The sequence below is a fragment of the Epinephelus moara genome, chromosome 24, assembly GCF_006386435.1.
Source record: "Epinephelus moara isolate mb chromosome 24, YSFRI_EMoa_1.0, whole genome shotgun sequence".
NCBI classification, from domain to species: domain Eukaryota; kingdom Metazoa; phylum Chordata; class Actinopteri; order Perciformes; family Serranidae; genus Epinephelus; species Epinephelus moara.
Window position 1 is genome coordinate 48,448,345 of NC_065529.1, and position 144,179 is coordinate 48,592,523.

At 40.9% G+C, this 144,179-nt stretch overlaps 8 protein-coding genes across 16 annotated transcripts in view; 2 read left to right on the forward strand and 6 right to left on the reverse strand.

The window, feature by feature from the left end:
• The window catches only part of ripor3 (RIPOR family member 3), an 80,213-nt gene extending 76,534 nt beyond the window's left edge, over window positions 1-3,679 (forward strand). For all 5 annotated transcript variants that reach the window (XM_050037658.1, XM_050037657.1, XM_050037656.1 and 2 more), the window contains one exon: window positions 1-3,679. This exon is cut by the window's left edge and continues 723 nt beyond it. The gene's annotated coding sequence lies outside the window, so the exon portion shown is untranslated.
• A 6,505-nt stretch (window positions 3,680-10,184) lies between these two features.
• blcap (bladder cancer associated protein) lies at window positions 10,185-15,241 on the reverse strand. 2 transcript variants are annotated; one of them, XM_050037737.1, is made up of 2 exons: window positions 15,112-15,241; window positions 10,185-12,367 (listed from the first exon to the last, which is right to left on the reverse strand). In XM_050037737.1, the coding sequence occupies exon 2, from the start codon at window positions 12,137-12,139 to the stop codon at window positions 11,876-11,878; it is 264 nt and encodes an 87-aa protein (XP_049893694.1). In that variant the 5' UTR covers window positions 12,140-12,367; window positions 15,112-15,241; the 3' UTR covers window positions 10,185-11,875. The 2 variants fall into 2 exon arrangements, with proteins under 2 accessions (XP_049893694.1, XP_049893695.1); XM_050037738.1 differs by lacking the exon at window positions 15,112-15,241 and adding an exon at window positions 14,315-14,443.
• Window positions 15,242-17,875: 2,634 nt separating this feature from the next.
• Window positions 17,876-49,417, reverse strand: podxl2 (podocalyxin-like 2). 2 transcript variants are annotated; one of them, XM_050037673.1, is made up of 13 exons: window positions 49,174-49,417; window positions 33,341-33,684; window positions 32,569-32,884; window positions 31,600-31,706; window positions 27,992-28,208; window positions 27,335-27,505; window positions 26,806-27,068; window positions 26,644-26,718; window positions 25,923-26,079; window positions 24,329-24,390; window positions 23,660-23,839; window positions 23,346-23,507; window positions 17,876-23,239 (listed from the first exon to the last, which is right to left on the reverse strand). In XM_050037673.1, exons 1-13 carry the CDS (start codon window positions 49,202-49,204, stop codon window positions 23,180-23,182), a joined length of 2,145 nt encoding a protein of 714 aa, XP_049893630.1. In that variant the 5' UTR covers window positions 49,205-49,417; the 3' UTR covers window positions 17,876-23,179. The 2 variants fall into 2 exon arrangements, with proteins under 2 accessions (XP_049893630.1, XP_049893629.1); XM_050037672.1 differs by having other exon boundaries at window positions 27,323-27,505.
• A 1,716-nt stretch (window positions 49,418-51,133) lies between these two features.
• mcm2 (minichromosome maintenance complex component 2) lies at window positions 51,134-62,150 on the reverse strand. Its single transcript, XM_050037663.1, has 20 exons — window positions 61,999-62,150; window positions 59,921-60,120; window positions 59,637-59,809; window positions 59,334-59,464; window positions 59,071-59,209; window positions 58,880-58,977; window positions 58,391-58,512; window positions 57,446-57,653; window positions 57,029-57,163; window positions 56,681-56,872; window positions 56,412-56,505; window positions 56,244-56,322; window positions 55,404-55,575; window positions 55,184-55,310; window positions 54,680-54,792; window positions 53,798-53,962; window positions 53,635-53,709; window positions 53,236-53,418; window positions 52,981-53,136; window positions 51,134-52,131 (listed from the first exon to the last, which is right to left on the reverse strand). Exons 1-20 carry the CDS (start codon window positions 62,002-62,004, stop codon window positions 52,021-52,023), a joined length of 2,679 nt encoding a protein of 892 aa, XP_049893620.1. The 5' UTR covers window positions 62,005-62,150; the 3' UTR covers window positions 51,134-52,020.
• A 1,281-nt stretch (window positions 62,151-63,431) lies between these two features.
• On the reverse strand, window positions 63,432-74,651 carry pigu (phosphatidylinositol glycan anchor biosynthesis, class U). 2 transcript variants are annotated; one of them, XM_050037708.1, is made up of 12 exons: window positions 74,500-74,651; window positions 72,599-72,663; window positions 72,297-72,356; window positions 71,922-71,984; window positions 71,449-71,558; window positions 70,770-70,870; window positions 70,423-70,520; window positions 69,251-69,405; window positions 68,912-69,055; window positions 68,682-68,806; window positions 67,094-67,236; window positions 63,432-66,942 (listed from the first exon to the last, which is right to left on the reverse strand). In XM_050037708.1, the coding sequence occupies exons 1-12, from the start codon at window positions 74,627-74,629 to the stop codon at window positions 66,829-66,831; spliced, it is 1,308 nt and encodes a 435-aa protein (XP_049893665.1). In that variant the 5' UTR covers window positions 74,630-74,651; the 3' UTR covers window positions 63,432-66,828. The 2 variants fall into 2 exon arrangements, with proteins under 2 accessions (XP_049893665.1, XP_049893664.1); XM_050037707.1 differs by having other exon boundaries at window positions 68,682-68,802; window positions 68,908-69,055.
• Window positions 74,652-76,017: 1,366 nt separating this feature from the next.
• psmf1 (proteasome inhibitor subunit 1) lies at window positions 76,018-87,993 on the forward strand. Its single transcript, XM_050037724.1, has 7 exons — window positions 76,018-76,246; window positions 78,785-78,937; window positions 79,196-79,278; window positions 79,896-80,081; window positions 84,938-84,994; window positions 85,731-85,892; window positions 87,436-87,993. Exons 1-7 carry the CDS (start codon window positions 76,118-76,120, stop codon window positions 87,485-87,487), a joined length of 822 nt encoding a protein of 273 aa, XP_049893681.1. The 5' UTR covers window positions 76,018-76,117; the 3' UTR covers window positions 87,488-87,993.
• A 17,858-nt stretch (window positions 87,994-105,851) lies between these two features.
• tmem74b (transmembrane protein 74B) lies at window positions 105,852-116,911 on the reverse strand. 2 transcript variants are annotated; one of them, XM_050037722.1, is made up of 4 exons: window positions 116,827-116,873; window positions 115,713-115,775; window positions 111,549-111,833; window positions 105,852-108,390 (listed from the first exon to the last, which is right to left on the reverse strand). In XM_050037722.1, exons 3-4 carry the CDS (start codon window positions 111,774-111,776, stop codon window positions 107,746-107,748), a joined length of 873 nt encoding a protein of 290 aa, XP_049893679.1. In that variant the 5' UTR covers window positions 111,777-111,833; window positions 115,713-115,775; window positions 116,827-116,873; the 3' UTR covers window positions 105,852-107,745. The 2 variants fall into 2 exon arrangements, with proteins under 2 accessions (XP_049893679.1, XP_049893678.1); XM_050037721.1 differs by lacking the exon at window positions 115,713-115,775 and having other exon boundaries at window positions 116,827-116,911.
• A 9,534-nt stretch (window positions 116,912-126,445) lies between these two features.
• rbl1 (retinoblastoma-like 1 (p107)) lies at window positions 126,446-143,746 on the reverse strand. Its single transcript, XM_050037653.1, has 22 exons — window positions 143,463-143,746; window positions 142,106-142,239; window positions 141,566-141,769; window positions 141,187-141,251; window positions 140,666-140,794; window positions 140,112-140,275; window positions 139,816-139,880; window positions 139,491-139,665; window positions 138,613-138,779; window positions 138,132-138,244; window positions 137,865-137,968; window positions 137,321-137,458; window positions 136,995-137,159; window positions 136,710-136,866; window positions 136,393-136,617; window positions 135,032-135,219; window positions 134,503-134,679; window positions 133,798-133,869; window positions 133,559-133,646; window positions 132,003-132,151; window positions 131,673-131,837; window positions 126,446-130,223 (listed from the first exon to the last, which is right to left on the reverse strand). Exons 1-22 carry the CDS (start codon window positions 143,622-143,624, stop codon window positions 130,029-130,031), a joined length of 3,201 nt encoding a protein of 1,066 aa, XP_049893610.1. The 5' UTR covers window positions 143,625-143,746; the 3' UTR covers window positions 126,446-130,028.
• Window positions 143,747-144,179: the final 433 nt, after the last annotated feature.

The following is a 144,179-nucleotide window of genomic DNA, read 5'->3' on the forward strand; positions in this document are numbered from 1 at the left end:
CCCTGGTAACAAATAGCTACAAATGTACCTGTGGCAGGTCACTTTTTTATAGAGGCAGAACTTACTTTACTTGTTTTCATCAACTGAATAGAAGGAACACAAATGGCTGCAGAAACAGGACTTGTGTGACATCCAGGGACTAGAGGATTACGATACAAACAAGTCTGAGAGGCAGCCAAACGGCATTTAAGAGGTTTTACTCTGCTCTCTTAAATCCATTCTTGAGGGGCGAAATTTACTAAACTTGTGAGTTTCCTGCATTGCAGATGATAGCGGAGTGCAGCCAGCTGCTGGATGTTATGGGCTGATGAAAGTGTGTTGTCATTTGAGATTCATATGTGCAATGATTTGCAATGATTTAGCCTGAAGAAGGTGACAACAATGCTGAGGCAATGCACGCAGGCAATACGGCCAAAACATACTCCCTGTCTCATCAGTGCTTGAAAAAGAATAGCAACACTTCATAATAAGGGTATGAAACACATGCTTAACTGATGCAGGACTCATAATGATTTAATACATTAAAGATGTGTCATGAGTTCCTTTTATTCACCATTAAGTGGTTTATTTGTTCAGTAATTAATGTTACTTCATAGATTCATTAATACGCCACAAAATTAGCTGGAATCCAGTCAGTAATTCTGAAAATGAAACTACCTCTAATTTTAATTATATATCAGTCTGCTTTTATTATTATTATAATCATTTTATTATTTGCTTTGTCTATGAAATGTCTTCAATGTCTTGTTTATTTCGATCAGCAGTCAAAAACCCAATATTTTAATTGTACTTTTTCTCTGTTTTACATCAATGAAATAGAGAAAACAGCAAATCCTCACATCTGAAGGAGCTGGAAGCTGTAAATTCTTAGCATTTCCATTAATCAGCATAGCTGCCGATTAATTTTCTGTGGATCGATTATTTGGCAAATCATTTCACCTCTACCAGTTACACAAAAAAGGACATGTCAGACCCATGGATTGATCAGCCTGTGAAAACGGAACAGAACCTGAAGCAGTTTAAATCGAACTGGTAGTCCAATACAAATTTTTACATGTTTATGTCAGACTGACAAGCCTTATGAGTTTATTTTTGTTATACATTTTTTGTTGTTGAAAGACGAAGAGTATAGTATAAAAGACAAATGTGTAAACCTAATAACCATTTAGCAGGTGCCAAATCAGGTGACATGTCTAAACTAACAGAAGGACTTACTGACCTTAACTTAGACACATTAAGTGTTCATCAAATAGAAATAAAATGAATAAAAATGACACTGAACTGTTTGCCATGGCTGTTTGACTAATGGAGCTGAAAACGGCAACCAGTGCTAGTTGTTACCGTGACAACGCAGGTCAGTGGGACCCTAAAGTGTGTCACACTCACTAGTTTGAGAGCTCCATTTTAGCCTGATGCTGCCTTTTAAGTGATCAGAGGTATTGACATCTTTGCAAAGTGACTGGATGTGTTTATAATTAGCAGTGCCGGCGGTAATGTGCTACAACACAAGTACTGGAGGGTACTCTTAACGGGTTTCGGCAATTCCCTCACAACAGACACATCCCCATGCTTCGTACGAAAACTCCACTGCTCTTTTGTTTGTTACTGCACAATCTCATTTTGGTGACTTTGCAATTTGCTGCAAGTTGCTTGGTTGATACAGAAGTTAAACAACTGTTGTAATGACGATAATACACATAAAAATGTCTGCCACTCTTTCCATCCTGCTACAATGATAGAACAGAATAGACTTTATTGTCTGTCCCAACAGTGACAGAAATTCTCCTTTGACAAGGCTCAACAATACACGACCCAAATTCAAAACACATTTAAAACAAATTTAACTGATAAAAGCGTGTTAAAGTGCAGTGTCCATTTTTTGTATTTTAGAGGCTTTCTTATAGGTGTTTTTCTGGGCCAGTGGGACTATGTGGCGCCTGTCTGATGACAGTAACTGGAAGCAGTGGTGGAGAAGTGATGTGAATGTGAATGTCTGTTCTACTCTGATTTTTTTTTCTAAGGTTCATTACTGCTTTATCAGTGCACTTCTCACAAGAGAAGATCATCATTACTCATGTGTTACCTGGTTAACATGCTATTCTGCTTTAAGAAAATCGGATCAAATGCATTTCTGCGTAGCTGTTATCTGGCTAATAAGGTGGAAAATTAATTAATATATGAAGTGACTGTGAGTTAACACTGATAATCCATGAGGCGTTGACATATCACATAAACTTTTAGTGACTTTATAATTTCTTAAGTAACCAAAGCATGTGTTTTGTACCCTTATTCAGTGTTACCAAATTTCCTTAAATCCTCCTCGTCTTTGACAATTAATTCTTAGTTTCTAACGTTGCTGGAGGCCCCACTGTCAGACTGAATGACCCCATCATTGCTGAAACAGAGGCAGGTGCTGCTCTCTGCTGGCTGTTTAAGTGAACTGTCGTTTGGGAAGGGCCTTGACCTGAGGATGCTTTCATTGCCCACAGACTAGATTTGGCTGTGGTTAAACTGACCTGGGACCTCTCTGACTGGGAAATTTAAGCAATGTTTGTGAGGTCAAAAAGTGTCATGGGAAAAAGACATGAGTCAGCTTTTTTGTGTGCTTGGCAGAGAAGGTTTTGGGGTCATGTGAGGTTTTTCTTTAGCCACCGTAGCTCAATACAGGTCACCTCTGCATCATGTTTAGGAAGTTTTTTGGTTTATGAAACGTGTTAGAAAACCCAGAATGCTCAAATCTAATCATTTAGTCTTCATAATATTCAAAGACATAAATCAGGGGATCAAAATCCCCGGCATACCAAAGCTCTCATGTTGGAAAACGTGTCTTTCCCAATCCTATACTCACAGGGGATGCTGTAATATACAACAGCAAGGGAAGACACTTTTTTTTTTATAAGATAATCAGATGCAGATAAGCTTCTAAAACAAAACCTTGAAAACGTTCAGAACATAAACAAGAACCAGAGTTCGGCCTTGCGTTTGAAAATGCTCTGCCTGGTTTGTTTTAGCCCCGTCCTGCAGTACCAGATGGTTCTGGATTTGTAAAGACAAATAACTATAAAGAATAGACAATCAAAAGAAAAACATGTCAAAGTCATGTTTGTGTACTTTTTTTTTTTTTTACCATATTAGCTTCCTAATCTTTTTGGGATTGATATGTCTTGGTAAAACTTCCCAGAATTTAAGTCAAAGCAAATTCTTTGCTTTTGTTGAGTAATACTGGCAAACTCACCAGCTGAGACTACAGTAGTTCTGTTTACTAGTTTTCTAGCTGCTGCTGCTGCTGCAAAAGCAGGGTGTTTCTGTTTTCAAAGTTGCATGGAAGGAAAAAGACAAGAAAAAGAGGTAACAGAGGAAAGTAGAGCTGAGGGAGATTTGGAGGAAAAGAACAAAGTAGAGACAACAGGAGGGTACAGGAAGTCAGGATGTAAGATATTTCACTTAAAACCACAAATGTGAACCTTGTGGTGGTGCTAGATGAAAGTCAAGGGATCACAAAAGTCATTAGGATTTATGAGGAGCATGAATGTCTGCACCTAATTTTAAAGCAATCCCTTTCTTTTGTTTCATGCAAAGCTTTAATATGTTTAGTCTATCATCTGCGATGAATTCTCCTTACCTAGAAACACCTGTTATCTGTTGTTTTGGGATAAACACACCAAAGTGGTTACTTGCATATGTTGTTGTTGATTTGTTATGTGTTCTTTCAGTCTGACATTCCTCACGCCACCTGTGTTTTCAATTAATAACACTTACAATAACATCATAAAACAAGTAGGGTGATCACTAACAATTTTAAAGACCTGCCTTAAGGTTTTCTCCTTAAGTATGACACTGAAGACTGAGCAGAGGGACTTACTTAAGAGTGTTGGACAGAATGCCCGAGAAGGTTTCCTTAGTTAAGTAAAATGATAAGGCATTTACTGCATTGAAAGTTTTTACAGTGGCAAAGAACTACAGTTTTTATGATAACCATTTGTTTGCTTGCACTCAGGCTTATGATACCTTTTGTGCAATGGTTTAACTAACTTTAAGGAATTCCTGTAGTATAAGAGAGCCCCAGGTCGGTTGCACAAAACACAATAATACACAAAACACGATATTACACACAATAATAATAGTGATAATACAACAATAGAAAAGAAAACATTTGGGGAAACTGTAAAAAAAAAAATGAAAAGGCCTTAGTAAGACAAAAAACAATAAACAAACAAAGAAACTTGAATGTTTCTTTAACAATATTTCTACCAGATCATCAGCACAGGCTGGACATCATAGGCAGAGATGTGGCCTACACATGAAAACCAACCAGACCTTAACAACAATATCACAAACAGAGACCTATGAATTTACTCTAAATGCAAAGCCAACTCATGGTGACAAACAACATAGCTATAACGTATGCTCTATCAAAACTGAGCACATCATATTTATTATGTATGTATTGTCATTCAACAGCCACGGCGGGCATAAACGTAGTTTTATTATCTTACCATGAGGTGGCTTGTTGGGGAAACGCTGCCGGTTTAGCTTGGAGTTGAAGATGAAGAAGAAGATGATTCACTCCAGTGAATCTGGCAGTGAAGTCCAGTTCTTCAATGGTGACCCAGAGACGTGTTTTAATCCAGTTTGCTTTACAAATATCTCTCCATGCACACTGCAAGATGTCACTAGAAGTTTGGGACTGAAATATGATGGAAGAACAGGTGACATCTTACTTGTGTCTCAGCCGAACTTGTGTTTGGGCGATTTAACGGCTGTCAAAATGGCGGTTCCTTTCCCTGCTAGCTTAATAAAGTTACGGTTTTGCCTTCTTCTTCATCCTCCGACCGGGGTTTTAATTAAATATCTTACTATAGATATATGCCTTGATATGTTAATTATAAACGCAGTTTCTACCTTCTTTGTATTTCATGGTAGAATCTGAATATTTCCGAAACCGGACTCCGAAGTCCCGGCGGCTAGCTAGCTAGCATACAACTTGTTTTCAACTGCCAAAGGCAAAGGTTAACCCCGCCCACAAGGATATTCTAGGCTTTTCATTGGTCGAGACGTATGAGTGACCTCTCCAGAGAACGAATCATATTCACAATCATGAAATACGGGTCACACAGGGGTCAAGTCAAAATCAAATCTTGACACTTCCAAAGTAAAAACAAAAAAAAAGTAGGCTATACTGACTTACACTTAATTTAATAAATATACTAAGTACACTTCCCTATGCACTTATTTAATGCAATAAAAGCTTTATGTTTATGTCACAGTGTACTTAATATACTAATGATATATTATTAGTGTTATTGAGGGCATACTGACATAAGTGTACAAGGCTTTACCATTTTGAGAATCCATTAAGATTTACTTCAGTATACCTAACCTAAATACAAGTTTTCTAATGACGCTGTACATTATTTTTAAATAAGTACTTTGATCCAACTTTGTTTATACTGTAAGTATTTTTAATTATATTTTAGGGGTGCTGGAAAGTCATTACAAAGTCAAGTAAATTGTGCTATTAAAGATATAATAAAATACAATTAAGTATACTTGGCTGTGCTATTTTGAGACAGCAGTCAGATGTACTTAAAAATACTTAAATACACCTTTTATTTTTAATGCTACTTGAAGTATATTTCAGTAGGCTACAGTTTTCAGATAATATTAATGCACTTATATTAAATTATATGCACTTATATTAAACTAAAATGTGTTGAAAACAGATTGTTGGATTAAAGTATATTTTATAAGATGCAGCATTATTATAAAAAGTAATAGATAAGTCTTTAAGTCTATTTTTAATAGCACTAGGTATAATTTACTTGACTTTGTAATGACTTTACAGTGCACTTAAAATATAATTAAAAATACTTCCAATATAAACAACGTTGGATTAACGTACTTTTTTAAATAAAGTACAGTGTGGTACTTAAGTGCATTTACATACATCTTCATGATGTCTTAAAATGGTAAAGCCAAGTAGCCTACATTTAATTGTATTTAGTTATATTTTTAATAGCACTAATGATATACCATTGGCATAATGTATATTGTTGTACATAAAAAACAGTATACTTTTCGTACATAGCTAAAGAGTAGGCTATGTTAATTATACTTAAATTAAAATAAAGTCTAGTTCAGTGTATTTTTTTCCTCGGGTTATTTCTGACATGCTCAGCTTGTTCTGACACCTGTGGTTTTAACAGTTAAATATTATTGTAACTGGATGTATATTGCTCATATGTGCTGAGTATCATTTCTTCCTTCAGTGGAGACAGAACAACTCCAGTAAATACAACAATATTTTTGCAACATGAAGTGAAGATACATCTCAAAAATGGAAGTAATCTTTTCTCATTTAGGCCAGGAGACACTAAGCTTATATCTCTACATATCTGTAAAGCTTTATCAACTTTACAATTGAATATTTTTCAAGAAATATTTTATTTTATGTCATTAGAAGAATAAATGAGTCACAATTTAAAGGCACTTCTGGCATATAGATAGCCACATTGAGAAATAAAGCAGCCCTGGATACATTTAAAATACGGTTAATAAATTACTAAATGATTGTAGCATGGTATTTAAGACTTAATCAATGAACTGCAGAGGAAATAATGATTTCTATTGCAACATAAGCAGCAATATATGTGATAGAAAAAATTATCTAAAGCACATATCTCCAAAGCACAGTTATAATTCATCATGACTTACTGTATTAAGTCTCTGAAATAAAACAAAGCACAAACGCAGGATCACAGATGCACAATGTTTATCTTGGCTCTGAGTTCCTCACAAGAAGCGATGGTAAAATCCAGCGCTGTATCTGCAATAAATCATTCTCTTGTTTTATAAACATGGGAGACTTTCTCAGCTGGTCCACAGGAGGGTGGAAATATCAATTAGGAGGAGGTGAATGATGATGTTAAACTCTGTGGGGAAATGGGAGCAGGTTGTGAGCTCTGCTTGCACTTCAGTTGCATCATCATCTGACACCCACATGCAGCTCTAGTCTACAGTTTTACACTTGTTTGATCCGCCATCATTTTTTAATCTGCTTTACACCTGCGCTCAGCTGCTACTGCTGACACCATGCTATCCACATTTATACTATACTTATAGCTTTATGTTAGGCAGGTTTTCTGTGGAGTACACCAAGGTAAGATGTTTGAAGTCATTTTTAATACCACATGTAATGCAATTTAATACCTGTCTCACAGTCATAACACCAGTAGGGATGATATGGCCTGGAATTCTTTACCTTTATAATTTTTTTGGTACATCCCAGCTGTAAAACATCATTTTTTCTTTTATAGGTATTTAATGTATAGCTAAAGGCAGGCAAGAGGAAAAAATCAATTAGTTAAGACTGTTTAATACCTACTAAGGCTCTTTCAGAGGTTTCAAGACATGCAGATACCCTGAAATGCACAATTACTTATTTGTGACTCACTATCCAGAAAACATAGCTGTTAAAACAGTAATGACTTAAAGGGGAATTCCACCTAAATGAAGAATCCCAATGTTATTTCCATGGCCTAGGAAAGTTCAATTAATATTTGTGAACATGAGTGACTCTGTCAATGCGAGAAAGCAGAGAAGTCAGTCTCAAACTTGTGATGTCATAGAGTATAAACTCTGGAGCTGCTCCATAGACAATGAGTGAGAACCTGATTTTGTGGACCCACATTCAAATAAACACAAGAGGTTTGTGCTCTAGAGAAAGGATCAGCACTCAGTGAATAACCTCCTAAGCCCTATGATAAGCTATTATGGCAAGGCTTAACTATACAGACCAGTGAGCAGTGATAACTAACATGTCTTTGGGGTCATCGGGTGGGAACCTCCTTTCACCAGTGTTTCGTCTAGTTGGTCCCACGACACCTCCAGGAGGCTAGACAGTGATCTCTGGCGTCCCAGAGACACTCCCCTAATGCCAGGTCTCACTGCTCCCCGCACCAACCCAACAACCTCCTTTACCTTACTTACACATGGCTTTCTCAGCCCAAACAGCACTGCCACCTTCAACAAACCCAGGCTCCGTTTATACGAGCTCCAGGTAGTGACCGTGCCGATATTACCTTTCCTAGCACATTCACCATACTCTATTTCACATGCTACATATCATAACTCTAATATAAGCTAAAGTTAAAGGAAACAGAGACGATAAACTCACAGGATCAGCAAACACACTCACCTTGCACCATGGTCTCAAACAAAAGGGATTCAATTAGGCCACACCCACACTTAAATAACCTTCCTCTTCCTGGATTTTCTCCTGAGAGGACAGATTGGTGGATCCCACCACCTGATCTCAAGGAGTTATGTACCCTGCTTAGTAGTTCCCCCTGCTGGCCCCCAACTGACATTATTTCTTCTCTTATAGATAAACTGGCTGGCTCTGACTGCTTCATCTGACATTTCCTTCACCGTCTTCCTCAAACTCTGTTCCCGCACCCCGAGTTCCCCCAGGAGCGAGACAGCTGATCTTGCTATGAATCCCCTGCACCCCACTTCCACTGGACAAATCCATCCTCGCTGCTCAGCTTCTGCTCCAAAGTCGGCATACCTAAGCTTTATTCTTTCATAGGTTTCTTCCACTGAGTCTTCCCAAGGAACTGTCAGCTCAATGAAATAAACTATCCGTTGACTCACTGACCACAACACTATGTCAGGCCTCTGCTTGGTACAAACTATTTTCTGGGGAACAACAAGCTTTCCCCCTAAATCTACTTGCATTTCCCAATCACAAGCACCTTCTAGGCAGGCACATAATGTTGGTTTTCTTTTATGCCCAAATGAGTTCTATTTAAGTGTGTACCCATATACTCAGAACATTCCCTTGGGTGCTGTCAGCGTCATCCATAACATTTTTCCCAATTTATTGTCTATGTAGCAGCTCCAGACTTTATACCCTGTGACATCACAAATTTGAGTTTTAGAATTTGAAGAGTTGATCATGTTTACTCATATTTTTGGACTGTCATAGACCACAGAAATAAGGACCTGTGTCCACAAACCCCTTTTCTTCAGCAGAAAAGCAGGGATGCATGATGTTGTATTTTTTTTGCCAATATCCGATATGCGGATACATAACTTATTTGGCCAATAACTGACGTCGCTATCGATATATCCACTTTTTTCCCTACCTAATTTTAGTGATCGTCAAGTCTCTTCTGTAGTGGAATTAATATTATGCATGTATACGTTTATTGAGATGGAGACATGAAATACAATACTTTTCAGTGTCTGTAATATAATTTGATTGTGCAAAATAAGATAAAGCACGTTGGCTGATTCTAATAGTTCACTTTAAAGCCAACGTAAGCCCCTACGATGATGTACCGATATTATCAGCATGTCGGCCGATTCCGAGATTTCATTTTAAAGCCAGTATCGGCCCACACAGATAATACGCCAACATTATCGTGCATCCCTACAGAAAAGCAGTGGTAGGGTGCTGGGGAGCGCTTAATTAAAAAAGCACTACCGGCATGTGGGTTTTGTTTCTATGAAAATACCTTGACATTAGCATTCGCTCGGTAGCTAACGTCACACCACATTAACAGGGTTGAATACACGGTTAACAACAAGCTTACTCTCACAAGCAACATCCAGCATCTGATGGCTGATCTGCTCCCACAAACAGGCTTTTCTGTCTTTGTTGTGACAGAAGCCGAGCTTAAGGAACAGTAGTGACATCACCAGCACCTTTCTGAAAAATTAAGAAATATTTTAAACTAGAATGGCTGGGAGCAGCTGCACAAAAGAGGCAGAGCGTTCTGAAAAATTATGCTGGGTGCTCTGCTTTTCCTCTTGGCAGATGCATATGCTCTTTCCCTAATGAGAACTGAAAAAGGACGCCAGTGTTAAGAAAGAGTGCTGTGTGTACAGAGACGGAAATATGTATGAATTTTGAGATGCTTACTGCACCCTCACTAACTGGAAGCTTGGTCGATCGACCACAGGAGGTGCTTCTTCTGGATTGTTATCATCATCTACTGAAAAATATTAAGAAGCCAAATGATTAAGCACAACAAAAAGTCAGGATGTACTCTAACAACTATCTATTAAAACCCAGAGATTAACTTAAAATTTCAAGACAAAACCTGAACTTTAAATCCCCAAATGTGTTTCCATAACACAGTCCTTTTAGGCTTGATATGAAACTGAGTTCGACACAGTTTAACACGTTGAGAGGAAAAACTTTATTTAAATTAAAAACCAAAGCAATAATGTAGCAGTGAGCATGTTGAGCACTGCGACAGGAGGCCATACACGCCCACACACACGCCCACACACACACATACACACACACACACACAAATAGGTACACAGTATAAACACCTTAGCCTGTGTCTGACAGCTAAACATAACACTTACAGCAGTGATACACAAGGAAACTTTATGACAGCATTGCCCTTTTGATTACCAATAAACTCCACGCCAGTAAAGATCTGATACGGTTTCCTCAACCAGCACTCTGTATTGCTTATTGATACTGAAAATACTGACCACCTACTGTTAGGTCACCTTATGTATCGCCACGATTTTTACGCTTATCAGCATGTCAAGGTCACAAAAACAAAATACACACCTATCGCACGTAACACAAATTATCTTTCGTACGCCTGACACACACTCCTCACACATCCAGATTATTCTACCCTTTGGAAACTTTCAGCATTTTGTTTTATTTAATTAAAACATGTTTGTGAACTTAATGTTTGGAGAAGAAAATAACGGCAACCCATGCACGGGAAAAACATCAAACAAACAAAAAACAGCAAAAAAACAAAAAGAAGTTCAGATCATGAGTCTGGCTGTAGGGCACATTCACTCAGGGGCAAGAGGAGGAAGAGGAGACGAGGAAGACGATGAGAGGGGCAGCTGCAGAGCACAGTGGGTAATAACAACGGGTCAGTTTCTCAGCATTATTACACCTCTGAGGTGTGTTCGTGTGGCGATGCGGCAAAGAGGAATTATTCACAGCATAGTTATTGATTGTCCAGTGTCTGTGTGCTCTCCTTGTTGAGGATAGCGTTACGTGTGCAGAGCCAAAGTGGCGACAGAGTTTGGTCAGGTTGGACTGTGAAAGGCATGTTGCCCTTTCCTCTAGAGCTTGGGGGCGAACATGTCAAGATACCACCAATTCTTGAACACTACCCGGCTTTAATGTTTGTCAATGACTGCAACGGTAGAAGCAAGCATGGCGGCCAGTGAATCATCCAACACTGTCTGGAGCTTTCAGCAAGTTTGCGTGAATTTTGGCAGTCTGAGGTGGAGATTATTTTCATTCTAAAAAGACGACCCGACAGGTTTTTGGAGAAAGAGACATCTTTCTTGAGCAACATTGGAAGTAAACAAGCCAGAGGGCTCGAAGGGAACCAGAATACTGAATCATTGTGGTCATTTTAGGTTGACGTCACACGTGGTGGATTTATCGTTTAATTTTCATTCAAACGTTGGAATGAAAAGCTGTAAAAAGTGAAATTCTTCTTTCCTCAAGTTCATGACCCCCCCCCCCTTCCTTTTACATTAAAGTATACACAGTGTCTCCTCTGACATTGGTTCCCCCTCCTCTCCTCCTACCACCTCAAATTCAAGTCTGTCTTTCTTTACAGCATGGCAAAACAGCCCCCCCCCCCCCATAATCCTCCGAAACTGGCTCTTCTCCTCCTCAACACCACCTTTGGCTGAGCACGCTTTTTACTTGCGGTATTCCCCTCCAGCAGTCCTTCAACACCGCTCTCCCACCCCCAAAGTCGAGCCTATCCCCTCTTACAGCGTGGCAGTATCATTCTCCGGCAATGCCTCGTCACCCTTCGCACCCCCCCGTTCCCCCTTTCTGATATCTCCTCCCCCTTTCTCGCTCCTAGGTCCCAACAATCGCTGGGTCGTGGGCAGCATCCGGCAGTGCTGCGTCCTGGCAGTGGTAGAGGAAGCAGTTGCCCCAGCAGCTATAGCAGATGAGGAAGAGGGCAGCCAGGAAGACCAAGGCACAGATGGTGCAGGGCTTCCTCTCCAGCAAGAAGCTGAGCAGGTAGAAGCCCATGAACATGGAGTGGTTAAACCACAGCGCTGGGTTCAGCGGCTTAGGGATGAGCAGCACGGGGAGTAGCCACTGTAAGCAATACATTGTCTCTTTTTATGAAGCACGTTGGCACAGGGTCTCTGTTCAACTGGTACAGTTCAATCCTGGGTTGATTGAGGTCGCTGAAGGATGAGGATGGAGGAGACTTGGAGTGGGGCGGGGGGCAACACACCTTAGCAGATGGGAAGATGTGGGAGAGTCGTTCTATCCGACAGAGCTGGGGTGATGGAGGAACAGGTCACAGAAGCCAGATGTTTCGTCGTCAGGTCATCCCTGGAGAGCAGAGGACAGAGAAGAGAAAAGTCTGAGGATTTTAAATCCTAAGCATCTGAAAAGTTTGGCCAACTAGGGCTGCAACTGATACTTATTTTAATCAACGAATCTGCCTTTTATTTTGTTGATAACTATTGATTGTTGTATTTGATTGTTCGAGTTCTATTTGCTAATAAAAGGGAAACTTCCAAGAGCCCAGAGGGATGTCATTATATTCAATTTACTGTCACATGACAAAGAAAAGCAGCAAATCCTCATGACTGAGGAACTGGAACAAGGCAATTGTTTGACAATTTTTGGCTTGAAAATTGACTGGGGAAAAAAAATTGATTCTCAAAATAGCGGCTGATATTTTTTATGACAATCGAGTACTGTTTTAGCTCCGGCTAGGGCTGCTAAATTAATTTATCCTAATCACAGGAGCTGCATTTTTTTGTTAAAGGTAAAATATGTCACAGCATATCAATAAAAATAAAGTATCATTGTGCTACAGAGATGCCCTGGCCTACAAATCATATCACAGACATAAGGAAAAATGCTTGTTTGGTACAGACTGCAGTAATTATCATCTCAACATCATTTTATATTCTTTTTAGCGAAAATTAATTAATGAATCAATATCAACAACATCCATCAAAATAATTGCTATATAACTTTTTTTTTTTACATATCGTGCAGCTGTAGCTCCAGCCTAAACACCCTGTGAGTGTACTAGTACTGCTAAAAGAAAATGATTATTAGATAATATATACACACACAATAACCAACAATGACTATTTGTATGGACAAAGCCATTTATAGCAAATCCATATACAGCAAATCCTGTATACGTGCAACAGAGCAAAGCTTGATAGAAACTCACTTTCACTGTAAAGCTGAAACAATTTGTTGATTGTTGACTGTTCTTAGACTTCTATGATATCAATAAGATTAGAGTTTTGAACAAGTTTATTGGACAAACAAAGCAATATGGGTTTTGCAAAATTGTGATGCGCCTTTTTCATTTAAAAAAAATAATAATAAATTTCTGACATTTATGGACTAACAATAAAGAGAATCACAGAAATAATCCCCCCATAAATAAAAAATGACATTTCATTTACACTTTTTACACATGCTGACCATGCCACTTTGGCAAGAGAAGACTCACAGTGCCTCACAACATTAGAGTGTGAACCCAAAACTCCATCTTTATGAATCACCTGCCTTTCATGCACACTTCTCTAGGAGCCACTCCTTTAACAGCTACACAAGACTGCACATTTGGCACAGGCATCACATTTGTGTTTATAAATAAACTCTTAAATACATATGGGCTTTAGAGGAAACAGGTGAAATTTCAGACCTATTTATAGACTAGCTATCACACTAAAAGGATAGAGTTCACCTGACATGAAATTTAGGCAGGATAATGTTTCATATTACAATCGGGTTTGGCAGCTAAAGCTCCCACAATAACCAAGACGTGACTAATCAGTGTCCCAGCCCATGATTTAGAATAAAGTAAACATTTAGCCAAGTATTGCCAAGGCTTACTTCCTTGTAAGGGCCTGAAACTCGTAGCATAGCCGCTCGGCTAACGTTAATTAGCTACGCACTAAGCAGCCCCATGCTATTATACGAATACCAAATGACTAATATAAAGTGTCTAACGACATTAATGGGTTTGACTTATTATAATGAAGCAAAACAATTCACTTTAATGTGAGTCGGAGTCACAAACTGCGGTGACACTGGCGTTAAAGCAGCTGGTCTCAACAGGAAAACTGGCTGCGGCTGGATGAAGGACAAAAGCAGAGTTGCTGTCAGTTACAGCTGCTAGCATGACTACTACTGACTACCTCCTGTTCACATAACTTTAAACACAATCATGTTGCTATAACTAACTAGCATTAATATTAGCTAGCTATCAAGGTTGATTCGCAAACATTCAACTAAACAACTTACGTTCACTTGCAGTTGTGACCCGAGTAAGTTCGCTAACGTTAGTTGAGTCTAGCTAACGTTGTTAACAATCGTCTAGGTTAGTCAAATAAGGACACACTGTCTGGTTATTTATTTTGTTACTTGACGTCACATTGACTGCCCAATCTTGAAACTAGTTGACAAGAAACGATCAGATTAGCCCACTCCCAGATGTACGGATAACGGGACAGAACCAAACCCCGTTCAACAAACAACTAATTTAAATGTTGTCAGGCTTGTAGTTGAAATCAAACGCACTATGAAACATCATACAAATTAATTTTAGAGCCCGACCAATCGCTCGTTATTTCGGCATACAGCATGTAAACTAAAGAGCACTTTAATTAACTCATTTTAACATTTAAAACTGTCTCAGCTACACTCGCCTTACACAAATAATGTTAGCCTTCGCAGTGGGCGGTAACGTTAGCTAGCAGCGTGAGCCACTTCTAAAAGTAACGTTAGCACGTTTTAAGGATTCAATCAATCTGCTCGGTGGTTGAACTGTCCGATTGTGACATAACTGTCAACAGTTGAGTCGTTTTCTAAGTTACAAGCAAGGCCAGTACAAACCGCCAACGTGGAAGGGTAGTTTGGCATTAGCATTCTCTCCGTAGACGAAACAGCACTACGTAGCTAGGTTAGCTTAAAAATAAAAATATCAAGCGCCTGTATTGTAGCGTGAACAATGCAGCTAGCCATCAAAGTGACACAGACTGACGTATCTGTAAGATCTGTGGTCTGTGTTTTAATGTATTTGTAACAGAAATTGGACAAACCTGACGTGTTTAGGGCTCATTCTCAGCAGAGGGTAACCATCAACACCAGTCCTGTCTGCACTGCTGACTGCGAACATAGCAGCCGTTTAGCGACAAATTAGCTTTAGCTTCAAGGACCCCTGGTGCAAAGCTGAGGCCAAGCAGGCAGTTTTAGAGGACTGAGCTCTGCCTGACTACATATCACTGCACTGTGGCAGGTTATATTCACCAGTCAGCAGCAGTGGAGGAAGTATTCAGATATTTAACTTAAATAAAAGTAGGCCTACTATATAGCACATTGAAAATACTATGTTTGAGTCATGTATTTAAGTAAACGTATGAATCTGAATCAGCTTTATTGGCTAAGTGTGCACACATAGAGGAGATTAGTAGATGGAGCACACTTATATTCACATTGACAGTGATGATATTTACATGTTAAAAATCTGTATTAACTGTAAAAGTATGTACAATACACCGATCAGCCAAAACATTAAAGCCACTGACAGATGAAGTGAATAACTTTGATTATTTTGTTCCAGTGCATTGTTCTGCTGGGAAACCTTTGCTTCTGGCATTCATGTGGATACCACCTGACATGTTCCACCCACTCAAACACTGTTGCAGACCAAGTACCCCCCCTCATGGCAACAGTACTCCCCAATGGCAGTGGCCCCCCAGCAGGATAATGCACCATGCCACACTTCAAACATGGCTCAGGAATGACCCAAGGAATGTGACAAAGACCTCAAAGTGTCAACCTGGCCTCCAAATTCTCCAGATCCCAGTCTGAATGAGCATCTGTGGCACATGCCATTAACCCACCTCACAACCCACTGGACTAAATGGATCTGCCGCCAACGCACTGGTGCCAGACACCGCAGGACACTCCCAGAGATCCTGTGTCCATGCCTCCACAGGTCAGAGCCAAGTCCGATCCAAGGAGGCCCCACCTTGGATTAGGGGTACATCTGGGGTACCGGCACATCACAAGAATCCTTGAGCAGATTGGGACCTGGGCTGTTGAATACATCTTTGTTGATGCTACATACTTAAGTCATGTCTGCATGACTGTCGCTTTTGGCCAGGAGAAGATGTCTTCAGGTGGTGTCCAACTTTCACTGGGCGTTTAAAAAACCACAACGCCCTCCAGTTGGCGGGCCCGGCAGTGATGGCCAGTCACTGGCCCCCAGCTCAACTCCTCCCTCCTATTCCAGAGCCAACAAGATGCTCTTTCCGCTGCCTCCCCCAACCTGCGGACAGCTGTCTTCCTCTCCCTTCCTGCTACTCCCAGAGCTGTGAGTGTCTTCCACACAGACTGTGCCGGGAATCCCCTGCACCCGACCTCAACTGGGAATAGCCAGGCCTGCCATCCCTCATCCCTGCACTGCTCGACAAGGTCCTGGTACTTGGAAGCCTTCCTCTCGTACGCCTCCTCACATCTGTCTTCCCACGGGACCATCAGTTCGATCAGGATGATCGTTTTTGCCTCCTCTGACCACAAGACCAAGTCAGGCCTCAGCGATGTTTGCACAAACTGGGGGAAGACTAGTCTCTTTCCCAGGGAAATTTAGAAGCCAGGTTGACACCTTGAGCATTTTGTAACGCTCCACAGGTAATTTCTAAACAGTTTTTGTAGAGTGACATGCTGCTTTTTTTCTGCTGGTGCAGAAAACTGTTTCCTGGGACCATTGCATTTTTGCATGAACAGTTATCAGAACAATATAATTTGCCATCGATGGACTAATAGGTTCAGCTCTACTTGTATGGTTTCATATGTTTCATGTGCAAAAATCTCAATTTGTAAAGTAAGTAAAGCTGCCAAATGAATGTAGTGAAATAAAAAGTAGAGACTTGATGCTTGTATAAAGGACAGTTTAAGATTATGCCAGGCTCATTTTGCAAGTATATTACGGCCCATATTCCTCTGTCCCATTGACATCCATTGTGACCTCAAAACTGTCAAGCATCAGTGGGTCACACAGTAGTACTGCGTGAGAAACTGATTGTTGATTTTGGTATTTTCATGGTATTTGTTAACAATAACAAAACAAGAAAGATATCACCTGCCATATTGTTTAAAACACAATTTTGTCTAAGCATCCACCTCTGGGGCCAAAAACTGAAGCCAACTTGGAAGTGCCAAAAACTGCAGTTCTTTGAATGACCACTTGAGGCTGACTCCAGGAGTTACTCAGTCCCCATAGACCCCCATGTTCAAATGTCAATCTTTACAGCAGAAATTAACATGTTTATAGCCTGGTACAAAAACAGCTTGGGTCTGTATAGCTAGCTTCGTGATAACTGCATGGGGGTGGACTTCTATTTAACTCACCCAGTTACATTTTATTAAGGTTTAAGTCATGCATATTTAAGGGTGGGGCCGCTTGACTGACAGGCTGTCTGCCAGCTGTCACCAAAGTCTATGCATCAGATCCACCCCTCGCTCCTCACCCTCACCCTCCCATCCAAATATGGTCACCTCTGGCTCCAAAAAAGCAAGACTGCAACAGCCGAAATACCAAACTCGAGGCTTCAAAAAAGGAGTCCACAAGCCAGTGGGTGGCGTCACAGTAGCTACGTCTGTTATTTTATAAAGTCTGATTTTGACACAAGAGTCCTCTTTAAGGTAAGGCCAAAAAATAGATTAAAAAAATGCAGGACCCAAAACAACAAATCATTTGTCTATTCTTATATTTTCTAGACTCAATTATTGGGAAAGTTCAGGGTTGCGGGAGCAAGAAATGACAAGAAATTACATTTTCTCCAAACTTTATTTCTCATGTTTAACTTATTACACAGACAAACAAAAGAGTAAGACAGTACATGATAAAAATGCATATAAATAGACATACAAAAAAAGTGTAAAATAAATTAACAGAAATAAAATACCTGGGATGGATGAATAAAAATTTAACAAAACGTTTACCTGGTTAAAAATCTTACCAGGAGTCTCACTTTGTTATTTTTATACAGACAAAGGGTCACTTGTTTTTTGCTACAACTGAATGCCTATCGACTTGCACTAGCACCGCTAACAAATGCAAACACACATGAGGCTGCTATCAGATTCTGAGAAGAAAAAACATCGGTGAGAATTTAAATGATCAGAATCTGTAAAGCGTTCAGTCGAAAAGCAACAAAATTCGTCTCCACCAAACTTTCCCATTCAGGGTTTCAGCAAATAAAAGCAACAGAAGCTGTATGTTTTCTTATATTGGTGCTCGCTGCAGTGCTGAAAGCTACATGCTCGTCTATTCTGTCGTCCAGTGGAGGACAAGAGGACTGTTGTCCTGCCGGCATCGTGTGCTCTTAGAAACAGATAATCTACATCGCGGGGAGTCATTCAGGATGGACGCTCGTGAGCTCCTTTATGTCCTGAATGCTCCATGAATCCTGCTTAGCTGACAAAGTGCATATCAATCAGCGTAGTTTATAGTGAAGCCATATACAGTATTGTTACATCGAGAAAAAGTCAGAGTAAAAGAGCCGAAACACAGGCAACATCTTGATGAAATGCAGATGGGCAATACTACCTGTAACAGGAATGGAGACCGACAACTGCAGGAACAAAATCATCATTAAAAAAATCAATCTGAATAAAAGTACACAAAAAACAATGTTGAATAGCTGCAACTAATTCTCCATCTCCATTCCAGTTAACTGAACAGTGACTCGAGTCGTCTTACGGAGAACCAGACAGAAATATTTCAAATGATGTCTGCCCATCTGATGTGTGATATTACTGTGTGTGCTGTTTGGTAACTAGCCAATGTTTTATTACTGGTGCCCCTGAACTTTTCAAGTCCAGTATGAGTCCCATTGAAGGCCAGACACCCCAGGTAAAAACAGTTTTTAATGCACTGGTCAATTTCGAGATTTGGGGCTATTTTGCTTCCTCTTCTTCTTCTAGTCTTCTTTCAGAATAGTGAAAGGAAAACATCCAAAGAACACATCTTCAGATTTATGCTCTGGAAACGTATGTAAAAAAGTTTTAATTAGATGCATAATTTGCATATTCACGTAAAATTTCAGGAAAAAATTGGAATACAAAAATAATTGTCCCAAATATAAATAATCAACTGAGGAAGCTTTCCGCAGATATTTAGTCGTGAAAATCTTTACCCTAGTTTATTCCTTTGTTGTCTAAAAATGTACGAACTTCTCCAATACATATGTTTAGTTTTTTCTCATACTCTGAGCCAAAAATGTCCACTTCAATAACACAGTTTTATTCCTCTCTATATTAAAGAGGGGTTCATTAATATATAATCATAGCCTCATTTATAGAGCATTTTATTGCTAAAAACATGGCAGAAATATATAATAAATATATATTTTTATGGCTGTCAGCAGTACTTTTTGATTTACAGAGTAATAAAAAGAGATATCCAAAATTCCCTATGTAAATTAGTTTACCTGTAATATGAGGACGAAAAGAAAGTGTTTAGATTATTGTTCGGAAATGTACGCAAATCAGCTCATTTTAATTAGATGATACATTTGCATAATTAAATATACAATTTCAGAAAACTTGTAATTTGAAAAACATTTGTCTTACTGTAAGTAATCAGCTGGGGAAGTTTCATGGTGATATTGATCATTTTAAAATTTTACCGTATTCACCTGGGGTGTGTCCCCTCAAATGTTGGTTATGATCCGACATGATTGTAGTAACTCGTATGATTTCAGTGACTATGAATAACCAGAAAGGCTCAGACATGATCGTAGTGTGCAGTAGTGACTTGGACATGACCCTGCTGACTTCGACTTGACTATGTTCATTCACACATGACCGTAGTCGCTTCCAGATGACCATAGTGACTGGGACATTAATACAACTTTGGACATGACTATAGTGACTTGACTGTGTTGACTTGGACTTGACTATGTTCATTCAGAGATGACCATAGGGACTCAGACATGACCAACGTGCCTGGTGTGTAAACACAACTTTAGACATAACTATAGTGACTTGAACATGACCATGTCGACTTGGACTTGACTATGTTCATTCAGACATGACTGTAGGGACTTTGACATGAACGTAGTGCCTGGGGCGTAAACACAACTTTAGACATGACTCTAGAGACTTGAACATGACCGTGCCGACTTGAACTTGACTATGTTCATTCAGACATGACTGTAGGGACTTGGACATAACCATAGTGACTTTGACATGAACAGTGCCTGGGGCGTAAACACAACTTTAGACATGACTCTAGAGACTTGAACATGACCGTGCCGACTTGGACTTGACTATGTTCATTCAGACATGACTGTAGTGACTTTGACATGACTGTAGTGACTGGGGCGTAAACACAACTTTAGACATAACTGTAGTGACTTGAACATGACCATGCCAACTTGGACTTGACTATGTTCATTTAGACATAAGGTGACTCGGGCATGATCACAGTGACTCAAATGGGACTCGGACATGACGGTTTTGATTCAGACATGGACTGGACAATCAAACATGCTGTCATAATCTGGTGTGTTATGTTATTGTTTTATTTTTTGTGCCTTTTGTGACAACTTAGTTGACTTGGGCGTGACTGGAAAGACTTGGATATGGCAGAGGTGATTCAGAGATGAATATACTGATTTGATCACAGCGACTCGAACATGACCATGGTGATTCGGACATGCCTTTGATGACTCAGACTTCAACGTTTAACATTAAAACAACACAGACTTTGGGCTCGACTTGGACTTGGGGTTTGGTGACTAGACTTCAACACTGTAACTAGATATTTTTTGTTCAGGCTTTTGGCCTCTAGATGTTGCCCATGTGTCATCGCCTCAAGAGTTAGCCCGGAGCGTACAGCAGCCATTCCAACACTATTGAGAAAAAAAGCATATTAGGCTAACAGGACGTAAATATAGCAATCACATGACTGGTTGTAGAGTGAACAGTAAACATCCTCGGCGGTTACAACCATTCCTATGAGCAAAACAGAGATATTTCTGTCACTGTATGTAATACATTTAACATGATGCAGCATTTCAATGATGATAGTCGCTATTTCCAAGAGGAATCGATAAAGTGCCAAAACCTTACTTTCAAAGTTGCTACAGGCTGTACTTCCTGTTCAGTGAGGAGAAGCTAAGAGGAGTCGCTGTTGTCTCAGGAGTCAGACATCAGGGTGAAACCACTGAACATCTCTTAAGTTTTAATGTTTTTAAGGGAAGTTCTTGATTTAACTTAATGAATTTTCTATATTCTTGATTTTACTTCAGCTCTACGCGAAATTCAGAGTTGTCTGCACACAGTTCTCAATATGCAAGTGACTGAGCCAGCAGCTAGCAGCTAACAGTGCTAACTTGGTAAGCAGTGCTAAACAACAGCAACATTCTTAAACTTCATGAATTTTGGATATTCTTGATTTAACTTGATCTCTATGGATAATTCAGAGTTGTCTGTACACGGCACTCAACATGGAGGGGGCTGAGCCAGCAGCTAGCAGCTAATGGTGCTAAACAATGGCAACATTCTTTGACTTCATGAATTTTGGTTATTCTTGATTTAACTTTGACTCTATGTCAAAATTCAGAGTTGCCTGCACATGGTTCTCAGCATTAAGGTGGCTGAGCCAGCAGCTAGCAGCTAACGACGCTAAACAATGGCAACATTCTTTGACTTAATAAATTTTGGATATTCTTGATTTAACTTGCGCTCTCTGTGAAATTCAGAGTTGTCTGCACGTAGTTCTCAATATGGAGGTGGCTGGGCCAACAGCTAGCAGCCAACAGTGCTAAACAAAAACAACATTCTTTAACTTCATGAATTTTGGATATTCTTGATTTAACTTGGGCTCTATGCGAAATTCAGAGTTGTCTGCACACAGTTCTCACAATGGAGGTGGCTCAGCTGGCAGCTAGCAGCTAACAGTGTTAACTCCGTAAGCAGTGCTAAACAACAGCAACATTCTTAAACTTCATGAATTTTGGATATTCTTGAATTTACTTGGGCTCCACGTGAAATTCAGAGTTGTCTGCACACAGTTCTCAACATGGAGGTGGCTCAGCTGGCAGCTAGCAGCTAACAGTGTTAACTCCATAAGCAGTGCTAAACAACAGCAACATTCTTAAACTTCATGAATTTTGGATATTCTTGAATTTACTTGGGCTCCACCTGAAATTCAGAGTTGTCTGCACACAGTTCTCAACATGGAGGGGGCTGTGCCGGCAGTGAGCAGCTAACAGTGGTAACTCAGTAAACAGTGCTAAACAACAGCAACATTGCTAACAGAGCTAACCATGTTAACCAAGGGAAACTGGTGGATGCTACCTCTCCGCAATGACACTGGTAACTGTGAGTGCAGTGCAAATTGGCAGCAATGAGCTAACCAGTGGCATGTTCACATATACTAACACGCACGTGCAGCCGGACCGGTTTATCACAACAAACCGCAGAGAAGCTCTGATTACAAAATACACACAAGGTAGCGTGACTTTGTTCTCTGCTTAGGATGCCATCACTCCAAGTTTCCTGTGAGCATTTTGTCACAGAATTTGGCTTAATGTGAAATAAAATATCAACTGTTCCCAATGTTGCTGCTTAAGACTTTAGAGCTTCTTTACATTCAAACGTTAATGGTGGGAAAAGGTGCTTTTTAGAAGGATTTTTGTCACTAGTTTCATGTTTTGTTTGCCACTTGCAGGCAAAGTGCAAAAAGCTAAAAGCATAAGGCACGCTAAACAAATGATGTTATCTATCATCAAGTAGGGACATGAAGCTTTCCCAATCAGAGGTCCAACTTTGTTTCAAAAGTTGGACATTTTTCGAGATTAAGAGAAGTTTGTCTTTCCATGAATTCAAATTTTAAAGAGGCTGACATAAACCCCAGTGTCTGATATCCATGAAGATATCAGTGACTCCTCCTGCTAACCTCCTCCTAACCTCCTGACTGGAAAACATTTATATTACTCAGGCTTTACTTTTCTCTCCTTCTGTCTTTGTTCTCCTTTTCCTCCTTTTTTTTATCTTCCATTTTCTTTATTGCCTTCTTCTTCTTCTTTTTCTTCTTCTTCTTCTTCTTCCTTTTAAGCTCCACTTATCATCTGTCTATCAATAACCTGTCTCTCAGAGATGTGTGTCCTGCTCTTCTTCCTCCTCCTCGGTCGCTGCTTGATTGACAAACACCTGAAAGGAAAAAAAAGGATGAGAGGTTTCCTGTTGTTTGCCGAGCACAATAAAATTAATTCTCCCAAAGAAAAAAAGAGACCATCCATATGAGTCATCCAATCACCTGCCAGCGACTGCTCTCCTCCCCGCCTCGTTCTCCTCCTCCTGCAAGCCCGTTGGTCGTCGGCTTCTTCTCCTGCAACTCACGCTGATTGTCATTGGTCACGTCTAGCATGGGGTTGTCGTGGCAGCCGTTCTCCACAAAGTGAAGTTCTTCAGCGCGAAACTGTGAGGTAAAAAATAAGTGCTGAAGGATAAGGATAAGGATTCTGTTTGTGCACCTTTATATGAGTGTTAACAGCGAGAACAAAATTGTACTCAAGCAAAGTACTTGAGTAAATGTACTTCATTACATTCCACTACTGGGTGTTTACCTACCGTAGTTTTGGTTGCAGGAAGTCGTCTTTGCCAGCAGATGTAAATGAATCCAGATGTGATGATGACCATGCAGATGGAGCCGATGATGACCAGCACCACAAACAGCTTGCCGTAGTCGCTGCGTGTTTGACTGGGACGAGACTGGCAGCTACTGGCAGCGCTGTAGTTCTGAATGCCCACCTGATGAAGCAAACACACCAGTCACACAGCAGTTCAAATCTGTTTTATTTAGTTTTTTAGTCGAGCTTTTTTGTTTTGTTTTGTTTTATTACAGTTTTTAAATCCATTTAATTGTTAATACTTTTATTCTTGTATCAGATTGAATGAAATAATTGAATGAACAGATGATAAATGGACCAATCAACTCCTCATCACTGTTACTTAAGTGGTAATTCTTTACCTGGGAGCCAAGGCAACAACACAGCCAATCTTTACCTTAAGTCTAAAGTTTAGACTCTTTCTTGAATGCGAAAACCTACTTGGTAAAAAACCTGATTCTGATTACTCTGTGAATTCCACATGAATTAACAGGTAGAAATCACAATGTGTCCAACAGGAGCAGAAACTTTGTCATCTCTGCTTTCATTTATCATGATGGAGGCATTTTGTGACAGCGCTACAACACCAGGAGATACACACCTACTGTAAAGAAGTAATTTGTCAGTGTACCTTATACAAACTCTTCCTGATCTCTCCCAGCATGCCCAGCACTTCCTTTGCCTCTATCACTCCTGGAAGACACAACACATGTGGAACAATGTTAACACAGTCCTAAAAGCCAACAGCAGTGTCTGTGTGTGTGTTTATACGTGTGTGAATGTGTGGATGAGTTAAGAAGCTCTCAAAACACCATTTAGAACTGAGCCAGTTAGCCAGTCTGCATTTACTGAAGCTTCGTCTTATTTGACAGGTTCTCTTGATGTCTGACATTTGTTACTCATGTTTTAGAAGGCTGGAGGTTTTCTGATATTGCACTCCACACTGGCTGCTGAAAATAACTGCATGTGACGTCAAAACATCTATTTTTGTCTATTTATGCAAAGAAATAAGGCTTCAACACCAGGCTGCTTTTTATAACAAGAATCAAATGTTTCAGAGTGCAGTCTTCAGTCAAGGTTAAAGTGAGCATTAAGGTTAGAAATTTAGTTGACAGGTCTGAAGCTGGGGGAGGCATAAATCTGAAAAAGGAAGAAAGGCAGAATTTGAAAATGCACCCTCCTCCTGCGGCTCTCCCTTCTTTGCCTTAAGCCCCTCACACCAGACAACCATGTCTCTTTGTTTATTAGACCACAAATGAGACAAGAATCGCTATTTTGTCACCCTACGGTCCCTCCATCTTGCTCCTCGCCACTGTGACTGCTTCGCCAGGAGGAGAGCAGGCAGCAGCTCCAGAAAAGGACCTTCTGTCGGCAGTTGTAGCAGCTCGAATTCAACCAGCGCAAACCCCCTGAGCACTGGGTGTCACAGCAGCAACAGAAAGTTTGCAATCCAACAGGGAGCCAGGGCTGTCTGGTTACCTTGAGCTAGGGGTCGCCCTGATTTGATTCAGGTTGCTGCAGCTGCTGTGAGCTCTCCTCCTGGCACGGTGGTCTGTAGTGGCGGGGAGTGAGGTGGAGGACAAGCTGTGATTTTGTCACAGCTTAAGTTTCTTAGGTTATGTTTTTATTTACTTCATTCATTCATGTTGTTTTTTGTCTTACGTTGAAACTCACATTTCCCCTCGTTTCAGATCACCTGTGTGTTTTGCCTCCCTTTGGATGACTTCACCTGTGTCTGATCGTCTGCCCCGCCCTGATTAGCCTCACCTGTGTCTCGTTATCCTTTCCCTCGCCAGATTATTAAGTGTGTGTCTTGTTCTCTCAAAAGGCGTTCCAGCCTTTTGTGTCCCTGTGTCCACTTCTTGTTTTTTTAAATTTTGCCTGTTGATTGACTCTGCCTCTGCCTCATCCCTATTGGATTTGATTGCCTCCGCTGATCGACCTTCGGTGTACTGAACCAACTTTTGACTGAGTTATTTTACCCGAACTGTCTCCAGAGTTGTGCTTTTGAGTCCACTCACACCTGGTTCACCAGTTATTACAATTATGCCAAATATTGTCCAAAAAAGATGAAAAAGAGTTACAGAAAAGAAGGTTACAACACAGAGGCTCACACAGCGTCTGTATTTATTCAGAGAATGTGAATAAACTTATGACGATGGACGTATTTGTTTCGTCCTATATATTATAGATATGTTATAGTGTGTGTGAGTGTGTGTGTGTACCGTGCTCAGACGCCACGTTCATCAGCAGCTGGTGTTGCTGGTGTGTCGGCTTACTAAGGTAAAGTACCCATGATCCCTCAGGGCTGTTCATTATTCGAGCAAACACTCGTTCCATGATCTTCAACAGCCGCATGCCCTGATCCACACGAAACTCCTCCTGTCACACACACACACACACACACACACACACACACATTTTTCAAGAAGTGACCACCTGATTTTGCTGCAGATATCAAAAAGTTTTTCCATCTGTTTCTCTCTCACACACAATATTACTCATGAACACAAAAATTAATTCACAGACACGAAAAAATTATGTAAAGTCAAAGGAGCACAGTTCTGGCTCCATCCATGTTTCAGTAGCAACCCTGAGGTCACTGCGGTGGCGGGAAGGGTTTGTGTTGCCGCCATGGCGACAGACACCATGGTGAAGGTCCTTCCTCCCTCACCACCACAGACACACACGAACAGATGGCCTCCAGCAGCTGCGTCTGTAAAACTGAACTGAACTCATTCACTGTTTGTCTGACAGAGTGGGAGAGAAGCCCGGCTCCAACATCTTGGTGCCAATACCGAACTTTATTAAGTTTTTCTGTTGATAATCATGCAGTCAGTGGTGGAGGAAGTATTCAGATCCTTTACCTCTGAAAAAGTACTAATACCACACTGTGAAAATACTTATGCGAAATGCAGCACCTTTAATTTGAACCGTTGTACTTACACAGTTCAAGTTTTGCGTCATGTTGAGGATGACATATCCACGTCCAGCCAGCTCGCTCCAGTCGACACACACCACCTGAAAGATTTGGTCAGGGTTAGAACAATAATATCTGATACATGTGAGACTACAGAGAGCTTTAGATTTAGACTTAGAGAGCTTCACCTGCCGTGCCTCCTCCATCTCATCGATATCACCCTCCGGTAAGAAGACCTCTGTGACCCCGCCTCCCCTGACCTCTGTCCTCTGGGTCTGCAGGGGCGTGGTCTTGTCCAGCCAATCCCAGGACGGGTCGGTGAAGCCGATGGTGGGGGAAGGATCTGTCGTGAGCGGGACGATGTGTCTGATTCTTTTCCCCTCTTCCTCCTCCATCTTTCTCCATCTCTCCTCCTCCTCCTCCTCTTCACTCGTGTCTTGCAGTCGACCCCCTTGAGTGAATATACAAATCAATTTTTATGCAGCGCTGCAAGTCAAAAGCAGTGATTGACATGATTGACAGCTGCGTTAGAGACTCCTCCGCTCTGATTGGTTGTTTTCCTTCAGCTGCAGTTGATTCTAGCAAATGTCATTAGCAGCACGACGAGGACGAGGAGGAAGATGATATATTTCACAGATTATCTGACTCATGTATTACCGTGTGGATGTCGTGATAGTTTCAGCAAATATGACAAAAGGTTCCCACCTTCCAACTCACGTTCTTCCTCTTCCAGCTCCTCCTCCTCCTCCACGCTGGGCTGAAGGGGCTCTCTGCTGGGAGCCATGCCAACCTCTGCCACAGTGGGATTCTGGGTAAATACGCCTTTGTGTGCCAGACCGGTTTCTTCCTCTGCCTCCTGCCTCTCTGTCTCTTCATCCTCTGTCTCATCTGCAGAGGTGAACCACAGGATGCTCTTCATCTTTATTCGCAGCACTTTTCTCATGTGATGTTAACACTTTGGATTTAATTCATGGCCGTGTGGTGATCCTGGCAATCTTAGTTAAACAAGTCTAAAAATCAGCGGCCGTGCTGGTGGCAAAGGTGGAAATCATGAATCACTCTGTTAATTTGAGTCATTTCTATTCTGACTCGTAGTCACTTACTGAAAGCTATTATTATTCATTGTGAGGGGAACATGAATTTAATTTAACGGCAATCCACCAAGTAGTTAATGAGATATTTCATTTAAAACCAAATATATCAACCTCAATGTGGCGCTGGAGTAAAAGTTAAGGGATCACCAGAGTCATTAAGATTCATCCTGAGGGGAACATTAATGTCTGAACCAAATTTCACGGCAATCCATCAACAGTTGTTGAGATATGTCAAACAAAATCAAACAGTCAGTCGATAGTTAATCTTCATTTTAAATACCTTTTGTGTAAGTTCCCAGCAGCCCGAAGTCTGTGCCTGTGTCAGTCTCAGGGGTGGCAGTTCCTGCAGCGTCTCCATCAGCAGCAGCAGTCGGCGTAGCAGCAGCAGTAGATGTAGTGCTAGTTGTAGTGATGGAGGAGTGGAGGACTCCATAGCCACTGGAGTGACCATCTTCCTCCGCCTCTGCCTCCCACAGCTCTCTCTCTAAAGGACCCACCTGTGTGGTAGATATCAAGTTAAAGGAAGAAGTTATATGGAGGCACTCGTTGTGGTGAAAGTCAAAGTAGAGTCCTCTGAGAGTCCGGCTGCCATAAATCAGATGAGAGAAGCACTGAGTTGATTTAAAAAATGATATTAATGGACTAAAACTGCTGCATTCAAATAGTCCTTTTTGCTTGGGAAGGTGAGTGAAATGACTTGGAAGTATCGAAGTTGCATCCATTATAAGAGCTGTGGAAATTGTTTTAAATGCTAAGGAAAGGTGCTTCAATGCTGTCTTACTTATCTTCTTTAGCACTGGGTACACTGGACCATACTTTATAAAAGGAAAGGAGATGATGCTGTCCTACAATTCCTTGCGGCAGCAGTATTTAAAACAATGCACCTTTTGGCCATTCACAAAAACAAATGATATGCCTATTGTAATGGTTTTGGGTCCGTGTAGCTCTTTGGAGTTAGACGACAGGAAGAAACTCACTTCCACACGAGTGTGGGATTTCACAAATGCTCATCGTTTATTTTTACATCAACTTAAAAACACTCCAACCTTACCAAGCCCGGTTGTATGGCTACTACCTTTTCATACATGAACAGAATAGTCGCTACACGTACTTAGAACCATCATTGTTGTGTTGGGAGACAAAAGAAAAAGCAGGAGCACATAGGTGTACGTCCGACCAGCGTTGGGTGCGCTTTCAATAGACTCAAATCATAACAGGCACTGCTTGATGACGTTGCTGTTAAGCAACACAGTATACATCATGTTAAAGGCACATTTCATATATTCAACTGTTACACTATCTTGCATAAATCTAACAATTATTTAAATCAATCATACTAATTGGGTTTCATGTGATAAATAATAAATGTAAGTGGACAGGACAACCCCTTCTCATTCCCAGGGCGTGAAATACTAACCCTTTGTCACGCCCCCTCAGTGTCTCACAGCGATGCACAGGGCGCCCTTTAGCTTCTCTATGTGATGCACAGCTGAAACGCATTGGGTGCGTTCATAAATTCAGTCTGACACTCTACACTAAAATGAGAGCGCTGTTTGATTGAAGAAACAGAGCGTTCTATTTCTATATGGATTAAAAGTTACGTGAATCACACATTTACTGTGCTGCTCTCAGAGTGTGGTGCTCTGAATAACAGAACGGTCCAGTTTGTGCCAGAATGTGCCTGGGCGCTTATAGTATTTCAGAATGCATCCAAAGTAATTTGGTTAATGTTGTGAGATGGTTGCAGTTATGTTAGGGCACCAAAGTACTTGGTTAGACTAGAAAAGCGATCATGTTTTGATATGTTACATAATGTGACATTCGTGTGCAATGTCCACACGTAACGTAGCCTATGTAACGGTACATTAAAACAATACTGACCTTGGTGTCATGCGATGTCCTGAATCAAAGTCCAGTTTTGTTTGACCCATCCACCTCCCCTCCCTCCCACTATATGCAGACTTCCTCTCTCTACATACGAAGTCAGTTTCTCTCAGCGTCCAGTATACTGGCAGATGGGTTTACACTGGAGTGAGTTTTAAGCCCAGTGCGTCTCATAAAGACGCTAAAGGGAATGAAAACAGATTGGACAGGAGGGCGAGGAACCACTCCAGCTGACAATCATTTCATTTTATTTTTTTGACTTGTGTCCTGTATTACTTTTTTAGTTTCAATTCCAACCAAGCTGTCCTCGTTTACATTATGTGCATGAAACAACATGGTGAGAACACACGAGGCAAAGTATTTAAGATGCACTTTGAGTGTCCGTCTTCAGAGCATTGTCATTTCATCATTAACTCAATTAACTTAGTGACAGAGCCTTGTGTAATTGCAGTTGGAGTCTCTTGGCACTGTGGTTGACTTTTCTTTAGTCCTTCTGAATTCTCCTTCTCATCTTTCCTTGACCTCACCTGACATTTTCCATCAAGGTCAAGGAAAAGTGTGATATTCGCCGCAGCTTTGAAGTCTTTGCATGCTTTACTTATTTAGTTTCAATTTGCTTTGCTCAGATTTAGGGTTTCCTTTGGCTGTTTTCTTTTGTGGTTTGTGGTAAGAGATGTAAATATAATCTTATCTCTGAGTCCCAGTCCTACACCAGTTAAAACTAAGTTTAATTTTTCGCATTCAGTGCATGAAAGATTCAGAAATTTAGGCCAAATTTCTTTGCTTTTTTTTGTTGGTTGACTTACAGAAGGCACGAAAATGAAATGTATTACAATGTGTTATTTGCAAAGGTAAAATAAATGTAAGAAGTTAAACAGCATTCACATTATTTTTGTTTTGCTTCTTTTTTGGCTGGTTGCAGATCACCAGATTTTGTGATTACAGTGGTGGAAGTAATAGCAGTGTTCACTTAATATTTGTAGTACTGATATTGCAGGAGAAGCTGTAGTAATATAAGTGAGTAGTAGTAATATTTCCAGTAGTAGCAGAGGTTGCAGCAGTAGTAGTAACCGTGATGTTGATGGTGGTAATGGGGGTTATATTTTATATTATAACAAGCAGTAGCAGCAATATTACTGGTTGGACTAAAGGACCAGTAGTGCACTGGAAGAAGTTGTCATAATAGAAGATACTGGCAGAGTTAACAACATGAGCAAATTATTAATTCACATGAAAATATCCAGAGACTGATGTGTATGCTGCCGTTAATTTGTTGATAGAATGTTTAATAAAAACAGCCTTTATCAACACGTTCTTTGCTGTGTCACTTGTCCCACTTCGGCCCATCCAATCAATGTGGGCCAAAGAGACACCACTAATCCTATTAAAGGAGTTAAAGACTAATTAAATTATTCAACACTAGATTAGTAGGTGAGCCCTGGATTACATCTGATTTACTGCGATCTAATTAAAAGTCCAACTGCAGCAGATGACTCCTCATTTTTATGCTGCTGGAAGCTTCAACCCGGCAGTGTGCCACTGTGTAGGAAAATCATCAGATCTGACTTTCTTACCTCCACAGAGCCGACTGCTGTGTGAACTGGGCGTGTTTTGGCATTTACAGTAATGTATCAGTATTTGTATGAGGCGTCTTTATTCCAGTGGCGCCCTCAGAAACTTTTTCTATGGGTGGTCAGATGGGGCCACTGAAAATCTTGGGGATGGAAACACCAAAACCAAAAGTCATAACTGCATTTTAGAAATTTAATTATTTATTATTATGATTCCCATATAATTATTATGCTGTCAGATATCTTGGGAGTTCAAATAAAACCTTTAAAAATGGCCTTGCCAGTTGTTCCCTCGCAAAAATTCAGCCTAACTTTGGAGCATTATTTGGCCTCCTTCCCAACAACGTATGCCGACATATTTGTTGAGCGTGCCACAGCCCCTTAAAGACAGTATGTCTGTCTCACAGTCAAACAGTAAGACATCTGTTCTCACCTCCAGGACCGGGGATGCATGATGCTCCTGTAGCCCAGAATCAAGCACCTCAGCTGGGGATGTGCTCGGCTGGTCGGAGCTGGAGGGGTGGAATGATGGACTGTAGCCTGTGTGACACAAAGAGACATGTCAGATACACGTGTGTGTGTGTGTGTGTGTGTGTGTGTGTGTGTGTGTGTGTGTGTGTGTGTAAACATCTATATAAACCTCTTGTCAGCTGTTCCTTTTTCTACAGTTGTCATTAGGTTTTGACAGTGTGCTTGAATGCAAAGACTCACAGGAGATATACAGTAGTACAATGTATGTCTTTAGCCCTTTTCACACAGGATTAGTGTAACCTGGGCACCTCAGATAATTTGTAATAATTGCAGAAGTCGTCTGTGATCTTAGTCCTGAGTGTATCTGCCATGTCCGTAATTTGTCAAGTAAAAATTTCACCACAAATTACCAACCATAATTTGCCAAACACAGAGGTTTTGTGATATTAGTCCTGTGCGAATCAGCGTCTTGATGATTTGGGGTTGCAATTAGGTTTTCTGTTTTCTCCGCGCATCTTTCTTTGCTCCTTTCCACTTGAGAATCATTAAGACTGCATTAGCAATTATAAATTAAAGTCTTGACAGCATTATGTGTGCGGAAATAAAGAAATTAATTGTCTATTTCATGACAAAATTAAAGATGGTGCCAGCCTCAGTCTGCTATCTAATGTATGTCCAGCAAAAGCAGAAGAAGAGCACAGTGGAGCAGCACAGTCTGTAGAAATGTTGGATTTGAAGTTCGATTTGGTCAGAGCAAACATTTAATAACTTCAGGCGGACAGAAAACATCTTTGGGATTTCAAAAAGAAGCCTTTGAAGATCAAACCACCTGTTGGATAACATAAACAGGGGTCTATGGCTGCCTGAGGGTTTATTATGTGTCAACAGCATCTATTGATCAGGCTCAGCAGGGAGGATCGTTTCTACTAACCAATCAGAGAATCCAGATCTGGAGTTGTGTGGTTGGCATCCAGAACGTGGACATCTCGATCGTCTGCCCTCTCTTCTTCCTCTCCTCTGCCATCTCCCCCTCTCCTCTCTCTGTCCTCTCCCGTGTCTCTCTCCCACTCGTCCTCTCCCCCTCTCCTCTCCCGGTCCTCTCCTCCCTCCTCTCCTCTGTCTCTGTCCTCCATGTCCGTACCGTAGAAGCCAGAGGCCTCCAGGGAGGCATCACCGGCTCCCAGCCCACCGCGGAGCTCCTTCTCTGGGTCTGTGGAGTCCTGAGGAACCGCCAGATGAACCATACGCTGCAAATAGAAAAATATTTGGTGAGACGGTTTGATTGATAACCAATGAAAGCAGTGTTAAACCAGGCAGGGGAAAGCCAAATTCTCTGAAAATGAGCAGTCGTCACTATTTTGGTCTTAGCCACTCTATTTCATCATAAACAACCCAGAAATGGGACTCAAAATGCAAAATACCAGACTTCTCCTTTAAGTACAGTACTTACATTTCACCACTACCACATGCTGTGTTTTTCTGAGAGTCCCTGTCATACAATGTTAATCCATTGTTTCACGGTTTGCTTTGTCACATCTCTGTTGAATTACACATTTCGGCTGATTCACCAAAACAAAAAGAGATTAAAAAATTTTTGGCTATCAGTTGCTTCCATATAGACTTGTACAGATGCAGGCATTTACTGTACACTGAAGGCTGAACCCTCTGCAGTTTATTACACGTCACCATGAACTCATCCTCACCTCCATCTCGTCTTCCACATCAAGGTTTTCATCCACAGCTGGATGGGTCCTGGCTAAATGCTGACCAGCAGACGATGGCGGGTTTAACTGAGAGGAGTTGGCGGCGTCCATCTTGGCCTGAGAACGGGATGTTTCATGTATCTCTGGCCAGCCCATGTCGTGAACCAAATTAGGTTGAGCTCGCACTAACTCGTGGGCTGAGTGGCGTTTGGTTCTGACTAATTCCTGGATAAAGTGTGGCTGGGCTGGGCCTTCGTCCTGGAATAGACGGGCCACCGGGGGACTGAGGGGTATGACCCTATGGGTCGAACCCAATCTGAAGGCATCGCAGCTGGCCAGAAGAGCTGCGGGACACAGAGAGAAAAACCACTGTGAAGATGACATGGCTGTGTACCACAATGTCTTATTATATTATGTTACATTATATAATGAATGGCCTTGTTGTCTTGTTTAATGTTCATTCTAAGGCAAGGCAGCTTTATTTGTATAGCACATTTCATACACCAGGGCAATTCAAAGTGCTTTACAGAGCAGTAAAACATAAAACATAATAAAGGATATAGACTTCAATGAGAGAATAAAGAGAAAAACATTTTAGAAGGTAAAATTAATTCTAAATTATTCACATTTTTTAAAATCACCATTAAAAAAGCAAAAGTCTAGACAACAGGTGCAAAGATAAAAAGATTATTTATAATGATTTAAATTGAGTTTAATAAAGTTGCAGTGCAGTTAAAGTCAATAAGAGTATTTGAACAAAAATTAAAATGCAGTGCAAGAAATGAAAAAATATTTGATTTAATAAAAGGCAGCGGCAGACAGGTAAGTATTCAACCTTGATTTAAAAGTTAAACAGGAGAGGTCCCAGAGTGGAGCCTTGGGGAACTCCACGTCATTTTTGCACACTCAGACGTGTAATTACCTATAGACACAAAGTCGTCCCATTCTATGTTTTTTTTATTAGCAAGTGGGTTTTATTTCTATCTTATTCTAAACTTGTGGCCCCTACCGGTGAGTTAAAAGAGGAGTGAGGAGCAGCTAATGACGGTCAATAGGTTTTTCAACAACTGTGAATCATCACAACCACAAGAGATCCTTGAGCATACAGTCATAAATGTGCATATAATATATTAGGCTGACTGGTCCAGTAGTTTGCCAGATAAGCTGCGGACAGACAGAAATACACATTCACTCACTCACTCACACACACACATACACACACACACACTTACACAAACAAATGCATGATCCCCTCCAGGTTTTATGCCTGGTGGAGATACAAATAGGCCTGAGTGAAGTGCCTGATCAAATCACCTTAATGTATTCTCCAAACAGATTTGATGTGTTTTTTTGTTTTGTTACCCCTGATGCTTTAAAGAATAGAAATAAGAGCACTCTGTTGTCTGCTTTATACATTAAACTGATTCAGACACCAGAGTGCTTTTATTTCCACTGCTGCCTTTGGAGTAGTCACTGCATAGAGTGGTAACAAGCTCTTTCAGTTTGTGTTTAAATTTCCTTCATCACTCCATCTGCTTTCCATTAATTTTCTCATTTGGTCTCATTCAGTCCTCCATTTGCTTGGCTGATTTGCTCATTTATGCATTCACTGATTCATCTGTGGCTTCAAACATTTTTGTGCTGTCAATCACCTGCTCATCCTTTTAGCTGTTCCGTTGTTAGTTCATCAAATCACCCATTAGTACACATTTCTGCCTTGCCATTTAGTTGTTAATTCATCCATTAATGACTGCAATCATCATTCACTCACTTGCTCATCCATCTATTTGTCCATCCACCCTTCACTAATCCCCCGTCACCACAGTCTCCCTCATGTATCCTATAGTGCTCTGTCTGAGACCACAGATGGCCGTCTGACCTCACGAGCTGACTGAGCAGATTATGATATCATAGCCAACATGTCTCCAACACGTCTGCAACATGTTAAGCTCTCTGGTCCGTCACCACAAAGCTCCCACAAAGCTCCCACAAAACCCCTCAGATCCATCATTTCCTCTCTGCTGGCTAAATGATTCCTTAAAAAAAGTAATTGTGTGTTGAGTAGCTGAATTGACTGAAGCTTTTTCTTTTCAATTCAAACTTTAAACAAGAAGCTCCAAGAAAGTTTAGGGAGTAGTTAATGTGCAAGAGTCTACAGCCATACCTTTCAGCCCTGAACACAAAGTACAGTTGAGTCTGACGGGAATGTCTTTAGTTCTGCAGGTATTGGGTCATCAACCTAAGTATTTGACACATTAACATTCTGACCCGCTGGTGGAGCTAGATGAAAAAGTCTGAGGATCAACAAAGTTACTTCAATTCATCCTGACAGGAGCATGAATGTGAGAACTAAATTTCATAATAATCCATCCATTAGTTGTAGAAGGTGAGCCAAGATGGCGCCATTGATGGCTGTCTCGAGCTCCTCTTTAACTTTGCTCTTTTTATTGTTTTAGTTAATTTAATGTCTTACTTATTTCTTACTTATTGCAACATGCACACTGCCCAAGCAAGCCACAGCAACAACAGCAACAACTCTGCACGTTCGATCATTGGTGGACAGCAAAGCATGGGGAATATCCATTGCTGGGATCATGTGTTGCTGCACCTGAAAACTGAAGGAGACAAGGCAAACAAGAGTCGTGGTGTCCTAGTGAGTGCAGTGAATAAGGACTGGTGTGTCGGTGGGGTGCTGTCCCGATCCAGCTTTGGATCGCCTAGACAAATTTACATCATTCAAAGATGGCTGTCCATGTTCGGGAGAAGTGACCATGCGGCCATCTTGTTGAAGTCAGGATGTTAGGACAGTTAAATCATTCCACAACCAGAAACTGTGGATTACCCAAGCCATCCACAAACATGGAAAATTATAAAGCAGCAGCCAACAATGTAAGAAAACGTACTCGCAGTGGGCAGACCGGAGGTGTGGTGGATGGGTCCAACAAACACAGACTTTTACCCGAGAGAGCGGTGTTGAGATTCTAACGTCAGACCCTGTCCCAGAACGTCAGCAACCAATGCACGCAGGGTACCTTGCACGTTGCATATGGACGTCAAAAGTCCATGACCAAAACCTTGGTTGATTTTGACTGATTGATTAATTGATTGTGAGACTGAGGAAACATGAAAACCGTCCTCCTCTTCTGAGTATCCTTCTGGCAAATGTCCAGTCACTGGATACTTAGCTGCATGAACTCAGGAACAGGATGCCTTTTCAACAGGGCATTGAGAACTGCAATGTTATGGTTTTCAGGGAGACTTGGCTCGACCCTTCGATCCTGGACTTTTTGGCCATTGTCCCAGAGTGGCTCTCCATTCACTGCCAGGATCGGCAATAACATCAAGGAAGAGCAAAAGGAGGGGAAGGTGTTTCCTTCATGATCAAAAGCAAGTGGTGCTCAGATGTGGAGATAATTTCTACGGGCTGTTTTCCAAGTCATGAGCACCATATGATCAGTAGCTGTCCCGATTACCTCCTGAGGGAGTTTACATCAGACTAGTAATATCCTGAGCAGGTGTGTGCAGATCTTGAAAAAGAATTAACCCACACAAGGCAACTGGACCTGATGGCATCTCTGGCTGAGCACTCAAGGTGTGTGCAGATCAAATGGCAGATGTCGTCACAGACATTTTCAACCTGTCACAGCTCCAGTGTGTAGTCCCCATATTTCAAGAAGACTACAGCCCCTGTTTCCAAAAAGACCCAAGCCCTCTGCCTGAGACACTACTGCCCAGTACCCCCCACTTCCTCCATCATGAAGTACTTGGAGCAGTTAGTCCAAGTCTTCATCACCTCTTCCCTCCCTGACTCACTGCAATTTGCTAACAAACCAAACAGATTAACAGACAATGCCTTTGTCCTTCACACTGCCCTCTCTGACCTGGGCCAGAGGAACACATATGTGAGACTATAGTTCAGCACTCAACATGATTGTGCCTTCTAAGCTTGTTAACAAGCTCAGTGACCCGATACTCAACACCACCCACTGTGACTGGATACCAAGCTTCCAGTCATCATGGCAAAATGTGGTCCTGGATACGCCTTTTGTAGCTGGAACAACCACAGAAGCAGTTTGAGCACTTAGCCAGGTGTTTACATGTCTGACTTTCTGTCTGTGGACACATTTCATCAACGCAGTAGTGTCACGATCGGGCAAGATGCAGTCACAAAACTGAACAGATCTGTGGTTGGGATCAAAACGAAGGCTAAGTTTGAAGATAAGTGGGGTCCGTGCACAGGCGCTGGAAGTAAAGGGGTAGGAAGTCAGGAAGGGTCTATTAGGCGCCCCTACTTTACACCTCTGACTCACATGACTTACCCCTAATCCAAGGTGGGGTCTCCTTGGATCGGACTTAGCTCTGACCTGTCGAGGCATGGATGATCAACGATCAACATTTATCTTTCCAACCCTTGTCCCTTTGCTGCATGTCATTCCCCCTCTTTCTCTTCCCTCTTCACACTATTGCTGTCCTATCAAATAAAGGCAATAAAGCCCCAAAAACACCAACACAAATATCAACCTGCCAATCTGTGGTAGATGCTGAGATATTTATCAGGCTATGTTAACTCCATGACCTGTAGGTGGCACTAGAGGAAAAGTCAGACAGATCCGTCCTCTGGGAACCCTGATTGTAAAAAAACAACAACATTTTGACCTGCAGGTGGTGCTAGAGGAAAAGTCAGACAGATCCATCCTCCGGGAACCATGATTGTAAAAAACACTTTGACCTGCAGGTGGTGCTAGAGGAAAAGTCAGACAGATCCATCCTCTGGGAACCATGATTGTAAAAAACACTTTGACCTGCAGGTGGCGCTAGAGGAACAGTTGTGATCACTGAAATTAGTGGAATCCTTCCTCTGGAGGGCATGAACATCATAAACAAAAAGTCATGTCAGAACCGATTCTACTCTCTGCTGCAAACCAGGGCATACACTCACATATAAACCCAATGACACAGCAATATTGGATTCTCTCATTTGAAGCAACCAGATTTTTTCATTTGGAGAGCAAACAAGCAAACAGAAGATCTGAACAAATACTGCAGAAAACTAAAATACTGCCTCTTACACATGATAATTATAGACTGTCTGCAGTGACACTGTGAGCAGTGTATTTCTACAGTTGTAGTTTGGCATGTATAAAATAAAATATTATGCTGCTGTAGAATGAATTGCCATTAAACAGGTCATAGCAGAGGAAACCCTTAAAACAACAGGAGAAATTAAAGCTAACATTGCATTTCAGCATGATAATGTTCAGCGTAAGCTTTTTTGGGAAGGATCTAAGAACATCAAAATTGTTTCCATTTTTCATCTATCTAACAATTTATTTTCTGTGTGTAATGAACCTTACAGCCTCACGGGGATCACTGGACAGGTTATAAACTTGATTTTTGTAATTACTTTGTGCCCCTGCTATATCTGTGCCCTCAGACTCAGTGGGAAGTCCTTATTGCAACTATAGAGCTGATGAAAAGCATGTTAAATCAAGGCAGGCCTGATTACTTCATGTACAAGAGCCCTCCAGAGAAATATGAAGTCACAATTCTTATGGCCTTGTGTTATGAAGTTGCAGCAATATTTTTGGAGAGCAAGGTGTAATCTATGGAGGCCTCTGTGGGCCTAAAACTTTGGGCCAAGACTGAAATATTTTAACAAATGAAGCTCTAGCAAAAGTTCAGTCAGGAAGACTTTAGCATGCTCAGGCCTGTAATCTATTTCTCATACCCTCTACCATTCACTCACAGTTTCATGCTGTCATTGTCTGAGACTGTCAATTGAGAAATCAGCTATTCTATCAGCCTATCACAACTAACCAATAGCACAGTGACACACCTTCATCAGCCCTTGGCTTGGCTACGCATCAGCGTGGACTTAAAATGACACTGGATTCAGGGGAGTACGTGGGTGATAGGTGACACCATGAAAATCAAATCCCCCTTCCCCACAGAAATCAATTAGATTGGGGACAAAAGCCTTTTTTACACGGAGATTGCGCCATAAGTTCGCTACGCAGTCACTTCTTTACACCGCCTTTGCAGTTTTACACAGAACCAGACAATGGCGGCATCATGCCACTCCTGTGTATGATTTTGAACAGCATGCCAACATCACGGAATTGAAAGAGGCATGACGGTCGTGACAACACAAAAGCGTCAGCCTCTAGTGTGATCTACAACAGCAGCACTTTATAAGCTTCTGGAGCTCCCAGACATTTTTGGCTGTCCTCTTCTTCTTTGAGTTAGCCGCCAGCTGCTACAAGCTACTTTTTAAATCTCCCACAGTCCCGACCGTACACCTGTCCCATGGACAGGTGTACGGTCGGGAAATTTGATACCGCAGTGATCACTTCTGCTCAGACTCTGGCTCCAAATTACATCACCAGAGCAAGATGGCAGCACCCGTATCCAGGATATTTTGGCTTCACTTCTGTACAGTGGGGGTAAGTGGAGACGCATCGTCCATCTTTATTTACAGTCTATGATACAAAAACTGTAGCAACATGTCCACAGATGGTGGTTGGACAGAATTGTGTGTGACTGTTTTAATGAGACACAAGTGCTGATAAACAGTGAATTACAACAGCTTTCAATACTGTTGATGCGCGGGTTGGTGAGGTTCCTCCCACTTTCTGAGTAGTAGGTTCGACATCAGGGGACGTTCCTGTTAAATTTTCCAACTAGGAACTCGAAAATTCTGACTTTCTGGTACAAATTGAACATACTATAATTTTTTTCAACGAATGTATGCTATATCAGGTTTTGGCTGCACAAACAATTCTAACTGTTTTCAATCTTTTCATCAGATTTGTTGGCAATAAGACAAATACAGCCATCTTTAAGGTACCACAAAAACATAAAGTCACAAAAAAGCTGGTTATATCTAAATACTGATATCTCCTGATAAATTTAGTTTGCCTTTTAAAAAGAGCTTAGTATAAAAAACAGTGGGCTATAACATGTCCTGTGTGCCCCACTGTTCGCTGTGGATGACAGAGCCGGTCCAAGGAGAAGAGACAGAAGAGACAAGGGGAAGTTAAGGATGAAGGGATAAAGCAAGGAAGTGATTTGGTTGTTTTAATTCCTCTATCCTTCGCAAAACTCCAAAGTCAGCAAGCACTGTGCTGATATGACTGCACGTTAATAAAGTCTGTTTGCATTTCCAACAATCTGAGTGCCAAAGACACGCCTTACACATGACAAAAAATAGAGTCAAGTTAAATCCAGAGACAGAACTTGTGTCTGTGTGTTAGTGAGGGAAATAACACCACAAACAAATGGCTTCTGCTACTGATCTTTCATTGATGTTTGAATATTTGGCTGAAGAGTGGGGATGAAGACAATGTGGGATTTACAGAGTCCATTAGAGCCCAAAGAGAGGGTTTAAAATTGTGCTATGTTTGTGCTGATGTAGCTTTCACCTTCCTGATGCGGCATTATTGTACCATATACCGAAGAGATGTATTTTGGAAGATCATACAGCGCAACTAATGGGGTGGTTGTGAAATAACACCACATAAATCAATATTTCTGTATTTACAATGGGTAAAATGACTATAAAACACACAGAGATTTATGGCTTGACTCTGCTTCTTTGAAGCATTGTAACATCTTTCAGCTCATTAGTTTGGCTTTTCCACTGCCTGCATCTTTACTGTTTTGATTCACACTCACTGCTCTCATCGACAGTGTTTTTTTTGGCCATAATAGGCCACTGTAAAACCCACTGTACACTACCTGCTCAGTAGCAAACAGAAGACAGATGCAGTAAAAGTAAACATAACGGATCATTCACATGCTGGAGAGCCATATATTTCCTTCAGGGGTTGGTGGAGACCAAAACGGAGCTACGTCAACTGAAAGTGCTTTAACAAAACAGATCACGTCATGCAGCATCTCCGTATCAGTTTCATAGAAAGAGGAGTTCTGTATTTTGGACAGATTAGCCAATCAGTGTCACAGGTGGGACTACTGCATTTTTCAGGTGTTGTCAAGTGGCGCACTGGAGCCAATAAGGAGTAATAACAGTAATGGTAAGAGCTATAGACAAGACAGACCCTGTTCCCATTGATATGTCTTCTCAATATCGCCTGACATCGTAGCTTGGTTAACTTTGCTCTGCTTCATTCTTAAAACCTTGGAAAAACGGGTATGTAGGCATGGCTATGCATCAGTGTGGACTAAGAATGACAATAGCTTTAGGCAACTAGATGGGTCTTAGCAACTGGTTTGGGAAAATCGAATTCCCCTTTCCCAATAGAAATCAGTTAGAGTGGAGACAATTGTCCTTTTTATACAGAGATCGTGATATGGAGCAACTAAAAAAAGTCCCTTCTTTATGCCTCCTTTGCATTTTTACACAGAACCAAATGACAGCGGCATTATTCCACTTCAGTGTGTGGTCATACACAGCATCCCGCTATTGCAGAATCAAAAGAGGCAGGACGGGCGTGACATGTAACACAACAGCGTCAGCCTCAAGTGCGACACAAAACATACACATCAGCAGCGCTTTCTAAACCATAACAATGGCAAAACGTGGCAATAACAATACCTTCTCTGTTATATGGCGGCTGATCTCGTCCTCTGCTCGGAGGGTAAGGAGCTCTGGACCTTACTGTTTTTCCAATTTGTGGACATTTATGGACATTGTTCTTCTTTGAGTTAGCCGCTAACTGCGAGCAGCTACTTTTAAATCTCCCATGGTTTGTCACACAGATAACATGTCCTCAAAATGTCAAAAAACTGTCCTGTTTATACAGACATCATTTCAGCACTGTAAATACCTCCAGTGGCAGCTTAAAGGTGAGACAACTCTGTCCCCCCACTCCATGATCATTCCATATACAGCACAGCAAGGCGGCATAACGGTGCAATTCTCCCGCCTTGAAAAGGCAGTGTAAAAGGGGCTAATGTCAGACTGAAGATGGAAACAGACTGTAATGAGTTGACAACTCTGATAACAGCGGAGCCAAACTCCATGTAGTTCACTTGTATTTCGAACCCTGGCTAGTTATCAACACATCACAAAAATTTCAATATGAATTTATAAGATTTGTCTGTATTGCAGCAGTCCGATATAGAGCTTATGCCTCTGATGTTGTCCATAAAACACACATAAAAGCGCGTCTCTCTCATACTGCACACCCACGTTTCACCTACACACAGTCACCTTGAATTTTTTGTCTACAAAGGCAACTTTGCAGCATAATTACTTCCGAAAATTCTTCTAGCGTCCGTCCAGCAGGAGGGACCGAACGGCTGAGTTATCAGCTTCCTACAGATAAACTGCATGCTGAGGTGCCTCGGAGGAGGATAAGAGCAGGTGCTGGAGGGGAGATACCTTCAGAGTTCATCAAAACTGAACCTGAGATTACAGATGAGGAAAGAAAATCCCTTCCTTGATTGTGGTCGGGAACCCAAAGTACACTGCTAAGGGAAGGGAAAACTGCTCGCCAATACCCAGTGAGGTTCATGTTAACGTGTGATGCTTTACACCAACGACTCCTTCGGGACAAGATAGGAAAAACATTATTGAGTGAGCTTCTCCTCTCTCACTTACTTCTGTTTAGAAGACAGATTGAGTTTCATTCAGTATCAATAAATCATTTTATTTGTATGAATAAATGTCCAGGATTTAATTTGTCTAAACAAGTACAACTAAATTCTTTCTTTTTAAAGTGGATGAGGGTGTGAGGTTCTCTATTCTGGCCACACTAGCACCGTGGCTTTTACTGAAGTAAAAGTAGTTACACCACAGTGTAAAAAATACTCTGTTACAAGTAAAAGTTAAGCATAAAAGAGCTTACTTAATTAAAGGTATATACGAATCAGAATAATGAACAATCAACAATATGAAGCACCAAATGAAACAGTACTGGAGTAATGGAGTAAAATGCACAGTATTCATTCCGAGATGTAGTACAAGTATAGTACAAGTAAATAGAAGAAAATGGAAATATTAACGTACCTCAAACACACAAGTTCATGAAAAAGAGACCTTTCAGACTAATGTAAATTCCCAACAGCCTCAACAGTAGCCCTCCTTTAGATATAAAAAAAACGGTGGAAAGTAAATTTCACCTTAAAAGCATTTTCCTGTATCTCTTTCTTTTCTATAAAACATTTAATTATTTTTGATGACTCATCATGGATGCAGCATACACAGAAATGTAACTAGGGTGCATTCGGAAATACTCACTCCAAGTGTTGGCGCGCACTCTGGCACAAACTGCACTGTTTGTAAATGCAGAGCACGGTTGGAATGTACTGTTCGATTATTCAGAGCACCACACTCTCAGAGCAGCAGAGTACCCTGGGCAGTGTCGGGGGAGATGGAGCAGCAGAACGCCAAGCAGAGTGAATGTGTGATTAACATAACCGTTCATTAACTTGTGTGGAAACAAATGCTCTGTTGCTGGCATCAGCAACCTTTACTAGCTAAATAGCCATTTTTGGTCCACAAAAAATGAATTAAATCTGTCTGGAGCCATAAAATATATTTGAGCTCCCTAATAAAGATAACACAGCCTTATTAAGTCTAAATTAGCTTATCAACATTACTAACAGATCTAATCATAAATATGTTTTACCATTTGGTGGCTACTCTGCTGTAAGGTATTTATGAATATTTGGCACCTTGCAACAAAAGTAAACAAATCTGTCGATGCACTATTAAATTCAATATTTTCCTCCAAGACTTTTCCTTTTCGGATTTGGAATCCACAGCTAGCTTTGCTAAGGAGACTCAAGACAAGCCACCACTATTAATGATGGGAAAAATTTAGAAAAAAGACACCAGGCCGTACAAAGCTATGAGTCACATTTTATATATAGTTACACATTTTTACAATTGGGTAATGTAAGAATCACTTAAAGGGATAGTGCACCCAAAAATGAAAATTCAGCCATTATCTACTCACCCATATGCCGATGGAGGCCCTGGTGAAGTTTTAGAGTGCTCACATCCCTTGCGGAGATCGGNAGCCGCTCCACCCGCCAATCTCCGCAAGGGATGTGAGGACTCTAAAACTGCACCAGGGCCTCCATCGGCAAAGGAGTGAGTAGATAATGGCTGAATTTTCATTTTTGGGTGCACTATCCCTTTAAGGCCTACTACAACGCTAAATGAAAATTAGAATGTTCAAAAATAACCGTAATTCAATTCCACGTACCCTCACTTTTGGTCAAAGCCACAGGGAGTCATTGGAGAGGGGCTGAAGACCAGCATAGGGCTCCAGAGCCACAGGTTGCCTATCCCTGGTGTGGAGTGTCAAATTGGATTTATGAACACTCCCTGGGTAAAATGTGATGTGGCGTTGACCACAACAGCACAAACTTCATTAGCTTGCGGATAAAAGTAGGTAATGCTTTCATTTGACCATAAAAAGCTTTTTTTCTGTATCAAAATCCCTCTTTTTAGTAAAACTTTAAATCATTTTTGATGACTCATCCTGCACCCCACGTATACACAAACATATTCAGTGAAATGTGATTTTAGATGATCAAACCGGCATTAGATTTTGTTAGCTTGTTGGTAATTAGCTAACAGAGCAATAAGGTTTTTGTTTATATATCACTTGCTTGAAAACATTAATTACTAACTTAACTGTAAATCATCCTCCAGTCTAATTTCAACTGTTACAAAACAGAAGCTAACTGACACTTCACTGGGATTTTAATGCTAATACACAAATGCTAACAGCAATGTTAACATTAAACAGGAAAACTGTTAGCATGCTACCAAGCTAACTCATATACATTACATACTGTTAGCAAGCAAGCTAAAATCCTGGTATAAGCATGCTACCATGCTAACTGTCACTAGCTAGCCATCATCGGGTTAATATCCAATACTTGTGGTTTAAGCACCTTAACTGCCACAGAAGAAACCAAAGTCATGTTTGTGAGATTTTAGCGATCTGAGATGAATTACAATTATATGTGGTGGGTTAGTAGTTAGTGACTTTAAAATGTCTGTGCAAAACATGAAGTTAAATTCAAATAAAAGGAAGATATTTAGTGGCCAATTCTCCCCAATATTAGATTCATGGCCATAGGCCTTTTCACAGTACACATTTTGATTTGTCATGGTAGGAAAAGCACAGGTGTTACTAATAACACTAACGATGGCTCTGCTCTGTTTAACTGCTCCAGTGAGAGTGACAGTGAGTAAGCAGAATACACGGTCCTGAAATCAAAGCAGCTGAATGGAGTTAAGCCAACATTATGTTTAGTATTTACACTTGTGCTGTTGCTGTAAATGTCAAAATGTCTTCAGTGAAAAAGGCCTATGTGTGGAGAACTCTTTGTAGCAGACAGACCATTATGTTGGGAGATAAAATTTACACAAGATAGAGCAACATTTACACGAATAAACGTCAAGTGAAAAATATTAAATTTACTGAGTTCTGCTGCGATTTCATCTGAACAAGTAAGAATTTTTTGTAAGAATACAAAAGTTGTGTCTTCTTTTGTCACCCAACAATTTTTAGTTCCTGAACGGTTCTGTATGCAACCTTCAGAACATTAATATAGCAGCAAAACAGTATTTGTCATGTAAAGATACAGTAAGTAATGGCATCCTGAACAGAGAATTAAGTTATGCTATCTCTGTGTGTGTCTGAGCTTCTCTGTGGTTTGTTGTTGTAAGCAATTGTATCCCACTGGCAAGCTCATCGCCGTCGCTTTCTCTGCACTTATACGGTGGTTAGTGTTGATATCAGGACAGCGATGGTAAGGAAGTGTAGCACACACCATTCCTTTACCCCCGGTTAACACCATTAGCTCTTTCAGCATTGTTTAGCTTTGTTTATGAAGTTAGTACTGTTAGCTGCTAGCCGCAGGCTCAGCCACCTCCATGTTGAGAACCGTGTACAGACAACTGAGCTGAATTTAGCATAGAGCACCTGTTAGTATTGTTTATCGTGTTTATGAGAAAAGTTTTCACAAGTGTGCTGATGTTTATGAAAATGTTGACACCCATGGAAGCTCCGTTTCACATTTTTCATAACAATCAATAGCTTTTGCTGTATTTGTTCCTTGTTCCTAGCATGACACTGAAATCCAGAAAAAAAGAATTTGTCATACGTTTTTGGGAACTGCAGTGTCTGTATTTTCACGACTTAAACCTGTTGTTTTATTTGTAGGGCTGGACCAGACCCCAGGAAGTGCGGCAGGCGTTGAAACCTGTTTTCGTAGTTGCCAAACATTGGAACTCCTGAGTCCATCACATGATGCCATTTGGCCAAAAAAGACTTTTTCCCATTGACTTACAGTGGGAGAGAGATGTCTGTAAATCACTAGATCATTTTTTAGTGCCATAACCCCCGCAAAATGACTCATTCCACATTCATTCATTCATTCACTAATTTTCCATAACCGATTTTCCTGTTGGGGATCACAGGAGGGCTGGAGTCTATCCCAGCTCATCTTTTTGGCTTCATGTGCCACTGGGCAACTGAACAGGGTCCCAGCTGGTCCAGCCACAGGGTCCAGATTTCTCTTTAGTCATTAGTTTAAGGTCCATACAGTTTAATATATTTAATATGTTTAATATGTTTGCAGTCTCTGTTAAGTAGCTGTCCATTAGTCACTCACTCTACAGCAGGAAACAGCACTCCAAAATAAAAGCTCTGTCCTGGCAATCCACTGTACTTCAAAATAAAATGTGTTTTTGACAAACTAGACACATTTGCGAGTCACTTGTGGTCCATTCAGAATGGACCCATGACCCACTTTTGGACTGTGACCCACCAGTTGGGAACCACTGTCTTAATACATCCATGTGCTGAATGATATGGAGAAAATTATATCACAATATTTTTGGCAGACTACATCAATGTTGGTATTGCAGTGACATGATAGAGCCGACTACTTGTGCTTTCATATTTAGAAATTAAGAATTTGGATAAACAATCTTTATTAGTAATGTGGTTAAAGGCAAATAATAGAGCAGCTAGAACAGTCACGCAGCCTTTAAATCCAGGAAAAGACAACACTTACAACCTGAGACAATATCTAGTCTCATATTAAAATATTGATATGATACAGATATATTACCCAGCCCTGTATGTGATGGTTGAAGGTTGTTTTCTTTGTTTCCTTTAGTGTTTCTATGTGTCCATGTTTGACGTTGCATTGAATCCGTCTTTTTGTATGTCTATTGGTGAACAGTGTTTTATTTTTGTCTCACCATGTCAAAAATATTTCCCCATGATCTCTGTTTGAGAGCAGCATTTGTTTTCTGCTGTGTAATGAGCACAACAAGCCTCGTTTGTGGGTCTGTGGACATAAAGCTAATTAAAAATAGTCTCAAGTTGGTCGTAAATTTCCATTAACTCTGCAGAATATCTTCAGTTTCAGTTCACAGAGCCAGTACAATCTGACGGTGCAGCTACATGCTCCTTCCTGCTGTCATTTGCAGCTTTAATTTTATGTTCAGTATGTTAGGATGAAGGGTGTTGCCCCTAAAGCCCCCTCAGATCGGCTTATAGGAGGCCGGGACCCTCCCCCAAATCCCCCTTCACCCCGACTGAGACAGAAAGGGTGGAGAGGTTCAGCTCACGTTCCTCTTCCTCACCCAGTCAAGATTTATCCTAACAAGTGATGTGTTTTTCCTCTTCACAGAGCGATAACGTTGAGTTTGCAAATAATAACCAGCATGGAAGCTGTTTACATCAGCGTAGCTTCACAGACACACAAGAGACGAACCTCAATATTTCTTCTTCAGAGATAGCTGCACCGTCAGAGACCCACAAAAACAACCGACTGGAGCTTTCGACGTGGGCAGTGTGGTGCTGCTGCAAACCATGATAATGATGGTGAAGCAATTAATCCATTAGTCAGTCCACAGAAAATTAATCTGCATCTATTCTGATGATGATGGGTTTTTAGTACAGACTGCTTCTCTTTCTCGCATATGATGGTAAATTAAATTTGTTTTTTTGGGGATGATGGTTGAATAAAACAAGCTGTGGGGAATTAAAATAAGGATTTAAAAAAATATTTTCTGACATTTTAAAGGCAAAATAAAAGATATATTAAGTGAGAATTATTACGATTGTTTGCTGCAGCCCTGATTCTGATTTATTTACTCATCATTTAAGCAACTAATACAGAAATAATTGTGGTTTATGGCTCTTAAAATGTGATATTTTTCTTTTAATACATTTTAATTAAATATGTGTGTTAAAGACATCTTTTCATTTGTCTTTTCTAATTATCTTATAGTCCAAATCAAAGCCAGTTTTAGTTTGTAGGTAATAAAAACAGTGTTGTTTTGGTACTTCACATAATCAATACATTTAAATATATATATTATTATTGTCCATGACGATGCAAAACTGCTGATGATCATCCTGTTTAAAACTAACTTATGTTGGAGATGACAGATTGTTATTCAGTGAGTGTGTGTGTATGTGTGTGTGTCAGACACTGCAGTGTGTGTCTGCTGATTTAAGTGCACTGCGCGCCTCCCACTCACTGCCAGCCTGTGCATCCACTTTGCAGAATTTAACCTGAACAGTTCATTAAAAACAGACTGCGTTCCTGCTGCTGCTGCTGCTGCTGCTGCTTGACTCCCTGATTCATCCTAATACTATCATTAATGCTGCAACACATCCACGTCCTCATACGGAGTGAAAACACGCCTGTGTCGCTCAGCAGTGAGTTGACACTGATGTTATCTTCCTGTGTGGTGTTTTTCAAAGTCTCCAAAGATTCCTCTGGTGTGTGTTTCTGCAGGCTCGCGTGTTGTTTGTTGTAAAATGTGTGAAATGGTTGCTGGAGGATGAAATAAATAAAAAAAAGATGGTGAATATGAATTGACTCACCAGTCAGTGTGATGTGGAGCAGGCCCGGCATGTCTGCTGCTGCTGCTGCTGCTGCAGTGCTTCCCCTCCTCCTCCTCCGCTCTGAATGGACAGATCACACAGATTTGAGCTGCAGATGTGAAGTGGAGGCCGTCAGGAAAACGCCGTGCTCATGGCCGTGCTGCCCTCTCTGCTGTGTGCGGGCTCACTCACTCACTGACTGTCTGCGGTGTCCGCACAGACAGTCAGGTAGACAGGCAGGCAGACAGACAGGCTGTGTGTGCGGGCAGAGCTGCGGGCAGACCAGGATCTGATCTGCTGCACCACCGACGCTGGAAATAACTGCCCGTCAGCTGCCTGCAGTTCCACACAGTGACCGCTGGATGTCGCTGCCGCTGCCTGACTCTGCTCTGGCTCACTGATGCGTTCAGGTGCTCCTCGGAAATTCTTGATTGTATGTATTCTTCTGTGCTTTTAACACAAAAATTACAAAATCAAATCACATAACAAGGAAGGGAAGAACTGAAATGATTGAAAAATAAGATTATCAACAGCAAAATGAATATATTAAAGATTAATATACAAGATGTCATTAAAATAAAGGATACTATGACATATATCATTCAGCCTGTCACAGTTTTTTAAGTATTTGTACTTTAAAATAAAAGACAAAAACATATGCAGTTTCATCGCAAAGAGGAAAGCATTGATCATAAACTATAAATGACAATGATCATATAACAAGTAAGCACAAACTTCAGTAATAAATGTAATTATATAAAACCAAAATTAAATTAAATTAATTAAATTAAAATAAAATGAAATAAAATAAACAAAATAAATTAAATTAAATTAAATTAAATTACATTAAATAAGATGTATAAGAAAGGTAAAAGGGCAATTTCCTTAAGTATTTTGTTTTATGAAAATATAATGTAGCTAAGATCATGAGCAAATTAATTCTATATTGTTCATATTTGGAGAAATTTGGATTATTGACTATTATTAACAAATCAGGTTCTTTGAGTGAAATGTTCTTGTCCAGATGTCCTTAAGAGATCCAACTGAAAATCAGTCCAGAGGATTGTCAAGTACACGTTGAAGGTGTGTTCTGAAGTGTTCTGATGTTTCTACCATCTCGTTAGAAAAGGTGCCTTCAACAGTCATATCAGGATTCTATCTATAAATTCTGCGACTTTAAATTTGTACTCCACTAAATCTCAGACGGAGATGCACTTTCACTTCACTACATTTATTTGATAACTTTAGTTACTTTGCAGGTTCAGATTAATGAAACAAAGTATAATTGACAAATTAATTATTTAACATTAAGGATTCAGATAAAACTATATTGATCCTGAGTAAATTCGCCCAGCAGTGTATAAAGTAATTAAAATGAGCTCAACCTTTACCAGCTGCAACATTAAAGTGATAAACATATAAATGCGTCAAGAATTATTGTCAATGTATGTTATTCTGAAGTGAAGTTTTCCACAATAAGGGCTTTTACTTTTTGTACTTTCAGTATATTTTAATGCGACTATATACTTTTGTAGACTTGAGTAAAATTTTAAATGCAGAATTTTTACTTGTAATTGAGTATTTCTACACCAATTGTTACTTTGCTGAGGCAAAAGATACCCCCTTAACCTTTGCATGGATTTTCAGAGATTTTCTTATATTCAAACATTCTTCCAAAATACATTAAAGTCATTGATTGAAGTATTCAGGTGCAGTAAATCCACAATGTAAAGAAATGTTCTGTTGGATTACTGCATTTGAATTAGTGATGATTTAAATGTCAAAGCTGCTGTGGGGATCATTTTTAATATTTGATCAAATACTGTGGGGTTTAATCTATTAAAAAAATAAAACTAAAATGCATGTACAAAATTAAAAAAAATTAAATGGCAGCATGGAAATGCCAAAATACATATCATGAATGAGATGCGGACCAAAAAAAAAAAAGGGACAAAAGACATGTTTAACAAATACAAGTTTATTATCAAAACACACCTACAATCCAACTTTTGTTTTAAACACTTTGTTTTTTTTAACAAATTCCATCCAAATCTGCACTTTTATCAAGTTGTGGAGGTTTAAATTCCCGCGACGTTCACTTCACATGAACGCAAACCTCCGAACACGCCAAGCATAAAGAGCTTTAAATGCAAAAATCTAGAGACAGCGAATCTGTATAATGTCCATCTTAACATCAGCTCGTAACAGAGAGGGATCTAACAAATTTATGTGAGACAATAAATCCTGTTTCTTGGACAGCACGGACATAAACATGTACATCTATTTACAATCAGCCCCACCTGAGGGCGGATAGAGACAGGAAGAGGGGGAGAACACAGGAGGAACAGCAGAGTGGAACGACCTGAAAACCTGAAGAGCTAGATTCTGTTATTTATTTGATTTTTATGCAGTTAAATAACTTTCACTGAGGTTATTCTACAAAGCGTTTGCTCTTATTCTGGAACCAAACTCTTCATGTCGTGTGGTGACGTAGCGCAAGAACATACATCACTGTAAAACCTTCACTTCCAGTCACCAGATACTCAAACAATCCCGTTGCGCGATCAGTGGAACTTTCACCACTTTGTGAAGTACACACATCCACCTCTTTTTCACTGCTACTTTAAGATTCAAATTAAGTCAACTCAACCTTCGACTGCCTGCTTCCTCCACCAAAACTATCCCATACAAAAGAGTCCTTCAGTTGAGATCTAAAGATGGAATCCAGACATGATGGAAACCCAAGTACTTTTTTCCCCATGACCCATTTTGGGCCGTGAAATCGAGTTCATGAAGCACTATAATAAGGAGAGGAGGAGGAAGAGGAGGAATGGGTGCTGAAGGCTCTCAGAACTGCTGCAGGATCAGTTTCTTCTTCCCGTCATGGCTGAACTTGTTGGAGCGGAAGAGGTCGCTGTCGTAGAAGGACGTCAGGTTGTGGATGTTGATCTGTCTCGCCTGGAGGAGGAAGAAAAAGAACGGAGGGAAGCAGAAAAGAATGAATACAATGAGACTAAGAATTTTCCTTGTCGACCAATAGTCATCATTACAATATTAATGTAATTATTAAATGATATATTTTGGTGGTTTCAGTTGAAGGTGTGAGAAAGAATAGTATCAGTAACATTGTTAACACTGTGCTACATTACAGAGAAATACAAAACCGTACTAATGAACCTTCATTAATATAGGCCTATATTTTATCTACAAGTGCACGTCACACACTGAGCGAGCCGCCTGTTAATGACGCTGTGGGCTAATGGGCATGTAGCTACTTCCATGTTTCAGATGATACGTCATGTTTGTAGTCGACCAATGAAGATGAGTTTACATATCACCTTGGGTTCGTCCTTCACCTTCTCAAAATGATCCCACACTTTGGATTTCCTGCCCGACATGTTATTAACTAGCCTGTGGAATAACCGCAGGTACCAGCCCTGGAGATTAGGGGCCGTACACATGCCGCGTCTTTAACCGCCTGGAAAACACAAGGTCAGGTGCTGGGTGCTGCTATTGTGCCTTTTCTGTGCCAGCTTTTAAGAGACACAAGGTCAGGTGCTGGGTGCTGCTATTGTGCCTTTTCTGTGCCAGCTTTTAAGAGCGTGGCGGCAGGTTGCGTCTGAGGTTGCTAATCAAGCTTGTAAGTGTGTAGGCCTATTGTCTGTGGGACAGATGTAAAGCTCTGGGTAGCCCTGCACTAACATGATCAACTTTTCTGTGTTTATCAGACGGAATATTTTCAGAAGGTTACGTCTGGTTATCTAATTGTACTATTTCACATGTGCATTATCTCTCTTCCATCGTTACCTTGTCCTGCAGGTCTTTCTCTACGATCTCAATGGTGTCGTTCTGAACGCCATATCTGTTCCTCTGGTAGGCGACCTGCTCGGCCACCAGCTGTTTGAGGATGAATAGCAGCAGCTCGTTGTTGTCCCTGCGGAAGGCCAGGTAACGGGCGAACGTCTGGACAGAAACACAGATGACATCAACTTAATACAACATGACATCAGGAAGCATCGGGGATAGTTAGATGCCACTCTGACGGTGTTCACGCAGACGCACCTTCCTCATGCTCCTCATGACGCTGAACTTCTGTGTGTCGATGAAGCTCTCCAGCATCACCCTGATGGCCATGTTGACGTCGTCCTCAAGCACGTAGTCCCTGAGGTGCATCTTGGCGTGGGCCTCGGCCATGCGGATCATGGACTCAATGTGACGAACTGTGATGGGGATGCTGCCTGTCGCCTGTTAGTGAGACCATATGAACATGACTGATTTTCATTGTTAAGTCCACACTGCTTCAAAGCAGCAGCTAATGACTTTTAATATGATTTGAAGGTCAAAGGTCAGGACTTGAGTCGTTTTAATAAGTGTTATAATATACAATCATATTGTTGTTTAAGCTGCATTTCGTGTAGTAGAATTGTAAATGATACTTTTAAAAATGTAAGTGTCACTCACCATCGACTCTTTGCGGAGGTCACTGTAGATGCGAGCCACCTTGTCCTGGTCCATCTGGTTCAGTTTGGGATGAACCTGCAGACACAGAATTGTGATCATGACGAATATGAAATCACCGAAACAAGACTGTCAAGAGACGGGTGAGTAAAGACTTTGTTCGTACCCGCTCCTTGGCGTAGATGATGTACTTCCTCAGGAGCTCCTGGGGAATTGGCGGCACGTCAGACGTGTTGGGCAGGACCATTTCCTCTAAGGCCACGCCCCCCTCCTTGTTGCTAGGGTGATGTTTGATGTGGGAGCCAACCACAAAGCGCGCCAACATCTCATCCTGGTTTGGAAAAAGAGGAGAATACAGTGAGCGTCTGATATCGCACTTAATTTAAAAAACAAAAACAAAAAAAAAAACACTTCAACTTATCAATCAAACTCATTTGTCTGCATGGTGTTGTTTTGTGGCTAAAAACAGATTTAAAAGATAACAAAAAAATAAAAAAAAGAGCGGGAAAAAATACATTAAAGAACTAGATAAATAGATTAAAAAGACAAAACACAAAAAAAGATATGATAATAAAATAGATTAAAAGCTAGCATAAAATAAAAATAGTAAAGATAAACCTAGAAACAAAAAAAGATTAAAAAGACAAAAAATACAAAAATAAAATTGATAAGAGCTAAAAAAATATATAAAAACATTATAAAAAATAAAGATGAAATAAAAAAAGAATAACATTTTACATATAAATACAATAAAGTAATTAAATAAAGTATTGTAAATAATTTCTATTAAGTATTTTTAATTAAAAGCCTGGCTGGTATTAAATCTATGTTTAAGCTTATATTTTAGGTTTATTCATTTAATTCTACTTTATTAAATCTGTTGCACACCAAAATATTGTTCTACACTAAACAGATCTGGCGATAAATAAGACTGATGAACACACTTTACAACAAAGACAGGATCAACTGAAACAGAAGCGTTACAGTTAAATAAAAAGGTAAGGAAGTGTGTGTGTTTGTGTGTGTGTGTGTGTGTTTGTTTGTTTACCTGCACGGGGTCAACAGTGTCTCGGACGACACACAGGATGTCAAAACGTGACACGATCGGCTCTGTCAGGTCCACGTTCTCAGAGAAGGTCAGTGAGGGGTCGTACCTGCCGCCTGGAAGAAAACAAGCACAGAGAGCGACGACGTGATGAAAACACAGAGATACACGTCTTGCACACGTCCTCATCTCTTTAAGGACCAATAAAAACAGACTATCACACAGTGGAGCCGTGAACTGTCATGATTCATGTAACAAGGATCCTCCTGGGAGGGAACACTAAATATGTGTCCACAACGCAACATACTGGATCTTATAACTGAATCTAACGTCAAATAAAAAAGATGTTTGCAATCTGATGGACTTTCATTTTTAAATTTAAACATTCAGACACACTGATATGACCTGTAAAGTTTCATAAATATCAGCTTTTCTCTCGCATTATTTTCACATGAAGTGAGACGAGTGGTGCAACTGCTGTGTCAAGTTTCACGCTGCGTTACGTACCGATGGGGTTGGAGGCAGCGATGACGGTGCATCTGGCCTGCAGTGAGGTGACGATGCCGGCTTTGGAGATGGAGATGCTCTGCTGCTCCATGGCCTCGTGGATACTCGTCCTGTCTGCATCGTTCATCTGGAGCACAGAGTGCGGTTAGTTATGTTCATCATTATTACTGAACAGAACAGGATTAGTGTCAGAATTAGAGGTCGGACAGTCAAGTCTCACCTTGTCGAACTCATCGATCAGACAGACGCCGCGGTCAGCCAGCACCAGCGCTCCAGCCTCCAGCGTCCACTCGCGGCTGACTGGGTGTCTCTGGACGTAAGCGGTCAGACCGACGGCCGAGGCTCCCTGACCCGTGGTGAACACCGCACGACTCGCCACCTTCTCCACATACCTGCAGAGCAAAATCCATCAGGGCGTCAGACCCAGAGGCTATTTACTCAAATAGGAAGCATTTTTATTTTGCGTTACGTCTGGTTACACTTCTGAGGCACGTCTTAAATGGACATATGTTTTTAATCAGATCACCTACATCTTAAAAATGGAATCTCAGTATTTAAAAGTTTTTGCGCAGTTCCCTGTTTTGCTTTTCGTATGTTTATTGGATTGGGTGCAGATGATGTTTTCTTTAGTTTACCTTTATTAACCTAATTAATTTTATTTTTATGTTAAAAAGGAATAATCTGTCATTTTGGGAAATGTGTTTATTGGCTTTCCTAGAGTTAGATGAGAATATTAACACCACCCTGACATCTATAAAGTGAATATGAAGCTAGAGTCAACAGTCGGTTAGCTTAGCTTAGCACAAAGACTGGAAATAGGGGGAAACAGCTAGCCTGGCTGTCCAAAGAACAAACCCTATCTTGCAGAGCCGCTACACTCACTTCATAACATGTAATATCTCATTTAAGCTGTACACAAAACAGGGGTTTCATGCAGGACTATTTCTTGGCCAGGAGAAACTTACTCATTTAAAAGGTTACATTTTGAATTGCTGAATCTCTAAAATATCATTTTATACAAAATTCCTTATTCTTTTGTGCATTAACTGTTGATCCGTACTTGAGGAACTGGGACTTGGCGGTTCCTGGATCTCCACAGAGCAGCACGTTGATATCTCCTCGCACTTTGTGTTTCCCACCTGGAAAAGAGACAGCGAGTTTACAGGTAACAGAAAGAGTTGGGAGGGGGCGCACAAATAATGGCGTCATCATTTAGGCTGGTAGTTACCTGGATTTTTGGGCTCTCCTCCAAACAGCGACAGGGCCAGGCCTCGCTTGATGTCCTCGTGACCGTAGATGGATGGCGCCATGCTGGCAAAGATCTGCAGACATGACAGAAATCGAGTTATAGGATAGACTTTTACACACAGAAAAAGTTTGAATTTAGCTATACCTTAATTAACTTTTCACACAAATGTTCAGAAATATTTGCAGTACATTCAGAAAACTTCTGCAGTTTAACTTCTTCTTCACTGTTCACATTGTTATGTTCCTCACCCTCTCCCCGATGCGTTCGTCCTTGGACAGGGCGACGATGGCCTTGACGTCTTCATCAGTCAGCTCGGCCACAGCGACTCCCTCATCTCTGCGGGTGATGTGGTTGGCTAAGATCACCGTGGCAAACACGGGGAAGCCGTTCGCCATGTTCAGAGAGCCGTCGTAGTTGTTGTGGTAGATGCCTGTCAGCTCCTGAGAGGCGAGAAAAATCGTCATGGTCATGTTTCAGGCGAACAAATTCTCATTCTTTTAACTTTTTAATTTTAAGTACAGCTTAAGAAAACAGATTTGTGATCTCCTTGTAATTTTATTTGTTTATTTAATTATTTATTTATGTGTTCAACTCACAATCTCATCTCCAGGCTTGCAGTTGTCCACCAGGTCAGCCAGCAGGATGGCGTCTTTGGAGCGCGGTAGACGGCCGGCGGCTACTTTACCAGGGCTCTCCTGGATGGTGATTCTCTGGTAGTTCTGGTACACTGTCTGCAGGACGGAGATGATTGGTTAACTCACTGAGACAGGAGACACGCCATTGGCTGAACCAGCAAATCAATAAATGCTTTGTGCTTTTAAATAAAAAGGCATGCAGCTGAAACAACATGCATTTGCGAATTATGTCAGCACATAAATAATGACAGTGAACTTTTCTTAATCCACACTATCAAACATCTAATTAGGATAATGAGCACGTGAAGGTTTCGTCCTCAAGACGACATTCCTGGACATAAACCTTCAACATCTCCAGCATACACAGGCGTCTCTCACCTCCTCCATGTTGATCTCGAAGGGCCCCTGGGACTGACACTCGGGACAGGAGCCCGGCTTCACCTCCTGGTTCTGGGACTGGAAGAAGGGCCCCAGCACGAAGTTACACTTGTTACAGTTGTACTTGACCATGCCGAGCTGAGGGAGGACGCCGGTGCAGCTGCTCACCACGCCGCTGGTCCTGATCAGCTGGTTCAAGTGGAGCTGCCTGAGGAGGAGAGAAGAGGAGACACGATTTGATTTGTCGCCTCATGTTATTTCTTCCTTGTGTTTATTGCTTTTTGTAAAACAGTTTTTGGAAATTTGCATAACATGCATTATTTACCGTCCCATCTGCTCGTGTTGATTCAAACGTCTGCACTGTGCTCAGCAGAAAATGACTCATGCAGCGTTTGTGTATACAAAACACAGGAAGTCATGTCAAGTCAGTTATATTTTTTTATAACCCCAAATTGCAAATTTGACTCGGAGGGTTTTACAATCTGCAGAACTAACGATACCCTCAATCATTAGATGCTCCGTACAGGAAAACATTGAAGGGAATAAAGAAGAAACCATATGCAGTGTTCAGGTCACTCTGAAGTTATCATTACAAGTTTCTGACTTCTAAAGTCTGTGCTTCTCTAAGGTGCGTTTACAAGTTGTTTTATTCATTATAGTTCTTGACGATGATTCATAGAGCGAACAAAGCAGGCATGCCTTATTGAAGGATCCAACGCTTTGTTAACACCTGCAATTCTTAGTATCCAGGTTGTTAGCTCTGAGATTTTTCTTGTTGTTTCCTGTGGCGATAGGGGTTTTAAAAATGCTAACAACGCAGACAGCAGAAGAGGGGAGAATACCAGCTGAAACAGCCGGCCAGTGGCGGGACTATAGCCACACAGTCCACATCCAGTGACTCAGACTAATGGAAAGTAGACAGGTGTGGCAAAAGTAAAATATTACCTGAGCGAGCGGATCTCCTCCACTAACGGCAGGTTGCTGATGCGGACGTGGATCTCGTGGGCAATGCGGTCGTATTTCGGGTACATGGCCAGCACCACCTCTTTAGCTGCTTCATCAAAGACCTGACAAAGAAAAAAACAAAAAAACATAAACAGGTTTGTTTTTGTGGACAAAATGTTTGATTTAGGTCGCACCTGCTGTTCAATTCACCTGGTTCACACTTAAGAAAATGTAAAAGTTCTATTGTTGTTCTTTCATTCTGGACTGTTTGATGTTCACACTGACTTTTCACAAACGAACCAAAGAGGAGTAAACATGACGTCACACAGACTGAGAGGTCAAGAAAGCATCAAGAACACACAAGGAAATCAAATTTCCAAAGACAGATCAGGTCTCAGAAAAACATGATTTTTAAAAATGACCTCCTCTTAGTTAGGGGCAGTGTCAATTACAGTATATTACGACTAAAAACACAAGCACTACACTCACCTTCAACATCTCAGTTGGAGCCTCTGGCAGGAAGTAGGCCAAGACGTGCTCTCTGGCTGCGAGGTCCTCATAGTTCACAACCAGACTCTCCTTATTCTCTGTAATGACAGGAGAAGATTCAAGTTCATTCATTCAACATCACAGAATTATCAGCGTGGATGTGCACACGTTTTATAAAACCGTTAAGCTACCTTTGCACATGTCGCTGATCTTCTCCTTGAAGACGTTGTGGCCGTTTTCGTCCACGTGAGTCCGCAGGAAGTTCTTGAAGCGGTTGTAGATCTCCAACCTGGGAGCCGCCATGGACACCCACTCCCTCACAGTGTGGCCCTGCAGACGGGGAAAATAACGTCAGACCCTCAAACCAGAGCCGGAAAGTAACAGTCCGACCTGGAAAACTACAGCACATCATCTAATCTGTATTTTTATTACTCTAAGCAGAAAATTGTACAACCTTCATGTCCTCCAAGTTCTCGATGCTCTCGATCATTTCCTCTTCCTCTCCATCTGCAATGCCCTCTGCTGCACGCTCAGCCAGTCGCCTTCGCCGAGCTGCAGGACGCTCTTCGTCCTCATCTTCACTGTCTGGAGAACAGCAAAATAAAGAAGGTATTCACTCAATCCCCTCTCCCATCACAACTTTTTTAAAACCTTTTTTTTCCAGATACAACTGAGATATGACTCCGAGAAGTTGTTGATGACACACCAAATCGGTGGGCTAAACTACAACCAAACAACGCATCCATTCTCTCCTCACCGTAGAGCAGCCCTCTCCTCAGCCGCCCACTGACGCCCTGCTCCCTGTCCCTCCTCCTCATGGCCTCTTCAGCGGCAGCCCGAGCTCCAGGTGACAGCTCTGACAGATCCTCATCGTCCAGGTCCAAACCCTCTGCCTCATAACGATCCAGCGCCGGGATGGCTCGGTAATCTCTGCACACAGAGAGAAATGAAAAAAAACTCATCTTCATTGAGCCTTAAACCTGTGCAACACAGAGTAAATGTTGTATTTGAAAATCAGAACAAATCTACCCCCATCCTCACCTCTCCATCCCGTCTCCGATCAGCTCCTCTCCGTCCCCATCTTCCTCCTCCTCCTCCTCTCCGTGCACGGTCGTGTCCCCCAGCAGTCCCTCGGACTCATCCTCAAAGGGGGGCAGGTCTCGTCCGGGGCTGGAGGTCAGGTCTCCCCTCCTGGACGCTCGGGTGGGACTGGTGGCCATGTGGTATGACTCGGAGGAATCCTGTCGACAACACACAGATTACTCAGACTATTTCTATTCCTCAGACTATTTCTATTCCCGTATGAGAGCATGACACAATCTACTTGACTTGCAGTACTAATGTCTAGTGTATTACCAGCTGTTCATACTGTGGAGAGTTTAATTAGTAAACTGTAACTATAAAATGAAAGGATGTTTTGCTGCCTCTCACAGCAGCTGGAGTCGGAGAAAAAATAACTTCATTCACTGGGTCGACTGCCGGCAACTTTTAAGGTGGAACGTTAACTTGTAATGTTACTCAATGCATGAGTTGATGACGTGAATCCATCAGCACACCTTAAATTTCACTTCAACAACTTTGACCAATCATTTTATTTTTATATGACATACACTTTTAGTAATGAGTGGATCGTCAAGCACGTAAAATATATATTAATTTCGACAAAATTCTGTGACTACATATATTCCAATCCTCACAAAAAAGCATTGTGGAGCGTTGTTCCTGTGGGCTACAGCAACACTAAACCCCTGAGCTTGCCTGAGAAGGACTAAATGTACAAAGCTGCTATTTTTAAATATCCCATGGAGAGAGACTCTCACTGCAGCCTGTTCTATTTTGTTGTGAAAATGTCGGCGTGCAGCCTCGTTCTGTGGGCGATAAACGAGGCGCAGACTTCCATCTGTGTCACCGCTGATGAGGAAATACAGTGAGTGACAACAACCCTGCCCACATTTTAAGAGCACTATTAAAAGTAATATTTGTGGTGGAAACACTAGGGTCTAGGTACCATGTCTTAAGGATTACTGAAAGTGTTTGGTGGAAACGGGGCTTTAAGATGACAATTTGAGCCTGTCAGTGGCAAAAACAAAACATTTTATTGGACATAAATTGATGGTGCTCAATTGCCCCAGGTGGTGACACTGTAGCCCGTTTTGCGGCAGCCAGCTGCAGCGGTCTCCGTCAATACTGGACCAATTTCAAAAACTACTGTTCTCATGAGTCTCTTAGACACAAAAAATTGGGAAATGTGATCCAGGTTAAAAAAATACCAGTCACCCTTTAATACAAGACAGTCAGAAATGCACAGAGGCACTTTGTCTTTGAGGCAGGTGTGACTGTGTCCAGCCCCTGTGTGATCTCTGACTTGCTTTACTGTTGGTAACATGATAATATAGATCACAAATACATCTAATGTGTCATAATAAGTGGTGAGGATGCCAAGAGACAATGATAGCACTGGCAGCCATGTGGTGAAAAGCCAGTCACAAAGACAACAACATAAAGTAATGCAAAACAATAACAGATTGAGATTTATAATAATAGTCACCAACTATATAACAGTAAAGCTCTCAATATTTGGAGGCTGTTTTTTGTATAAAACACATTTAACTGTAAAGGGTTGCAGGCTGTAATAGTATTCTGCGTGCATGATCCTATAAATGCTTATTTATCACTTTACAATTCATATTTCACCAGTTTTAGAGCTGACTCTAATAAATATTAAGCATCTAACCCGACATTTTATTGTCAGGTACTTCATCAGGCAACACAAAGCTCAACAGCCACATGGCGAGTCTGCTTTATAAAGCAAGAGGACAAATAAAACTGACAATAACACAAAGATTAAGATCGTTCATGTTTGGAAAAGTGTAGAAACCGACTGACTGTCAAATATATCTCAGATTAGCGCAGATTTAAATGTAAAATCAGGTTCCTGATCGAACTTAAACTCTCTGTCAGTGTTGTGATGAAGAGTAAAGTCAAAATGTCAAACTTAGAAACAACATAAACTCGAGCTACAAATATAAATGTGTTTGATTTAACTTCACTCCTTCAGCACACGAAGGTAAAACCCGACAATGAGCCGTTAACTCTGTTTTTTAATAGTTTTAACTCACCGCCATTGTTCCGTGTCTGTCTCTGTCTGCTGCTTGTAGAGAAACCTCTTCTTCCTGCCCGGAGTCGCTTTTCGCGCGAAATGACCACGTGACACTCAAAGCCCGCGAAAAGTAATGAATATTCAAGTTCGCCGCTGACGTCGCGCCTCCTTATTGGTCGCCTCTTCTTAAAGGGGCGGGAGCTCAACGCACAGAGTGTTTGGTTTTATATAAACCTCCAGTGAAGGTTGTTCGGCCGGTGTGGAGCTGCCGCCTGGGAGTGAGAGCGGTGCGGCCCGTACAGTAAAAGAAACGCACCCTTTGCTGAGAGGTGGAGGCAGGGGCGGAGTTTAGGACGTAGTGCTTTTTCCCGGGAATATTTGGGCCGCGTTCAAATCCGTTTCACTGCCTTTTAAACGGGTGGCCACGTCCCAATATGTTTCACATCTCCTGTTTCTTTTTTCTCTGGTTAAAAAAATAGTAATTAAACATCGCAAAAACAACATGCAGGTTGTATAACATCTCTACAATAATTTATATATAAACAAAAAATATATATATAAAAATAAAATGAATAAGAGAATAAAAATTAGGGTTTAAAAGTGAAAAATAAATCCTGTGTCTTCCTCAAGCTCTGTACAGTATCTCAGCTGTAACATCCCCCAACATCACAGAGAAGAGATCCCGCTCCAGGTGTAAAGTCATTTTTGAGCACAGTTTTTTAACCTCACCCCAAAATGCGGATACAATGTGACAATACCAAAAAAGATGGACTGTTGATTCAGATTCTGTTCCACAAAACCAGCATTCGTCTGATTCCCTAATACCGCATATGTTTAGCATTTTTCTAGTTGCTAGAAAATTATAAATTATTTTTAATTGAAAATATCTTGTAAATGAGTCGACAGTTGTTTTATACATCAAACCAAAAAACAGTTTCCATTGTATAAAGCAGTCTAAAGTATCCTACCATTTTTGATAAGTACTGTAAGGAATACTTCCTTAGGACCGGTGTGTTAAATAAAAGTTAGAAATGTTTTGATTTATCTTTCTGTTTTGGAGCCATTTGTGATTTTTTTATTGCTAGCTGACAAACTGACAGTTTATAATTTATATCACAATTTTTTCTTTTCAAGTGCAGAAACCAGTTCATGAAAATGACTGGAGGGAACACATACTGCCATACATATTAGTGAACTGGTTGCAACTCAGAGACAGTTTTTTCTTTGTCTTGATTTAAATCTCCGACACTTGGTTGATGAAAATGGCCGTAGACTCAGAGCTCAGTGGGGGGAACAGACAGTATGAAATGTTGCTGGTCTCACATCTGACTTTACGTTTTAATTTCTGTGTGAATACGACCAAAAACTAAAGTAATAAAAAGCTAAAATTATGATGCATTGCCAGCGCCTCACACACACAAACACATTCTGACAATCAAAAACAAACAGAAGCAAAATCAACACCTCAAGTTTAATAACCATTATTTATGACATGTTCACTCATTCATAAAATTTAACATCACCCCTTTCAAACCTTTTATTTTTAATATCTGTAACAAAACAAAACACAAATATATACAGTATCAAAAACAACAGAAGAGCTCCGCCTTTATCTAAAATAAAAATAATCAAAGAAAACAAATTAAATCTCTTTGCAAAGTTTTTAGTGCAGCAAAATAAATAAATATCATCACTTCACTCATTGGTATCAAAATGGCCATCACTGAAGTTCTGCTCAGACAGATGAGTGGTTTAAAAAACAACTGAACAGACTTGTGTTTGTGTTGCACAGATAATATTTCTATGTAATTGTACAGTGAGCTCTTATTTTCATTTTATATTAAAATACAGTTCACAATAATAAACAGTTAATGCTTGTATTTAGACGATGATGTGAAAATGATTTCTATGGGTCTTTTCTATGGGAAATTTGTTGTTAATCAAATGATTATTTTCACAATTATTAAACAAAAACATTAATCTGTGGACTTCAGAGAACAACATTAAAATAAAATTGAGCTTTAGATCAGTGTCCCAACACCTCTGAGGTGGTTTAAGGCTTATTTTAAGGGTGTGACTTAAATCCCTAAAAAAAGGTTTCTAAGAAAATGTTCGTCAGTAGCTTCTAAAAGGCAGAGTTGTTGTACAAGCAGCACATTCTTGATTACAGTCGTGGTTTTCTTGTTTACACATTAAGGAAAAACAATCAGATTGAAAGATGAGAATAACATGAGCCCTGTCCCAATTAGAGCGGCAACAATTAATCGATATAAATCATATAACTACTCCATTAATCAAGGAAACCATGCAGCGTAGCTTTACAGCTAGCTCTCTAATCTTGTTAGCTTGTTGGCCGCGCAGCTAGCTGTAACCTAACTACGCTGCATGGACCTGGCATTGATTGTTTCCTAAAATTAGCTGATAAACTAATTTTCTAACCACCCCCAGGAGTCCGGATGAAATAGCTAATGTCCACTGAATACAGTATTTTGATACTTTAGCTACCTAGCAATTCTTCTTTGTTAGCATGGACGCTAACATGAATTAGCATCAGCCAGCTTAAACCACACAATCACAATATTTCATGTCATATTTTTTTAACACAAAGGGGCACTGAATTTAACGAATTTACTGTTCATCAGTCCAAAAATGAGACAAGAATTTGCTAGCGCACCCCGCTGCTCAGAGCGCACTCTGGCACCAACTGGACCGTTCATAAATTCGGAGCGCTGTTGGAATGTATCAATCTGTTATTCGGACACTACACTCCTCAAGCAGCAGAGCGCCGCACAGAGTGAATGTGTGATTAATATTTAACCGTTTTTTAATTCATGTGGAAATAAAACACTCCGTTACTTCAAATGACATCAAATTGGACGAACGCTTTACGAACGCTCCCAACATCACTGGGGGAAGAGCAGACGGCAGCTCGGCAGATGGACCTTCAGTCAGCGCAAACCTCAGCCGTGAGTTAAAGTCTGTCTCCGAGCTGCTGCTGCAAAATTTCTATCACAGAAACGGAGTATATGTGGTGGGTGCCAGTTGTTTGTTGATGCTAGCGGACCATTTTTAAGCTAACTTTAGCTAATGTTGCACGTTGTTGGGAGAAGTTTGTCTCTAGCAGTGGTTCCCAACTGGGGGGTCGCAAGTCCATTCTCAATGGACCACAAGTGACTCGCAAACGTGTCAAATTTGTAAAAATCACACTTTATTTTTAAGTACAGTGAATTTCCAGCACAAAGCTTTTACCTTGAAGTGCTGTTTTCTGCTGTGGAGCGAGTGACTAAGGGACAACTCCTTGACAGAGACAGCAAACTAGTTCGACGACATGGCCAAACGCAAGTATGACGCTCAATGTATTAAACTGTGTGGACCTTGAACTAATGACTAAAGGGAAATCTGGACCCCGAGGCTGGACCAGTTGGGAACCACTGATCTTGAGGGTTCTTTGCCAGAAAGGGATTTCTTGGTTAAGGTTCAGCACGTGCATCGCGTCACATCCTTTGGATTCTCTCACACTGAACATTGCTGTTAACAGGTTGTTACAGGCAACAGAGGAAGTTGGGAAATGTCTCCGTTTTTAAGGTACTTTACAACCTGTTCATGCACTGGCTATTTAAAATGATTAATAGATGTAAGAAGTTACATACAGAACCTTTATGCCTTTAGTGATTAGTTAGGTGGCACATTATGAGCCCACACTTTTGCTTTGTGACAGGAAATGTGTCCTTTGTGAAAACTTTCATGGGGATTAAAATGATGAAATTGTAATTTTCACAAACACAAAACACTGTTGAGCCTCCTTCAGCACTTCAGTTGTTTAAACACATTCACAGATATTTCTATCAGACTAGCTTTCTGTTGGGGAGCGATTTTTAAATAAATATCTCTGTTTTCAGGAGGCTGAAGTTAAGTTTTATGTATCATGATGAGGTAAGCATTGGTTTTCACTTTAGACGAGATGCAACACTGATAATCAGGAGTTTGTTCATTAAAGAGCCGACTGTGTAATAAAAAGGAGTGACAGTAAGACAGAGTGATAAAAAGAAAGACAAGAGGGATAGACAGACAGATTTGTAGGCTTCCAGACAAACTTTTGAAAATAGTTTCCCCACAAAAAAAGCAAACCAGTTTTACCTCAAATGTAATCAGGTAAACATAAAACAACACAAATAAAATGTGGATATCAGGAATTATCAAATCAGAGGGTTTCCACCTTTTGATGTTTAAAGAGGCTTCAAAATAAAAGCCCCAGCAGAGCAGAGTGACTTCCTTCAAGAAAAACAAAAAACCTGCGCAAGAGCTGGCGCTTCAAAATAAGAGCCCCAGCAGAGCAGAGTGACTTCCTTCAAGAAAAAAAAATCTGTGTGAGAGCTGGTGCTTCGCAGGGCGGAGCAGCGGGATAAACAGTGCGTCAAAATAAAATTCTTCTAGGAAGTAGGCTTCAAAATAAAAGCCACCATTGCAGGCGCAGGTTCCAGGTAAGGGTGAAGCTTCAAAATAAGAGCGCTCCAGAGGAGAAAGTGAAAAAAGGATGTCAAGTTGTTGTTTGTTTGTCTCGCATGGCAAGAACAAGATTTCTATATCCCATCTCTGCATGTGTCTGTCATGTTGAGTGTTGTGACTTTGCATATGACGTTGTACCAGACACACACACACACACACACACACACTCCCTGCATGTGTTCGGAGGATAACTGTGGCTCTGACGGTCTTTTATCCTCCTCAGTTTGTGTTTGTTCCCTTTGTGGATACATGAGACCTCCAGCAGTTTCTCCGTTCCTGGTCGAGGCCGCCAGCCTGGTAGCGTATGTGTATGTGTAGCGATGTGTGTATGAGTGTGTGTGTTTTATTTAAGAACTAGTGTTGCCTCTGAGCCGTCTTTCCTCTTCAGATACAGTCCGTAGCTGAGATGGTGTTCCCTTCTCAAGAAGGCGTAGAAATAATCTGACACCAGCAGAATCTGAGGGGAAATAAATAATAGGACATTGATCATTAGACGTAAATAAATAATCAATAATGTTTTAAATGAGAGAGCAGGCTGAAAATACAACATGATTACTAAATAACAAGATCAGACATAAGTCTTTGGTTAACTCTGTAGACCGTCCTACCTGTGCTACGTTGAACAGCAGTGTTATGGCGTAATAGAAGTTGGAGTTGGCGCTGCCGGCGTAGATCCACAGGTGCCAGAGAACCGGGAACAGAGCGGAACAAGCGAGCAGGACGCAGGACACCAGGAAGATGTTCCTTAAGACTGAACAGGACATGAAACCAGGAGAGAGATTATTTATTTCATTGCACAATTACTTTTTGTGTTTTATTTTCATGGTGTTAATCGAGAAAATTCCCAGATGACAATAAATCTCATTTCAATAAAACAATTGCTTGACGAGAACACGTTGTCAATCTGTTGGTCAAATACTTTGTTCCAGAGTGAAACACCTCAAAGTCAGTGTAGAAATTTCAGACGAAGATTGGCATAATATGTGGAAAATACACCATTCAACCACTAATTTGCGAACGAATGAATTCTCATGGAACATTCTGATTAGTTTTGCATCTCCATAATTGCCAGAGCTGTTGGCGAGAGTGTGGGTCTTTGGATGTAGACTACTCTCATGCTTTTTGGCAATGTCAGAAAATAACAGTATTTTGGGAAATGGTATGTAAAGAGCTTGTTGTAAGACCGTTGTTTCATCTACAACCACAAATGCAGGCGAATGCAGGCCAAAATTTTACTCGTCTACTACTTAAAACTCATCTATCCATCCATTTTCAACCGCTTATCTGAAGCCGGGTTGTGGGGGATGAGCAAAGTATTCCAGATGCCCCTGTCCTCAGCAATGTTTTCCAGCTCCTCCTGGGGGATCGCAAGGTGTTCCCAGGCCAGATGAGATATATAATCCCTCGCTCCAGCGTGTTCTGGGTCTGCCCCGGGGCCTCCCACAAGTTGGACGTGCCCAGAACAACTCTAATGTGAGCCGCCCCAGGAGGATCGTGATCAGATGCCCGAAACATCTCAACTGACCCCTTTTGACGCAAAGGAGCAGCAGCTGTACTCCGAGCTCCCTCCAGATATCCGAGCTCCTCACCCTCTCGACAGACAACCCTGCCCACATTCACACCTACGGCCAATTTAGAGTCACCAATTAACCTGACGTGCATGTGTTTGGATTATGGGAGGAAGCCAGAGTACCTGGGGAAAACGCACGCTGACACTGAGAACATGCAAGCTCAGCACCACCTTGCTGTCACTACCAGTAGCGGTAGCTTGCAAATGAGACGTTTAGCAAACATTGGTAAACTGTATGTCTACCAATAGAGGTGTGAGGTGTTTAGGGACATCTGTAATTTGTACCTTCAAAAAAACTGGGTTACACTGACGTTCTTACTTTTGAAATGTACTAACGGGGGAACCACTTCTTCTCCCTGCTATATGTATTGAATGAATTGAATTTTTTCAACATAATTAGATGCTTTACAGTGAGCAGAAACCCTCTGCACTTGTCCAAAAAAAAAGTATATATTGATTAAATGCTTTGATGACTTTATTAAGCGTTATTGTAAACCGCTAATGATGATCAGAGTGATTTCAAACTGGTTTAAGAAATATTGTCCATGTAACCGCTCATATTAAGAGACCTGGATCGAATCTTGTGACAATTAATATGCAACATCTTTTGTGTTTTCTTTACTCACATCTGTGCAGGTGACTCCAGACAGGAAGGAAGGCCATGTAGAGAGCGATGTCTCCCACAGTGGGGTAAGACTTAAAGATGGAGATCACAGCTAACTGCATGAAGATAAGAAACACCGGATGCTCCCTGTAACACAGACACGCACAGAATGAAGAACAGAAAGGAAATAAAAAGAACAAACAGCAGCGTTGCGTTAGCTTTGATGGTGTGCAAGTGATGCAGAGGACTTGCTTGAGTTTGATGGACAGCGGGATGGTGTAGAAGAAGACGTTGATCTGGAAGACGCAGAGGAAGAAGAGGCGGAAGTGTTCAAACATCTCGGCGAAGAAATACCAGAAGAGGCCGATGTTTGGGGTCAGGTCTGGTACTGAGAGACTGGATGGAAGAGAGACGGTCAATGCTACGACCACAGCTGGAAAGAATCTGATCACATTTAAAGCTAAAGTAACTTTTACGAAAATAATTTCTTATCAGTCTTACTTTTAAAACTATCTCAGTTTCTGTCCAGTCTGGTTAGTCATATATTACACAAGCAGTTTTACTTTCTAGGTAATTTAGGTCACCACTCACATGAAGCCATAGACAGACGGCAGGTAGTCCCACGAGCCGAGCAGGAAAAAGGAGAGGCAGATGATGACGAACAGGCTGCCCAGGTACATGAAGGCGTACTGAGCGATGAACCACCAGAAGCTGAACCGCCGGAAGTTCAGTGGGATATACTGATGCTGGATGAGAAGGCACGGAAACATGGAATGGCATGAACGAAAGGCAGATTAGTCATCGTTATTTGTGTGCTATTTCTATTATTATTACTATTATTTCAGTCACTGCGGCTGCTCCTGCGCCATCCAAAATGTGACTGTAGTAACGTAAGAAGCGCACCCAGATGTCAGGAGCTACATCTGAAGTACCGTACAAAATCAATGCAAGCCACTGAATCCTCCACAACAAGTTCCTGCAAATGTTTCACAATAAAAGCCTGTTTAGAAAATGACAGGATTCTCCCAATCGAAAAGATAAGGGGCTTTTAATTTGAAACAGATACAGGAAGTGTTGAGTTTGAAATGAAGGCAATGGGAGCGGATTAAAAGTAAAAATATAAAAGTACAGAGATAATACATAAAGACCCGTTTATAATGTAGTCTGTTTCAAATGAGGCTGGTAGCCTCTGCAGTAAAAGCCCCGCCACTGTTTTTTATTTTATTACTTTATATCCACCATTATGAAGAAATAACATTCTTTGTTAGCTGGATGCTAATGGCGGTGCTCGACAAGTTGTGCCTCTGCTGTTTCACGCCATCATTTTTCCTTTTTATTCTGTGTGGTAACATCCCTACAGGAAATATAATAAAGGCTGTGGTGCTGTTGTCCTACAGTTTCCATGGCAGCAGGTCACTCTGTGTTTCTATTGGTCAAAGTGACGGCTGTGACGGGAGCAGTCATGAACGACAAAAAGAAACACGCTGGACTTGCTGCTGGGACATCATGAGGCATCCCAGACTTGGCCTTGGTTGACGTCTACTATGACACACTACATGAGACGAAACGATGGATTATCGTGCACGACACTCATTTTCATTCACAATCTGAGCTGACACTGTGCGATGCTGCGTCGGGCTATTATCAGGCTGACATCATGTAGTGTGAACCAGGCATGAAATACAGGAAATTATAAAGTAAAGGAGAAAAGAGCAACAGAATAAGAGGAGGGGAACGCACATGTCGATTCATACAGAACGTACCTGCATCAAATAGAGCAGCGCTGGAGCGCACAGAGTGAGAGGATAGATGGACTGATATGTGGCCAAGGACAGAAATATGGCACTCAGCAAAACATTGTCTGCAACACAGACACAGGAAAACTGCAATTAAACAGTCACTGTATGATTTAATTGTTGCAGCCATTTTAAGTTTGACAGTCAAAGCAATTTCAAAGTGCTCCTTCTTATAAATAAAATAACACACTGTGCTAACAATAATGAATTAATTAGTCGTGTCTCACTCAGGCAGAAATGTCAGTTATGGATCCAAAACTGTGGAATGCCTTTTGAAGAATCACATCATGTTTATAGCTGGAATCAAATGTTACCTTTTATTGTAGCGAGGATGAAGAGGGCGATGACGGCGTTGTTCAGGCCACAGGTTGACTTGGCGACGCAGGACAGGATGGTGAACGGGTTCAACAGGTAACTGTGAGAGAAGAAACAGTGAGATACAACAAGCAACTTTTTAGAAGGTTGTGGTTTTTCCTTCATGACCTTTTAGGCTACAATCACCACTATTATCAAATATATAGAAATATCTAAATAATGTGAACTTAGCATTTTCTAAAATGTCTTTGCAGAGCTCTGGTACCTGTTGCACTGTCCGTGTCTGTAACGACTAACAACCAATCTGAGCTCAAGTTTTTGTCTCCAGCAACTGTGTGCTTCTGTCCCGGTTCGCGCTGTTGGCTTTGTTTTGTTTTTTCTACCCAAAATGCATTGCAGTCTACGTCACTTCCTCTCTTTGGTTCGCTGGAAAGTCCGTTTGCATTTCCAACTGTAAGCGAACTGCACCAGGGTTCACTTGTAAGTGAACCGAGACCCCCAGTTTTCAAGCGGACCAGGGTTTGCTTGTTTGGTCCGCACCAGAGTTCGAATGAGCGTTCACACCACTCCAAGCGAACCAAACTATCCGTGGAAGTGGACCAGGGTTCGTTTAAAGCGGACCAAATAGCGCCAGTGTGAATGCATCCTAAATCACTCTGGGAGGTGTTTGATACTTACAACATGGCAACTTTCAGAGGGATGTAGTACATCTCTTTTGGGCTTCTGATGAGCTCCAGACAGTCGAGGGGATAGCGGTCTGCCTCCAGAGCAAATTTCTGCTTTCTGAACTGAAACAGCAAATATGCTCGTCAAATATGTCACAACACTGGACAACACCCCAAATACACCACATACTTCACTGGATATCAACGTATCAGTAAATTTAATACACTAACAATGAATCCATGTTTAATCTGTAGAAATTATATCATTCACTGATCATAACTCAGTTATCATACGATGTCCATATCAATCTCGTGTTTCCCTGAACCTCTATAACAGAGGTGGTGAGTTCAAAGTTATTATCACAACACAAAGAAACACAAAAGCAATATCTCATTGTCGAAAAAGACTGGAATTTCCCTTTGATATCGAATTTTTTCTAAATCTTTTTTTCGTTTATTTTTGAAGAAACATCACAGTTGTCTTACCACTTGTTTGTTGTAGTCCTTCACTATCATGTAGAGAGCCACAGCAGTGATCACATCTGCCAACTAACAAGACAGAAAGACAAAGAACAAGCAGCTGAGCCTCAAAAAATTCATACCCATATACTTTCTTTTCAAATCACTGGAGGCAGAAATTTTTTTGTCACGGGGAAAAGCAGTTTAAATTATTGTGCAGACTGCTGGCTAACATGACAGAAAATCATCCTGTATATTAACCAGAGCAAATCCGAAGCCTTTGCATCTAAATCAGTTTTTAATAGTGTTTTATGACAGCTCAACAGAGAAACATTGGTGCTGGAAAGATTCAGCCCAAAACATCATGTCTTGATTAGTTTATAAACACATCTTCATACGCACCATAAATGTTATCTCTGCATAGTCCACCACAAAGTGAAAGAGGTAAATGATGAGAGGAGTCTGAAGAGAAAAGAAAAGGACGTTTGGGATCAGAGCACAAACACAAACATGCTGTTGGGTCAACACACATTTATGTAGACGTTATCGTGTTTTAATTCAATTCCATAGAGCTTAATTTATCCCAAAGGAAATTCTTGTTTACTAAGACTAAGATATCATGGTAATATTGTATCATAGGGCCTCTGGTGATTCCCACCCCTCGTATTTGTGTGTGTGTGTGTGTGTGTGTGTGTGTATCTCACCTCATGGAAAACATCTCCAGAGTACGGTGAGACTCCCAAGTCAAGAAGAGCCAATCCTTCAACAACTATTAACAAACAAACAAACAAAACAACATGTCAGTAGGGTTGCGATGATATGAGATTTTCACCGTACGATAACTGTCTCAGAAAATATCAGGGTGTCACAGTATTACATAATTATTATTATTATTATTATTATTATCATCATCATCATCATCATCATCATCATTAGTCAGAATGACACTTAAGGAATAAAAATAAAAGGTTGATTTTTGGTTGGACGAATGTTTTATGACTATAATTAAAACGTGGAACTATTTTTTATGTGTACAAATTCTCCCTTCTGAAAATAACTAAAATAAAGGTGACAGTCTCCGTCCAGCTGCAATTTTATTTTTAATATTATAGATAAGCAAATAAATCACGGTGTGATGAGCGTCAAAATTTTCATATCATAGTATATCTTAAAACCGGTACACTGCTGCAACCCTACATATCACAGAAAGACAGTGCCGTTATCCAGCTGTGGGCTGTCATCATCATCATCATCATCATCATCATCATCATCATCATGTCCTCTCTTCTCTCAGTACAATCGGCTGCAGGATACAACGATGCAACTTCCTGTTACAGCTGCCTAATGAACAATCTATGAAGGGTGGTGGTGGTGGTGGTGGTGGTGGCAGTGTGTGTGTGTGTGTGTGTGTATCCCTTTATACAAAAACCACAGTGTGTCTCAATTAACGGACTTCACTTCAGCACGACGTCCAGAGGTTGAAATGAGGCTTCATATTTTGTTGGTAGATACAGAAACTAAACAGTTTTTATTAAAAACTGGAAAAATGCACATTACAGGAGCTAAAAATCTGTATCGGAACAATTTTTTTTTTTTTTTTACTGTTTTTCAGTTTTACAAATAAGTTTAATGCAGATAACATTTTGGGTTTTAAAAATAAAAAAGGCAAGAGGACAGATAAAAAAAAACATTAACAGAACACAAAGGGTGAAATGTAACTGGGAGGTTGTGACATTTCCAAATGTACCACCCTGATAGCATTTTAAAAGCTGCAATCTTGAAATAATTAGCTCCTTTAAGAGAACTACCCTCTCCCAGGACGCTGAATATAGCCATCAAATGACAACACCAATGCTCTTTGTTCTGGGGGAAATCTGCAGCAGCTTTTGGAGGAGGTCACGACAGAAATGAAAACATGCCTTCAAAACCCGCTTTCAGGTTTAGAAGGCATGTTTTCTTTATAAATAGGTGGTAAAATAATACAAAATACAGTTAGTTGAAGTTGTGTGCCACTCCCCTGAGCCAACATAAACACAAGTCCCTCCCATGTGCTTAAAAATTAATTTTACATGCCTCCCCTTTTTGCACCACCCCGTCCCCTCACATAAATAACGAACAGTCCCTTATTGGAAACTGGTTATATTATTATTGACAGTGAAGCACAGTCAAATGTACAGTAGTGTTTAGAGCTGTAGTATCAGGAGGGCAGTATTGGTACTCTAGTGAAGTATAAACACTCTTAAATGATAACTTAGTTAATTTCCAACCCTCGTGTCAGTGGTTAATGACTCTATAGCTGGTTGCTGCACCATCATCTTTGAACATAATGAAGAACCTCCATTAGAAAATTAACGAGTCAAAACTAATTCACATCTAGAGCGACATAAACCACAACGAAGCTGTTTTATCAGACTCAATGTGGCGTTAGTAATCTTTCTGAAAGAGAACGGCAAAGACAGTTTTTATTATCTTTATTGTTATTTTCTTCTTTTAGCTAAACCGGTTGCCGACCTATCACCGGGTAACAGCGCCGAGGAGAGGAGGGAACCGAAGCCGCGTATCAGCGGGAAAATTCGGCCCCAAAAAGCCGCTACACCCCGCTTACCTCTCTTCCAGGCGGTTAACGGAGACACCACCTCCACCCTCTCCGAGATCAGGTCCGCTAAACTGGATCTGTACAGAGCTGCGCGGACCGTAACGGCTACAATCAAAAGTAGAGTCAGGGGAGCCGCCATCTTCACAAGGAAGCTCTCTCCGCCCTGCGAGGTGCACCATGGGAAATGAAGTCTTGTTGTTGCAGAGGAAACTGAACGGGACGGAATCGAAACGGAAAATATATTAGACGTATATTAAATAAACCAATAAATAATACATATTAGGCTTGATTTGCATCATGTTTATAATGATACTAATAAAATAATAAAAAATAATAATTTATTATTATATAAATAAATAAATAAATATTATTATTATAATTATTATTATTATTATTATTATTATAAATAAATCAATCAATGTATTTAATATTATAAATTGCTACAAAAAACCCGTTGTAGGGTTAGTTTTCAAACTTTTTCCTAAGGTCAGTAGTACACAGTGAATGTCTCTTTTTTTCAGTCAGCCAGTGAAGGGAATACGGAACCATAAGCCCTTAGTATGTTTTCACCCCGGGACTCTTTATGCGTTGGATCAAAACACAATTGACAAAGCTCTGTAAAGTTAGACACATTACACTACTGGGTTTCCGCTAAGAACATTTTTTCATTTTATTAAAACAAAATTCGCTCAAAATTTTTATTTAATCTATTTTCAATAATTGACATACTCAAAGTAATATAAAGACTATGAGGCATACAGTGTACTTTTGAAGGAAAGGTTTCCAAAAATAGGCCTAATAATCATTTGTAAGGAAGAATAATTACCAAAAAAGTCTTCTGATAGTAGATAGTCTAGATCACATCTAGAGATAATGTAATTTATAATAATTTAATTGTAATGTAATATTAAACATTTTTTTGAACTTATGACTCAGTTTTATCAGTTCTGCACACCTTGCAAGGTGTGCACATTATATGAATGATGCTTGTGTTTAAAGAGTATACTTTATTTTTTACTTTTAATAGCAAAATTAGCAATTGTGTTTTTGATATGTGTTTCACTAATGCAATACAATACAAAATTCATGTTCAGTGTGGTTTTATTTGTGCACTGCTGCTGAATATCTACCTACGAGAAAATCCCAGTTTCAGGCTTGAAGTTCACTTGAAATGTGGTTGAAAGCTCAGGCAAAAATGTCAGTTTAATTATTACCTCTATATGAAGTTGAATAAACAACCGTATAGAGGTAGGGCCTACCTGAAACTTTTTTTAAAAAAACAAACAAACAAACTGATTTATATATCAAAAATCTATCTTTATTATATTTGTAAATTTTGTGTAATTATTATTATTAGTCGGTTACTTTGTTGTTTTTTATTATTATGGTTATTATCATTTAATTTTTTAGTTCGTGGTGTTTGTATTCTGTGTTTTAAGAGCCACTGTTTTTATCTTTAAAATGTTTATTTGCATCAGAGTTAGTTGTCAATCACGTTTCACCGGTGCTTTTACTTTGAAAAGGCCAAACAGGAAGTGGTTGCAGTTGCTGTGAAATTGTGTCTTTCGTTTTCGTTTCTTCACCTGAAACTGAATTGATGTTGTTATAGTGGTTAGATTAAAGAAACATGGCGGGCCTGGAGGTGTTATATACCTGTGTCGGTGGCAGCATTAGCTGTCCACAGGACGCCGTTGTGTGTTTCGTTCACTGGGAAATGATAAAGAGCGGATACAGGTGCATCGGGTCCGGAGACGAGGTAAATTAAACTAGCTAACGTTGATATTAGCTTAAATAATCTCATGTGTTAACCAGAGGCCGCGATCCACCAAAATCCGTTTAAAATTTAACGCCATGATCGTTGGTCAACATCGCAGTAGCTGTTTCTTTGGGAGACCATTTTAATATTGAATAGCCATGAATAAATGACAGATTTAACAAACGGTTACCACTGCTCTTTGTATGAGGAGTCAGGGGATAGACAGGATCTGAACTAGATTTTAAGAAAAATACGCGCTGCTTTGTGAATAACTTATGTGCCGAATTGAAGAATGGCGGTTAAGCTGTTCATAATTGTATTTTGGTCCGTTTTCACCGAGGTTATTGATCTGTGCTTAACAGAAAGAAATTAATCTGTCAGTTTTTCAATGGAATTCAGTCCGCACCAACCTGCCTCGGCTGCTCAGTTTAGATTAGCTTTAGCTTCCTAAATGAACAATACTCATGTTATCTAGCAAACTGTCATCACTGATAAACATATTATAGCTTTGTTTTAATGAGCTGTCGTGTTTAATGCAGCAGTCACCAGCAGTTGTTTTATAACAGAGACATTATGACGAGCTCTAAAATCTGTCATGTCATCTTATGCTAGCTAACCGAGTGTTGTGCCACTTGGGGCCAGACACTCTGTAACACCACAGTACAGACAGTGTTCAGATCCATCACTTCAGTAAAAGTACAAATACCACACTGTGGAAATATTCCACTGCAAGTAAAAGTCCTGCATTCAAAACCTTCCTAAAGAAAAGGTTTTTGTATCATCAATAAAATGTAGTTGGAGTTTGGATTATTATTATTACAGCTGCATTACTGTGTCTGTTGCATTTTATTGCTGTAAATGTTTAAATTTGTGCTCATTTAACTTCAGTATATACTGGTGGGTCGTTAAAGCTACAGCAATACATCATATTCTGCACTGCTCAAAAAATAAGGGAACATTTAACAGTCACAGCGTAACACCAAGTCAGTTAAACTTTGGAAGATGGAAGATTTTGAATCAGTTTCAGCCGCTTTGGTGCAAATCAAAGTGACAACAGGTGCAATGGAGAGGCAAAAGCAAGACAACCTCCAAAAAGTAAATGGTTTTACATGTGGTGTCCACAGACAGTTGCTCTCTCCTTATCCTTCCTGACTGATTGTTCTCCAGTTTGGTCTTCTGCTAGTGTCCTTGGCACTACTGGTAGCATGAGGCGGTACCTGCAGCCCAGTCAGGTTGCACAGGTTGTCCAGCTCCTCCAGGATGGCACAAGAAGGTTTGCTGTGTCTCCCAGCACAGTCTCAAGAGCATGGAGGAGATACCAGGAGACCGTCCGTTACATGAGGAGAGCTGGACAGGGCCGTAGAAGGGCATCAACCCAGCAGCAGGACCGGTATCTGCTCCTTTGTGTGAGGAGGAACAGGAGGAGCACTGCCAGAGCCCTACAACATGACCTCCAGCAGGCTACTGGTGTGCATGTTTCTGACCACACTGTCAGAAACAGACTCCATGAGGGTGGCATGAGGGCCCCACGTCCTTTTTTGGGACCTGTGCTCACAGCCCAGCAGTGAGTAGCTCGAGTGGCATTTGCCAGAGAACACCAGAATTGGCAGGGCTGCCATTCTCTTCACAGATGAGAGCAGGTTCACACTGAGCACATGTCACAGGCTTTAAAGAGTCTGGAGTAGTGAATGTTCTGCTGCCTGTAACATCATCCAGCATGACTGGCTTGGTGGTGGGTCAGTGACGGGCTGGGGAGGCATATCCTTGAAGGTTTGCACAGACCTCCATGTCATAGCCAACAGTACCCTGACTGCTGTTCGGTACTGGGATGAAATCCTCAGAGCGATTGTCAGACCAGAAGCTGGTGCAGGACAATGCTCGGCCTCATGTGGCCCTTAAGGGGTTGATGATTTCGGTTTCCACTGACCGTTGTTACGTCACTTTGTTCTCAAATAATTATACAGTGTACATCAGTAAAGATTTTCAACTTGAATTATTGTCATCAAGATCTGATGTGTGACTTAAGTGTTCCCTTATTTTTCCTGAGCAGTGTATAAGATCATTATACTTAAGTAGCGTGCCCATCCTGTGAGAACCACATATCTCTAAAAAGTCAACTTTTCATCGCGTCATAAAAACAGTTTTCAGCTTTGTGACGATGCATTTTCCTGCTCATTTAAGAGGGTTTCTAGAGAGTTTAAGGAGGAGGATAATTTTCTCAACTCATCCTTCAGTTTATCACAAACATTCAGAACCAGCACATCTGGAAATACATGGTTTTCACTGGACAAGAGGGGGATGACAACTGGAGTCAGACAAATGCAGTGGAGTAAAAAGTGCAATATTTGCCTTGAGAATACTCAAGAAAAGCACAAGTACATGTTCTTGGTTACATTCCACCACTGACTACTGAACACATTCTGAAGAGTTTGTCCTGACATCATTATTATGTGCTCTCACCGTCTTCTAACACCCTCCATTTTCCCTCTGTCTGCCCCTGTTGTGTGTGCCGTTTTCCTGTGTCTCTCCCACCTCCAGCCTCGCAGCAGTGATAAGAAGTCCGAGCTGCTGCCTGCTGACTGGAGCAGCAACAAGGAATTGTACAGTCTGCGATATAAAGCCAAAGACAGCGACACCCAGCTGCTGCTCAAAGCCATCGCTGTCGACTCCACCTTGATCTTCAACCTGATGGTAGGAACAGCTGAGTATTGAGTCGACTCTGCAGACAGATGACCAGCTTAAATGAGATGAATGATGAGACAAGAGAGACAACAGTAGATGCTGCATCCATAATCTGTTCACCAATATTATAATCTGTTCAGTTTACTATTAGCCTGATGTGTTTGGATTAGATTTCTGTTTTGTCCTGAGGAACAAATGTGAAACAGGTGTTGATCTTTTCCTTGTGTCATCTTAACGCGTGCTCTCTGTATGTGTTTGTGTGTGAAGACCCCAGGCACACAGCAGGTGTCAGACTTGACAGTGAACATCAGCGATCACGTGGATGCTGACCAGTTACACACATTTGACAGGTTGGTGTAATTTTTTTCTTTTCTTTTTTTGGCCATAACTTCATAACTCACATGAGAATTGACCCTTCCTAACCTGGCTGACATTGGTGATCTAACATAGGCTAACTCCACTTGATGTAGCTATACGTATATAGCTAGCTAGCGTTTTAATAGATCCCTAAGGTCCTCTAATTCTGGTCCATTAAATGTCCCCGAGAGTGGAACTAAAAAGTGTGGTGATGCTGCGTTCTGTGGCCAGTTGACGTCAGACTGTCTGATTCAGTAGACAGCTTCAAACAAAATCTTAAAACCTATCTTTTTAGACTGCATTTATGTAGCTTTTATTTAATCAATTGGCATCAAACCTAATTCGTATTTTGTGTGTGTGTGTGTGTGTGTGTGTGTGTGTATGTCTGTGTATGTCTGTGTAAGTATGTGATTTAATCTTTAATTAAACCAGCCGATGCCTGTTGGTTATATATTTTTTTCCTGACAGCATGCTTTTAGTTTAATGTTTTCCATAACAGGATGTTCAATCATTACCAGCCAGAAAGCACAGGACACTTGTACCGTAGATCGAACTGCACAGACGAAACTTTATTTTGATAAATGAAGTTAAGAGCAACTTTTTCTTCCAGTGTGTTCAAGGATGCAGACAGTCTGTCAGAGAAGGTGAAGACTCAGCTGCTGCCCTCCCAGGACAGACCGACAGGACAGAGGGCAGAGAGGAAGAGTCGGAGGGAGGTGGAAGAGGAGGCTGAGCAGAGACGAAGAAGAGAGGACAGCGACCCCCTCCGCATCCCCAGCAGACAGCCACCACACTGGTGAGTGATGACAGGAAGCTGCCTGTGTAAATTTACCTTGACACAGAAGTGTTCTTATGTGTAAATATCTGCTAAAAGCAAAAAAATCCCATCAGTCACACGGCTGTATTTCATTCAGAATATACTGGGATTTAATTTCATTAGTTTAAAATAGTGTGTTTGTTTCTCATTTGCATTTTAATCAGAGGCATTAGTAATAGACAGCTAATAATAGGGAACTAAACCATGTTTGGATTTAAGCTATTTCAGGCTCGGTACACCCAAACAGCCAAATTAATTCATTTTATTCCACTGCTGGATTTGCAGTCTGTACTTTCCTATAACTGGTTCGCCTGTTTACTTCCAGGAAACTACAGTGTAGAGTCGTTGTAAGAACCTTTTGTCTTCCATAAATAGAAAGAAATAGGGCGAGGTCATATCATAGAGCCTTAAAGGTGGGGTTGTTAATGTTTTTAATGCTCTTAAATCTACTGGCACAAATCCAAAGCCTCATCGTCATCATTTTATATAGAAACAGTCTTAGTTTTAATTTAAGTATCAAAAATAATGTTGTGCTTTTCCAGGGTGACATCTCCTCACTCATGCAGACTCATGACATTTTCCGACTGGTTTCCACCTTCTGTGTGCATAACTGCGCTGTTATGATCATTAAATCATAATAAATCCAGCCTATAAATAATAAATAAATCTATCAACTGTCTGAAAGCTGTAGGCTCGACTGTCTAAGTGGCTCAGAGAGAGTTTGTTTTCATCCTGTTCGTCGATAAACCAATCGACAGTCTGTTTTTCTGCTCGGGGAGAGTTTGCCGTAGAAATCAACCACACTTGCTGTTGCCAAGGTAACCACAAGTGTTGCCAAATCAACCAGGACGAGAAATTTTATGGATTCTAACTCAAAGTCATTTTTCCAAGCCAAAATGTCAAGTAATTATTCCCTCGTTTCAGTTTCTCAGCTGTGAGGTTTCGCTGCTGCTTTTTTCGTCTGCAGCTAATGATTAATGTTTGTCATTGATTGATCTGCTGATTATTTTCTGAATCAGTTAAGCGTTGCTCGTCGTCAGTTTCCCCAGAGCCCAAGATTTTTATTTGTCACACACTCAGACGGTCTCTACAGTGTGCAGTGAAATGCTTTGTAACCCCCTCCAGTATGGAAATATAATATAACAAATACATTATCTACAACAGAGAAAGAAGATAAACACAAAAGCCCCATTTCCACTAACACTTTCGGTGGTCCGCGTAGCGTTTCCATTGTAAACAGTCCTCTTAAATGTGGACAGGGTTGTTGTCACTCACTGCTCCGTCCAGCACTCACTGCATTTCCTCCTTTATCAGTCTGCACCTGGTTTATCGTCCACAGAACAAGGCTGCACGCCGACATTTTCAGAACAAAATAAAAACAGGCTGCAGTGAGAGTCTCTCTCCATGGGATATTTAAAAATAGCATGTTTGTGCATTTAGTCCTTTTCAGGCAAGCTCAGGGGTTTAGTTTTGCTGTAGCCCACAGGAACGACGCTCTGCAATGCATTTTTTTCTCAATTGAGGATTAGAATATATGCAGTTCACATAATGCGGTCAAAAGTAATATACGTAAACCTTTTTGCACCTTAATTGGAAAGTTGAGTTGAAATCCAATGTCCACCCTCTTGACTTGACTCCTTGTGGACTTTAGTTGTATGTAAAATGGGTACTGTTTAATTGAGTATAGAAGTGAGCTCAGAGGAGTAAGAGTCATAAGAAGGACTATTTTGATCATAGGTTTCACTTCCTCCACATTTATTTCCTCAACTGTATGATAAAGGTTGAGATCCACTGAAGTAATTAACCAATTGTCTCAGATCTAAAACTGAATATCTTCAGCTTTGGACTGTTAGTCACAAAACAATTTGATGTCACCTTGGGCTTTAGGAAGTTGTGACTGTTCTATAGACCAACTGGTTAACAGATTAATCAGATTAATAATCAGATGAATTGATCGTGAAAATAATTATTAGTTGCAGCCTGAATCCTGATTGAACTATTTAGGATTGTTTGGATAAAACTGAAATGAAAATGTGTTTGGGTGGATTCACGTGTGATTAAAGTGTGCCAAACAAGAACACGACAAATACATTAGGGACTTGACTTTAAAATAGGTAACACACACACACACACACACACACACACACACACACACACACAGAGTTCATGCCTTGTACAAAGTCTAGACAGGAGCTGTTGGTCGACTACAACTGCAGAGAGTAAATGAGGGCAGAGCTTGGGCAGCTTGAGTGTGTGTGAGTGTGTGTGTGTGTGTGTGTGTGAGTGTGTGTGTGCGTGCTCAGATTGAATCACTCTGCTTTTCGCTCTTCGTCTCATCTCCCTCCTCTCCCCCCTCCTCCTCCCCGTCCTCTTTGCTGTGACCCGATCAGATGAGATGCGAGGTGATGTCAGCACTTTATCGACCTCGCTTCTGTCGCCTCCTCGTCTCCAGAGAGGGAGGGAGATAAGGAGGGAGGGAGATCAAAACAGTGACAGATGGAGAAAACCAAAATCTGAAAGAGAAAAGACGTATGAAAGGGAGAGAAAATAATAAAAAGGGATAAGATGCAGAATGATGGAGAGAGGAGTGAAAGAGATGCAGAGAGACGAGGAATGATGAATGAGAGAGCAAAAACTGAGTCAGGGCTGCAGAGAGCAGAAAGTGTTGGAAAACAGGGACGAGGAGGACAGACGAGTGGGGAGGGAGGAAAATGGACAGAACAGAAAAGATGGCGAGCAGAAGATCTCTGCCTACAGTGTGTTTCCACTGTGTGATTCACGCTGAATAATTACAACTACTAATGGGATAACTGGGATTATGAATGGGATGTGTAATGTATAATGTTGAGTTACAGGATTAGGGTTGTAATAAATTTAATTTTATCCATCTGTGTGGATTCTGGGTCGCTGCATCAGCAAAGAGTGTAAGAGAGATGACAAGTGAAATTTAATCAAAGGGCCGCCGCTAACAACCATCTTTATGAATGATTCATGTCTTCTAGATTAAAGCTGTAGTTGGTAACTTTTATGAAAATAACTTTGCGTCACATTTGCTGAAACTGTCGTCATCCACACAGAAATACATGAGACAGATAATGTGTAGCGCCTCTAACAGCATTTGCGAGAATCTACCACGGCGAAAGGAGGACAGTCAGTCAGAGCTGAGGAGTCTCGAACGCATCATGTCAATCGCTGCTCATCAAGCTAGGCAGTGCTGATCAAATATCAATCAAGATTCTGCATCGCCTATTTCTCGCCTCAAATGTTTTCAGAAACATATTTTAGTGTACTGTTTAGCTGTATGATGAGAAAGTTTGTGACCTGGCCGCCATGTTGGATACAGTTGAGCCAAAACCAAGCACCACCCATCGACCAGAGCAAATTCTCATTTTACAGCCTGAAGGCCTTTTATTTGTCCAAATTGTCCCACGTCTAAAAATAAATACGACCTCACGTTTTGTCAGTTTTTGCACACTGAGTCCGAAACTTTCGTCGGTCATTAATATTTTCGTAACAGATTTGATTTTCTGCATTTTTCGCATCCGTCAGAGCCTTTAGAGACGTTTGACCAAGAGTCAGTGAAGCCTATTGTTGTTACTTCTCACTGGTTCTGGTGCACCGCTTGACAACAGCATTGTATCCTCCCGCAGTGCTCATTGGTTGGTTGTTTTTTTATTTTAACTCAGCTCGAACTTAGTGTAGTGGGCGGATTTAAAGGTCTGGACCCAGGCAACACTAAAATATGTTTCTGAAAACATTGTAGGCCAGAAATAGGCAATGCAGTTACATAATGTTGATAATAGTTTTGACAGTTTGACGGCAGCTCACGAGCAGTGATTGACATGACTTACAGCTGCGTTAGAGACTCCTTGACTCTGATTGATTGGTTTCTGTGAGCCGCGGTAGATTCTAGCAAATGCCAGTAGAAGCACAATGAGCGGGAGGAGGGAAATCATTTTTTGTACCAGGCTGTAAACCTGTATTTCTGCTGTAAAGCTGGGCATTTTAATATGGGTGTTATAGGTATTGACTTGCTTTTGAAGCCTGTAAGTGGCCAAGAACTGCAGTTTTTGACACTTGACGTTTCATCTAGTTGGCCCTGCTGGTTGCTGCTTAGTTCATCTTAAACAACCCTTTAATACTCCACCCCCTCCTTGTTTCTGTTAACATCGCCTGAAGTCTTTCTCATTCAACACTGCATTAAGTCCTGTATGTCCTAACCTTATTCTTATAAAGATTGTATCTTCTTTTCGACACCCACCTCTATAATTTCATACTCTTAACAGCTTTGTATTTCCTATATTTTCTGCCAAGATTTTAGAATAGATTTTGTGTCAGTTCTACCAAACGTTATTTCACAGTCTCTGTTTTAAAGCTCTTTTCAGCTGCCTCATTTCCCTCTCCTCCAACATGAGCTGAAATCAGATGTTGTTGGATTTACATCTTATCTTAACAGCCTATGTTGGTTATTCAGTTCTGGTATTTTCAATTAAGAAAACACTGACATACTTAAATCCTTTCATTTCTTTCCAACAGCTAAAGCATCATTTTTCGGTTTTGTGTCCTCACGTCTTGTCTATTGCAGCGCATGTTTGCAGCACAGTAACATTTCCACAGCGTTCCCTTATTAGTCTGAAACATGTCATTAAAAAAAGTGAAAAATGTCCATTTAAATTTTTCTTCGGAGTATTTAAATGTTGGTGTGTCAGACCAACGACCCAAAGATACTCAGTTTGCAATCATAAAAAACAGAGAAATGCAACAAATGTTCACATTTGAGAAACTTAAAATAGTATTAGCCTCATAAATAATCGATTAAATAACTTTTCTTTCAGGCACGACCCCATGATTCCTCCGTTTGCAGCTGGAGGAGCAGATCTGGATCCCTTCGGGTGAGTCCGTCTCTCTCCCTCATAAAAAACCCTCACAAATAATTGTTATGGAAATGGTTTTGCAGATATATATTTAAGCACCAGTGTGGTTTTTGTTCTAATCTGGGATTTTGGGGGATGAACAGTCCGTCCACGCAGTAACAGACAGACAGCAGAGGATTACTGGCGCTTGTCCAGACTCCTCTGCCAGCTGAATGTGAAGCTCTAAACACAAATATCTTCAGGATGCACCGTGGACGGACAAATCACACTTTAAACCAGTTCAGTCTAACCACTGAGTCGACCGCAGAGGGACCGAACAAAGGCAGACTAAATATTTCCAGCCCAGTTGCACCTTTGGTTCACTAATGATCGAGGGTCAGTTACTCTTCTTCCCCGTCATGCAACACCGCAGGGACGTCGACTAAATGGAAGTTTGAATGATTTAATTCTTCGTCTTTTGGGGTCAAAACTTTTTCAAATGTAAAAAATACATTTGGTGTTTAATCATACAGTTTTTATCTCTGTTAGAGGAGCCATTACTGAAAGAAACATAACAGCTGATTCCAAACGTTTGAATGGCAGTATATGTAATTTATCTGACAGTTAACATCAGGTTGTTCCTCACCCCTGCATCATCCACTATAATCATGGGATTGAACTTCAGAGGAGCATCAGTGTCATGCCAAACATTCATTAAACTCAGATTAAGTGAGCTACCCTCCTCCCTCTCCTCTCTTTCCTGCCCCCCCCTCAGGACTCGCGGCGGTGGTGGCATGATAGTCGACCCGTTGAGGTCGGGGTATCCTCGCTCTGGCTTTGATCCATCAAGTGGGATACCAGACATCCTGCCTCCTGGAGCTGTTCCCCCGGGAGCTCGCTTCGACCCGTTTGGACCCGTCGGACGACACAGACCAGGGTAAGACAAACACACACACACGTCTCTCTCTTTGTCCTCCCTAAAGGAGGACACTCAAGTACACTTTTCTAGACCAAAACATTTAAGCATAAAAATGTCTATTAAAACTACAGTTTTTGACGTTTATGAAAATAACTTTAGGAATCTACCAAGGCCAAAGGAAAACAACCAATCAGAGCCGAGGAGTCTCTAACGCAGTGGTCAATCATGTCAGTTAGGGATGCACAATATATATCGGCCGAAAGTGGGACATTTTTACAATTATGCATTATTCAGAAAATTAAAATCATAGCCAGTAAATAATATTCGATAATACGAAGCCAGACTGCTTTCATTGATTTAACAAGGGCAGCATGAGGGTAGGGGCGTAGAGGGAAGGCCATTTGACAGTACCCCAGAAAATTTTCCTTATTTTCACAGCCTTATGTCGGCAGGTATGAAGAGTCAGAACTGTTCTTTGTTGTGTTAGCAATAGTGATGTCAGTTTGATTTGGTTAGGTCAGAGCTACAGAATATTAAATCAGCCATATTTTTCCTTTCTTACCCTCAGGTGTACATAAACTACAGGTTATACACTTATTTGTGTAATATTTTTGTTGTATGTTTTTATTCTGTGAAGCACTTTGTGCTGCATTTTTAATGCATGAAAAGTGCTATACAAATAAAGTTTGATTTGATTTGATTTGTAAAAAAACAAATGTGAAATTATAGGTTATCGGCCATGAGAAGCAGGAAATTATCGGTTGAAAAAAATCCATATTGGTGCATCCCTAATGTCAATCACTACTCGTGAACTACAGTGAAACTGTCAAACTAGGCAGCAGTGATCAAATATGAATCAAGATTCTGTTGCTGCATTGCCTATTTCTTGCCTCAAATGATTGCAGAAACATAGTTTAGTGTACTGTTTAGCTGTGAAAAGAGACAGTTGGTCTGGGCGGTGGGCGGTGGGCTTGTCACTGGATTGTTTCCAGTGCGGCAGACAGGTCAAAAACTGATAAGGTAATACAACTAGGGATGTTCCTGGTGACTCATTTCCCTGTCGCCTGAATGAAAATTTTAATTAAGACTAGTCGACTTGTCTAAAAAAGGGAAAACACGCAGAAAACAGTCAACATTTAGCACAATTTATTAAGTATTTGAAACATTGTCCCCAAAAATATTGTGTGCATTAAGAGCCTTTGAATCCTTCAATCACAATCTTCAACAACCATGTCAGATTTTAAATGCCGCTGAAGTATGACACACTTTGCGCTGTGCGGTATGAATATGAACATGAAGACAGCTCAGTCAAAAGTTAACCACTGAAATAACATCTAAAATAAATAACTGCCTCTGAAGTGTGCCTCTGTCGCACCCAGTAGTGGCGGGTGGCTGCATGACAGTTAAGCAGTCTTGTACATGAATAAAACACTAATTGCTTTAACCAACTAATATTTCTGGTGCCGGCTAGCGAGGGAGCGGACGTTTAATCGTTAAGACGTCTAATTGCGTGCATCCCTAAATACAACAATGACAGTTTTTGTGTGTCTGTGTTTTTCAGGCCGGATCCGGACCACATGCCCCCGCCTGGCTACGACGACATGTTCATGTAGTACCTGCTTTCCTACTTCCTGTTTTACTACTCACAACAACATCCTGCCCTCCAGCCAATAGGAAGCCAGGAGGAGTTCTCATCTTCTTTATCTCTTCGAGGATTTGATCTGATTTAGTGGCCCCAAAGTAATAATGTTTGCCTTTACATTTTCTCCTGTTTTTGAAAAAGAGGGTTTGTTTTCTAATCGTTGGTTTCATATAACTAATGTACAACACGTGTATATAACTTACGTCGACGTACCCGCCTCCATGTGTTAAAATCAACGCATTAGTGGGTTTTTTCCTCTGCTTCCTAAAAGATCGAAGTCAGTTTAGATTCTTGTAGTCCCATTAAACTGCAACTTATAATTTATTCAGAATAAAGGAAAAGTCACTGAGTTTCTCTTTTGGATGAATTAGAAAAAATAAAACATAATTCTTTAGAGTTGTTTTTGTTTGGATTGTTGTTGATTTAACAACATGGTTGATTAATTGTGTCACACCAAAATAAAAATCTGAGACTTTACATTCTGCTTTCTGTTGTTGACGTTTACTGTTGTTTACTGTTGTCTGTGTTATGAGCCAGTCCTGAAATGACTTTAACATCTTATTTCATGATGCTGCAGCGAAGACAATAAAAAGAGTTTTGCAGGTGAAACAAAAACAGCCAGACATCAACATAGTTAAATCCATTTGTCAGGACAGTTGTTTCAGTCTGATTCATAATTTGTTTATACAGTATGTCTGTGCTCATTACCTTGTGTTCAACAAGTTCTTACTTCCCCTGCAGGCAGATGACAAACAGCCATCTCCAGTTCTCTTTAATTGTCCCAGGGAGAGCTGAAAAATATAGTATGTGCTCTGCTCACAGCGGTGCTTTCATTCTCATGATTGTTAGAGCAGGAAAAAAATGTCAACACAGTGTGAAGCAGAATTTTCTTTCTGAAAATAGGGAGGCAGCAGAGTTATAAGGTAGTTCCACTCTCAGACTCAGGTGATCATCATGAGACGAACAGACAGTGATACAGAAATATAAATCAACTCTGAGAGTCTGCTTTGTGCTAAAATGCTAACATGCGCATAATGACAGCACCCCAAGGCCGATGCCACTGACATCACACCTGATGAAGACCCTCGAGAGGCTGGTCCTTACACATCTCTGCCCCCTTCAATACCACACAGCCCACGCCTCTGAGTGACAAGTTGGAGCACAACCTGACAACATGGATGCTGGATTACCTCATCAACCAACTGCAGTATGGAGGATATGAGACAGGAAGTCGGTTATGTTAAGGCATAAATACCACTGGGGTAGAAAAAAATTTTTTGGCCTAAAATACAAAAAAGCTGCTGGAAATTAATTAATTAATTTTCCGTAACCGCTTACTGCTGTTGGGGATCGCGGGGGGGTGGAGCCTATCCCAGCTGACAGTGGGTGAGAGGCAGGGTTCACCCTGGACAGGTCACCAGACTATCACAGGGCTGACACATAGAGACAGACAACCATTCACACTCACATTCACACCTACGGACAATTTAGAGTCACCAATTAACCTGCATGTCTTTGGACTGTGGGAGGAAGCTGGAGCACCTGGAGGAAACCCACACTGACACGGGGAGAACATGCAAACTCCCTACCCCAGGGTTCGAACTAAGAACCCTCTTGCTGTGAGGCGACAGTGCTAACCACTGCACCACCGTGACGCTGCTGCAAATGCAGCAATGTAAAAATGTAAAAAACAACTGCTTTTCGTGGCGTTATCCCGGCTAAAGACAAAGCGATGGAACACCCATGTTTAGTAGCTAAAAAGCCACTGAAAGATGCAGCAATGGCTAATTGGTTTCAAACAGTTGCCTGCAGCTTGGCACCATCCCCTCCATCTCTCGATGACAAAGTCTGCTCATATACCAAGAAATGTTGGAATGATTCATTTGAAATGTACAAAGGAGGTATCGGATTTGTAGTTTGCAGATATGTACAATGAGCTGTCAAAATCTTTAACCCCATTTGGTTCCAATACCCAAACTACCATACTACTTAGTATACCAGAACAACATTTAGAGAGTCCCAATACATAATATGTCAAATGCAGTACGCCAAAATTCTCCGGCAGCATGCTTCCTCTGTGCAGCAAAAGATACATCACATCAACTGAGCCACAAACAGATGACAACAGACTGACAGCTGTCAGAAGCCACAATTATGAATGTCAGCGCATTCAAGTGACCAGTCGAATAATAATAGAGCTATAGTTTAATTGAACAATATGATGATACAGATAATCAATAAAATGACCTCACTAGGACAGTAATCTAAAAAGTTATATATAGCTTTTATTTACTTTTATTTCACAGACAAGAAACAATAAATTGTGAAGACAATAAAGCCTCCATATAAATAGCATTTTAAGTCTTGTGTGTGATTTATCTCTGCTCGTCGCTAGGCTAATTTATACAATGTAAAATGCCATAGGCTTGTGCTAATAACATTAGCATGTTGTATTTGTTTGGAAAATGTGTCCAGATAAAGACAAGTGTTTTGTCTGTGAATGCTGCGAGTTATAGTGAAGCTGATTTGTGTACTTGTGTTTGAAACTGTCATCATTAAGCCATGTTTAATGTGTGTTTAATGTGTGTTTTGAATCAACTAAACTTTACAGCGCTTCACAGAAACCTCCGCCACTAACTAGTGTTTTGGAGGTGTAACTGCAGAGTGACACAGACACAGCACCGCACAAGTATAAATCCCCTTGACAACTGCATAAATATTAGTTGCGTAAAGTCATCTAGTGGGCTGGATTGTATGTTTGACACCCTGCACTAGAGTAAAAGTCAATAGGTCACTAAAGTCAGTGGGATTCATCATCCATGGAAAATAATGTTGCAAATTTTCACAACAATCCATCCAGCAGTTATTAAGATATTTCATATTGGCATCCTAACACGCTGAATCAAGATGGTGAACACATCAAACACTCCTGTTACACCTGCATGTTAATATATTTATACCATGTCATGTTAATGTCAGGGGAGCGTGGCTTTTCAGTGAGAACAACATATGTCGGAGCAATCAGTGTGTCATCTAATGAAAACAAATCTGCCTCGTCTCAGAGCCTCCTACGTGCTTTCTGCTTTATTATTCAGACTCATTATTATTCAGACAATGTGGTATTTTGCTCTCAGCGATTCTTTTTAAACCTGCAGACAAATATTATTCTGTCTCTTGATTCTGTTTGTCTTGTTTGTCTCTTTAGGCAGTCGGCACACGTCTTCCCCTGACTCTAATTCAGATTCAACCACTGAACTCAACTTCATTCATTAACATATTTTTATGCTCCGAGACGTTGTAAAACAAGAGCATTTGAATTTATACGACCACACAAACAATCTCAGCCCGTTTTTTTTCTTCTGGAGGTAAATAAGAGGCAGAAGGTGAAACGGAAATGTGAGTGGGAGCAATGGGCATGTAAATAATGCTCACAGCTCACTCACAGTTTCACCTGACATGTTCCTTGTTAGTTTTAACTCGAGGTCCTGACGGAGGCAACATGTCTGTAGGAAACACATTTGACTTACCTTCAGCAGGTGGTTACAACTGATTCTCCTCAGCGGGTAGAGAGAGAAGGGGGGCTCTGCTTTTGTCTTGTGGGAAACATTACCCTGCGACAATCATGAGTCATCCTGGAGAGGGAAAATGATACAACTCAGAGGGAGGGAGACAACAAGAGACAAAGAGCGACATGCAGACAACTGTTTAAAATCCAAACCTGACAGACTGACAGTGATAATAATGAGAGAGAAGGAGGGACAGATTATTTTTAAAAAGTCCTTTCTTTGTTTACACTGGTATCATACAAGGGACCCCTTAACTCACACAGAGATGGAGCAAGGACCCCCTACGACATATATTGTGTAAAATTTGGTTGCACGTAAGACAATTGACCCTTTGCTAAGCCTGCCCCTGGACGCAGACTGACCAATCATAATGTAGCATCAGGATCAGACCAGGGTCGGACAACAACACAGCTGTGCTCCATACCTTCAGATTTCCTTCATTTTCAGGCTGGTTTTGTGGATTTGGAGCTAAATGTTGTGCCTGGGGCACGTCGTGTATTAATGATACTGGTTACCTGGAGAGGTTGGAAAAAGATATACGTTTCTTCCCTGTTCCAAAATCAAACCCTGAAAAGTGTAGGGTTAGCTAGCTAGCTACTGAAGATATAGCCTACTGAATGTATACACATGCTGCTTTTGCTTTTTAATGATTATAACAGTGAAACAAGGACCGACCCTGCTGTACAGGAACCAGTGAAGGGAAGCAGGGAAACTTTGCTCATATTCAACCAGTTCTGTGTCATCACAGTGTGCCAGACGAACGTTGTTTGACTTCACAAAAGATCCCTGCCCGTCCAGCAGCGGAGGCAGTCCAGGCAGCAGCACGGGGGTGAAGCCAAACACCGTTCATCTGCACACACTGTGATGCCACACAGCTGGTTCAATATAAAGTTTCCCTTTATATTCATTGTCTTGTGTGGCGATCAGCAGTGATGTGGTGGTTCACTTTTACACTGTGATCTGTAGCCTATAGTTCGGCTTTAGCTTCTAACTATCTTTGTCTTTTTAACCTGTTGTTGCTGCTGAGTCAGTTTGACATCCTGGATATATCCTTCAAACACACACTGTAGACCCCTCTGTCTACTGCTCTCTGGAATCACTCTTTCATTTTTACAAAAATATGATTCTTCAGTGAGTGCAGTTAGTTACAGTGTGGGCTCCATGCTTACTGCGACAGCTTGTTGGACTATCACAAAGGGGCGGGGCTTAGAGAAGTGTTAGTTCTCTGTATATTTTGAGGTTGTCTGCCTGTCGCTGCCAGGTCAGCAGCAGTTGTAGCATGGCTAGGTGTGTTAGCTTCACTCTCCACACTTTTCGCTGGTGGTTTTCTGTGTGTCTTCATTGACATAAAAAAAAATCAATCAATAAATAAAAACCACTCTGCTTTAAATCTGAGGACCCCCCCTAGGGGTCATGGGCCCCTGTTGAAGACCCAAGATTTAGAATAAACATGGCCATATGAAATTTAAAATCCACCCATACTCTGGCTTTAAATAATGCCACACAAAGATGAACTAACTCATGACAAGAAACATTTTCTCTCGTTTTTTTTTCTGCCTCTTTTAGACAACTTTGCCTTTTCCCTTTGTTCTTGCCGTACCCAGTGCCAAACATTTAAGTGGTTATGGACCATCTACTGTCAAATTTCCTCAATAAAACATCTATTTATTCAAACAAAGGTTGAACCCTTTTTAAATTCTGCAAAACAATGGGAAAACAGTTGGAGACAGTTGTTTAAGTGCAGCTCCAATCGTGGGTGTTGGTTGTATACTGCTTATATTCTAATTAAGTCGACTTTTACTTTTATAATTTAAATTTTTACCCCTCTCTGTGTATCTGTACTTATTTCTGTCCCTGTGCTGCTGCAACACCTGATTTTTCCCTCAGGGGATCAATAAAGGATTATCTTATCTTGTGAAACAGTTTGTCGACTCGTTTTGGTCTACTTCCTGTTTCACCAGTTATGATACTTCGGCCAGAGCGGCAGAGAAAGACTAAAACCAAAAAAGAGAAAAGGGGGATAAAAGACAGACTGACAGATGGATTAACAGATGGATGGAGGGTGTACCTGTATTATCCTCCAGCTGTGTGTGTGTGTGTGTGTGTTAGGCTCAGCTGGATTACCGTTATCCTCAAACACACTTTACCGTTGTTATGGATTAGCTCCAAAAACTAACTTCAGACACAGTGAAGAGAAACAACTGTAACTCGCTCACTCACACACAGTCCTGTCTCTGTGTCTCTTAGCTCTGCAGGCAGCTCCTTTCACCTCCAGGCTTTGTGTCTGCTCTCAGCAGTGACACCTGACACAAACAGGTGTGTGTGTGCCTTTCCAAATCATGTCCAATCAGGTGGATCACAGATCACAGGTGGACTCTCCAACCAAGGTGGTGAAACATCTCAGAGATGATTAAGAGAAATGGAAGGCACCTGAGCTAAATTTAAAGAGTCTGAATTGTTATTGTCAAAGTTATATTTCAGGTTTTTCTCTGAACAAATGGGCACAAAGTTTGGGACATTTACTTTTTCATGTTTTTGTGTTGGCCACTGTCGTTAAAAGCCCATCTGCAATGAGCAGCACTGGAAAAACACTGATTTTTATTTAACGTGAAACTGTTTTATTCAGTGTTTTTAAATCACCTGGTCCATTTGTTTTGGAGGGGAAGAGACCTCTGCTGATAACTCAGCTCCTGGTAAAAACCTCCTGATTAATGACCACTGAAGAAATTCTAACTGGGAGAAGTTTCCGCTGGTTGCAATCTGCAATCCTCACAGCTAAATGCCACTAAACCCCCCTAAATCTAACACACCATTCCTTTAAATGATTTCAGAGTAGGGGTGCAACATAAAAACATGTTTAAAGAGTGAATACTTTCTAAATGTACTGTAGAAATAAAAACACACACACACACTCACCAATCTTGTGTCGGTCATCACATGAGGCATGTCTGCTCTGTAGCTGTTACATGGAGACACTGGAGGAACATGTTTGGGGTTAATGACAGGAAGTCAGTACGATGACATCGCTCTCCTTAGCGTGGAGTGGAGTCAGTTTTACAGTAAATTTACTCCAATTTCCGTGAACAGAAACAGACAATAAATGTACATGAAGCATAAACTTAAAGGGACAGTTCATAATTAAAAATCCATGTTTTTCCTCTGACCTGTCGTGTTATTTATCGGTCGAGACATTTTGGTGTGAGCTGCCAAATGTTGGAGATATCAGCCATGGAGATGTCTGCCTTCTCTTGAATATAATGGAACTAGATGGCAGTCGGTTTGTGGTGCTCAAAGCGCCAAAAAAATACATTTGAAAAACTCAACAGCAATGTCTCTTTCTAGAAATCACAACCCGGTTACTCAAGATAATCCAGACATCGTTGTGAGCAGTTTAATGTAGGAACTATTTCCTTTCTACCGAACTACACCCGCCAAACATATCATCATGCAAAAGGAAGAGGAAGAGGCTTGTGCTCGGGATGAAATGTAAATAATAATGGCATCCTCCTCGGTTGAGCTGTAATGTTAGCAAAAGGATCAGAATACATCTTTCTCTCCTGCTGATGGTGGTATTGAACCTGCAGCCTGTGTGACTACAACTGCAGCTGAAGTTTAAGAGTGAAACACAAAGAGCAGTCAGACTCACTGGATTTAAAAACAACAACAAAACAGAAATTTTATTGGTCACGTTAACAAAATCATACTTAAAAATCATCGGCGTCGTTGTAACATACAGTATACAGCTCCTCAGTATGTACAGGAACAGGGCATCTTTACACCTTTACAGCGTCACATAACATGCAGATTCACCAGCCTCCACACAAAGCAGCGCTTCATAAACTATGAGTGGAGATGGGCCCGTTTCTCCAAATCATGACAAGAAATTCATATATATATAATTCATATATATAGATGTATGCATTTCTGTGTGTATTTAATGGATCACTGTCTGGAGTGAGAATATATTATCTTTGTCTTTCTTCAGCTATAGAACATTTAAAACTCTACATTCATCTTCAGTAAATTTCAAATTAGATATTTTTCAGTTAAATCTCGAGGGGGATTTAAAGATATGTAAAATATTAATGAAAAATCGTCACAAATGAACACGTCAGTTTATGATATGACTCTAACAACATACTGCTGTTACACACTGTACACAACTGTGCTCTTCACATAAAACGCCACAGAGCAAACCAGGGGTCTGTGCAGCTGAAAGCTTTTCAGTTAGACTTTGATTGTTCTGTTATCAGGAGGGAAAACTGATTTAAATCAACACAGAAGTTCACTCTTCACTCTGACTTAGTAAGAACAAATATTTGGTTTCTTTGTGTCGTGTGTGCCCAATTCAATGGATTCAATCTATGCCACAAAAGTCAAAATCCATCCTTGAAATTTGGATATCAAAAATGATCAAACTTTACTGTGTAATAATTCTAAGTGTTTTGTGTAAATTTACTGCCTGCAGACAAACAAGAGACAAAAGCATTTTGATTTTAATGACCACTGAATTCTTATGTATGAAATTTAAACACCAACAAATCCATCAGATTGAAATATTTTATTTTGAAAATCATGTATCTGAATGTATATGTTGAATGAATATATGTTATAAAAATTCTTTCAATGTCAAAGATGAATTCAAATAGATTGTTTCAATGGTCAAATTCAGATTCAAAGATTTCAGAATTTGGATTTTTCAGATTTATGACCTATTGAATTTGACTAATGTTCAATAAAAAAAATTTGTTTAACTCAGATTTGAGCAACCTGATATATTTTTTTTAATTCTGAAAGTCATATTTTATATATTATATTTTTAATATATTTTTCAAAATTAAAAAAAAAAAAAAAGCTCAAATTTGATTGGTCAATGTCAGATATAAAAATTCAAGTTGACAAAATTTAAATTGAGCATCAGTCAAATTCAATGGGTCAAATTGTGATCCAAAAATTAAAGTCGAAAATCTGAAATATCTAAATTCTGAAACTTGAATCGTTGGTTTGACTTTATTAAGACTGAAAAAAATGAATTCAGAACTATAAATTCAGATATACGGTTTTTCAAAGTAAAATATTTCAATGCTATGAATTCAGAGGTGTTTAAATTTCAATATTAAATATTCAGTGGTTGTTAAAAATACTATACTTGCATCTTTTATTTGCTTTCATACACATCAACTGCATTAAGGTTCATACATGTGGTTTGGCAGGTGAACTGAATCAAGCTCGTGTTTTACTTTTTTTTTTTTTTATCCAAACAAACCAAACAAAATGCTCCAACTCCTGTTCAAAACGTGAACTTCTAAATTATTCTTACCCAGATTTCATGTCTTCAGCATTTGTATTTCTAGCACATACAGTAACATGAAGAGAAAAAAAACCTTCAAACAATAAATTCCTGGAACTAAATGATGAAAATACAGACTGAACCACATTAGAAAACAACCCCTGTCTGCTTCATGACAGTTTAAAGACCCTGGTTTTCACTCAGATTAAAGGGATATGTCACTTTTCTCAAGTAATATTGTACATTAGATAAGTCATCTACAGATATTTTAGAGTAGAAATCAGTTTCTTAATAACAACTCTGTAATCTATAAACATTTCTACCAGCTGACAGTCAAAAACCACTTTAAAACACAAGTGATATATCCCTTTAAAGTCTATGTTTTTCTGTGCTAATGTTACTTTCACCGTCATATATTGATTACAAAAAGATTCACATCTTTGATTCACAAACAGACACACAACTTCTTTCTCAGGCCACGTAATTTTTTTTTTTTCATACATTTCATAAACTTTAATAAGCTTCATTTCTATCTGGCTTCTGTAAGCGATATTTCACCTGGATAAAATAGTTCCTTTATTTTACATTTCAGTTCATTTAACAGTCAGCTGCGAACACAAGCCCCGCCTTTCGGTCACTTTCTTGTTCCTGCTTTTATTTTGAAGGCTAAATATATTACAGTACTGCTTTATCCCCCTAAAATATTCCTCCTGAGTGAAATATCGCTTTATCTTGCTAAATACACATGTATTACCTCTGTATGTTTGATATAGGATTTAAAAAAAGGAATGTTTGTACAATAGTGTTTCCAAGGCGACTGCACTGAAATCATGTGACTGTTTACACCATGTGACCGACAGATATTGTGGTATTGCGTGACACTGCTGCGACCTCCTCCTGCGTTACAGCATTAGTTTGTACATTCATTGAGTCTCTGAGTAAAATGCTACGGCTGTGTGTGTGTTACATTTGTGCATACTGTATCTGTACATAAAGGGAAGCATCCAGCCTGTGAGCAGGAAGGACCTTTCTGTCTGTGGGTGGTTTGTTTAAGCTGAACACAAACTGTAAACTGTTATATAGCTCTATTTTCAGCTGCTTGTATTTTCACCTGGAGTTTTTTTTTTTTCTCTTTTCACAGCGCTGTCAACCTTCTCCGGTTATTTTCTGCAGCAGCAGGATGTGTAGTGATTAATGAGACCGAGCTCGGGGTCACGACCCTGCACACTGCTGCTGAAGTGTCCTTGAGTAAAGTACTGAATCGCAAGCAGCTGTGGGAATGCTGCCGCTGTAACTGACCTTTGACCTCCAACCCCTCAGTGTGCAGAAGTGGGAGGTGGGGAGGGGGGCATGTTTTTGTTCAGGAGAGGAGACTCATTATTTTGTGTGACTACAGAAAAGCAGAAACACGGGTTGTCTTGTAAACTAGCGCACTGATTACAAACAGTTCGTGGAGGCCATTAAAAGAATACTTCACCTGTATTCACTGCGTGTTACACTGAATTTGTGAAGATATTTTTCTTGCATGCCTCCACAGTGAACAGAAAATCCCAAAAACATTCATCATGAACGGAACTAACCGTGGACTACGTTTAACATCAGCAAAAATCCATCAAAACATCTTCTTACTAACTGTCACACAACTCATGTTGTATAATCCGATCTCATCTATCCAGTCGTATGCTCAGTACCTCCCAAACACATGCATCTTTACAAAAACATTTGAACGCCCTGAGCATGCCTAAACAGGCACATACATATAAGCTCCGCTTGAACACAGTTTACATGCACGCTCGTACTCAGGTGTGCTACTCAGATGTGCATGACCCTTTTACTGTTAGTAAACAGTACAGACGTTTTTTTTGGTGGGCGGGGCTTAGCTGGAGGCAAATAATTCTCCACAGACATTAGCTAGCGCTAGCAAACAAGTTCTGTTGGCTTGTTTTAGACAATGGAGGGAGATGAATGAAATGAATGAAAGTGATGCATACATATTCATTCCGAGTGGCAGAGCGCACTCTGACACAAACTGGACCGTTCGTAAATTCTGAGCGCTGTCTGAATGTAGCGTTGGGTTATCCAGAGCAGCGCACTCTCAGAGTGGCAGAGCGCACTCTGGACACTCTGTCTGTGGAGACGGAGCAGCAGAGTGCAGAGCGGAGTGAATGTGTGATTAACTTAACTGTTTGTTCATTCATGTAGAAATATAACGCTCCGTTTCTTCCACCAACAGGGCTCTCATTTTAGTGTAGAGCGTCAGACTGAATTTACCAACGCACCATGTCAGGTCACTCACTCTCCGGGACCACCAGTGTTACTGGAATAAGTAAACACTGACCAACGGGACCAGACTGGCCGACCCGTATGCTCTCACTCAGTGGATGGATGATTTGACAGGTTTACTTAAGCTTTGTGGTTGATAACTATGTCAATCACACAAAGGAGGACCACCCTTGAACGTTTTTCTCCAGTTTGTTTTGCTATCAAAGCTAACGTTAGCTAATGGGCTTAAAAGTTAGCGTTCCAGAGAAATCCAATATTCCTCTTAATCCCTCCCCAGTTTCTGATGAGGTGGACATGATAACCCTTAGTACACATAACGTTATTCATCCCTACAACAGGAAATACTTTTTCCCTAACCTGATATGAAGTGTGAGCATTTTTGATGATGGCCTCCATCCAGTCCTTTGGTCTTATCACATTTAACCATAGTCGTCTTTGTTTTTGTTGACAGGCAGTGGCGGCTGATATGTGATAACATTTTTGAGTCATGATATGACTCCTTCTATTCTGGCTCAACACAACAAGACAAACACATTTTAAGTTCGGCGTACTTTAAACAGCGCCATCTTGCCATGTGCAATGCAAATAAACGTCCATAAATCTGCTTCAAAATCCTAGAAATTAGATGCTTCTAATATCTGCAGAACGTTACTGAGAATCATCACATTTTTTTAGTTTTCTTCAGTACTAGATGAATCCAATTATATCCATGAGTGTGCTGCAAACAACAACTGCTAACAGCTGATTCTGCCCATGTTATCTCACTGAATCTATGCCAACATCATTTCCTGCTTCCATCCTCAAAGGAGTGTTTACACGCTAATAATCAGACGTGTAGCTAAGATAACTCTGGGATTTGAAGACCATGGGAGACTAGTATGTATCCTACTGTGGCAACCACATGAATAAAAATCATATGCTGCTGAGGTTTTATTTATCTGACTTTGTCCTCCTGATTTCCTGCGGCAAGTTCTGATGACTCAGCCAAACACTGCCCTTGGTCTGGTGTGAAATAAAGCTTCGGTTCTAAGAAAACTTCCACCTACAGATGACTTGTACTAAAAATATGGCATTTATTCCAACAAAAGACTTCTGTGTGTCCCCTCAGGTTTATATATTTCCCTCTTTGGGGAACGGTTAGACGTTTTAGGAGTTTACAACGATGTCTCCTCTGTCATGTCCTCACAAGGACTTTCCATGACATCTGAGAACTGCCCCACCAACAGTCCTTGATATAAATAGACTATTTCTATGGTAACGGAGTCATCATGCTGCCGACAGAATAAAGATTGATTTTCTCTATGTCTTTGGTCAAGGTGCTCGTGTTAGTGTCTTGACATTCAGACGCGTCACAGCTGAACAGAAACATAGTTTGGTTTCTTTTCAGATGCTCCAGACTCACATCCTTCATCTGTCCTCTTCTTCTGTTACCAGTTCTAGTAAATATCTATCCATGTGTTTATTGTTGTTACAGGGGTAGGGCATAGGACAAAAGCTGTATTTAATTTACTTTAAAGGGTCAGTTCATCCAAATTTAAAAACTCTCTCACCTACCACTGGCAGCATGCTCAGAGTTTTGGTTTTCTATGTGCCTGTGTTTGGAGAGATCTGTCTCAGATATAAATGACCATCTTGTCACTGTGAACACGTTTCATTGGAACTCCGGGTGGGAATCACCAGATGGCCCACAATACAATATTAACACGATCCTTAAGTCACAGTACAATTTTTTGCGATTTTAAACATGGTGTGATATGCAGAGTATTGTGATATATTGCAGTTTAGTTTGCCTGCAAATTGTGTCCCAAAATTCAGTCTGTCCATCTCACGTCAGTCATTTAAATAGCAGCAAATTGCCTTTAGTGGACTGAAATTGTTATAATTTAAGTAGGCTACAACAAGTTTTATTTGAATTAACATTAATAATTTATATAACAAACAAAAATTGATACTGTGCATCTGTGTATCAATATAATATTGCCACGCAAAAATATCACAATACTAGGTCTCCCTCAGGCTAAGAATTTTCCTAGAGGACCAATAGTCGTCATTTAGGGCCATTAGTCGACTAGTCGCCAATATTGTATATATTATGTTTACAATATTGATTTAATTTTTAAATTACATATTCTGTATTGATTTTTCCCCCATTCTGAATTGGAACTACCTCAAAAGAAGAAATATTCTCTATCAAAACAGCAGACAGTGTCTTCTGTTGATTACAGTGTGGGGAAATGTTTCTGAAAAGTTGCTGTTGAATTTTCAAAATGCGATTTTTTAAAGTTTTGAGCAGCTCAAACAGAATGTCACCTTTTTTGTATTTGAGCTAGTACAAAAATCTTCATGGCAAAAACACGTCATGCAGCAGAAAGTGCTGCCTGTGAAGAGCCGCCATGCAATGTCTATTAAAAGCTTCAGCGAGTTGCGGCCGTTTGATTTTGCAGCGTAAATGCGGCAAAATTAAAAGCTGGGGATTAAACGGAGGTCCATAGTGCTAACGTTAGCTGAGATGCTAGGGGAGATGGGGTCATTTGGGGCAAGGCCATGAGGGGTGGGAGGGCATGGTGTGGCAGGGGCAGCGCCAGATACACTTACATTGTTTTACTTTTCAAACTTAGTTTTCAACAGACGCTGACTCAAGTGACATCACACAAGGCCATTTATCAGACTTCACACAGCTCCCTCTGGAGACACCAAAGGCTTTACACTACTTTTTTCACCTGGAAACGCACTTAGATGTATAAAATTGACGTACTTGCCCTTTACGAGTTTTTCTACAAAAACAATCAACAACCTGTCTCCTTCCTCCTGACATGATTCAATCCATCAGTCCGTGTCACTAAACTTACTCTAAAAACCCTCGCAGCCCTGTTTTCTTCCAGCTGTGTGCGTCCGACCTGCACCAGCAATCATTCCCTCCATCATGGCGTGTTCCTGCTGCTGTGTTTTTCCCCGCACTAATGAGGTTCTGCAGATTGAACCCAATCTCCCAACAAGAATAAACGCTTCTTCTTGCTCGTTATTCCTCTCTTCTTCTTTTTTTATTTGAAGAAATCTGGCTGCGTCGTTGAAAATGTTCAGCTTGATGCAGTCACTCTCTGCCCCCCCCCACCCCCCCGCAAGCTGAAAATCCATCTCTTCAACAATCACCTCACGTCATCCAGCATCTCTGCTGCATCCTATCAGCTCTCCCTCATCTTTTTTATCTCCTTCACTCTCACACAAAAAACTCTTCTGCATCTTTTAACTTCTCAATTCAGTTTCTCTCAATCACACAGAAATAGTTTTATCTTTGCTCCCTTACTGGTTGCATACTGGTGATGTACGAATAGAAGCAAACTCCACTGTAGTCCCTGTGGATGTTTAAGTCTCAGCTCAACAACATGTAGAGGAATTTCTGTTCAGATGTTTCTGCATCGTTCTGTATTATCAGGATGCTTGTGTCCAACATAAAAAGCAAGCCTTAAACCACAAACTGTTGTTTTACTCACAGGTTTTTAAACTGTTTTTTGATGGAACATTATATTTTACCTCACTTCTAAAAAACACATTAGAAGTGGAATTGGGAAGTGAAGCCCGACTTAAAAATCTGTATTTCTAAAGACAGTTTCAGCTCTTTGCTGTGTTTCATCCCGCCTCCTCTCCCTCCTCTCCTGTCAGTCTCAACATGTGCTTCAATAAAGGCAATAAAAGCCAGAAAAAAAACCTTAAAAAACAAAAAAGAAGCCTCTGACTATCGATAAGCATCAGGATGCACACAGTGATTTTTCAATAGTTAATGTTGTTTTTCTTGGGGTGGAAAGTCTCAAAAAAACTTTCACTACTGTCTCCAAACTTTCTGCCTGCACCTGGAAGTGTTACACACAGTCGAGTCCACACAAGTGCCCGAACATCAGGCTGGTGCGTCATTTTAGGATTTAGTCATGAAGGTGCACCTGATCCACCAGAAGCAGCAGAATTTTTTTCTTTTTACTCAAGGACACCTCAGCAGAGACGGACTGCAGCAGAGATCAACACTGCTGCACTATAAAACAGCGCTGACCAGTATGACTCATTTTATTATACTCTTTAACATCTGTAATGGACACTCCTGTTGCTCCAAATACATTATCACAAACTAAACAACTTCTGGATTAAATTATTTCTTAATTTTCTGTAGCAAATGTTGGGGAAGCTTAGTGTGCTACCTTTTTAATCATCGATAATCATTTACACTTAGCATCTACTTCTTCTTCTTATATGTCTGCTTTAGCTGCAATGATTAGGTGAAATATTGATAAGTAAATTGACAGAAAAGTATTTGTTTGTTATTTTTTCAAAGCAAAAAAAGGCGAAAATTCACTGGTTCCAGTCACTAATCTGGGGATAGCTGCTTGTTTTCTTTCTTTTTGGACTGTTGGTCAAACAAAACAAGAAATTTGCTCGGGCTTTGGGACATTTTTCACTATTTTCTAACATTTAATGGGCCATACATTTAATCTACAGTGAATAAAACCATTAGTTGCAGCTCTAATATCTTCCAAGCATTAAATTCTACTTGTTTTCCTATGAGTTGTTTGTTATTTAATTAATTCGTATGTTTAATATTGAAGCACAAATGTTCAGCTTTTGTTCAATGGCTCAGTTTCTTATTTTGATTTATTTGTTTTTTAAGCTGCTGCAAACAGAAATGACTTGGTCCTGCTGAGACGAGGTTTTGCATACCTGCGTTGTGTATTTGGTTTCTGAGTATTTAGCTTTTGCTGGTCTTCTACATCCGGCATGTCTACGTGTTGTATTTACAGGATATTTTTACTGCGAAAAAAAAGTGACATATTCTAATAAACATCTTGAGATAAGTAAGTTAGACTTGAGATGTCCTCACAAGTAGAGAGCCACAAACTGACTTGTGAGGTCAACTGACTTATGAGGACATTTTATATATGTGTATGTGTGTGTGTGTGTGTGTGTGTGTGTGTGTGTGGCTACATTACCCTTGGCTAATTGGCTCACTATACAGACCTTAATACATCAGCATAATAATATTTGCGTATACACAATTTACAGTGTCAGTGTTAACTCATTAAGGCATATTGTATCCTTACATGACATAAATAACTGTTTACATATAATACAAATAAGTAGGCGCTGTGTCATTAAAGGTTAATTCCAGTCAAAACCAGCTTCTTCTCCAGACTAAGAGCTTAAGTCAGATTTTAAAAAAGACTCACAAAACACCTGGATGTTTGTTTTTTTTATTAAATTAGCTATTTTGTTATTTTAAGAACAGTACTGAATATTTTTTATAGATTTTATGGACTGATAAAGTCACTGTAGCTGTAATTGTGATGTTTTCTTATTACAGTAGTGACTAGCATGTAGCACAGTAGCTAGTTTATCATCCGCCAAACACTCAGGGCCTTTAAATGCCAGATAAATATGATCAATCATACAAAGGAGCTGCTGAGGGTGAATATTTACTTGCAACATGATACAAAGATTCACTCTCTGATGCTGTTGGAAAGTGATGCTAGCACAAAATGCTGATTAGTAAATATGAGGCAACAGTTTTTTGGTGATGCAGCATGAGACATTGGATATGTGACGCGATACCTCGGAGTTCTGGGTTGTTATTATTTCAGTGTAATGCTGGATTCACTGAGAGCAACATTCGTTTATGGCCTTCAGCCACCAGCAGTGAGAGTGATGATTTTCACGCCTTCACTTCACAGATTTTCTTGTCTGGTTCTGTCACTTACATAATGACACGTCTTTTCCAGCTGTCTGCCTTCAAACACGTTGGCGTTCCCAACTAAACCACCCAAAAATCGATTCAGCCTGGTGGAGACGTTCCTGTCATGAAAACACAGTCTGTTTCTTTTCTCCACTGTGATAAAAACTGAATCGATTTGCGACAAAGACGCAGCGACAAAGTGTTTTTTTAATCTCTCATGTGTTGAGGCGGCAAAGAATCACAAAGGGCTTCAAAACATCTTCAAGTCAAGGACGAAGCTGATTACTGACTAACAAATCAGGTAAGAGGAGCTCTTGGGCTGCTGATGCAATGCTTTCTGGGTAATGTGTGTCACCCACTCAACATATCAGCTCTCAGTCTCCTTCCTCTCACCGTATCTTATTGTATTTCCTTATAGAACTTGTCTATTTTTATTGTGCACCTTTGTCCTTTTGGTGAATTAAAGCCAATCATGCTGTTGCACTCAGAGGAAAAACAATCAGCTCAATATTTCCAAATGTCAGATATCACGGCTGCAATAGGCCCCAGTCAGACAGAGCACGTTTTAGCAGCCTGGGGCAGCTTGTATTCAGTTAGAGTGTTCAGTTACTGAGTACCTCACGTTTTTTGCAGGACCGACCTGAACGCCTCCAGTTGACAAAACTTGAACTCTGACATCATTAGAGTTTTTTCCCATTGTCCAATTAGATGAATTATAGATGTGGGCCTTGTAGACGCGATGACAAGTAGTAGCTTACAGTGTTTAGCTAATGTTAGCTCACTTATATCATCACCCCACTAGGCAAGCTGCAGGACATATCTGAACAAACTGCAGCCTCAACTACTTTCTAACGTTTTACCAAGCATAATTAGGCCTGACAATTGACAGCAGATTGTCAAACTGTTCCGACTTATCCTAACATAAGCCTCGAATCGGATCAGTTGTTGCTACTCCCTGTGATGCCTCCTCTTTCTATACGTTTCCCTGTGTCTAGTCCATTTTTATGTAGATTTAAAGGTATAAATCTGTGAATCCACTTTACAGCAACATCACAGTTAAGCTAAGGACATGTGACTCAGTGGTTGCCTTGCGACAATTTAAAAAAAGACGCAGCAAGATGCAAAAAGTGCTGTTTGATTGGGCAGGCTTTAACCTGCAAATGTTGTCCCATTGGGTCCTTAAGCAATTTTTGACCACAAAGGGGGGCTAAATTGTGTGACTTCTACGACCTTTTCATCACTTTTTAAAAAACCAAGCCTTGCAATAAATCAAGCTATTTGCCAGCCATGTGCTTCCCAGTTAATGTGCAGAAGAATATTTTTTACTCTGGCTGCAATTTTCTGGATTGACAGAGTCAGTGAGCAGCAGTTTGTTCAGCCAACAGAGCACACAAACATGAATAATGTGCATGTGTTTGTAGACTTGTAGCTCGTCTTTGTGCAGTGTTGTTTAGTTAGAGATCAACTAACTCTGGATTTTTGAGGCCAACACAGTTATTGATATTTGACGGCTTAAAAATCTGACAATGTATCTGTCAGCCTGTAGTTATAGTTGTGTTTATATTAGTTTCATGGTTTTCTTTACATAAAATATCTTTCCAACACACTCTGACATGCAAGTCATTCCACGATGATGTTACATGTACAGAACTTAGCACATGGCATCATTTGGCGAGATTTTGAACAGGCCGTCGCTGCTTTTTATTTAAAGGTCCAGTGTGTAGGATTTAGTGGCATCTAGCAGTGAGGTGGCGAAACTGAAACTTCTGCCATGTGCCAAGAGTCTAAGACAACTACCTTGGCTGATGCAAAAAAGTAAAAACACAGATGTGCCTATCTAGAGCCAGTTTTTGTTTTTGTTTTTTTCGTTCTGGACTGCTTTAGAAACAACATGGCAGACTCCATGGAAGAGGACCCACTCCATTGTAGATACAAACTACTCATTCTAAGGTAACATAAACACAATGATTCTTATTTTCAGGAGATTATAAAGTAATGAAAACATAGTTATGAATATATAAATCGTGCACACTGGACCTTTCAAAATATTGTTACCATTGCAGTATACAAAAATGTCTCCTGCTGACGTGAGCCAAGGGGACAAGTTGAAAAAGTTGAGCCATCATGAACTCGGAGTGCAGCAGCAACTGCTCGCTGTCTGAGAGTACTTTTGGGGCCACTGCTGAGATATCAAGATTAATATTTAATTCATTTAAATAATAATTTTACAAGAAACAGATGTAATGTTTTAAGAAAAATTCTTTTTAAAGATTGAAGTCATAACATTAAGAGAGTAGAGTTGTACCATTACAGGGGAAGAAGTAATGATACTATGAGAACAATGTCAGAGTATTAAAATGAAAACACTTCCTGTAGCACCAAATGAGAACCTTTTACAGATGTAAAGATCAGCTGTAAAGTCTGTGTACAGACAGAGAAACAAAATAATGAGCTAAAAGCTGCGTAAAGCTGCAGAGTTTCAGGCTGACACTCAGCAGTTTGTTTACATCACACAGAGTAATTTTAATCCATCAAACATACTGCCTAACGCAGTTTCAAATTGAACATCCCTTTTATCTCTTATTTAGTTTCCTGCAGGTTGGTGAGTGGAAGTGGTGACACCGTTTCAAGATTATTTCATACTTTATCTTCTTTACTGTTATCATCCACGTATTGCTGATGCAGGTGGTGAGTGTAAATGTCTCACTAGAGTGAAATATTACTTTAAAAGAATGTTGCCTCAGTTTGTGTGAGAGCTAGCATCACACTTTCCACAGTACTTTACTTTAACAGTCCAGTAATGACACTCTCCATCAAATGACTGTGATGTCTAATCGATTTACAGTGATATTCTCAGCAGCATGACAAGTCAGATATTATTCCTTGCAATTGCGGTTTGAAATATGGCTACGTTTAAATGCTGAACATCAATCAGTGCATGACTTCATAAATTAAGTGTTTATTTCTGCAGTGGCGACGACCTCCAGGGCTGTCGAACACAATGTGCTTTATATTGTAAAAGCATTGTTTACTGATTAATATACTATGATTTATATTGGAACTGTAATCTTTGATAAACAACCATTCACCTCCGAATGTGCTCTTTTCCACACTAACATACTGTAAGCTTACCTCTCTTCTTCTACAGGATCGAGCCCTCTTTTGTTAAGTAATACATCCTTTATGATTGGTTAGAATTAGTATCTCATAAACTGGTTCATCCCAAAACGCTGGGAGAAAGCCCTCCCGCAGAGAGCCTTGTGCTCAACATGTGCTTCTCCTGTCGGCACAAATGGGGGGGACCTGCATCGTGTTTGCATCCCCATTTTGCAACTCACTCAGAGGAAGGCAGGTTGCAGAGTGAAAGTAAAGAACAGCTAGTTGTCTCCATGTGCAGCAGCTGAAGGAGCAGAAGAGGACGAAGCAGCAGGAGGCGGAGGATTCCTGCTTGGTCCTGGTTCTGATTTGAAGTCCCTGCTTGGACCTGGCTGTGTGTTATTCCTCGTCTTTGCGTGTTCCACCAAAAACTCCTCACCTCCATCCTCACCCTCCCCTCCTCCTACTGCCTCTCCAGTTGCCAGCTGCTTCATCCTCAGGTTGATAGAGCCATAAGTCCTCTTGGGTCGAACAAACGCCGCCCTGCGACGGTACATCTCGCCCCGGCAGATGGACACCATGAGCAGCACGGACAGGAACATCCCCCCCAGAGTCAGCAGGCCAAGGCCCGCAATGATGCACTTGTCCAGGTGGGAGCCCAGCTGGGCGTAGTACATCTCCAGCTTCTCCATCTGTCGGGCTGACACGGAGTCTGGGTCGACTTTGGCCTCTCTGGGGATGGTGTAGGCGATGACCACTAGGACGATCCCACTCACCAGGAACACCAGGGCAAAGATAAAACCGTAGTCCGCGGAGTGGTCATCAGCAGGGTTGAACTCGGCGAAGTCCTGGCCTTCCTCCTGCCCTCCACCTCCTTCCTCCTCATCATACGATCGCGGAGAGAGTTCCTGATGCTGCTGCTCCCCCTGAAAGGAAGAAAGAAAGAACGCAAGGTAAAGAGGAAAGTGAAAAAAGGATAAATGAGAGCAGCATAATGAGCAAGAATAAATTCATAATTAACAAAGAGGAACACAGAGAAAAGCACAAGCACAAAAACATGGAGATTTTAGTCACATTTATAATATTAATAAGTAATCTCAGTGAAGCAGCATCAGGCCAACAATCTGGTCCACAGTGGCTGCCACAATTATAAAGCATGGAAATTTAAAAACAAAAGACAACTTAAATTTAAAAGTGCAACAAAATTATCTCACACAAAATAAATCATACCAGAAATTAAATATTCAGCAAAAGGTTTTTAATGTCTTTACAAGCATATCATGTTTTCTGTAAATGTTAATCTCTGGTTACACAATGAGTTAATCTCTCATTGTGTAACCAGACTCTTCAGTGCGTTTCCACTAAAACAGTGAATTCCTGACGTGTAATGACTTCCCCGTGTAACCTTTTATGTGGTCCTGTTTGGTTGTAATTCACCACTTTGGTGGAGTAAAGACTGATCGATATGGGGCTTGAGGGCTTGAGGCTTTTCAGCGAAACGTTAGCTCCACAATCTGCTGCTGTCCTGGTTTATCCTGTCCATCATGCTTTGTTTAACTTGGGATTCAGTTTAAGCTCGTATTTAGGATTCTGGATGGCTAGCGGTGCAGAGTCAGGGTGAAAGCACTGTTTCAAATATTCAGTCATGTTTTCTTCGTATGAAAAAAGTCTACATTACATGTTCACAAAAACATATAAATGCTCTACAGCAATGTCTTTGTGAAAAATTGACATTTATGTGGTGACCAAGTGTGAATTACTGTGAACCTAATGCATTAAAACTGATATGAATGATATTATGGTGCAAACCAATAATAATGTCAGTGACAGCGATGTCATCAAGAGATCTGATACAGGAAAGTAGGTTTATGGGGCATCGAAGGCATCTTCATTGTTGCTTTCCCAGTGGTGGAAGAAGTACTCAGCTCTTTGTTTTTATGTAAGGCGGGAGACAGAGATGGGATGACATGCAGCACAGGGCCCTTGGTGGGACTCAAACCTGAGCCACTGCAGTAAGGAATATCACCATGCACAACACCAACCTATCACCATGTACAAAGAAATGTGTATCTACTTATGGATGAGAGGCTTGGGACCAGGCCCCACGGAAGTGCACTGGGCTTTAAAGCCAATTTTTGTAGTAGCCAAACAATCAAATTACAACTTTTGAGTCCATCACATGATGCCTTTGGGTTTTCTCCCATTGACTTACATGGAAAAAGAGATGTCTGTAAATCAGTAGATACATTTTTTTGAGTGTTACATCCACCGCAAAATGACTTGCTTCACTATCAGGATTTAATCCATCCAGTCTGACAACAACTGAAAAGTCTAAGAAGACCCACATGATTGAATAATTGTATCCTCAGTCAAGTTAGCAGAGGTCCAAACCAGAAGTAGCCAGCTCAGCCAGTGGAAGTCTCTAGTGCGCCTGCTCTACGGGCCACACAGCGTGGGAGCAGTGCCGATCATGTGGGTAATTCTATACGCTGCAGTTGAATGTTTTTGGCTTCATCCGCCGCTGTGCAACTATCATTGGTATGAACAGGGTCCTGCTGTGTAAACCTTGATGGCGTCCTCCGCCTAGCAGTAGACGCACACTTCCCTCTACGCGGTGACAGAGTTGGCAGGAGTGGTTAGGTGTCTTTTTTTTCCCATGATTTTTGGTGTCAGTGAAGGAGATATGGATTTTATGCCGTGCTGTGTATATTGTATGTACTGGTGTTGTGACTATTGTCTGTAAAGCAAATGGCCCCTAAGAGACATTAATTTTTTTCAAAACTTGACAGGAAATAGTTCCTGCATGAAACTGCTCACAACAAGATCTGCGGACTATCTTGAATAACCAGGTCGTGATTTCTGCAAAGAGACATTGCTGTTGAGTTTTTCAGATCTATTTTTGATGCTTTGAGCACCACGAGCCAAATGCTATCTAGTATCTTCACGAAAAGTCAGACATCTCTACAGGCGACATCTCCAACACTCGGACACTCACACCAAAACAATCTAGACTGCCAAATAGCTCCACAGGTAGGAGTTAAAATGTCTATTTTTGATTATGGGGTGAAGTGACCCTTTAGGTAAAGTAGCAGAACACTTTTACCACTGTTAAATCAGAGAATAAAACAGCCTTCTAACGTATGTTACTGCTGTTATTACATACCTGTTACATGTTGCATTACCTGTAGTTTCAAATAGGCTAGTTTTTTAAAAGTAATTTTATATACAGTCAATAACAGGCATCATATAACATTTGAATACAGATTACAGTAAAAATATAACTGAGCAATTTTACTTTTATTTTTATACAATTTTATTTTTTCAATTTTTCAGCATTTTACACATTTTGATCTGCTTTTATTGGTTGTTATTTTAACAGTCCATTTTTTTAAATTTGTTTTACATGTGTTTTAAATGTGAATCCTGTATTGTTGAGTCTTGTCAAAGCAGAATATCTGTCACTGTTGGGACAGATAATAAAGTTTATCTATCTCTCTATTTGTTTGTGTAGAATTATCTCATTTAGAAATGCAGGAAATATTTGGTTAGTCTTTCAAATACGACATTTGTGAATAACATATGTTGCCAAAATAATTAAATTATTAATCCCAAACTCTGCTTTCTTGCCCTCATGCAGCGTTACCAGTTTCAAATGTTAAAATGGCAGTTAATATGTTGACCAAGCTCATTTTGATGTGTCCTGTTAGCCGCTTAGCTAGTTAACATTAGTTGTCAAAAACAACTATTTTCTGTATTTTTTTGTGTCATGTTATTAAAATTACAGTGGTTGGTATCCCAACTAGATTTTAAAACCAACACGTTTTTAAACCGTACATGTGTTGTACAGATATCTAGCTAAAGTGTGTACTTGTCGCTAGCTGCTAACGTTAGCTACTTAGCTAGCTCCTTCATTGAAACATAGGTTGCGTTACGTCAGATTTAAACGTTGGTGGGTTCAAACGGTTTATCGGCGGCCATTTTATCATTCGAGGCAGACTACAGACATTATTATTATTATTATGTGAGATCACAAAAATACCAATAAATCCAACCATGTGCTGTCAAACTGCGGGACTTGACTCACCTTGCTGTTGCCTGACGTTGATGGCGGACATGCTGCGGACACAGTCGCCCCCTGCTGGTGGTGCTCGTGCTCCTCGTCCTGCTGGTACGAGGCGTTCTCGAAGCCCCGGGCGGCGCAGCACGCTGTAGCCGCTGTCCAGGGCACTGAGGCCGGCGTCGGAGACAAACCTCGCTGGCCTCCTCCGCCCCGCAGCTCCCGGAGCTCTACGGCGTTAAAAGAGGACTCCATCGGTGTCTGCTGGATGTGCTCATGTCTTCACCATCCCTCCGCTCGGCGTTATCATCACTGAACAAAGACAAAGTAATGATTGAAGCGAGCAGAGATAACGCATAATATTCATGCATATGCATAATAGCCTGAAATAATATTCCTTTAAGGGCATGTGGTGATCAATATATTGAGGTATTTTATGTCATATTTAAGGCATCACTCTTTAAACATTAATACTGGAGATTGCATCCACATATTAGTAACCTGCAGACTTTCAGTTTATAAACAGTGCAAGCAGGCTACTCCTATAATATTTCCCTGGGTTATAGTAACCTAATTTAGGTTAGGGACTGTTGTTACTTATGAAGGGGGCAGGGGGTGGTGCAAAAAGGGTGTGACAAGTCAAATATTTTTAAGCACTAGGTAGGGGCTTATGTTTTATATTTTGGCTTAGAGGAGGGGCATACAAATTTAAATGGTTGTATTTATTTTACCAGCACAGGTTTGAAAGGCGTGTTCTCACCATTATCACCATTTACGATAGTAAGAAACTGTTAAAACAGAAATCATTATTGGATTTTCAAATTTCCGATGGCTGTTGGACACATAATTTGCGCCAAATGCTTCCCATTTCATTTAAAATTTGGCCAAAAATAAACCTTTTGTACAAACCTACCAGCATGCTCGACACGACAATCGTAGAAAAAACACATCTTTTTTCAATTCCTGGATTTCGTCTTTAACTTTTAATGTTTAACTTTCAAAGGGTAAGTTTTCAAAATCTCTTAACTTTTCCCATTTTCCCAAAGTCACTCAGGGAGTCTCGAGGAAAAATATTTGTCACTTTTGGGAGGGTCGAAAAACAAAACAACAAAAACAAAAAAAGTAACACCCCAGCCACCACCCTCCTCTTATAAGAACAGTCCCTTATATAGTGTTCTACATATAATGTGATAAGGGCTATACAAATAAAGTTATAATTAGTAGTACTGGTGGTAGTGTTACCTTTTTATTTCTGGATTATAAATGTGTTTACAGTGAAATGTTGTACTTTTTACTCCACTACATTTACTTCACGGCTATATTTACTTTTCAGACCAAGATGCAGCACTCAAAACACATGATCAGGTCATAAAGCATGTGCTGAACCCAACAATATCTTAATAAGTTCATAATTTTCATAATTTTTCACTGAAAAAATTGAAAACATTAGATCTCACACCATCAGCAGTCGACCCCATTATTCACTTGTCCCGGAACCGCCAACTCACCAATCCTACTCTATGTCAGTCCTCTGCTCGTTTAGTTCAATGTCACTAACTGATCTCAACACAATGGTGATGCGCATGAAATCCTCCTCTTGCCCTCTGGGTGTGGTCCCTACCAGACTACTGAAGGAGATTATGCCCACTGTTGGTCCCTTCATTTTATCTATTATCAATCACTCTCTGACCTCAGGTGTGGTTCCTGCTTATTTTAAATCTACTCTAATTGAACCTCTGCTCAAAAAACCCAATCTAGACCCATCCATTCTGAACAACTACAGACCAGTCTCAAAGCTCCCTTTTTTATCAAAGATCCTGGAAAAAACTGTATTCAAACAATTAATAAATCATCTATCAGTCAATAACTTAATCGAAAAATTCCAGTCCGGCTTTCGATCACTTCATAGCACAGAATCAGCTCTCCTTACAGTTTGCAATGATCTGCTGTTGACTCAGGATGCCGGCGAGTGTTCCATTTTAGTTCTTTTGGACCTTAGCGCAGCATTTGACACGGTAGACCATGACATTTTAATTGACAGGTTAGAGAAGTGGGCAGGAATCACTGACGTGGCCCTGAATTGGTTCAGGTCTTACCTTTTTAACAGATACTCTTAAGCATCTATAGCTGGCTCTGTTTCTTCCCCCACTAATGTCTCCTATGGTGTCCCCCAGGGGTCGATCCTGGGCCCTATTACCTTTTCCATTTACATGCTCCCTCTAGGTGACATCATCCGTAAATACAACGTCCATTTTCATTGTTATGCAGACAACACACAGTTGTACATCCCAATCAAGCCCGGCGATCAGTCTAATATAGCAGCCCTCCACAACTGTATCACAGAAATAAAATACTGGATGTCAAACAATTTTCTCCAACTCAATCAGTCAAAATCCGATGTCATTGTTATAGGTCCATCCACAACAAGAAAACTAATTTTGTAAAGCCTTGGCGATTTAACACCTCTTGTAAAACCCTGAGCCAGAAACCTCGGCGTCATTTTTGACCAGGACTTGAACTTTGAACTTCATGTAAAAAAAAGTGGTCCAGACATGTTTTTATCATTTGAGAAACATAGCCAAAGTCAGGTCTTTTATCTCAGCCACAGATTTGGAGAAACTCATCCATGCTTTTATTTCTTCACACCTCGGCTATTGTAATAGCTTATATACCTGTCTCAGCCAGAAATCACTTCACCATCTACAGTTAGTACAAAATGCTGCAGCTCGGCTTTTAACTAGGTCTAAAAAATGTGACTACATCACCCCTGTTTTAGCATCCCAGTACTGGCTGCCTGTTAATTTTAGGATTGATTTTAAAATTCTTTTATTTGTTTTTAAGGCCAGACTTGGGCTAGCCCCTGCCTATATTTCAGACCTTTTATCCTCACACAAACCAGCTCGCAGTCTGAGATCCGCTGATAAGGCCCTGCTAGCTGTTCCAAGGTCTAGGCTGAAAACAAAAGGCGACAGGGCCTTTGCAATCAGGGCCCCTAGACTCTGGAACGATTTGCCTGAGGAAATCAGGTTTTCAGAGTCTGTTCCTCGTTTTACATCGCTCCTCAAGACACACTTTTACAGGAAGGCTTTTATGAAGTAATGTTTAAGTTGATGTAATGTTTAATTTGTATATATTTTGTGTTGATATTGAGTGTGTGCTGATATTTTATGCTGTAAAGCACTTTGTTATTTATATTGAAAAGTGCTATACAAATAAAGTTATTATTATTATCATTAGTATTATTATTATTATTATTATTGTTATAATTTCCTCTTGACACCATCAATCAGTCGGTAATTACCATAAAACTTCAATAATAGCCCGGGCTTGTATTTGTTTAAATCACTGAAATCAACAGGCCTCTATTTGGGACCGGCCTTTAATTCCTTTCACACAAAACTGTTGTTCAGCAAAAATGAGAAATAAAATCAAATTGTTTATTTAAAACCAGTATGAATATCACTTGTTTAAAGCCTCAGATAATATATCACTAACAACTTGTTCATTTGATCCAGCTCCGACAGACAGCACATCACAGACAGAGAATTACGGCACTCAAGGATTACAGCACCAAGCACACTGACACAACACCACCTGATCCTGTTAAAACAATCCTCACAACTTGGATTAATTTCTATGAAAATCCATTTTGATTCTTTTCATCTAAGGACCCTTACAGACTAAAGGAATACGAATAACTTACAGCGTAATCGAGGAATGGACACATAACTTGAGTCAGCCAACAACATGGTTTTATACATCCGAAGGAACATCTATTTAAAAATAGAACTCCTTGGCAACCAGACCAGGCATCTAATTGAGACAGGCATTTATTTGTCAGAATATTTGGCCACACCAGGCTAGCAAAAGGGACTGGGCGTTTAATTAGGATGCAGCTTTTAACTGAAGTTTTAGGGTACATATGGATAAATAAACCCCTATGAATGGGACCACTATGCACAATGAGTACTTTACTTTTGATTGATGACTTTTTGTTTCCAATGTATATATATTTTTCTCAGTAGGCTACATCTTAACTGATTGGTTTCTGAGATCATGTCAATAAAACCATTAAATTATTACAAATCAAGCAGTCCTGCTGCAACAGAGAGGTTTATCCTGCAGGCCTGGTTCCTCCAGAGAAACACGCACACACATACACACACATCACCTGAATTACCTGCATCTCACCTTGATAGTTATTTATTTCCATTTCTTCTCATCACCACTATTGCTGTCACTTCCTGATGAGTCCTATGGAGAGTTAAAATCAGATCCTAAGTCCTAAACAGATCTGTAACACACACACACACACACACACACACACACACGAGCATGCACACTGCATAAAACCACTAAACACATATATCTTCAACACCATAAGTGATTTATTCTTTTTTTTTTTAAAACAATGAACTCGCAGTCTGTGCATGTTAACACCTCTGAGCTCTGGGTGTGAACCCTGTTCATGCGCATTTCAGGCGCCTATCTGTGTTCAAACAGCGGTTTCACACCCGGCTATTATGATCAGAAGCCCGTGTGAATATTAAAAGCAGGATGACAGCTGAAGTGCACATTACAAAGCTATAATATATCCACTTTACACATTTATAATTTCCAATTTCATTAAATCAAACCTGAGGTGTAATTTCAACCATAAAACGTGACATTTGTGTTTGTTTTTTTAAAATGTATCCTCCCGGAAAATCTTATTTGTGTGTGTCTACAGCCGGTTGATCTCCGGAGAGCTCCAGGCTAAAGTAGCCCACTGACACAGTTCCCGTTTATCAGCACATCAAGCCCCGTGGCCCGCAGAGAAGAGCCTGAGCGCCCGTGGGCAAGGTGTCCGGCCGTCACCACCACCGTGACCTTGTGATGCGCCAAACAGCCCAAAACCTGGACCACTACGGTCCGCCTGTGTGTGTGTGTGTGTGTGTGTGTGTGTGTGTGTGTGTATAGGAGAGATAATATCAGCCGGGACTGATAAGCACCACACCGACTAACACGTTATTCATTATCCCGATCTAACGGCAGATAACCCGGACTGAGAGAGGAGGGAGAGTCCGAGTCAAAGGAGGATCTTATTCTGGGTGAAATTATACAACCGAGCAACATAAGTGCCGATTTCTCCCCGGAGGGAAACACCGGGGATGGATTCAGTATCCAGGCTAGGCAGCATCCACCCCAGCTCCCAGCTCCTCCGAGCTGAATCCGAATTAACACCGCGGATAGCGTCGACCATCTGCAGGAGGGTCGATGAGAGGTGTTTGCGTAAAGCGACCGGGATGACAGCGCGGGGTCTTACCTGGTGCTGAAGCCGCGACCAGGCGGGAATCCAGACGGCTGTGGGGCATCGCATCCGGAGAGATGGATGCTGCTGGATCATGTGTGAGGAGGATGCAGAGGGAGGGAGGGAGGGAGGGAGACAGAGAGAGAGGACCGGGGTGAGACTGACCATGCGCAAAACCAGCCTGTGGTTCTCTCTGCTGGTGTCTGAAGAGCTGGTGGAGTCACAGGAGAGTCACTCAGAGAGGTGTGGTGGAGAAACATTAATATATAAATAAATAGTGCAAGGCAAGTGTGACATCAATCAACACGAAGATAACATTTAAAGGGACAGTTCACCCCAAAATCAAAAATACATCATATTTTCCATCTTACCTGTAGTGGTCTTTATCAGTCTAGGTTGTTTGGTAGTGTTGGACATATCAACCATGTAGATGTCTGCCTTCTCTCAAATATAATGGAACTACTGTAAATCTTCAATTAAAAGCCTGGTTCCTTGTACTAGCCTGGTGTGGCTACACCTTTTGACAAACAAACCAACACATTCTCACTCCAACTTTGTCACATATGACGTCTGGTCATGGACTTTCCACATCCACATACAAGGTGTAAGGTACCCTGGGTGTGTTGGTTTTTGACGTTCTGGGACACTGTGTCAAGTTCTGCCTGTTACATGCATTGTCTTCTTTCAAAGTAAACTTCCGTTTTCACAGGAAATGTAATGTTTACATACAGTCTCTTTCAAAATAAACGCACTAAGTCGGAACAACACGTTTTTTCCCCAACAACAAACACACATGGTTAGGTTTAGGAAAAAAGAACAGGATTTGGAATTAGAATCTTATGGGTTGCAAACACTGCTCTCTTGGGTGAAGGTCAGTGCTGGTTGCCACGTTTCCCTCTGACACTGCCGGGCGCTGAAACTATATCGGCAACCGGACACGTATCATGCTGACGTTAAAGGACACCTTTTATCGTTGATTTCTGATGCCTCAAGTCACTGCCCAAGTGCTAGATTTCGATGACTTGGGAGTGAGACCGTCAACCTAGATTGTTTTGGTGCGAGTTGGAGTGTTGGAGATATAAGCCAGAGAGCCGTCTGCCTCCTCTCAAATATAATGGAACTACCATAAAACTTAAATTAAACGCCTAGTCCCTTGTACTAGCCTGGTGTGGCTACACATTTTGACAAACAAACCAACACGTTCTCACTCTGAAAGTCGTCGAAATCCGGCACTTGGGCAGTGACTTGTGGCATCAGAAACCACAAATAAAGGCAGCCTTTAACGTTGGCATGATCTGCAGCCAGTTGCTGTTATGGTTTAATGGTGCTCGGCGGCATTAGGAGGAAACGTGGCGGGACAAGGACGAAAGTTAAGGTGGCGAAAGTCCGACTCTGGCAGGCAGGAAGGGTGGTGGATGGGTCCAACAAACACAGAATTTCACCTGAGAGAGCGGTGTTCATGTCCTGTATGATTATAAAGCCAAACCCTGTTGTTTTTTCCTAAACCTAACCACATGTCAGTTGTTGAAGGAAAAAAAAAGTCAATTTGTGGTGTTGTACCGACATAGTGCATTTATTTTAAAAGAGCCTGTATGTAAAAGTTAAATTTCCTGTGAAAACAGAAGTGTATTTTGAAGAAGACAATGACTGTAAAAGATGTAACTTTACACAGCGTCCCAGAACATCAGCAACCAACACACCCAGGGTACCTTTCATGTCGTATCTGGACGTGGAAGACTCCATCACCAAATGCCAGTTTGTGACGAGGTCGGGGTTGAGAATGTATTGCCATGACATCACCCACTGATTTGAGGACTGCCATTTAGAAGCCTTGAGGTTGCCATTTTGGCCTGACTGATAAATAGCACTACAGGTAAGAGGAAAAATATAGTTTTGATTTTAGGGGGAACTGTCCCTTTAAGGCAACAGCTGTCTTGTACAAAGCAACTGTTGTGGAAAAGTGCAAATAGATTAGCCTATAATTAAAACAAGGATTTCAATATGCATTGTATAAGCATATTATTATCTCTCTTCTTTTTTTTTTTAAATCGAAAAAGTAAATAACTATAAGTGTCAAATAATCGTGCAGTAAAAAGTACAATATGCACCTGAAGTAGAAGCCTTGATTAGTGTTGACTGGAAATAATTTCATGAAATACATTAAAGGAGGTTAAAGGTTAAATAACAACAAAGTGTGACATCATCTTGTCATGTCTTTTAAAATAATATTTTGCAAATAAAAAAGAAATTTAATTGTTTATCTTTAACACAGGAGGCAAGATTTGTCATTGGAATAAACTTAAACATATTATGCTTTGAATTCCACATTAAACTTTTTGATTTAATCTAATTTAATTTAATTGTGCCCATTGAATCTCCTTCAGATTGTCTAAGATTTTGGAAGATGAACTGAAAAACCTGCTCCGTGCTGGTGTGTGAAAAAAGATTATAATCTTCACAGAGAGCAAGAAACCGTGCCCGTTACCATGGCAACACATATCTAGTGCAGACATGACCAAGCCATCATCAAAAAAACCCATCCATTTTTCATCTCCTCTCATTCCAAAAAAATCTTTTCACCTGAATAAATGATTCTATTTTTAAAAAAATTTTTTTTACAATGTATTTATCAGATCTGCTGCTTTAAAACACTTCTTCTTCTTCCTATTCTTCTTCTTCATCCTCACGGTTTTAATCCGCAGCTGAACACTGTGATGAGGTTCATGACTGCAGCAGCATGAACAACAGTTTGTCTGTTGTCAATACAACACTGTTTGATAGTCATACAGAAAGAAATCCATCATCGAAGGGAACAGATAGTTTCTCCAAAGAACAGAATGCACTGCAGCTACATGGTATGGTGTTGAGTAGATGTTCCTCTCAGGTTCATCATGATGTTAACTTTTTATAGGTCACGCATAGGGTGATAAAAGTCCAGGAAACATTCAAGATGGACACTTTCAATGGGAATGAACATGGGGATTAAAATGGAGATACAGGGGTAATTTGCTGAGACTGTGTTTACCATGTTATATGAAGATAGAAACAAATCTTTTACACATCAACAGCAGACATAATTGTTACGATGGGCAGAACGATTTTTTTCACAGTATGTTTCCTTGAGTTGATGCATGTAAATGAACTGAAGCTTTTGAGTGTTGATACTTTATGTAAAAATTTGGTGTCGGTTTCTGCAGGACTCTCTGGTATAGTGCATACACATTATACAGCTAGTGCTGCCCACCCAACCTGGCCTCATTCTGAGGTTGTTGAATACTGGCGCTTGGGAAGTGACTTCCAGCGCCAAACACTGACTAAGAAATCCATCCTTTCACGTCAGCCTGATACGCAGCCGGTCACCATTATTGTGTAACGGCACCGTCATGGCGAAGAGGGAGCTGAACCAGAAGGCGAAGCTTTTGATTTACTGGTCCATCTGTGTCCCAACCCTCACCTATGGTCATGAGCTCTGGGTAGTGACCGAAAGAATGAGGTCGCGGATACAAGCTGCCAAAATGAGTTTCCTCCGTGGGGTGTCTGGGCTCAGCCTTAGAGATAGGGTAAGGAGCTCCGTGGGGTGTCTGGGCTCAGCCTTAGAGATAGGGTAAGGAGCTTGGACATCCGGAAGGAGCTCGGAGTAGAGCCGCTGGTCCTTCGTGTCGAAAGGGGTCAGTTGAGGTGGTTCGGGCATCTGATCAGGATCCTCCTGGGCCCCGGGGCAGACCCAGAACATGCTGGATAGATTATATATCTCATTTGGCTTGGAAATGCTTTGAGGTCACCCAGTAGGAGCTGGAAAGTGTTGTTGGGGAGAGGGATGTCTGGGGTGCTTTGCTTGGCCTGCTGCCCCCGCTACCCCGCCCCGGATAAGTGGATGAAAATGGACGGATGGTGCCTGGTGGTAACAGGGGGAAACACGTCTGGACAACAACAAAAGTTAAGGGGACAAAAAGATTTAGAAAAAAAACATCATGGTTTGGCTTAAAATAAGTTTGTTTGTCACTAACGCAATGTAATGTCATGTGACAAACACCACATGCTTCATGCGACACAGGTCATGAGTACAGTATGCTACAAAAAAAACCCCAAAAAGGCTGGAGGAGACGCCAGAGGACACCAAAGTCTTTAAGGATTCATCCTCTAGGAAACCCTGAATGTCACAACAATCCATCAGACAGTTGTCAAGTCATATTACCAAATTAAAACGTTGACCTGCTGGTGGTGCTGCATGGAGGGAAAGTCAAAGGATCATCAAAGTCATTAGGACTCAGCTTCAAAGGATTCTGAATATCTGCACCAAATGTCATGAAAATTGTCAAAGTTTTAAGTCAAAGTTCTGTATGAAATGTATAGTATTGTATATAGGGTTTGGCCAACGCTGGGATTTGAGGTTTAGCTTGTGGAAAAGTGGTTTACATTGATAGGAAGGACCTGAGACCCCAGGCAAACATTTATCTCGGGCCCCAGATAGTGTGTGAGTGAGATTTTCTCTGTATTGGACGAACAGATATTGAACTCACTGCTCCGTCTCTCTCTCAGAGAAGGAAACACCGGCTGTCTGCGAGAAGTCATCCATGTAAAAAGGCAGCCGCCCGTGAAATGTTAAATAATCTCATGTCACGGCGGCTGGAATCGCTTTCTCTCCAGCCTCGGGCAGATTATCAGCTGCTCACCTTGTGGAGACGTAAGGTCAGAGGAAGTGAAGTCAGAGTCACTGCACAGAGAAACCACTGAGAGCTGCTCACAGAGGTGGCCTCAATACTTAGCCGGGCTAATTTTAGATCAGGCCATTGTATTCAGTCTAACAGCATGGAGAAAGGATATTGTGTTCACGAGGATATGAAGCATTATGGGTTTCTTTTATTCCTAACAGTGTTCAATTACTAAAAACCCGCGGCAGGAATCTGAGTCTTTTCACTTTCTTATTACACTCAAGGATTTCTAGGCTTCTTTGTCACATGCACACCACAGGAAGTGACAAGCATCACAAACTGAATGTGCAAAACTCTGTGCTGACGATAGAGGTGTGGACTCAAGTCACAGATTTAATGACTGCACACTCGACTTGACAAGATCAAAAAAAGGTTTGAAACTCGACCTGGACTTCGTGACTTCATTTAGACTTGAGCCTTTTGACTTGAAAATACTTGAAGATTAAAAAGTATGTGATTTAAAAAGTGCCACAATCAATTCATTTCCCTTTTCCTGAATCAACTACCATTAACATTGTTCATTCTCAGCAAGTCTACACTTAATCTAAATAACCCAGATCCACTTTGCTTGCTATGCTTGCTCATAGCAAATACATTTTTCCCAAAGATGGTTTCTGTCTCTTTAGGTCGTTTTTAATCACGATGCTGTATTTTAAAGTGTTTTTCTGATAAGTTTGGTTTTAATTAGTTATTTGTTGCTATAAACATCATGACTGACAACTGTAGATGCTAATCAGTGTGCTCGAAATCCATGGCGCTGCTCACGATTGGTCAGATGGGTGTATCAGTGGGAACGCGATATAGCTGGGATTGCTACTGCACAGACTGTGGCTCCAAATGATGTCACCAGCACAAGATGGCAGCAGGCGTACCTGCGATATTTGTTTGTTAATTAAAGTGCTACGACAGCAAGTATTAGTACTTTAATTCCATAAAGTCAGGGGGCTGGTAAGAGACAGGTTTGGCAAGACATTTGGAGTGTTCTGCTCTGCTTCCATAGACCCTTTTACACTGCCAGATTTTCCGCGAATGTTGGGCCATTTTGCCAGCAAGCTGCGAGCGTTTATACACACAGAGCCGGATTGGCAAGTTGATCCGAGGTGCTCAATTTTCTGCCTCGTAGGGTAGTCATATTGGTGGAACCCTTTTAGTTTAAACAGTCCGAGGCGGCCTTCCGCAATGGGAGGGGCTGTTGATGACTTGTGGGAGGAGCTGTTGATGACGCCGCACGTGCGACCCACTGGCGGTGGATAAACGGGAAACAGCTGATAGCAGGAATTAGCAAGCAGCTAGTAGCAAGAGGGAAACACAAACCTGACAGACACTGTAAAGATGAGCAACTGGGGAGACAAGGAATTGCGTGCCCTCTGACGGCCATTAACCGTCAGATGGCGGGGACGGTGAAGGACGGGCCGACTTTTGAGAGAATCGCAGAAGGACTGACCAGCCGCGGCTTCCCTCCCACGTCACTGTTTACGTCACACGCTGAGCTACACGGATTGTTACTTGCTCACGCCCCCCATTGCCGGGAAAAAGGCACATTCTTTTTATACAGCCAATGCTGAAAAAAGACTGATTGGGCTTTCCTGCAAATTTGCACAATTCCTGTCTAAAAAGGGCTCATGATTTTTCATGATTTATAATCACTTACGTTTCTCTCTGTGGGTTAGAAACACTAACATGTTCATTTTCAAGTATCTAAAAAAAGTTAATATGTCCTTATTCACACAATATGCCACTTTGCCTGAACTCACCCTGAATAAAATGGTAATGAAATTTAATTAAACCTTATTTTAAGGGCTGTCAAAATAACACGTTAATTACAATTAATTAATCAAAGACAAAATAATGCGTTAAAAAATTATGATTAATCACCTTCTGTGGTGCCCTGCGACCAGATGGGTCATTGAAGGCCACAGTGGCTTTGTCACATGATGGAGGCAGATGAGTCAATGCTGTTTGACCCCATGAATGGAACATTTGCATTTAAAAAATGCCCAGATGGAACTGTTGAGTGCTTCAAGCCTGAAATATCATGTCAACGCAAAGCATTTAGCAGTGAACCTGGAAGTCAGAGCTCCGCCACTAGCGTTAGCAGCCAGCCTCGTCAAGTCACACTCGACCAGGCGTTCAGAAGCAAACTAAGTCTAACTGCGACTGACTAATTAACTCCCTTGCAAAATGGCCTGCAGACCAGTTTCAATGGTAGAGGACAGGGGGGACAATTGAATTGTGTGCAAAATCCAGCAGCTTTATGACACATCTGCCAAAATTCATTGGAATTGACATTTTTTAAATACTGTGTATGTATGCGATTCATTTAGATTCATTAGTCACAGAGCATGTAATTAATTAGATTATTTTTTTAATTGCTTGACAGCCTTACTTATTTTCATTTATGATCTCACTCTAGAGTTCTCTAAAAAAAACACAAAGACCCCTGGAGGTCCCCGTGTTGGGAATGGCCAGACTCAAATAATAAGGCCACTGCTGAAATACAAATTATCTCTGTTATTCATCAGCAGCCAGAGAAAAACACTTTGCACCTCCACATGTTGCTGCGTCCCTGAGTGAGTCATCATAAGAGGGACACATTACTTTTATTCACTGAGACAGTTTAAAGAGGCGTGTCGTCATGGTAATAAATGAGTGTGGGACCAACGGGAACTTGACGTACCAGTGTCCAATCACACACTCACACCAAACAGAGAGGAAACACAGAATCTGTAACACAAGTAGCCTGCAGGTACATTTTAGACAGCAAACAGGAGAGCTGATTATGATATTGATGTTATAAGAAAATAAGAATGAAATAAAAAGAGCTGAGGTCTGATCTTCAATATTATCAACATCGCCTGAAATTAGTTTTTCGGCAAAATACTGAGAATTAAATGTGATATTTCATATTTACATTTTACCATGTAATGTATGTGGGGGTCAGACTCATAAATAAAAACTGTCCTGGTATCTTTTAGGGAAAATAAAATGTCAACAGAGAGACGAGCTCAGTGAGATTCAGGTGGCAGGGATGGAGACTGACAGGATTGCCATGGTAACCGGGTGATAAAAGCCCAAGAGGATGTATTATGTATGGGACCTCTCTCTCTGTGAGAGTCCTCAGCAGGAGGATCACATATAATCAATATTTTTTATAAAAACAAGGGATGAAATGACTTTTTATGATGTGAAAGGTGTCTCTGATGTCGATGTGTGCATACAGGTGACCATTTCCTAACATGATCGCCATAGTAACTTAATGAGGCGACAGATAATACGTCACGTAATATATCATATACGTTGCTGCACTGCCAAGAAGTGGCCACATCCCAACCCTCACCTATGGTCATGAGCTCTGGGTAGTGACCGAAAGAATGAGGCTGCAGATACAAGCGGTCGAAATGAGTTTCCTCCGTGGGGTGGCTGGGCTCAGCCTTAGAGATAGGAGGAGGAGCTCTGAGTAGAGCCACTGCTCCTTCGTGGGTCAGTTGAGGTGGTTCGGGCATCTGATCAGGATCCTCCTGGGCGCCTCCTGTTAGAGGTGTCCCGGGCATGTCCCACTGGTAGGAGACCAAAAATCAATTAGTGCAGGTTTTAAACTACATAATCTGCTCATTTAAAGGTCCAGTGTGTCGGATTTAGGGAGATACATTAGTAGAAGTGGAATATAATATTCATAATTATTTTTACATTAGTGTACAAACACCTGAAAATAAGAATCATTGTGTTTTTGTTACCTTAAAATGAGCACTTTACATCTACACACGGAGCGAGTTATCCTCCATCTTCCACGGAGTCCACCATGTTTCGGACAGATCTGACCAACAACCACAAAATATACAAAATGTACAAGACACATTAAAATTATTAAAGTGAAACAAGCTTTAAGTAATGAGTGGAATATTTTGTCCAGACCATCTGTTTTAGAAGTACAAAAAATAATAATTCACAAATCAGTAAAGGCAGTAACTGTTTCATAACATTTTTCAAAGGATATTACTTTGTTAAAGTTATCTTTACGTTCTATAATTAAAACTTACACATGCTGAGTATATAATATCCCACCCTTCAGTTTTTTAAGACAAAACACGAATAATTTTAGGCCAACAAAAAGTCAATATACAAAGTTGAGAAAACAAACGATCTCACCTCGTGGTCTATTCAGTGGGGTTGTAAATTGATAAATATGTCGATTGATGTGATATCGGGTCTTTGGTCAACATGATACTTGCTGATATCACAAAGTCCGCCACAACATGATTTCGATTCAATTCAATTCAGGGACCTGTGATCAATATGAGACAATATCAGGAAATATCCTCATTATCTTTATCTTGGCTGCCTGGTGCGAGGCCGCCAGGGGAAAGGTGACACGGCAAAATCAAGGCATATCTTGAAGACAAGATTTCAAATCTTTTACACGAATTTTCAAGAACTCATACATTTTTCCCCCAACATATCAGATTTAAACTATTCAAACAGAAATTGAATAAACGTATGATGGTAAACAAAACAAAACGACACGTCAACTCATATTACAGCGACGTTACATCGACAGCATCAGAAAATAAATTTCTTGCTTTCTTTCCACAGAAGATTACTGTGACAATGTCAACACACATAACAAAATTCAAGGACTTTTCAGGGTTTTCCATGACAACAGGAACCCCTGTAAAGATGACAATATGTTTATGTTTTCACTTTGCATCGATGATGTTGGATAATTGACCACTGAATTAATATATCGATCCAGGTCGACCATCTAGTGGATTTTTTAAGACTGAACTACAAATCTGAAATATAAAACTGATTCAATATTTTTCGACCTAAACTTTAATTCTGTGTCGGAGCTTTGAAACAGCAAATACAATAAATACAATAAAGAGAAATTTGTGCAGACACGAGGAACACAAATGAACACGAAGTGCTCAAAGTACATTTTATTTTACAAAACCTTTGACAGTTTGTAGAAAACACAAATTTACTGGTTGGAAAGAGTTCAGAAAAGTTACAAAAATGACACAAATGCTTTCCCTGCTTTCAGATTCATTTCCATTACTGTACTTTTTTAAGCTGTCTGGGAGCAAAAGCTACACTTTTAATTCGCATTTTACAACAAGTGGTTAGTTTTTCTCCATCTCCTTTGCTACTGTGCTTTTAGAAAACCAGGTGTGAACAAAACAGAAGATGTTAAATTGTTAGATTGTTTTCTAAAATGTTAAATTCAATAAAACTGATGTGTAGATGCTACACACTCAACATACAAAAATGCTGCTTCAATCGAGCACTCTTATTGCCTTTTATTACAGCATTTTACAACAATCAATGGTTCATAACCACAAAAACGAAAGTTAAAAGGAAACAGTAAGAAGTAGTGAGTAAAAGAATTATTTTCCCTCAGCAATACAATCTCTATAAAAACTAGAGACCTCTGAAAATATAGTAGTGGAAGACGTGTTTATACTAGAAAATGTACAATACAGCTTGATTTGGCAAATCCTGTTAAAGGAAACTATTTACACAAGTTTAAGGTTGAAAACTTTACATTTTTTCTTTCAAATATATTTCGACCTGACGAAGAGCAACAAGCTTCAACTTCTGTTTGAGAATGAGAATCGAACCGTCGACCTCAGGCTTCTCAGTCTCTGATATCTCATCCTCAGCATCAGGTTAAAACTCCAGTGTGAGTTTTTACTTTTTACAACTTGGACTTTAAATTTTTAATACTGTATATGTATTTATTTATTTGTGTTGGCAGGAAACAGCGAACACTGCCAGGGGCGAGATGTTTGATTTTCACCCTGGCTAAAAAAACAAACAAAAAACATGTGCGCTGAACTGTTGTTATAGCAACCTAAATTCTGGTTTCACATCAGTAAAATGAAAGAAGATGAAAATGCCTGCTGAAGGTCATCAGACGCAAAGCTTAAAATAAAATTGAAGTGTTGAGTGTTTTCTTCTTTGTGGGAAACATCAGTACCACTGTGAAATATCTCCATTCAATGCTGGGTTTTAATAAAAGTTTCTACCACACTGGCCTGAATAACAGACATGACATTATATTTCACTGGAAACTATGTTTTAAAACAGTGGGTTGTATTATATTGTAAAACATTTTTGTAATCAACAGGAGCAGATATCCGACTGAATAGACGGAGTACCTTCTGCTGAATTATGGGCTGTTTGTAGCTATAAGCCTAATTTATGATAGGGCAGTCAAAACGTATCGCTCCACAGAAATTAAATCATCGTACATCATTTTCAATTTATGCTTCTGCGATTGGTATTTCTGTCTCGTTTAGTGAAGCACAATCTACACAGACAGCTGTTTGAATCACCTAAATATCCAGCTGTATCTGTGTTTTGACATTTTTACCATATATGTCTGGTTTGATCAGCCCTCAGTCTGTGAGCTGCAGATTTCAAAGAATAAGTAAATACAAACACTGCTGATTTCCTCCTGTGGCACTGACATGAGAATATTTTGGTTGAGTAAATGTCTGCTGTCAGTCAGCCTGGTGAAAACACAGCCAGCTGTGGGTCATGTCGATGAAGTAAGTAAATGCTATATCATAGGCAGCTGGACTTGCTTGAGTTTCTTGAAGACGTTTCATCTCTCATCCAAGAAGCTTCTCCAGTTCTTAATGACTGACGATGCCTTTGGGACCGTACACATGCCGCGTCTTTTGCGCCCTCAAATTAATTATTTTCAATGTATACGCACGGGATGCGTGCACAAACACCAGAGCCACGCCGTTGCAGCACGTAGGCGTTCCTGAGCACCTGTTTTTCAAGGCGTGACGGCTGCGCCCTGAGATAAACCGAATTCAACATGCAGCAGCACGCATTGCATGTCATGTGACAAGGAACAACCAATCACAGCCGCCAGATGTCTCTCTCTTCTTCCGTAAATATCAGTCTGTGATAAATATGGAGGAGAAGTTGATCATTTTGGTGCAGGGCTGCCAGAGCTTTTCATCTGTCTGACAGACGATATATCAATACACTTATAAACAGTTCCTGGAAGAAGATCAGCTCTGCACTCAGGATTTCAGGTAAATAGGATATGACCTCACGTTTTCAAGGCGGTTAATGTACAGCCCCGTAGAACTGAAGAGGCCTCTTGGATGAGAGGCGAAATGTCTTCAAGAAACTCAAGCAAGTCCAGTTGCCTACGATATAGCACTGATGACAGATGTAGGATGCTGAGTGCAGGTCAGAGTCTGTGTGGATTTAAAACTACTATCTCTATGGCGATGTTTGTAACACTACCAATCACATCGCACAACAAAATATGAAGGTGGTCACAACATAAAATTCTTCAAGTGCGCGACATGAAAGGAAGCTGACACTTTTTTCTGTTGAAATACATCATGTCTTTTGAGGCACACATCAAAAGTGCCGAGTGCCCAACTATAATTCAGGTTTTAATGTTGCTAAGACAGAGTTTCTTAATGTCAGTTCATAGAGGGCTGTAGGAGCTCAGTTAGTTTAGCCTAACCTATGAAAGTTTCTGTGTTTTGCTACCAAAGAGTGGAAATAAAATTCCTGCAAAGTGAAATCAAGTCAAAAGTGTCTCCTGACATCCTCACAGCAGAAACAGTCCATCAAGCTGCCAAAAATCACAGCTGAATTTGATAATGAGGAGCTCAGAAAGACTGAAAAATTTCCAGAGAAAATAGTTGAGACAGCTTCAAGAGTCCGACAGGAGAGAGACTGAGTATGTGACAAGATTCACAACTGTGGGATTTACATTCTGCTGTAATGTAAGTATTTCATGTTTCACAGGAGGACAGCTCTCTTCACAGTATCCCCTGAAAACATTCCTATTTTCAATAACTATATTTCAACAACAGCTGTTTGGAGAAAAATGATCTCATAATCAGTCTTATTATATTCAGGCCACTGTGGTATTTTTAACTTTTCAACATAAAAAATTAAAAAAATGTGAAACCATCCTTTAAAGAGTAACAGAAGTCTGAAAAACCTGCCTGTGCTGCCATCTAGCAGCTGCAACCTGTGAGTTATGACACTCTTGACTGTGTAACAATGGTACAACATTTGCATTTGTGGGATAAAAGTTAAAGATACTTTTATAAAAGACTTTTACAAAACTTAAAAAAGACTTCTAAAGAGTCAAAAGGTTCAGCTGAAGTCAACAAGTCTTCTAAGGTGAAAAGGTGAAACAGGTGTGGCGTGTCACGGATTGTGTTTTGATTCCTGATATGGTTCAAATATCACATTGTAGATATTATTATTGGTGCCAAAGTCCAATTTCTGAGGTTGTGACAACGCTACAAGAGGAATTATAGGGATAAAATAAAATAGCATGAATTGTGCCATTATGTTCTGCACAGGTTCTATGACCCTCAGGTCATAATATATAAAACGTCACAATCAAACGGACATCAGTGATGAAAAAAGACTCTTAATGTCTTGTTTCATCAGTAACTGTTCTGTAATGAAAGTTACTTGAATGTTTCACGCGTTTCTCCTTCTGTCAGCCCGTCAGTGACTCTGCCGCTCGGACACAACGTCCTGCAGACGCTTCAGTAGCACGTCTGGACTGCTGCCGTTCTCCGGACACGCCCTCTTACTGGGGGAGTCACAGGATGACGACATCATCACATCCCCCTCCATGGTGAAGGCCCTCTTCCTGCTCACAGAGCCCTGACGGATCATCCGGTTTATGTCGGATAACTCCTGGATGAAGGGACGAGACAGAAGAGGAAGAAAGACACTGTTAATTAATAACATATATTTTAGATTCATGGCACCTTATTATTATATTATATATTTTGCATTTCAGGGTGACCCACACATTCATTTATTAGTAACAGCCTGATACGATATCACCATTTGCTGCCACATGCTGATTTTACATTTCTGTAGCCGGACCGTTTATTCAGAGCCTGTGGGAACAGTTCAGTTCAGTCTTGGAGCATAGCGCAAACTCTGAGCACAGATGGACCAGAGTCGAAACGGGCAACTTGCAACGCACCATTCTGGAAAGTTCTATAAACCTGCTGGTTCACACCAATGCAACTAGATGAGACGGTGTATCATCTCTAGTCAACAACTCTCTGCATCTCCGTCCTGATTTGCAGCTTTTCAGACTTATTTTGTGGCTGAATATCATTTGTAGCTTCTTAAAATCTGAATGAGGATAGTGATAGTGAGATACTGGCTGCAGCTGCATTTGTAGAAACTTAAACTTGAAACTTAAAACAAGCAACAGATGGACTGTATTCATAATAAATCAATAATATAAGTAAGCAGCGGCAATTACTTTGTCAATGAGGGGGCGGGGTGCGAGAGGGGGCATAAGCACATACAGCGAGCAGCAGCAGCAGCAGCAGCAGCAGCAGCAGCGCCCCACTGTCCGACACCAGCCCACTTGAGACAGAAACAGAGGGCTCGGCAGGGACTGAGCACCTGCCGCAGCAAGTGAACACGCCGTCTGCAGTCATTTTAACTTGACCAGCAGGCTTCACTACAAGCTGATTGGCTGTTGAAACAGGTGACGTGTTTTAAAACCAGCCTCTGATAATCTGACCAGCTGAGTTGCAGGTGACACCATCAGCCGGCCTGAGTCGAGCTCAGATGGCCAGTTCACACTGCTGCAACTTTTCTCTGCAACGTTCTAAAATGGTTTCATCTTGTCGCAAATCTTTGGTCTGAACTGGGCTTAAGAGTTTGCTCTTCTTGCCTCTGCAGGAGCTGCTCCTCTAATCCATGCTCTAATAAGCTCTGATCAATCAATCCACAAACTGATCGACTGAGCAGAGTGACTGTTGAAACGAAAAACATGGAGGAAGTGCTGAGTGTTGCATTAACTAGGGAAAACACAAACAAAACAAAAGCTTTTATTCCTAATAAAAAAGCTGCTTCTCTCTGGTGTTGAGGTAAATATATTTCTGCTAACTTTAATTTCTCACCTTGAAGCTTGAAGCCCAATTCAACAACTCAAATGTTACACTTCAGTATTCACAACCATGACATTTACAGCCTCGAGACAACGAGGCTTATCCAGAACTTGCAGGCACTAATTTTTAAAATACAAAAAGCAGTTTCCAAAAAACCCTCCACTGTATTCAGATGTGTGTGTGTGTGTGTGTGTGTGTGTGTGTGTGTGTGTGTGTGTGTTCTTGCCTTAGATGGGCTGCTGTTGATCCTGTACGTGTAGGAGTTGGGTGTGAGGCAGGCTGCAGAGTTCTTGTGAGGGGAAACATACAGCGAGTGTCTCTGAGAAATCCGGCGAGGGGAGAGAGGCTGAGCCCGGACAGACGGAAACGGAGACAGCGGGGGAGCGTCCGCCTGGAGGATCAAACACACACACACACACACACACACACACACACACACACACACACACACACACACACACACACACACACACGTTCACAGTCAAATTATGTAAGTGCATTGTACTAATTTCATTATAGTGAACCCAGTTTTCTGCTGTGGGTTATCGAGTCGTACCCGGTTGTCATGGGTGGCGTATCGCAATGCAAAGCCCTTCATCTTCAGGACGAAGACATTGTTGTAGAACTGGATAAGGTCACCACGTTCCTCCTCCCCTGATTGGTCAGAGTTCGCTTCTCCTGAGACCTGATTGGTTTTCTCTGCAGCTGAAGACAAAGATGGATCAACTGTTATTAGTTATTAATCAGATGAAACTACCAAACGCGTCGGCTCCAGCCTCTCTGATGCCAGGACATCACCATACTGGATCCTGTTGGGTTTTTCTGATTAGCCAATTAATCCACTGCATTAAGTTCATCTGTGACTATTTCAATAATATGAATTTAACACTTTAAGTCACTTTTTGGGCAAAAAACATGACATAAACATAACATTGGCAAAAACATAATAGTAAGATAGATAATGAAAATAATTGTAAATTGAATCTCACTGTTCAGTGGATTTAATTAATCTAAATATCAACATTTTAAATTGAAAGTCGTTATGTGTGACCAACGTTTGGACGCTGGAAGATAAATCTCGAGGGGTCGCTTGATGATACTTGGGACAGAGAAGAAGAAAGACCATGTTTTGCTACTCAGATTTACTTTTTTCTGACTTGTATCTTTTCTTTATCATAAAAAAAAATAATCACAAAACATAAAATTTGACAGAACCACAGATCATATAAAAAATTCTGAATTCAAATAAACAACTGTATTTAACCAGTGAAAGGAGACGGTGCTTTATTAAAAGAGTGATGTGCTCAAGGCGTGTCGCTACAGCAGCTTCAAAAACGTCTTGGCATACTGAGCCAAGTGTGACAGTGATGAGCAATGTGCCTTGCGCTGAAAAGTTTAGAATATCTTAACTTATACTTGCGTCTAAAAACCTCAAGAAAAATATGACATGCAACACAAGAGAGGAGTGCACACCACCCAAACCAAAATAATGGTTTGGCTGGCACCGCATCTCAGTAGCACCTTTTACACTGCCTGTTCAAGGCCGGAATATCGAGCTGTTATGCCGCCTTGTTGTTGTGTATATAAGGTACGATCGTGGTATGGGGGGGGCAGAGTTTTCTTGCCTTTAAGCCATGGTTGGTAAATCATGGGTGGCATGAGTGTGACACTTCGATGACATGTTATTCGTGTATCCCACAGTGGAGGATTTAAAAAGTGGCTGGTAGCATAAAGAAGCTAAGTCAAAATGTCTGCAAAGAGGGAAAACCATGAGGCCTGGGAACTCCTTACCCTCCGAGCTGAGGACAAGATCAGCTGCTATATAACAGGAAAGGTAAATGATGTTATTGCCATTGTTATTGTTGACAAAGTGCTGCCTGTGCATATATGTCACGCTAGAGGCTAATGCTGTGAATGCTGTGTTAAAATCACACACAGGAGTGGCATGATGACGTGGTCATTTGGTTCTGTGTAAAAATGCAAAGGCAGCATGAAGAAGGGACTTTGTCGCAACTCTACAGCGCCATCTGTGTAAAAAGCTGCTCTAAGTTAACAACAGACCATCATCTTTACATTCAATGTGTTTATGAAGGATGTGTGTCTGTTTCTTACATTCGCCACCTGAAACAGGATCCACCTCCATGTTCTCATCAGTCACCTGCTCTCTGGGAGTGTGACGCAGCAACACGCTGCGGTATACCTACACACACACACACACACACACACACACACACACACACACACAAAGTAAAGTAAAGTAAAGTAAAGTAAGTTGGTTTGTAAATTGTTGTTGTATCATGGTATACAGTGGTGTGTCCCTGTAAAGTGCAGTGTGTGTGTGTGTCTCTCACATGGCTGCTGGCTTGTGGTTGGCTGCGATAACACTTCATGATGTCATGGAAGGTGTGCGTCTCTTTGGTGATCTGCAAGGAAGGAAAAAAATGACAGGAAATATAAAACATTTACATGCACAGGTCAACTTCACCCAGCCAGCTGATTTCTGAAAGCAACAGTTCACCCCCAATTAAAAAAAACAACTTTTACCTGTAGAGCTGTTTATCAGTCTACATTGTTTTGGTGTGAGTGGCTGAGTGTTGGAGATATCGGTCTTTTCCCCGATATAATGAACCCAGATAACACTCGGCTTGTGGTGCTCGAAGCAGCAAAAAAAATATGTTTGATAAACTTGACAGCAATGCTTCTTTCCAGAAATCATGAAGCATGCATCTACTGCTAGCTCACCTAGCACCATCAAACTTTGTCTGCTCATGTAGCACCGATTTTGCATCTTTCTACTTTACAGACAGACCCATTTTATGAAAAGACCATCTTTCAAGCAGTGAAATACTTCTTTACTGACACAGTGAGGTTTTCTGCTCAACACAGAAAGAGTATTCAGGGAAACTGCCAAAAAATCATTTCCCTCCAAGGAAAACATTTCTGATTCATAAATTAAAAACCGTGTTACGCTGCCAGAAACATGTTTCCCTGTGAGGCAACACTGTTCTTTAAAACATGGTCACATATGTTCTTTATTAAATGTGAAGCTTTCTCACTTTGGATATGATGTAAACGCTGCACAGCAACAGCTGGTCCAGATGTCTGTCCTTCATCAGACTGGTGCAGTGGACCAGAGAGTGTTCGAAACACGTCCAGATTTTCCCTCGCAGCTCCGACGGGACGTCCATCTTCGCACACAGATCCCTCAGACGTACACTGGCCAGGTGATACACCTGGAGACAGATACGGAGGAGACGAGCTGGTCAGAAACATGAAACAAGTGCAGGAAAACACCACCGGACGTTTTTGTATTTTATGTGTGGAAATATTTTTTGCATTCATTCATTAACACAAAACATACTACAGATATTCACAGAACCAGAGAAAAAATAAGAAAACAAAAAATTACTGAGTCTTGAAAGTCCTGAAGTCCATGTCAGTACATGTCATTCATGAGTCCATGAATTTCCCTTTACAGGGCTTTAAAATCTGATCCTTACAACATACAACAACCTCTATTTATGCTACGCCAAGTCAATGAAATCACATCCACAATAAACGATGATGATGATAAAGGTTTTCTACCTTCCTGAAGAACAGCGCGAGTGATCCAGTGCGACGCGGCCGTCCCATTCCTGTCTGGGCGTCGGAGGTTGCGGGTGCGGTGGCGGCGCGGCTCGGGGAGGCGGTCAGCAGGAACTGAGCGGTGATGGTGCCAGAGGAGTCACACGGCTGAACCGGGATCAGTGTGATGGTGCGGTCGTTATTCATACCTGGAAACATTCACACACAACTGTCAACAAGATAAACCTGTTTTATGAGCACTTGATTCAGTGTGTCAAGGTGAGAGTCTGATTCATGTACAGCTTCAGAGAAAGGCACTAACTCTGGACCTCGTTACTTACAGGGCTTTGTTGAATGCTCTGATCTGATTTGACGATCATTAAAACACAGATACACTTGACTTTAATGCAGAGAGCACATAACAGTTCTGCCAGTTAGAGGCTGCATGACAAACTTTCAGGTTTATCCAGACAGTTCCAGTGTTGATATACATTAAGTTTCATGTTTCATCTGCATTTAAAAAAAACCCTGATAATGTGACAAAGCGATGGTCATCACATACATGCAGTCGGTGTTCATGGAAACGCCCACAAAACGTCTTCTTTTTATGGCGAGGGGGAAAACAAAGCTACTACATTGAAGAGTAGCTGAGTGGCTTTCTGCACGTTGGAAAATCTTTAAAGTCCTGAGTTTGTGAATATTTTTCAACCTGGACCCTATTCTTCCATGTTTTTTCTTCCAAGCTGGCACAAAAAAGGCAAATGAGTAGCACCCAACGCATGACCTTGTGTTTTCCAGGTGGTTAAAGACGCGGCATGTGTACGGCACCTAATTTCCAGGGCTGGTACCTGCGGTTATTCCACAGGCTAGTTAATAACATGTCGGGCAGGAAATCCAAAGTGTGGGATCATTTTGAGAAGGTGAAGGACGAACCCAAGGTGATATGTAAACTCATCTTCATTGGTCGACTACAAACATGACGTATCATCTGAAACATGGAAGTAGCTACATGCCCATTAGCCCACAGCGTCATTAACAGGCGGCTCGCTCAGTGTGTGACGTGCACACATTAATATCGTAAACATGTGGGTGACTACTCGACTAATGGCCCTAAATGATGAATATTGGTTGAGTAGAAAAATTCTTAGTCTCGGGCAGCCCTAATACTTGACAGCTTCAGTTCAGGCTTTAGTTATGTTCAAAGTGATATGGAAATGTCACCAGGTGTGACTGACATCATGACTTTTACCTAAAGGTGACAGCACGCTTATTCAGACATGAGCCAGAGAAATTAAACGGCCATCACATTAACATAAAGTGTCTTTGTTTGCAGTCATGTTTTCTGAAGGTGAAACGTGAAAACGTGTAAATGTGTCATCTACCTTGCAGCGGGATACTCAGGACGGTGGCCTGGGAGCCCTGACTGATCTTCAGGGTGCTGCTCGAGCCAAACGTCAACCTTTTGGCTGGTGACGACATTGGACTCAAGCTTGGAGCCACTCCTGATGTCGTGGCCGGAGGGTCGTCGCCAAACAGACGCCGCTTAGCACTGCCAGCCGCTGGGGAGCTGTACCTGTCGTGGACCGACAGCGGGGAGGGAGGCACATCTGGAAGACAAAAACAGATAACAAAGTTGATCGAAGCTCATTTGTAATAACAAAAATCGTGTACCGTAACACCTGAACACCTGAACACTCACCTTTACGTGCGCTGCCCAGGCCTGACCTGAACTCTCTGATGCGGGGGTGGATGATGGGGGAGAGGGCGACCAGAGGCAGGTGGGACTGACCTCCACTGGTAGAACCAGGACCAGAACCAGGACCAGAACCAGTGTCGAGACTGGAGGAAAAATTCACCTTGAGAGAAAGATGAGGAGAGAAAGTTAATGAGAGGGCAGAAAGTGGGACAAGATGAAATAATCAAAACAAAAACAAAGAAATGAAGTAGCAAGAAAAGGAGGAAAGTTTGTGTGTTTCCTGCTGACCTCCTCCACTGTGGGGACTTTGTTCCCAGCAGCCTGCAGGGCGCTCCACAGGGCAGAGTCTGCGCTCCACGCTCTGCTCTCCAGAACCTGCTCCTCGATCAGGTTCAAATGCTTCACCATGTCTCTGGACAGGCCTTCCTCAGAGCGGATAAACACCTCAATCACCTGCAGACAGATAAAGAAATACAGTTATATTCATATTCAAACTACTCCATGAACGGAGGCAAACAGACACGGGAGAGAAGGACATGAGAATTCTGATCAGTGAAAGGATTTCAATGGTTGTTTTAAGTTGTAAAAGTGTGTATGTTATGAGTGTGTGTTACCTTAAAAAAGTAGAATGGGGAGAGTTTGAAGATGTTGATGATCCAGGGGAAGGTTCTCTGGGAGCTGTAGGAGAACAACACCACCTCCAGACAACACGCCATCAGGGAACAGTGGAAGATATCCTGCTCCAATAACACCTAAACACACAGATTTATATTTACCTAAAGTACCAAAAAGCCTATAGTACAATTACAAAAAACCCTTCACGTGGCAACAAACAAATGAAACCCATCTGGAGATGTCTGATGAAACGAGAAGGAAAGCAGAGTTTGGGGCTTTTTAAAATTTTTTATAACGATTAAATAAAATACAGTGAGTGCTGGACGGAGCAGTGATTGACAACAACTTCGCCCACATGTAAGAGGACTGTCTGCGGTGGAAACGCTAGGGTCTAGGTACCATGTCTGAAGTGTCACTTTTGGTTCCAATGGTATCATACAGAAACTGTTTGGTGGAAACGGGACTTTAGAAAGCTTAGATAGGCTCATAAATGGTAAATGGACCTTGAGTTTACACTGTGACACACATGTGGCTGCTGCTTACACTCATGTCTTTGCCTTGCAGCCGTTTGGTCTCCTGCACCATGACGTTCTCAAGGATCTTGTAGTAAAGGATCTCAGCCAGCTTCAGTCGGTTCTCTGCAAAGTCTGAAACAAAAGACAAATGGTAAAACACACGTTAAGTTACGTACTGTAATTTAATTTAAATTTCATATTGCAGTCGGAGCATTCAGTGAGAGAAGTAAATCTTCTCATGAGCTGACTTAGGTAGATTTAAGCAGTTGTGTGTGTGTGTGTGTGTGTGTGTTACCTATATGAGAGCCAGGCATGTCCTCTGAGTCGTTGGTGTAATGTTCTTTGAATGTTTGTCCCAGTGTCTTCACTCTGCCCAGTATAGACTCTGTGGGATCTCTGGAGCACGACCTTCAATCACAGCACAGGACACACTGTCACCATGGAGGGTAATGTTTCACTGTTACTGCTTAAAAAACTACTAAAACAATTATTCGATTACCAAAATAGTTTCTGTCACTCAACTAACTGATCGAATCATTGCAGCTTAAATTGTGACAATCATATAAGTATAATCAATGTTTTTTTCGTCTAATCTTTTACTACAGTTTTTCAGAATTCAAATCAAACGCAGTCTCATCTGCTCCACTCCACTGTTTTCCTACTCCATCATAATTTCCTCCACTTTACTTGACTTCATCCTGGTCCGTTGACGCTCGACGCTGCTGAACTGCAACAAACAAGACAAGAAGCACAAAGAGACACAAAGAGGAACTGACTTGAAGATCTGCATCAGATGGTCACTGGGCGCCGCCCTCAACCCGGCCACCATGCTCTGCAGCCGGCTGACGCTCTGTGTTGCCGAGGAGACGGGCGTGACGAGCAGGTCCTTCTCCTTCAGGTAAACTCGTCCGGTCAGAGGGGTGGAGGGGGCGAGAGAGCCTGACTGCAGACACAGTGGGAGAGTTTATACAATCAGTGTGTCTCTATAAAGCTGTTTTTTTTTTGTATTTCTTCTCCACAAGTTGTTGAATGTGTCTGCGACTTGTAAAAAATGTAAACTATGTATTGTGTTTTCAGCAGGGAACAACGGGCTTGGAGTGAAGAGCCACAGGCAGACAGAAAACAGTGCTGGTTTTGACGCTTTCGTGGAATTTGTTGACAATAACAAAAACATAGGATATTATAAGTCTTTAATGTTGGTATATACACCTTCTGTGCATGTTGTTACCAGATCTATGTGTGTGTGTGTGTGTGTGTGTGTGTGTGTGTGGTTGGCGCAGGGCTTCCCACATATTTATTTGTGATGACTTGCCATGATAACAGCTGCTGCCGCATATTGATTTTTTCATGTTTTATTTTTGGAGCTGGACCATTCATTAGGAGCACTTTTAAAAAACACACTTTTTTGTTTTTCATTGCACCACACTTTTCGAGAGCGGAGCGTACTCCTGGCACAGAAAGCAGAAGACCGCCAGGTGCAGTGAAAGTGAAACTTAACCACACAGTGTGCTAGGTCTAAAGGTTTGCTTTAATTTGCCTCTGCAGCAGCTGCTCCTCTCATCCATCAATCTGATCTGATGAGCTCTGATCAGATCGACAGACACCACAAAGTGCTGCTGTGGATAAACTCGTGTGTGTGTGCCTGTGTGTGTACCTTCTCTACATGTTGTTGCAGCTGGTTCTGAGTAGACGTCTGGCTGGCAGATGGCTCCTGAACAATCTTCCTGGGAGTCCCGATTTCTTCGTCCGCATCGGCTCCCAGAAACACTCGCTCATCGAAATCTCCCACCGTCAGCACGTACTCCTCGTACTCCCGGTTTATAGCTTTACTGTAAACATCACACACAAAGACATAACATTAACCACTGCAATATCTCAGAGAAGTAACTTTAATTCAGCCGCACAGATTTACAGACAGAGTGGAAAAAAGTGACTTTTCCTGATAAGTGACCTCTACCTTTGGTCCCTGATGAGCTTACTTGTTATCAATGAAGTTCTGAGGATCCAACATTTCTGTCAAATGGTCCTCGTCGCCTTTCAGGATCTGAGAGGAAGAGGGGTTAAGACAAACAAGACTTTACAAAACAGGTAAATGAAAATGAGCCTGTTTGCTTTGAAAAACGTAAGTAAAACCTGGATTGGAGATCAGAAAAACAGTAAGTACACCTGTATATGCGCAGATTTGTCAACCAAAGAAAAAAGCAAAGGAAGAATGAGGACTGAAGGAAGAAAGTCAGGAGGGTACAAACCTGTGTTTGTGTGTATGTGTGTGTACCTGTTTCTGGAACAGTTTCAGTATGTAGGGTTTGAAGTAGTGCTGTTTGATGCCCTTTGCCTCCACCACCAGTCCGTCGTGCAGCTCGCATAACCTCTCCAACACACACGGAGGAGGTTCATCTGGTGAAACGTGTCCGTCAACACGGTACAGAGCAGGCAGACCTACAGACACACACACACACACATTTATTTACATGCCAATACACAAACAGACTTGTGTGTACCGTGTGCTTTTAAACTAACAAGCAGAGTGTACACGTTATGATGAACCCGCCTATGTAGTTGCATCTTACTATCTGAATAATGCGCCCTTTAAATTACAGGAAAACCAATGACATTAAACTCGTTTTTTGTTGGTCAGTGGTGCGATCACTGTCTGCAGCCACAAAATAGCAATATGTTAGCAATGCACCTGAACACACCTCATTTTAAGACTTGACACAGATGGGCTCAAGAACATTTGCTCCTTACACACTTGGGCCCTGGCTGTGATAATGGCGACTGGGTCATTTAAAACTAGACTCACCCTCACACACACATCCTAAAGCCTACCTCTAAACGTTGGGTTGATGAGGTCCCTCCTGTTGGCACACAGCAAAGCGTTGCCAAACACCAAGTCCAGACAGCAAAGCAGCAGGTGATACGAGTTCACCAGGTCATCACCAATCATACGGAAGTTACCTTCACAAATACACAAACATCACAAGTCACACACTGGTAATCTGCATCTTTACAGGAGCTACGACAATTAGTTGTAGTAGTAGCATTAGTGGTTGTCCGTCCATCTATTGCATTCTCGTGATTGTGATATCTTAAAATACCTTGCGGGAATTTCTTAAAATTCTTCAGTTTTGAGAAAATAATCAACAGATTAATCAAAAATGTAAATAACCATTAGTTTCAGCTCTAAACTAAACAATTCAAATATCATTTAGAGGTATGAAGGGGTCTGTTAAGTCCATTATTAAAACTAAAAACTAAAGCAAAGCGTCACTTTGAACATCTTTACTGACGTCAGTAAAATCATGACAGAGTTTAGAGTTGCTCAGCAGTGTGTTTTTGTTTCTTGGTACCTTTGGTGTAGACAAACAGAGTCCAGCAGAACTTGAACACATCGCTGATGTGACAGGGCAGTCGCCTACAGGGCCAGAGGACACACACACTTGGTTAGACTGCGCTGGGTTGACTGTGTGTGTGTGTGTGTGTGTGTGTGTGTGTGTGTGTGTGTGTGGTGGCTCGTCTCTCCAGGAGCAGCAATTTCAGAAACAATGACTTAATGTGACAGAGAGAATAAAATCTTTGTTCTTGTGTTTCTTGCTTCAGGGTTAGCAGCATGTGTGTGTGCGTGTGTATGGTCAGAGATCAAACAAAGACAAATATCGTATCTGACGAGAGGAAGAATAAGAAGCAAGTTTAAAAGTGTGTGTGTGTGTGTGTGTGTGTGTGTCGTGCCTGTGTTTCCTGCTGCGTGGCTGTCGTGGCGGTTCCCCACCCTGAGGGTTCTGAAACATGTCCATGAAGATGGGCTCAAACTTGCGGAAAATCACTGTGGAAACCTCAAAATTGCGCTCCAGCCGCTCCACGCGCAGCCTGAAGTCCTGCGACAGGTTGGACATATCAGACCACTTCCTCATCTTGGAGAAGAACTGGATCAGACTGGGAGGACAGGGAGAGACGTGTGAAGGGCAACATAAAAAAGCCAAAACATTATCGCTAAACTTAAACAACATAAACAAGCTCCAGAAACAAAAAATATATCACACTAAAACACCCTTTAGTGAAACCTGGAAAGGCCAGGTCCAGTTGAGCATAAAATTAGTTGGTTGACAGAAAAATAATCTGCAACTATCTTGATAATCAATTAACTGCTTTGGGGTGTTTTTCAAGAAAAAAAAAGGTAATTTTGTGGGTGAAGTTTTTCTTTAAAGGTTTATTTGGGTGTTGTGATTTGCCAGATGTTTTTTTTGTATTGCCGTGGCGACAGAGACTGACCTGAGTTTGGCGGTGCGAAGGATCCTGGTGAGGGAGACACAGTTTCCCTCCATCAATCCTTTACCCACTGTGGGAGTGGAGCCCTTCCTGCAGGCTGCATACAGAGAACACGCCAACCAGTGGACCACCTCCCCCTGCACAAACACAGGAACACACAATTCATTCAGCATAAACAGAAAGCTCACAGGCCAAAGATCCACTTCAAACACACAAACAAAAACGTGTACACATCAACAACAGCATGAAACGCTGCAGGCAGTAACAACAAAACATCACAAATACACAATCATGGAGCTGCAGAATATGTATCTGGTTATTTTTTGATGAGGCTGTATAAGGGTCCAGTGAGTCGTCACTCAGCTGTATTTGACTAATGAAATAAAAATAAATATCTTAACATAAAAGATCATAAGACGATCTGTCAGGCTGCACAATGTACCGTCACATCAGCATATTATTAGTATCTGTTCCCCACCACTTTGAAAAGGAAATATTATTCAGATACACCTTATTTTATTGGCAGCAGACTGAAATTTAAATATATCACCTGATCTTTCCTGAAACAATTACTCAATTCATTTTGTATTTATAAATCCACAGTAAACTAACTGACGGCTAACTTGATAATAGATTTTCTAAAATACAAAACAAGTTCAAGAGAAGCACAACTATCGAGCACTTTTAACAAGATGTACAAACTAAGTATTTATAGGAGGTATGCAGATGAAGAGGGGGTTGTTTATTTATTTATTTGGGCTTGGTTGAGATTGGGTTTGTGTATTTAATATCTAAGACTGTTGTTTATTTATCTTTATTAATGGTTGTAAATAAGTTTGGGACAGTTGTTGACCATTTCCTTTTCAAATGAGACATGATTAGTGAGAAGGGGGAAGGATTATGTGTGTACACTTCCTGCTCCATTTTAGCATGTCTGTTTATTTTGTTTTTTATTTTGCTCAAAATAAAGCCACTCATCATTATACGACTTTGGGTGAAGTCCACGTGCCTTAAAAATTGTACTTAAGTACAGTACTGTAGTAAATGTACTTAGTTACTTTCCAGCACTGAAGGTAAACAATCCTAGGTGATCATGTTGGGCTCTGTGAACCTGTGATTGTTACAGGTGATATAAATACGTCACTGAGTGATACATAATTTCACGTGATTAAGTAGGTTAAATTAAAAATATGAGACAATAGGAACACGTCAGTTAAAGCCCTTCAAACAGTGTTTGTGTTCCACAGTTCCCTCCACAGGAAGTTTACAGCACGATGAAAGTTAGTGATGTTTCAGTGAGTCTGTATCTGAGCATCATGTTGGATCATTGAACAGAGGATAGGTAGAGGACATGATTCACCTCCAGTGTGTATGTGTTCCAGATGGCAGTGAAGTTCTCCATGGCTTCAGTGGCAGTCTGCTCGTCCATGTTCAGCTCCTGACACAACGTCTCCAGACTCCTCCGCACCGAGCTCTCCTCCATCCTGCCCGACTCTGAATCCGACGACTCTTCGCCCCGCATCCGTACAAAATGTCCGCTTTTATAAAAACTTTACAGAAAAGAAAAATCCTCCTGAGTTTAAAATCCAAAACATCAACACACAACGACAGCTTCCCCCCACGACCCGGCGGACTTCCGCTAACCCTCCCCACAATGCAGCGCGTTGGCGCGAAAACCGCCGAGTAGTAACCAATCAGAAGCGAGGGGAGCGTCAGGTCCACGAGAGCTGTTCGCCCAGCCCCCTTCCCCTGCTCGCGTGCTTCTTCCAGCCGACCGACCGTTACTAAGCAACCGCTCCCTTCACGACCAGACACGATTCAACGGTGACTAACGTTTAAAACGTTGGTTTGAGCGATTTTTAAATAATTTTCGGCGAGTTTTATCGACATAAAATGGACAAAAACAAATAACAGTAGTACTTAGATCATTTTCTACGGAAGCTTATTGCTGCCACACCAGGAAAAAAATAATGGGTCAGTATTACCTTATAACCTGAAAAGTTTATCGTACTAACAAGAAGTTTTTCACATTAAAACAATATATTTTCACGTTATAACAACATATTTTCACATTAAA

Coding starts and splice junctions, on each gene's coding strand:
- blcap (XM_050037737.1), bottom strand. CDS start 12,139: ATGTATTGCTTACAGTGGCTACTCCCCGTGCTGCTCATCCCTAAGCCG.
- podxl2 (XM_050037672.1), bottom strand. CDS start 49,204: ATGCCGGGCCTGCTCCACATCACACTGACTG. Junction 26,080..26,643: donor TGACGCAAAACTTGAACTGT/GTAAGTACAACG, acceptor TGTGTGTGACAG/GAGGAGTTTCGTGTGGATCA. Junction 24,391..25,922: donor GAACGTGGCGTCTGAGCACG/GTACACACACAC, acceptor TGTGTCTTCCAG/GAGTGATAGAGGCAAAGGAA.
- mcm2 (XM_050037663.1), bottom strand. Junction 59,465..59,636: donor GAGGAGAGGGCTGCTCTACG/GTGAGGAGAGAA, acceptor GCTGTTCTCCAG/ACAGTGAAGATGAGGACGAA. Junction 56,873..57,028: donor GCAAGCCTGGAGATGAGATT/GTGAGTTGAACA, acceptor CTCGCCTCTCAG/GAGCTGACAGGCATCTACCA.
- pigu (XM_050037708.1), bottom strand. CDS start 74,629: ATGGCGGCTCCCCTGACTCTACTTTTGATTGTAGCCGTTACGGTCCGC. Junction 71,559..71,921: donor AGGACTACAACAAACAAGTG/GTAAGACAACTG, acceptor TTGCTGTTTCAG/TTCAGAAAGCAGAAATTTGC. Junction 70,871..71,448: donor CCTCTGAAAGTTGCCATGTT/GTAAGTATCAAA, acceptor CTTCTCTCACAG/TTACCTGTTGAACCCGTTCA.
- psmf1 (XM_050037724.1), top strand. CDS start 76,118: ATGGCGGGCCTGGAGGTGTTATATACCTGTGTCGGTGGCAGCATTAGC. Junction 79,279..79,895: donor CAGTTACACACATTTGACAG/GTTGGTGTAATT, acceptor TTTTTCTTCCAG/TGTGTTCAAGGATGCAGACA. Junction 84,995..85,730: donor GCAGATCTGGATCCCTTCGG/GTGAGTCCGTCT, acceptor CCCCCCCCTCAG/GACTCGCGGCGGTGGTGGCA.
- tmem74b (XM_050037721.1), bottom strand. CDS start 111,776: ATGGAGTCCTCTTTTAACGCCGTAGAGCTCCGGGAGCTGCGGGGCGGA. Junction 108,391..111,548: donor CAACGTCAGGCAACAGCAAG/GTGAGTCAAGTC, acceptor TCTTCCTTTCAG/GGGGAGCAGCAGCATCAGGA.
- rbl1 (XM_050037653.1), bottom strand. CDS start 143,624: ATGCGGGGCGAAGAGTCGTCGGATTCAGAGTCGGGCAGGATGGAGGAG. Junction 140,795..141,186: donor TCTGTTTGTCTACACCAAAG/GTACCAAGAAAC, acceptor GTATTTGTGAAG/GTAACTTCCGTATGATTGGT. Junction 137,160..137,320: donor CCCCATTCTACTTTTTTAAG/GTAACACACACT, acceptor ATCTGTCTGCAG/GTGATTGAGGTGTTTATCCG.